Source organism: Castor canadensis, chromosome 6 (genome assembly GCF_047511655.1).
Source record: "Castor canadensis chromosome 6, mCasCan1.hap1v2, whole genome shotgun sequence".
In the NCBI taxonomy this organism is placed as follows: Eukaryota; Metazoa; Chordata; class Mammalia; order Rodentia; family Castoridae; genus Castor; species Castor canadensis.
The window spans coordinates 121,329,227-121,473,405 of NC_133391.1; the positions used below are offsets into that span (position 1 = coordinate 121,329,227).

Below are 144,179 nucleotides of genomic sequence, written 5' to 3' on the forward strand. Positions count from 1 at the left end.
CATGGAACCTGGGTTGCTCCTTTTGGATCTGTATTGTTAGGATCACTCAAGGCTTTATGTACCGGCTTAGGTTCCTAAGCTCTTTACCATTCATACACATCACCCTGAATCTTGTTAAAAAGCAGGTTTGGATCAGTAGGTCAGGGTGGGGCTGACAATCCTGCATTTCTAACAGATACAGCTCTTCCATGTTCCTTCCACACCTTCAATAGCCTGAGCACACTATTTCATCTGCCCGCCATAATTAGCAGATGGGAGAACAGAACCACATGTGCCTCTGTGTGATCTCCATAATGGGGAAGGAAAATGGTACTACCAATGGAGAGAGCCTCCATAATGCCCAGGTATGAAGGTTAGCTGCCAGAATTTAGTGCAGCTATCTGTTGATGAGAATCTGAGCAAATTGAGTCAGACAGTGATCAAGTAGAACATGGCTTATGAGTCCTTCCTTTTCTGACACCATGGGTAGTTAGTGTTGCTAAGGCAACTCAACAGGCTTAAGATGCCAAATCTAAGAGGAGCAGAAGACAATAAAGACCAAAAGCTTAAGGCACATGACAGGAAACCCCAATACCAAGAAAGAGGTGACTAAAATTAGATGTATGCTGATGCAAATCACAACCACTGCTGTTCTAAGTGTGGAAGAATAGATTGGAACCACTCTGGTGACTCATCATCCTCCACAGTTGCCAGGAGTTATCTTGAGCTCTAATCAGGCAGCCAGTCACTGCCTGGTAGAGGGAAACCTCCCTGCAAGGTTCTTCTCAAGGTGATTGTGGATTGGAGGAAGGAGCTGGCTGGGACCCACCAACCAGGAGCAGGTGGCACAAAGGACAATGCTGCATCCCCTGGAGTGGCCTTTCTGTGGACAGGAGAACCAGACCAGCTTATCAGAGATAACCTTCTAGCCTAAGTCCTATGCATTGAGTAGTGTGAGTTGTGGAGATGTCATGCTCCAAAGCCAGCAAGAGACCCATTTCTCTGTGATGCCTCACTGCCTAAGTGAGCAAGGACCTACAATCTGAAATGTGTACCCTCCAAGCACCACAGGGATGGCCCCACGCACCAGAATTCCAGGTTAAGTTCTCTGTAGGAAGCAGAGGCCTTGAAAAATTTCTCAACTGAAAATTCTCCCCCTCTACACACACTTGCACTTTTTTGTCCTTCTTTGACCATTCTAACTCACAAATCTGTCTTCCAAGGTAAGGGTTCTGCTGACTAAAGAAACTAAGATTTGATGATTCAGAATTTTTTTTTAATGGTGTCAGTTCTTCTAAAATATTTGTTTTTTGGGAAAGTATTCCCAAACACCAAGATCCTGGCTTGGAACTATGAACAGGGCAGAAATGTTTCTTTGGAGTGTAGAAAGGTATAGTATATGAGAAAATCATCAGTGTTGGCTAGTAACATACTCACAGGCTCTACTGAATATGACATTGTGTTAGGAGCTATGAGAAATAATAAAAGCTATGCCTCAAATCTTTATTATCTGATGTGGAATAGGAATCGTATATTCTGGCTTATAAAATAATAGACTTTACCATGATAGGAACTGTAAGGGAGAGAAGACTTCCCCTCTACCCTCTGAGGGGTCTATAACTGGCTCTATGGAATAAACAGGCAGATTAACAGGAGAGAAAGCATACAACCTTATTATGTGCACTGGGGGGAGAGGGGGTCACAGGAAAAAAAAATGAATACTCCGAAGTCCAATGAGATCTAGAAGCTTTTACACTTTCTTCATAAAGGAGAGGGGAAAGGATATAGAGACAATTTAGGAGATAAGAAGTGATTTGGGGGAAAATTGGATGGATTCTCAAAAGAGCAAGGTCCAATCTGCCACAGTCTTTCTGGGCATGGTGTTTACCTCCACCCTCCTTTCTTGTGGTCTGAGTTAATCTTCCTTGGTCAGAGATTCCTGGGGAGGATTCAGGTTCAGAGAACTCCTTTTGGAGGATCTATCTCTATACAGATAAGCTGAGTTCAGAATAAGCCCCTCTGCATTAGCTGTTCTCCAAGTGTCCTCAGTTTTGAAGTCATTAGTATACCAAAAAGATATATTTGGGGATGGCACTTTCTGTACACCTTCAGAACAAATGTGGATAGCACATTAGAGTTTATAGAAAACCTTCATAAAAGTTATTCTGTTTGATTACTCTTAACCAACTGGAAGGGTTAAAAGTCTGCATTTTGTAGAGGAGAAAAATTAACTTCAGAAAGGTTTAGATAAATTTTCAAAATGAAATTGATGTGTAGAAATGGATTTGGGATTAAGCTCAGGCATTGGGGTCTTTTCATCACAGTGCCCAGGGCCACTTCAGCCCCTCTGGGATTAGGAAGAAAAGGGAAAGTCTCTCTTCTCAGGGCCTTCATCCCTCTTAAGAAGAGAGTCCTGGGGGTCTTTTCTCTTCTTTCCATGGCCCCTCATTCTCCAAAGGGTAGAGTCTTCTAGTGTAAAGCCCATATCTTTGACCCTCCATACATACACGCCAACCCCTGCCAACACACACACACACACACACACACATACTTCTGATCACTAAGGACTTCATCTTAATTTAGCTATCCTCACTTCCTTTGTTTAAAGGTAAGGAATGGGATTCTTGGGGTGTGGGGGTGTGGGGGTTCTCATATCATATGGTGCACTGGGGACATTTTACCAGTCACAATTTTGTCAAAATCTATGTTCTCCTAAGTCAATCTAGCACCAATTTATTATCTATCTTACCAACTGATTATCTGCCCATAAACATTCCAGATACAGGGTTGTATTTTATTCTTCCCTGTGGTTCCATCTCCTAGAGACATTAAGGTATTAGGGAATACCCTTAAATAGTGTTTGATTATACTTATTAGAATAACCCAGTGGTATTAAGGAAAGGCTTGGAAAATTACTCTGTTGTCACAGAGTATCCTCCAGGATTCTCTTTTGTGGAGAAACAAACTTGCAGAGCAAGGATTACACTCTGTCCTTGGGACATCAGTGGTAGGGGTTGGCCCTTGGGCAGCAGAGAAGGCTTTCAGAGGAATGCTCAGCCATACCACTCCTCTGAGCCATACCAGCCTCAGCTTGGTTAATCCCATCCAGCTCTGGACCATGAAGGCATCAAGGATGCAATTTCTACTTGGACCCTATTTAAGCGGTGCTGGATTTGCAGATCTGGATGGAGCCCAGCTATGTATTTTTTTGTTTTTGTTTTCTGGGATTGAACCCAGAACTTCATGCATGCTACGCAAGTACTCTACCACTTGATCCATGTCCCCAGCACTTTTGGTTTGTATTTTGTTTTTGAGATAGGGTCTCATTAACACTGCCTGGGCTGGCCTTTAACTCATCGTCTTGTTTCTACCTCCTGAGGAGTTGAAATTATAGGCAAGTACCGCCATGTCTGACTCAGCTATGTATATTTTTAAAGGTACCCAAGGTGGTCCTGACTCAGGTGGCTCCCATACCATAGTTTGAGACAACAGTGTATTAAACAAAGATCACATGTAGGATAGTAAATGCCACTCCTGGGGTAACTTCAAATCTGAGTCATGACACTGTAACAGGCAATCAAGAAAGGTATATCTGGGTAATACTAGGATCACTCTATGGGGATATGAGAGCCCATAGAGTGGTCCATTCCAGAGTGATAGTGCATGGCCTGGGACATAGTAGGCCTTCTACACTTAAAGGTAAGAATGTATTCATACCCTTGCTCCACCAACCACTCCATCTGCTAGCTTCTAATAGCAGCATTTACTAAGTCCTTTATCTTTTTCAGCCACTGTGTTGGGTCTTTCACATAGGCCGGTCAGTCCTTATAATAACTCTTTGAGGCTATTTCTCCACTAGAGATAATAAAACTGAGATCCAGAGAGGTTCAGAAGTTTGTGTAGATTCAGCATAAACATGGCTGAGTAGGGACAAGCACTCCCTTAGCTTCATTCCACAAATTATCCATCCTCTTCCCACTCTACTGTGTTCTCTCCTATCTAAATCCCACAGGTCAGACTGGAGGTATGGCTCAAGTGGTAGAGTGCCTGCTTTGCAAATGTGAAGCCCTGAGTTCAAACCCCAGTTCCACCAAAAAAGAAAAAAAACAATTATTAAATCCCACAGGTCTGGGACTGGGGAGTAGGATGACTCATGAGGCTTCTTTCTACCTGAATACATTCTGTCCTTCACTAACATGGCATTTCTATCCTGTGATCTAACTAGAATCTTTTCCTTGCTTAGAAATTTGTTCAAAGGACTGAAATAAAGGCTAAGTAGGAAGTCTGGTGGGAGGATTGGAGGCAAAGCAAATGGTAACAGAGTTAGATATGCCTGCTTGTCTATCATGAAATCTGCCCTTTGCCTTGCATCCCCAAGCTGACCTTGGTGGAACATAGGCAGCCCTTCACCAGGGCCAACCAGGGCAAGGGTCAGTGGAAACACAAGTCTGGACCACCTCATGGATATACTGGTTTTGGCAGAATCTGATCCACCTTATTCTGTATGTAACATTCATCTCTGTGTCCAGGTAAGAGAAAGCGAGAGTAAGAAAGAGAGAGAGAGAGAGAGAAGAAAGAATCGGCAGTAAATCCAGTAGTAATTAGGAATTGATACAAATTATTTGGGACAGACCTACAGGCTAGCTATTTTTCTATATAAATTAGTAAATGCATAAACAGAGCAAAATATTTAATAACATCATAGTTTTTTCCTCTAGATTCAGGCTCCAGAACAAAGTTTGTATTAGCCATACCGAGATTCTCATCTTCCTTCTGCCACTCACCTAAGCAAGTGAGTGCTTGACCCCTGGGCCTCAGTCCCTCAAGATTTAATTGTGCCTAATAATAACTACTTAAAAGAGTCAGCTGTAAGGATTAGAAATAATGTATGCAGGGGAGGCGCTCAATAAATTGTAGCTAGTAGTATAACAACTCTAGAACTCATTTCCAAGGTTACTGGAATATCTGAGGATGAACCTAGCTGTATGAAAGGTGCAGACCTTTGGTCTTTATGACTTCAAAAATAATAATACAGAGTTTTGATTCACATATTCTTACTCCTGTGAGCTCCCAATACCACATGTAAACAGCAGTGTTGTATCTGTTATTCCATTTGATCCTTATAACAATCCTGAGGTGTAAGACAAGCATTATTTTCTTCATTTTAAAAATGACCATACTAAGGATTAGTAAATTTGATTAGTTTATTCTCATAATTTATAAAGAATCAACACTCACACACTTATCCTCTGAAGCTAAATTCAGAATTTATACTACTGGACCACACTAGAATTTGCCATTCATCTTCAAAGTGACCAATGAAAATACATCATCAATTATTGTTACATTCAATTAATAGAAAATTATTTTTCCATAGATAGTTTATTGAGATCATACAGAAAATAAGTAGAGGGCTTGGATTTTTTTTTTAAAGGAGACTTTAGTTCATAACTTTATTAAGATGCCCAAGGAAATCATGAAAAGATCTGCTACTTGCTTCTTGTACAAGTGAGCAAGTTAATTTACCAGGGTAAAAGTTGCCCCCAAGTTCTGAATCGAGAATGATGGTATCAACTTCATAGTGTCACTAAGGTGACTAAACTAAGTTAATTGATGTGCTCCTAGCAATTAAGTGCTCGATAAATGTAGGCTTTCTTGAGTTCATGCGTTAAGGTGACAAATGAGCGCTTGGCAAAGTCTGGTAACTGAAGACCCAGTGTCATGAAGCCTTCTCACACCCACAGACTAGGATATCACTGAGTACCTGGCAGGGGTGGCTTAGCAGTTCTCTGCCTTGGCTGTCTTAAAGCAGAGCTGCTTATTCCTAGAAGTGCAATGAGAGTCTTTTGGTTGCCGTGAGGAGGTTGAGTCCCTCTGTAAGTGGTTGTCAGCAAGGGCGCTAATGCGATCTAAATGTTGGAGAGGTTTGTCTGCTCTGGATGACTTGGATGCTGATAACTAATAGATGTGCGAGCAATGACGTTCAAGTTTAATGTGAACACATGCTCGCCTAAGAACAAGGCTGGGACCATTAGCTCCCAGCAGGAAGGCTCCTAAGTCTGTGTGAAATGATCACAGCACTTGCTTGCTCTGCTGCTCACAGCAACAATGAATTCTGAGGCCCATAACTAATAGTTGAAGGCTCATCTTGGGTCCCAATTTGTATTCTACCTGCACATAGGGGGCAACTCCCCAGGGTGGGAGGGAAGATCCCCTTGATTCTAAGCCTTACCCAATAGTGTTCATTTCTTCTTGGCAGACAGGTAATTGAAGAGACTAAAAAGTGTTAGCTCCCTCTGTGTGTGTAAGCTCTGAAGTTAACCATAAGGAATACTATTTCATAATCATCTCCTTTTATACAACTGTGCTATAGAGCACACTCAAGGTCAACTCATTGGCAAAATTACCTTTCTCAAGCCCAGGCTATGTCTGTACCTCTCAGCTCAGGCTCATTAACTAGGTCTGTGGGTTTGGCCCTGACTTCTTGACTTGTAGAATTTGAGTGCCCCACCCAACTTGTCTTGCTGAAAAAATACCCAGTTGTTTGTGTTTTGCTTTGGTTTTAGTATGTCCTAATTCTATATCTATATTTGAAGTAGAAATGGTACTCAAATGATGGCCAGATTCCGAACTGTCTTGACCCCAGGAAGGACACAGTGGGCCAAGAAGCACCTTGCTCTCTAGTACATTCTTTGTACTTGGCCTGCTTCACCATTACAGGAACAATGGCATCTGTCCTACTTGTCTGTCCAGTGGCTTCTTTCATCTTCAGAGGTCAGCCTAGGAAGTCTGTACAGTTCACTTCTTTTTCTGAAGCTCTTACTTCTTCTGTTCTCTGTGGTGCTAAGGAGAGGGTGAACCACAATGTGTTGATTTCCTGTCATTGATATGACAAAGTCAAATAAATTTAGTGTCTTAAAACAACACAAGTTTACTCTTTTTTGGTTCTAGAGATCAGAAGTCTCACAGAGACTAAAATCAAGTGTCAGTAGAGTTGCATATTTCTAGAAGCTGTAAGGAAGAATCTTTCTTTTAAAGGCCACCCACATGCCATGACTCATGGCCCCAATCCTCCATCTTCATGGTCAGCAAGGTCAGGCTGAGTCCTCCTCGTGCTGACAGCTCTCTGGTTCTGGCTCTCTTTCCAATTTAAAAGATCCTTGTGATTACATTGATCTCACCTGGATAGTCCAGGTACTCTCCTCATCTCAAAGTCAGCACAGTAGCAACCTTAATTCCATCTGCAACCTTAATTTCCCTTTACCATGCAAGTTAATCTATCCACAGGTTCTGGGGATTAGGTGGTGGACACCTTTTGGGAGGCCATTATTTTACATATCATGCAGTCACCCTTTCCCAATGAGGCAGAGGTAGCACAGGACCTTTGCGGAAGCAGGCTTGGTCACATGCTGGACTTAGAGCAGCCTCACCCATTGATCTCTCTCCTTCTGGTCACTGATAAATGTTCATGATCAACCTCCCTTGGCAACATTCCCAGGCACATGGTCTGAATTGGCTTCCAGGGATCCCTAGGTCCTTTACCTTTCAGCTGACATATGCTCTGTGTCCTCAGTAATCACACTGTAATCCATTCAGCAAACCTCACCTTGGATGTAAATTTCTTTTTGGGGAAAATATGGCAGAACATGTTCTTTTTCTTTTTAAAAATTTTTAACTTATCATACATTAATAATCCAAGGAGATTTCATTGTGATAATTCCGTACATGATACAGTGTACCTTGAACAAGATCATCCCATCTACTGTGTTCCCATCCCCCCTTCCTGTTTGCCTTTCTTTCAAACAGTATTTGGAAGGTTCCATTGTGCTGTCTTCATATGTATATATGCAGTATACTTCCATCTCCTTCAGTCCTCAATACCTCCCCTTCCCTTTCTGCTGAGCCCGTCACCCCAGAGAGTTCCCCATATACATTCATGTCCTGTAGTTATTATTATCATCACCACCATTTTAAGTCTCCATTCTACAAATGAGAGAGAACATGCTATATCTGACCTTTTGAGCTTGGCTTATCTTGCTCAGCATGATGATCTCAAGTTCCATCCATTTTCCTGCAAATGACATAATTTTTTTCTTTATGGCTGAGTAATATTCCATGGCATATCTTTCCGAGACTTCAAACAAATGATTGTTAAGTTTGAATCAGGCCTAGGGCCTGGTCCTGAGATTGCTAGTATCTCTGAAGAAATTGACTTGGGCTCCTCCATCAGCCCAGGGATGGCATAGGGTCTAGGACCAGCAATCAAAGCATTTACTTCTCTGACCACAGCACTGACCTGAAGATGAACATATGATCTCAGTCAGGTATGGTAGAGACAGTGATGCTAGGCAAAGATTCTAACTCCTCCCTACATTTCTAGCCATCTTACAGTTAGGAACAGCCTTGCCACTAGTTCTTACCAGAACAATGTATGAGGATGTGCTGTTGGTCACTTCTGAGATGAAGCAGTGACAAACACATGACTAATTCCATAGTCTTCTTGTTCCTTTGTTGCAGCAATAAAGGAAACATTAAGTTCTTGATGGTATAGACAAAATTATAGACAAAAAGGTAGCATATCGACCATCCCAGGTCCCTGACGACTAATGACACACTTTGGTCATGAGGAAGAAATAAATTTAAGTGTTAAACCCTGGATTTAGGATTGATTGTAACCACAGCAAAAGTTTCCAGTCCTTCTAACATATCAGGCCAGTAAGAGGGATTCCTGAGACTTCACAGAACTCTCTGGAAAAAGTTTTCTCTCTCTCTCTGGCACTGCAAATAGTAAAGGCATCTCAAGTTTGAAACTTCCAACAGCCATCTTCCTACCATGAAGATAGGGCCTATCTGAAAGTGAAGCTTTTCAGGAATCTAGTATCACCAAGATATAATGATAAAGGATCCTACTGATCACATTTGAATCCTTGGGTGTATTTGGGCAAAAAGGCTGCTTGACCCTTGACTCTTGATGTTAGAAAGACATTCCCCTTTTTACTTAAACTAATTTGAAGTGGGTCCTGCCCTTTGCAATGGTGAGAATCCTCATAATCTCCTGACTTGTATGACAATCTAGAAATATCTTTTTTCTTCCTAGAAACTCCTTCCAAAGAAAACAAGACTCCTAAATATTGAAGTGGTTCCTTTAGCACAATTTGCTGCCCCCAGACGCAGATCCCCTGTTGAAGTGTAATTACACTCCCCTTTCCCATTTCCTGAGAAGGAAGGGCGTGGAAAGACTTTAAAATGCTCTTCTTTGGTTATAACCACCAAATTACTAATGGTAAAAATTCACCAGTGATCAAAAATAAAGCAAAGAGAAAGTGAATATTGATGATCTTGACTTGTGGTGATAAAAACAGAGAAAATGGCACTGCCCTTGTCACATTATAATCTCTTTCTAGGCATTGATTTGCCTTCTTTATTTTCCAAACATTAGTTTGGGTTTAGAAAAAAAATGAAGGTTTTGTGGTTCACCCCCCACCCCCATATAGATGATGAATGTGCATTGACTCATCCACAGTCTCTCTTTTGTTCCCTGCATAAGCCAGAGAGGAGGCCTTGTAGGAAACCACTGCTTAGAAAGAGGTTAGTGTCTGTGGCCATGGAATTATTACCAACATAACAGGTCCACTGAAGGTCAAACCACCAACATGGACCTCAGCTCCATGATTTAACCAGCAGTGCCAAATTCTGACCAGCTCCCAGGCAGGGCTGAACCACATTTTGATATGACCCAAGTTGACCCCTGCTCCTCACAAATCCTAACACATGATTCTTCAGAATTCCCTGAAATGACCAAATGGAGTCTTCAAACTTAGAAATAGATAGTAGTCTAGAGATGGCAGCCTCAGAATTTCTTCAACTTTGACCACAACCGTGAGTCAATGAATAAAACTGCGTCTTCACCAAGTGTCCTTCTGGTGCTAGCTCAGGAATTCAGCCATCTCTGCAAGACAGATGGCACTTCATTGAAACTCAGGTTCAGATTTAAAAAAAACCCATTCTTAACTGATTGCTTTTGTTCAGCAAAAGAACATATATGCACATTCCTGAGTAAATTTTTATTGTGGACCAGAAAGTTATCATTAGATGACTATGAATCTCATTTTCTTAGTCCTGATGACCTCTGGGTGAAGAGTTTTCATGCAGTTTTCCCCAACCACCTGATCAAAATTGAATACTTTCCAAAAGTATTTAGTTTTCACACTAAATATTACTGATTGGGGATGATGTCTAAATAGTTCATAATTTGGATAAAAAGAAGTAGTAAGCTACTAACAGTATTCCTTAAGCTGTATTTTTCATTTTTTGGGGGGGTCTTTTTTCCGGGGCCTCACTATTTGGCCCAGGCTGGCCTTGAACTCATGATTCTCCTGCTTCAGCCTCCAAAGATTTGGGATTATAGGCATGTGCCAACATGCCCTACTTTCTTATTTTTTTATGTCATTATTCTTGATAATTATGTTACTATAATATATTTATTAGTTGGCAAAATGAGATTACTCTTACGAATTTTTATTTAGAAATTTCTAGAATTTCTTGTGAAGGGATTGCCTGGCCTGCACATTCAAATCTTCTCTGCAACACTTGTCACCTATAGTCTTTTACCCATGGATGGCACTCCTAGGGAAGTATGCAGCAAATACAGCTGGCGCTGGTGTACCTGGGACATCAGCTTACCACCTCTGACATCTGCAGCAGACCAGACTAGACTTGCTTTGAACTGATGGTGATTCATACCATGTATTTCCCACATTTCCACATCTGCCCGGGACCTTTCTCAAACTGCTTATTGTGCACAGGCAGCCTAGAAGTGGGGTGGACGTGAAACTTTGGGGGCAACCCTCCATCAATGGGGCAGCCTGCTCTCCTTCAGGTGGATGATTCTGGAAGGCTTTTCTAAAGATTCTTGGAGATCTTTGGATAATGCAGGCTTATATTGGCTCCTGGTCCTTTTCTGTCTTACTTCCTCCAACCCCTCTGGGATCACTTCCCAAGTAAATGATTTGAATATACTCTAGTCTCAGACTGTAGTTTTGAGGGAGTCCAAAGTAAAATGCATTCCATTCTGTTGTAGTGGGGAAGAATGTAGACTTTGGAAATATACTGCTTGACACTAGTTATTTGACCTTGGGCAAGTTTTTTTTGTGTGTGTGTGTGCCTTTGTTTTTTCAACTTTAAAATGGGGAGAATAACATTACCTAAATTCTAGGATTATTATAGTTGTCATTGTTTAAGAGATTTTTCATATGGTGAGGTAGAACCTGTTACCTTATGAATTTCATCCTTTGGACAAAAATGGCCAAGAACCTCAGGTCTCAGCAGCTCAGCTGGTAAAAGATGAGGAGAATGAGAGAGGTAGTGTTTACTGGCAATTTCTAAATCGCTTGCTAAGTCATATTCTGAGCCCCACTTTTTCTTAAGCACTAAGGCCATCAGAAACAAAAAATTCTCCTCTTAGATCTTTAATGCAAAGAACAATGATGAGACAGTTTATTTTAATAATATCCATAAATGAATAGCACTTTGTTGTTTCCAAACTACTAAAAAAAATGCTGCTTAATGCAATAATTTTTACCTTTTTCATTCTTTTCAGAAGTGGGGTCATAAATATCAGCAGAATACAATATCTAACCTCTGACAAACTGAGTTTATTACTGTAAATGTTCTACTGATAACACCTGCCTTGCTTTGATACACAGCCTAACACCATATTTCAATTTAATTTGCAAGTATAGAAACTAAGTTTCAAGGAAGTGATAAAAATCAGAGCTTGGGAGGCCACAATGGGTACTTGCTGGGGTCACTGGGTGGCAGATTGTGTGTATGACAAGGAATACAGGGGAAAAAATACTATTGAAATTTCGGGCTCCTCCTAGCACTTCCCTTTTCCACTTCTCCCAACCCCTATCCAACACTCACTTTGCAAGGCATGGTCCATGCACCTGCACCATTAGCAATGCCAGGGAGCTCAGTAGACCAGAAGAAAGTCAGACCTCATCCCAGACCACCAAAATCCACATTTTAACAACATTTCCAAGTGTTCCCAATGTGCACTGCAGTTTGAGAAACTCTGTCCAAAGAAGGAAGATGATTTCTTTGCTCAGCCAGCTACCTGGTCCTAATTCATTTTGACTGGGATAAGCGCCCACATCGCCCCACATTCCCACTGTGGAATTGCTGAAGGCAGAAACTGAGGGTAGCTCAGACTGCTTTTCCCTGTGGCACTAAGAAAAGGGAGACAACTGGTAAATAAAGGACAATAGGATAGGGAGGAGGGTGTGTGTAAGTTGTGGCACAATTTTTGTTTCTTTCCTTCTTTTCAGGTGCCTTAAAGGGCCTTCAGTAAAACCTCCATTTGTTTTTTAATTTTGAGAAAAATAACAAAGTTACAAATGATAACATTACAATTATATATGTAACTTGCCAGTAATACTTTGTAAATTTAATAATCTTCCATGCTTTTCTTAGATTTTTATAATATAAAGCATTACTGATCATGCTGAAGTCCCCTATGTCCTCCTCCCATTTCTCTCCCTAGAGGGAACCACAATCATGACTTGGTGTTGATCCAATATGTTTATAGACTTTAATACATGTATTTTTTTTTCTCTTGTGGTACTGGAGTTTGAACTCAGGGCTTCACACTTCCTAGGCAGGTGCTCTTACCACTTGAACCATACCTCCAGCCCATTTTTCTCTTGTTATTTTTGAGATAAGATCTCACTTCTTGCCACGGCCACCTCCTGGGTCAGTGACCTTCCTTTTTCACACTTTTCACCAAAGATGAGGTGGAAGATGTGTGTCTTCATGCCCAGCTTTCTTCCATTGAGATGGGGGGCGGGATCCTCAACTTTTTTTGCCCAGGCTGACCTCAAACTACTATCCTCTTGATCTTAGCTCCCCAAGTAGCTAGGATTACAGATGTGAACTACCTACATCCGGATCTAGATCCATATTTCTAAATGATATAAAAATTATTGTATGTTTTTGAATTTACATAATGGTTAAATTTATAAACTAGAAATAACATTCAATAACTTATACTTTTGAAATTTATCCTTAATAACAAAGATTGAATTACTTTTTAAATCATTTTTTATTGGGAAAAAAGATACATAGCAACATTTACCATTTTAACCATTTTTTATGTGTCTAATTTGGTGGCATTAAGTATACTCAGAATATTTTGTAACTGTCAACACTACCTATTTCCAGAACACTTATGTCTCCCAAACATAAACTGTACCCATCAAACAGGAGCTCTCCATCATCCCATGTGCTAGCTCCTGGTAACTCTATGTTACTTTGTAACTTACTTAGCTCATTTGTTTTAATATCTAGACTGCATTTCTTCAATGACTGCTATGCAGATAATCTATTCCTCTGTTAAGCTGAGATATTGTATTTGCTTTCTATTACTGCCAAAACAAATGACCACACCCTTAGTGGCTTAAACAACAGAAGTATATTATCTTAGAACTCTGTAGTTCCAAAGTCTGACAGGTCTCACTGGGCTAAAAAAGTCAAGGTATTGACAAGGCTCTATTTCTTTCTGGGCTCTGAGATAGATTTCTGTGTCTGGTCTTCCAATTTCTAGAAGCTGTTCTCATTCCTTAGTCCCCAAAGTCCATCTTCAAAGCCAACGACATAATACCACACTGACTCTACTCCATTGTTGCATCTTTTGCTCTGACTCTCCCATTTTGCCTCTCTTGTTCACTTTTTCAGACCCTTGTTATTATTTTGGGCCAACCTAGATGATCTTTCTATTTTAAGATCAGCTGATTGATAACTTTTACTCACTCCATCTGCAGTTGCATTTCTCCTTTGCCATGTGACACACATATTCATGGGACCTGGGATTAGGATGTGGACAACCTTGGGGGAGCCATTATTTTGACTATCACAGTTACTAAAATAATGCTGCAGTTGTTATTCACATACACCAGTTTCTCTTAGTACCCACGTGTGAGAGAAACCTGGGTAATGTAGCTACAGTGGAATTTTCTCTTCCTCCTTTGCTTTTCAAGGTCTTTGGGAGTAGGATTTCTTTATTTTGGAAACAATCCTATGAGACAGATCCCAGAGAGTCCCGCTTTACTCCTGTTCCCTGTGAATGGAGGAGTTGACTCTGCCTGCCCGACTTGGACTATGTGTTTACTTCTCACAAGTTTGGACTTTGCAAGCTTTAGGGCCTATAGTGATAACTAATAGGGAGACCAAAAAGTTGTGAAGCAGAGTTGTCCAGGCCATGTGCTAAAAGAAGAGATGCCTTTAGGATAAGGGAAATCTGAAATATCACTTCAGTGAACAAGACTGGTCAGGTGACCCTGACAGCTGGCCCTAAATAAGATCCAGATGCTCACGTACAGGGTGTGTGATGTGTAGTAGGTATGTGCCTCCAGAATGCTTTTTTCTTGGGGATTAATATATTTACAAAGATGATGCTATTGATCAAAATACTTTTTGAATTTCATTAAAATCAAAGGCACATTCTTTTTTTGACTACCATTAGAGAAGGGAGGTATCCATCTTTTGAGAAAAGGTTTATTTTGAAATAACAAAAGGCAAGCATAAGTGAATTCTTATTTTAAAAAAAGGAAATTGTTAGTTGAATAACATTTTTTGATCAAAAAAATTACTAAAACTGATTTTCCTGTGTGGCCTTGGGGCAAAGTCATCACCCATTTTAGCCTCCTACAACTGGGTTTTGCATGGTCATACCAATTTAATTGTTAATAGTTCCCAATGTCTTTCTCAAAGTTCTTCAGTTTGCATGATGGATTATGCTACCCTGAAGACAATTCCCTAAAGGAGGTTAAAAACATGTATAAACCAGGATTTGAGGATGAAGCGTCCAGCTTTCTAATGTAGCCACTTTTAAGAACACTTTGACATAAAAGTATAAGTGCTGATGTGTTTGCTTTATAAAAAGTTCTCAAAGAATCTACCCTCTACTTTTCTTGGCATTTTTGTAAGTTCACAGACATGCAGATAACAGGCAATGGAGTTATGGGATGGCAATGAGTGGCAGTGAGCCACCCTCCTCTCCTCTCACACACTGTCAAGATGAGTCTTCGTGACTTTTCCTTTTCCAGATTGTCCTTGATGTTATTTACTGCAACTAGGATTTATCTCAATAATAGTGCAAGGAGAAAATAAAGGCGCATATATAGTGTAACATGTCCTGGGCCTTTAGGCTCTCAGGAATGGCTTTGATGGGAGAGCAGGATAAAACCAGAGGGGTGGATTGCGCCATGCCACTCTAACAAGGCAGTTTTGAGGAGACAGTGTGAGAACTATTGCTCCAAGGAGCGGGTTATCCTGGTGTGTTGCCAACAATTTCATTCCACACACACTCTATCTTCCTTCTCACATTGGAGAAAGATATCACAGCATCACTTCATAAATAGGACCTTAGTTATTATCATAATATGTTTTCCCAAGGGCTGGAGAGGGCAAAAATACTTTGCAGGGACTTGTGACTATTGGTGTAACATCATAAAATTCTGTTAGAAACATGAAGACATAATATGGACACTTCAGACTATTTTCGGCTAAAGAATGTAAATAGACAATGTTTCAAATAGAAACATCCCCAACCTTCTGATATAAAAAAAATAACAACTTTGCTCCAGGCAGTATATCTGAGGACTCTGGAAACAAAGAATTTCAGAGTAGAATCATAAGCCATTGTGATGAAATACAGAATCAAAATAACAGTTTCAACTATTTTTAGAAGTCTTTTCCTAAAGATGTCAACATAATGAAGGCCTTTGATCAGTTCTCCAAGCCTGGCTTTCCTTGAGAAGATAGAATAGGCAGGGCCAGGTCAGAGTAGGGTGGGAAAATCAGCAATTATCTGAACAAATATTTCTTGCATGATTGTTGACTGTAGGGCATAGCACAGTGGTTAAACACATAGACACTGGATCTATCAGCTTTACCACTAAGGGTAGAAAACCCTCAGATGACTTGCCTTTCTCTGTGATGGATCCCTAAGGTAACATTGTATTAATCACAGGACCTGCCTCAGAGGTTTGTTGTGAGAGCTAATCCATCTGTCCAGTGGTCCCTCAATATTCACTGAGAATTTGTTTCCACCCCATACCAAAATCCACAGATGTGCAAGGTCCTCAAATAAAATGGCATATTGCTTGCTGGTAACATTTGCACATCTCCATGTACTGTATACACTATCATCTTTTTCTTTTCCGGTGGAACTGGGGCTTGAACTCAGGGCTTCATGGTTGTTAGGCAGGTGCTGTACCACTTGAGCCACTCTGCCAGCCCTTCCTTGTATACTTTAAATCATTTTCAGGTGACTTATAATATCTAATGTAATGCAAATGCCATGCCAATAATTGTGTTGTATTGTTTAGACAACAAAAAAAAATCTGTTCATGATCAGTACAGATGCATTTTTTCCCAAGTATTTTCAATGCTTGATTTGCTGAATCCACAGATATGGAGTCCATAGATATGGAGGACCTAATGTAAGTGGCATAGAACAAGCACTCAAATGCTATAGTTAGGGAGAAACATGCCTTCAGATAAAAATACAACTTCCCAAAGGAGGTGGCATATAATAAATAAGAAATGGTAAATAGAGTGAAGGAAGGGAGGCAAGACCTCTGACTTAGAGTGGAGGAATTCCATGAGGAATAAGTAGGATCTGACCAGAATCTTGACAGAGGAGGAGAAGCAGTTGCAGAAATCACTTCAGCAAAGGCAGAATTCTCCCACACTTATGTGAGAAGGGGATGCAAGAAGTTAAGTCCTTCTGTGGAGCAAAGTGTTCATACAAGAGGAAAGTGGCAGAGGTGGTGTGGGGTCAGTTTGCAATAAGCTTACATTTTAGCCAATAGAGGGTTTTGTTGTTGCTGCTGTTACTGTTTTTGACAGGGTCATGCTTTTATGCAAGTGGTGCTGTTGGAGGTATCACTGGGCAGGGGCTAGCCAGCCTGGAGGAGAAAGGATTTAGTACTAAGAAGGTCAACTGCAGTGAGGCTTTTTGCATTTTGACAAGGCTAGGGGAAGGTAGCTGAAGAAGAACACTCTTGTGGAGTCAGCCAGACATAAGAAGCTCTGCTTAACTTAAGCTAATTGATCCCAAGGAAACATCTGGCCAGACAAACACCAAGGGCCAGTTCAGGTTGCTAGAAAGGAGGGGTCTCAGTAAAATGACCAGCGCTTGCATTTTATTTTTGTGTGTGTGTTCTAAAAGAATATCCTCAGAGGAACAATTCTTATTCATCACAAAACTGAATTTGGTACCCACCTATGCTGTAGATAGTCCGAAGAAATAAAAAAATCAGTTCTCCTTACAGATCTTACAGGTCTTGCAGTTGAGATGGGCACAAGGGAGAGGAGTATTTGGGGAGAGGCACTTGTTTGGAAGAAGGCCAAATATGTGGCCTCTGGTTGTTCAATAAATATCAAGTGAGCAATGTGGATAAAGTGTGCCACTGAAGGTCACAAGAGATTCTTGTGGGCTGTAGTGACCATTGAAGGCTGACTTGATTCTTTGTTCTAATACAAATCAACATATTTCTATTTTTAGAGAAGAGAAGAGTTGGTTAAAGTTGAGAACAACAGAAAATTGGGGAATATTGTTCATATTTTTACTTTCAGGCAAAATTCCATCTGGGTTCTAGGAGCAAAGATATCAACACTTTGAGTCAGCTGCTATGGTGTACCATTTATATATCAGCTCATTTAGAACTTAGATAGGTATGTTATTATTATCTTTATTTTACAAATAGGGAAAGAGAGGTATGCAAAGAGTCTATTGTAATCTACCAAAAACTGGCAGTGAGCATTATTTCTCTACTCCATGACTAGACTCTGTCCTGTTCATTCCATTTTGTCACCATTTACACCACTCTTTTGAGACTGATAGTCTTATGTTTGGGTAGTTTCAATTGCCAGAACCCTTAAGCTCCTGCTGAGATGGACCTTAGAAATGCTAGTATTTGGGGGTGTCATCCCATAATAACTGTCCTAGGTTCAAGTTTCCATGTGTTGTTCAAAACCTTCTAATAGCCACAACTGCTAGCATCTGCCTGCATTGCTTCCAGCTCTGACCACTGCCCTGCCTGGGAATATCTGTGTGCTGGTCAGGAAGCCAAGGTGTGAGAGTTGATGAAGAATGGAAGTCTCTTAGGTCTGTGTATTCTCAGGCCCTTGGTTATTGTCAAAAGGGCTGGCAGCTCTTCCAGCTCTTCAACCATGTGATCTGGATCAGTTTCTAACCATTGCTTTCCCTTCCTACGCAATCAGGATATCCATAGTACCTACATCCTAGGGTTGTGAAATTAAACGAGTCACTGTAAAGTACTTTTAATAACGCCTGACACATCATAAGCACTCAGTCAATGTTTATTATTGTTTCTAGAACTTCTCAAGTGTTCATGGGGGTTTGGGGCCTCGAGTCAAAAAACAACTAGAATGACAAATAGCATGTGACATAGTTGTAGACTGAGAATAAAAAGCAGCTCTTTTACCGATAAAGCACCACAGTGTCATTGAATTATAACTTGGGCTTCTTTACCAATTAGGAAGTACAGCAAAAACATGGACTAACAGGGCTGCAAGGAGAGAGTGAGCACTCTTAATTTGCATATGAGTTAAGTTGTCATGTGTGGATCACAGTGAGGTCTGAGGACTGCTTGCCTAGGTACTTAAAAAAATGTTGACTCATGGATCCTACTGATTCAGAAGCCCTGTGAATTGATTTCTTTTTCTCTTTTCTTTTTAAAAAATAGTATCCTAGATTTAAACATGTTGTTTGAAAGTTTGGTTGCCATCCATTCAAGGATTGAGAAAGAGTGTCCCACCAGGATGAAGTGCATTTACAGCTAGACAAAGCCAGCTGGAGCATTGAGATGTCACAAAGTGACCCCAATCCTATGCTGCAGGACATCAGTTGACCACTAAAATAATAATGAACTGGCTTTGTGTGACATTTAAATTGAGTAAAGAACACTTATCATCTTGGGATATAACCTAGCCTGATACCAAACTCTGTAGGACACCCAGTGACAAAAGGCACGGGGCTCAACAGCAGCAGAGACAAAATGGAAGCCTACTTTCCTCTCAAAACTCACTCCCTTAACAATGGTAAGTATAAAAGGTAGCAATACTGTCTCTCATTAGGAGCCAAATGAAACCCTAAAAGATGAGACATGAACACAAAAGCAGATGAAAGATGACTAAATGACTTAGGAAAATAGTACAAGACAAAAAACAAGGATCTATAGAAAAACTGAACTAAGCCAATTCCCCTGTAGGACCTTAGAAAGGCATCAGAATTGGTGGCATTAATTATTAGAAAATATGAGAAGAGATTAAAGGCTGGGGAGGCTGGCAAAAATGAGAAAGGAGATAGTTAATAACTACATAGCAATTACTGCAGTCCCCATCCTGCATGGTCAGGAGAAATAATACTCTCAGGAGAAACAAATTACCTTCCCATCTTCTTTTTCAGGAAACTATTAGAGGATGTACTGACCAAAACGGGATAAGAAAGAGGAAGACAGAAATTTTTAGGAAACAGAAGATCACACAGGAAGGTGAAGGGAAATCCCAGGATGATGACAAAGGGAAGTCCCTAAACAACAGCTGTGCAACAAGAATAAAGAATAAGCAACCCAAAGTAAGGGGCAGAACAGAGGGCTCTGGAGGAATGTTTCCAGAAAAAGATATTGAAATTTACAGTTACTGATGGTTTGAAGATGTAAAAGATTGTATTGAAAGCCATTACACACTGCTATATGACATGATATAGATTTTTTTAAAACCCTAAGCAAATAAAAAAATAGGTAATGATTAACTCTAGGAAAAATGAAGAGCTATAATGTGACGTATAAACAGTACATGTTACTGGGCTTAGAAGTGAACTATCACCAAGGATAATGAAAATACTAAGTATGGATTTAACCTAAAATTATAATATTACCTTGAAGGAATATGAGAGTTAAAAGTACCCATCTACCATTTTAAAAATTAATAATGACAAACTGATAATCCAAGAAATATAAGTGTATAAATGTTATTTAGATTTATAGTGGTAAATATCCAGAGACACACCACCCTAAAGGACTGAAACTAGATACCTCTGAGGAGTGGGACAACCAAGAGTGTGCATATGTGTGTGTTTGGCATCTGCTACTTTTTTCCCTTCAGATTCTAAACTCTAGAAAGTTTTATTACAAACTCCCTTGAAGCAAAATGTCATAATGTTAAATATGTCAATTCTGAAAAAAAAAACAAAACCAAAAAAACCTGTCAAATTCCAATGCCTCTACTAACTAGCTCTGTGCCTTTGGGAAAGTTCCTGCAGCTTTGCAGTAGCCTCAGCACAATGAGGACAGCAGGAGAGGTACTTACCTCTGGGTGTGCTGACAGGCAAACCTGGTATTCCTTGGGAAACTCCTAGTTTGGGGTCTAGCACTTAGGAAGCTCTAGGTAAATCTTACCCATTACTATTTCACTGTAAACATTATTTTTATTTCTCTGATAAGAAAAACAATAATTTGAAAGAAAGCAGAGAGAGGGCAAACATATTCTTGACAGGGAGCATTTTGGAGGCTTTCTACCCCAGCCAACCTAAAGCTGCATCCTGGTTCACTGTGGCCGAAAAAGAACACCAAATGAGTTGTGGTTCCTGTGAACAGAGAGAGGGGAAAGACTGCTCTGTGTGTATTTAAGAGAGACGGAGAGAGAACAAAGCTTCCTGAATCTAGCATGATGAAAAAGCTGATTTGCTGCACTAATATTTTGTCATTCGCTTTCTTTTCCTAAGTCTCTGATTTGTAGAAATAATTCCTCCTCTAGCTATCTATCTTTGGGGGTAGGAAGGACAGTCGGGGGTGGGGAGGTTAATGTGCAGGCCTGAAGATGACGAGGTTTTCCAACAGCCCTGTCCCTCTACTCATCCAGATGAAGAAAATGACAAGTTCAAATTGAAGATAGGTTACACTCTCTAAGGTTGCTGTCTTGAATGCTGCTAAATCAAAACAGCTAATTGTACCTTTTCCAGCTCACGCTAGGTGCAACTGGCTGAAAATCAACCACAGTAGCTGATACAGGTGGAACCTGATTGTGGTTCTCCTGGAGAGGGCTGCCTGCAGGGCTCCTATTAGGAGCCTCAGGGTCTACTGACTCACCCTGCTCCAGAGATTTCCAGGCCAGCACCCCACTAAAGGCTGCCTTCCCGGGGTCCAGTGAACTCCAGGTATCTGGAGTACAGTTTCTCTTACCCACTTCCTCCTGGTAAGAAGCTCATTCATGTCCCTGAAATGCCAGCACCCTCACAAAACTGCACCCAGGACTGGCCACACATATATATATATATATATATATATATGTGTGTGTGTGTTCCTTACTCCTTCTCCTCTCCCCACCTTACCCATTCACTTAGCCAGACTCCCCACTCTCTGTGCACTTACCAGTGATATAAATGGGCAAATTCTTTCTTATCTACTCACCATTCTAGGTTTATTTTAGGCTCAGACACCTATCTTGTCCAAGTCTTAAATTGTCCGTGCCCCAGGGTCAAAGATTGCATTTTGTTGCAATTCTCTTTCTTAGTAAGATTGATACAGCAATGGTGTGGTCTGTATGTTTGTGTTTATCCAAAACTGACATTGAAGCTGAATCCTCACTGTGGTGATATTTAGAGGCAGGGCCGCTAGGAGATGATTAGGTTATGAGGGTCCACCCTTGGAATGGGATCAGCCTTAAAAGAAGAGGCTTGAGGGAACCTGTTTTCCCTCTGCACTCTGTGAGGACTCATGGTAGGCACTATCTATGAGGAATAGGCAATTACCAAACACTGAATCTTCTGGTACCTTCTTCTTGGACTTTCTAGCATCCACAACTGTGAATAATAAATTTATGCTATTTACGAATAACTGGGTCTAATGCATTTTGTCATCACAACCCAGATAGACTAAGTCAAACAAATATGTGCTTCCATAGCTGCTTCTGTGAGGAAGAAGTGAAGACTTTTAAAGCACAAGGAGTATTGGGAAAGCTGAGAGAAATACTTCGATTTGGACAAGAGAACAAGAAGCCAAGCAGCATTTTGCCCAGTGAATTACATGGAGAATATCTCATTAAAAAGTATCCAGAGCTGCTACTTGGCAATGTGAGGACTGGTCTTCAGTGAGGCACTTGTGCTGTGGTCTTGGTTTCCTCATTTCAAAATAATGGTAATAATAATAATCATGCTATAGAAGGATGAGAAAACGCTGTGGAGTGCCTCAGAGCACCTCCAGGAAATGAGGGATTAAACCATTGGTAGTATCATTCTATTAAATCTGAACGAGTAAGAGTAGAAAGAAGTGATTAACTCCAAAGTCAGTGGACATGGGTTCAATGGTTCAGCCCGGAAGCTAGAACCCCAGAGTAGATGGTAAGGTGAGATGGTGCTTATTAAGTCAAGGATGCTCCTTTCAGCTATAGAAGCTAGGGCAGGAGCAGGGCTTGAGGCTTCATTACAAACCAAGGATAACAGCAAACTCACCCCCTTTAGGGGCAGAGGAAGCAGGCTTCTTATTATTACTGTATTATTGTCCTATTTCTGCTGCAACAAATTAAAACAACACATATTTGTCATCTGACAATCTGAGGGTCAGAAATGTAAAATAGGTCTTACAGCCTAAAACTAAGCTAGAGCTGCAGTCATTCCTTTCGGAGGCTGTGGGGAAAATCTTTCCTTACCTTCCCCAACTTCTATGGGCCACTTGCATTCTTGGCTTGTGGATCTACCTTTCAAAACTCCTTCGGCTTTGGTTGTCACATCTCTGACTCTGATCCCCCTGCCTCTTTCTTAATGATTACATTCCCCCTTGCTAAATAATACAGGACAATCTTCCCATTTTAAGACCTTAGTTTAATCACATCTTCAAGGTTTCTTTTTCCAAGGAAGGTAACATGTTTGGAAGTTCTGGGGTTTATCATGTCGACATCTTTGGGGGCTTATTACGAAGCTTGCTAGCAAATGAAACTTATGCCCTTTGCTAAAGGCTATGTTGTTGTTTGTAGTGGTAAAGTCATGCCCACATATAAATATTAAATCAAATAACCATGTCAAAGATTTAACTCATATGGAAGGCTTTCTTTGGAACACAAAGTGCAGATCTTCTCCTGAGGCTGAAGATAGTGTGAATGAAGACCACCATGTGGAGTTACACTGGTCTTCTAAAGAGTTTTCTTTCTCTGTTTCATCCTTCCTTTCCCTTTCTTGCTCCTCTGAGAGTTCTAGATGAATCAAGACAGCTTGCATTTAACTAACACCTGTTATCCTGAGGCAATTTCTTTGAACAATTCACAGATCCACAGTCCCTTCCTGGGACAACAGCAGGGAGGTATTATTCACTTTATTTTTATGGATGTGACATCCAGGCTACCTTAACTACCCAAAATTAGTTGGCAGGTTAATTAATGGTAAGAACTGGTCCCTACCCACAAATGCCCCTGGAGCTTTACAATAAGGAGCCATCCTTTGCAGCTTGCTTGCTTCAGCTCTCCTGGTGGGAGAAAGTGCTACTGAGGCAAGTGAAAGGGGACAAGCCAAGAGTATGGTTTACATCAGCAGACAGGGAAAAATGGCAGAGCTCTTATTCTTGCCTTCCAGGCCAGAGTCCTTCACTGCCCTTGAAGGTGGCCCAGCAGCCCTGTGCAACAGGGTATGGTTAATGCTAAGACCTGGAGAAGGTGAGTGGGAAAATCCCAGGGCCCAGAGGACCTAAGAACCTGAGATCTTAGAAAGCAGCTCTGGTATAGGTAGGAAAGCCAAAGATTTCACTGACTATTCAACATATTTCTTTTATCCCCTGCTCCTCAAAGAACTGACCCAGGGCTGTTTTCTCAAGGTGGTTGGTAGAATAAAGGTTGTTTTTGAGCTGCACAGAAAGTTAAATATAGCATGCTGGTCTAGTTCTCCGTTTTTTTTTTTTTTTCTTACCTTGTTCATTTTGTCCACTATCCTTGTCCTTCCTGCTAGATGCTTGCTTTCTCCCATATTTCTGCTAACAATGGCCTTTGTTCTTTTCTCCTTGGTCTGATCCAGCCATCTTCCAATATTGCATGATCAGGACTTTTGCTAAGTGTTCCATGGCCAAGTGATGGAAGCCCATATGACTGTTACTTCACAGTGAATATTAACTCCTCTCTAGAGGTGTTTATGTGACTGAATTTAATCCATGGCTAACTGGGAGTTCCACTGCGTTGGGCACTGTGCTAAGCTCGTTATATAGACATTTTCCCCTCATCTTACCCTCCTAATGCATTATGTGGCATGTAATATTATCACCATTCTATAGGTGAAGAAGCTGAGTCACAGTAGGTTAAGTGAGAATGTGCTGGAAAATGCATCATAGTCCAGAATACTGCAGCTGATTCCTATTAAGGCAATTCAAGGGTAGGTTACGCCAAACCCCTGATGAAGTCAATTCTGAAACCAAGCTTCAGGGAGAGGAGTGGTGGAAGAGAGAGCATTCTGAGTTATCTGTTAGCAAAGTGATAGGCCACAGGTGAGGCCATGGGGTGTGTATGGAAGCTGAAAGGCACAGAGCTACAGTCCTGGCTCTGTCATCAGCCCTGGGTGCTTCTCTTCATACTTATTCCTTGGTTTCTTCATCTGCTAAGTGCAATGATTGAACTACTTTATTTCCAACTGTGATAATATGTTGATTATCCAAAGGCAATGTGTTTTGGAAAAGCCAGAATCCAATTTGACTTGAGACATCTGCTCTGCTTCTGCATATGTGAACATGGAACATGGAACCAAGTCTACTGTTTGGACAAGTGGACCAATGGAAGATTTGTCCTGGTGTAGCCCAGGTGTCTTTGACTGGACCTTCCCTACTACACTGGCAGATCTCAACTACAGGATGGCAGCTGGAATGGTTTACTATCATCTATATACCCAACTAAATTCCTTCTTATTGTCTTGCAGTCAGAGACTGCTTAAAATTCTCCCATGCTTCTCCTTTCTTTGATGTGGTACATGCTGGGTAAACATGTTCCATATCCAAAGCCTGAAAATCTGCCTCTACCCAGGGATTTATACAGTGCAGGTCTGATTTAGAGGCTAAGGGGTTTTTCTTATCTCCTGAAATCAGAGATCTTTTGGAAGTAGAGGCCATACTGGAAAGAAATGATGGTGGAATGATGAACCATGGAAGGTGAGAGTTTCTTTTCTACTCAAAAGTATTCCAAACAGCTGGGAAACTCTTGAACCATGTGAGAGTGATGTACCAAGGAACTGGTATGTAACTGGGAACTAAGACCAAGCAGCTAGAGTCATCATCTTCCCTTATTACTTCAAATTCTTTGTTTCTTTTTGAGAGAAACAAAAATGATTAGAGGGTGACTGAAGTTTAAAGAGGGAAGAGGAAAGAATTTTAGTATATAAAAAATTGTGTGTACTTTCCTCACCTAACTCAGAGAGCATGGCTGCTGAGCTTGGAGTGTCCCTGGCTATAAGGTGAATATCACTGATTCCAGGGAGAAGCTAGGGTTCTAGGCTGCTATCCACTTGAATATAACTGAGTGGAGTAGTTAAGCCAGTGGCCCATTACCCTGGACAGAGAACAAAATGAAGCCTCTGTGGTTACTTTCTTTGTACCTCACTGGTACTATAGCAGAGGGCTGTAGTAGAAAGCATTCCAAAGTAGAAATTGAATGACTAGATTCCTCTAGCAGACCCAATATTTTATTAGCAATGGAATCTTGGCCATGTGGCTTTGTCTCTGAGCCGTGTGCTCTCAGATTGTTATACTTGCTTTTCCTATTCCATATAAGATGGTTATGGGGATCAGTGAAGATAATAAATACTGAGATAATGAGCATAGAGAGGCTTAGAATTAGTGGCTTAAAATAATCACAGATATTATGTCACGTAGTTTCAGAAGGTCAAGAATTTGGAGAAAGTTTAGCTGAGTGGTTCAAGTTCAAGGACACTCATGAGACTGCAGGCATCTGAAGGATCTGGTGCTAAGATGGCCTACGCACATGATGAGCAAGTCAGTGCTGTCTTTTGGCAGGAGGCCTTAGTTCTTCACCATGTCGACCTCTGGGTAGGACTGCTTTAGTGTTCGTATGACACAGCAGGCTCCCTCAGATAAGGCCTGCATTAGGATACTCGAGTCAGCCCAATACGGTGTGGAAGGGAACACAGGAACATGAATGCAGGAGTCAAGGATCATTAGAGGTCACTGAGAGGTCGTCCTATAAGTGGTTACTACAGTTTTCATCAGACTTTTTGTTCAATCTGAAAATGTCACTGTAAGTTGGAACTACTGCTAACTTAGGTGATAGGCTTGGCTAAAATTCAGTCTGTCTCTTAGCTCCACAGCTCTGTCTGGACTCTGAACTTTTGGCTCCAAAATGCATTTTTCCAAAAGCCATTAGGGAGAATAGAGGTGGGTAGGGATCAGTGCAGGTGACGGGAGACAGAAGATCAGAAAGTGTCATGGTTACTTAAAAGAGTAGTTGAGTAAGAATTGATAAAGGGTTTAGGACAACTTCAGGACCCAACACCAACAATGTCCCTGCAGAGGTAGTAACAGAATTACCTTTAGCCACAGTTTCAAATTTCCACCCTAGCAGAGCTTTACTCAGTCTTGCCAGCAAAAAAAGCAAATGTAAGCTTCATTTCCTGTGCCTCTTCCTACTTGGCCTCTGTAAAGGGTCAGCCATCCCAGAAATGGTTAGGGAAGGCAGCCAAGGCCGAGTGTGAGGCTCAGGCACCTCCCTCCTGCTCTATACAGTGTATTCTTTTCCCTCACAGTAGTGAAATAAATGATCAGATCTTGCTGGGATTTCTTAAAGTTTTCTTTTTGTGTCTCAGTCAAGATTTTTATCAAATAAAATGTCAAAAAAGAACAATCTTTGAACTTCTATGGTATGTATGTTATACTCTTATTTTTATTTTTTTGGTGGGACTGGGGTTTGAACTCAGGGCTCCATACTTGCAAAGCAGGTGCTCTACCACTTGAGCCACACCTCCAATCCATTTTGCTCTGGTTATTTTGGAGATGATGAGGTCTATTTTTCCTGGCTGGCCTTGAATGGTGATCCTCCCAAATAGCTAGGATTATAGGTTTGAGCCACTATACCTGGCTGTATTTTATATTTAATGAATTTAATTTTATAGGTCTTCATACAATATCAATAGTATTGTCCCCAGAACTTTGAAAGATAATGGCAAGGAGAGTCTACTTGGGGATGACAAAACATTAAAGAAAACAGGCTACAAGATACTATGCAGAATGTTAGATGCTATTTACTGGCTGACTTGGCAGCCATTCTGGTACCTTTCTTCTGCCTACCTCCTACTATAAATGCAGAAATGAGACTATTTGCGTTTTTGGATTCAGCTGGCCATGACAGCTAAAACAAGCAAGACTGGATGGCTCCTTACTGAGTGACACCCATATCCCTTCTATATTCTTTTAAAAAAAATATTAACATGTACATGTTGATGGGGCTCAGTGTGAAATTTCTATACATTCACAGAGCATGCACTGATTAAATCCTCTCCTTTTTCACCCTCCCTTCACATACCTTTCTCAATCTCATATAGACATTATTGTACTTTCAGGGGAACACTTTTTAGTTTTCATATATGAGAGAACATGTGGTACTTGCCCTTCTTGTTTGGCTCATTTTATTGAACATGATGTCCTCCAGGTCCATCCATTTTGCTGCAGATGACAAGATTTCCTTCTTATTTGTGGCTGAATAAAACTCTATTGTGTATAAATGCCACATTTTTTTCTGTTGTCTAGTTTTGATAACAGGGAAATGCTGGTCTCATAGAAAGGGCTCCCTGCTTTTCAATTCTCTGGAATAGTTTGAGAAGAATTGGTATTCTTTAGAACTTTGGAAAAAATTCAGCAGTGAAGCCATCCAGTCTTGGGCTTTTTTTGTTGTTGTTGTTGGGACAATTTTTGTTATTGATTTGATTTCATTACTTATCATTGGTCTATTAGTTTTTAAAAAATCTCCTAAGGGTTCAATTTTGGCAGATCATATGTGTTCAGAAATTTATCCATTTTTCTAGGTTTTCCAATTGGGTAGCATATAGTTTTTCATAATAATCCCTATTGATCCATTGTATTTCTGTCACAAATACAACTGTATTTCAGTTGTAATATCTCCTTTTTCATCTCTAATTTTATTTATTTGGATCATTTCTCATTTTTTCTTTGTTAACCTAGATAAATGTTTGTTGATTTTGTTGTTTTTTAAAAAAACAACTCTTATTTCATTGATCTTTTATAATTTTTAGTCTTTATTTCTGATCTTTGTTACTTATTTCCCTCTACTAATTTTGAGTTTGGTTTGCTTTTCTAAGTCCTTGAGGTGTATCAGTAGGTTGTTTCTTTGCAGTCCTTCCTTTCTTTCTTCCCTTCCCTTTTCTTTCAACTGGGATATTTCAAAAACCTTTCCTTCAAGTTCATATTCTTTCTTCTGCTTGATCTTATTCATTATTGAGACTTTCAGCTATATATTTTTTTCTTTGACTTATTGAGCTCTTAATTTCCAAGGTTTTGTTTGGTACTTTTTCAAAATCCTTCCTGCTTTGCTGTTCTCATTCATATTCTGCATTGTCTTTCTAATTTCATCTAACTATATATCTGTAGTCTTTCAGATTCATTAAGCCTTTTAATAATCAGTCTTTTAAAGTCTTTATCATGCATTTCATCCATGTTACCACCTGTTTGTTCATATTTCTTGTGCTCCTACATTGAGAGTTGTGCATCTGTTGGATCAAGTATCTCTACCACTTTTATGAGGTGTCCTTAGTAAGCTGCTTTCTCCTGGAGATGTACCTTGGACTGCTGGTTTGTTAGGCAAAGCTGGCTTTATTTCCAGCCAGGCACCGTAGGTCTCCCTATAACTTCTTTGGCAGTGATTAATGACTTTGAACTCAGTCCTTATTGAGATAGAGTTAGGGCTAACCACTGTCACTGCAAGCCATGAAAGGGTGAGGACAATCTAGCCATCCAGGCTAGCTGTATGGAGTGCTCACTGTATGGCTACCCCTAAAATGGGAGTGGTGTCTCCCCATTGTGTAATTGGTGGTCTCCTCTGGCATAATGATGCTAGCTAGCATCAACCTGCTGCTAGCGAAGGCCTCCGGTTCTGACAGCCTCAGAAGTGGAGAGGGGCCTAACCCACTTGACCAATCAGTGATGCAGGCCCAGAGACTACACAGGGAGAGGTAGTGGTGGGAACCATGGCAACCCATCTCTGGCCCTCCACCCATCCTGACAATAGTACGTGTTCAGACAAGGAGTAGCAGCAGGAGCTGTGGCATTCCTGCCTCCTCCTTCAGGGGTAGTGTCTGCCCAGGAGTGGTACCTTGGCCAGAGCTGGGCAAGTTGCCCTTGTTGCCTCCAAGGTGTGTGCCCAGTAGTGGGGTGACAACTTATGGAGTTGCTCAAGGGTCCCTCAGAATATCCCTGTTGGCAGGGCAGCAATGGGGTCTGCAGTGTTTCCTTCCTGCCAAGTCAGTAGCAGGTGCCTGGCCTGGCACAGAGGGGAGGGGTGGTGGGAACTGTGTGGGCACATGCCGTGAGTTCTGGCGCTGTTGTGGGTCCCCATGTGGCCAATAACAAGTGTATTCTCAAGGGTAGTGCTCTCTATTCTCTGAGATGCAGCACGCACCCCCTGCTGTGCACTCTGCTAGGCCAAGTTGACCTCCCAAGGGAGCTATTCCCAAACCAGTATAGTGAAATATCTGTGAAGTCCCGGAGATGGGAATGTGAAGGGGTTTCAGACCCCTAGAGCCATCTAAACTACGACAACTCAGTTCCCACAGTGGCTCCTGTCAACAGCATTCCAGGTATTTCTGGGAGGTGATGTGAGGCTCTTTCCCAAAGCCACAAGAATGTGCAGGTTTCAGGTTACTGACCAAAGGGGGCTGTGAGTCTGTGAGGACTGTGAAACTTTCCAGCACCTAGGGTCACCAGCATCCGCTTGATAGTTTTCTCTCCTCCACCCTTTCTCCTGCTAAGAGGAGCCTCTCCTTCCCTGGCTCTGGAGCTGGGGTGGCAGGTGCTGGGGTATTTTGTTTCTTACTGTTGTCCCAGGTGTCTGGATCTTCTTAGCTTCCAGACTCTCTTGTCTTGACTTCCAGTGTTCTCCCAAGGTTGCTTACCTCAAAATGCAAGTAAACATTTGTTATGTTGGTTCTTCTTTGTGGAGGAGGAGGCGAGTGGTGGGCGCCTTTATTCAGCTATCTTGGATTTCCTCTTTTTATATTCTGAGAAGATATCTTGAGTTGTTCTTCTGACTTAATAGTTTAAGTTTCAGTGGCATTCAATTTACAATACTCCATTTTGAAATTTGCTAATAGTATATTTCATCTGATGGCAATTAAATCTGTGCTCAAATGACTTCCTTTTCATAATACAAGCTTCTCTCAGATGTTCAAACTTCATACAAAGATTTTTTTTTTCATTTCCTGGAATCAATTTGTTTTACAAATTTCTGCTCGAACCCTGCTTAAATGTCACCTTTATCCTAATTACTGGACCTTTTTCACATGTTTGGTAATTGGTAGTAAAATTTCTGCAGCAGAAAATATGTGACTACAGGTTGGAAGTATGGATTCTGACATTGTGTGGGTCTGTGTTCAAATGTTTTAATCATAGTCACAGGGCTGAGAGTAAGGAGGTAAGTAAGCTTTTAAAAATTTAAAGCTTGAAATTATTAAAATTTTAACAATCTAAAATTTGATTTATTTTTAGATGAGGGGGCCATTTATTTTTCAGTCATGGGATAAGGCGGCACTTTTATTCTCGCTGTTTTGCAATACTGGGAACTGAACACAGGGCCTTAAGCATACTAGGCAAGCGGTCTACCACTTGAGCCACACTCTGAGAACTTCTGTATTTTTTTTTTTTTTTTTGAGATAGAGTCTTGCTAACTTTGCCTGGATTGGCCTCAAACTTATGATCCTCTGCCTCCACCTCCCAAATAGCTGGGATCATAGACATATACTACTATGTTCAACTAAGGCAGCATTTGTGACACACATAGCCATTGCTTCAATTTATTTATTTTCCTTATTTATTATGATAGTTTTAAATTGACTATAACATCCTCCACTCCTTCCAACTGATTTTGTTTGGCACCTGGTTCAGGGCTGCTTCTGTTCTTCTTAGCAATCATCCTTCTAAGTAGAAGCTGGACGTCAGCTCCATAGTCAGTGGTATGGTAACATCCAGTGCATTTCCTAAAGTTTCCTTAATTTAAGATTGGACTGCTTCCAACCGCCAGTAACATGGAGGGATGACTCATATTAACTTATGCACACCACCTGCTTCCTTTTCAAGTCATTTGTAAGCTACTTGTGTACAGCTGATAATTGCAGGTATCATTAAAAGTTAAATCATGTAAATCCATAAATAAATACTCTAAACTCACCACTTTCTATATGTTTTACTAACACATTATTATCAGTACTCGAGCTTATTTTTTCATCTGTTCTACCTGTATGTTAGCAATATTGAATATTGGTGTGCTCCTGTGCATCTCGTTCCAATTCTACATTCAGTCGTGCCCAGAAGATCTGATGCTTGAGCATTTTTCAGCAACCTTTACCTCTAAGATCATTTTTTTTAAACTGATGGGGGAGTGGAGGGGAGAGGAGGTATGCTCTATGAGATCTGGTAAGGATTTACCCTTACTTACCTCCCAGAGACTTGACCTTCAAGTGCCTTTAATCACATGCTGGTCAAATTTTTCTTGCATCCTGTCTTATTCTCAGATTTTTGCTGGCATTCCTAAAAAGTTTCTACATGCTGATGACATTCCCAAAAGGCCAGAAAATTTGGACTTCCAAAGTTTTGTGGACATTACTAAAATGTATCATTGAAATCTCTCTTTGGGGGATAATATTAAGGAAAAAAAAAAGGTGAGGTAACCTGGTAGTGGAACACTTGCATAGCATGTGTAAGACTTTGTTTTTGATTCCCAGTACTGCTGCACTCACACACACACACACACACACACACACACACACACACACACACACACACACAAACAGTAAAAATAACTAAAGTAGAGCAAGTATATTCCATGGGAGGGTGAGGAACAAAATGTAGTGCCTCATGAAGTCAGGCATCAGATCAGGCTGATGTCTAGATGAGAGTGGAGTCTAGTCCTCATGACTTTGAGTCTTGGCACTGCCAGGGCTGTCACAAGGACTAGAAAAGTTGTATTAACTTTTACTATCTACGTGCCAAAACTAACATCAAGTGTTATGAGAGTCACCACTGTGACACTTCTAGCATAGAAGCAGCGGTTTCTGATGTTGCTGGCCTTTCCTTCTACAGAACTTGCAGAATGACTTTCTAGAGCAGGTTGAAGTGAGAGTAGTCCAAACAAAGGGTACTAAGAAATGGGAGGGGTTCCTTGAGCCTAGCTTAGCCTAACCTTCTTTCTAGAATATTATTCAGTTTCTGCCGCAGGTAAATAAGAAAACACCAGTGTTTATCTGAAGTTTTAAAAATCAAGAATGTTATGTAAAAATCAAGAATGTTATTTACAAAGACCCCTTTGGCAGACTGCTCTCAAATACTGGGGCAAGGGCAATGTTTACCTCTGATTCACCTACAAGCTGCTCCTCTTGGAACACCTGGACTATGAAACATTGCAGCGTCCTCTATTTGCACGGCTCATAGGAAGCTCCATTTTCCTCCAATTATTGGAATTGTCCTTACATATAATTTATTTTCAATAACTTTTCCTTTACCTGCCCCCTTTACTTTTTATGCCTGTTTAATGTTGGCTGCTTTTTTATCTTGTCAAACTTGTGCTTAATAAGTTAAATATATAATATTTCTCAGAATAATTAATAGAGCAACCAACCATGCATGGATCAGTTTTTAGTGTATTGGATTCTCAGCAATCCAATGCTGTGTGTGTAAGATCCAAGAAAAGTAAAATAATATTTTCTGGATGTGGGTGAAAATGAGTAATTATTATATAAATATTTTATCTAAGGTATAATTTATAAGTAAATACATTTAAAAGTAAATACATTTTAGTTGATCTACCATATGTCCAGTCCTCTGCTAAGAACTATAGTAAGTCAAAAGTAGTCGATACAGTCTTTGGGAGCCTAATTTTACGAGATAGGTAAGTTTTACCATTAATCACATTTATTGGCTTCCATTTATTAGATGCCAGGATGTTCTGGGTGCATTCTATATAGCATCTTATTTAATTTCTACTCCCTAGAGATGCTGATAGGTCAGGTTTCCTATTACTGATACCTACGTGGTTCTAATGGGTAGTCAGGATTAAGAATTTCTCATCTAGAACAAAAGGAACAAGGGCAACTACATGCAAATCATTTCCAATGTTCCAAGGCGAAGAGCCAAGTGAGGCCCTGGCATCTGTGCCTGGGTAGGGAGGATGACAATGACCTGTCTGGAGCTGAGGTATGTGATGTCAGGTGTCTGAAACACCTGCAGCACGGGAACCACTGATGGGGACATTCACTTCTCAATAAAGCTTTGTCAAATGAATCAATAATCCATCATCAAAGTCTTAAACTCATGGGTCCAAAGAAATAATTCACTGCTGCCAGAACTATTTAAAGCCCCAAATCATGTGCACAGGGCCTGGTTTCACATTACAGTAAATATGAAATAAAGTGACGAGCACATTTTCTCCATTGTGATAAAGTTATCCATATTTCTTGGTTTGTGAGGGCTTTGACTATAAATCATTGAGCTCTGAAATGAAAGCTCCATAAATAAATTGGTTCCAGTGGGTTAGTCGTACAACGGATGGTGTATTTTCCAGTCAAAACCATAATTCTAATGAGCCGTGCCAGTGATGAATGGAGCTCTCTTGTAACTTTGTTCTTAATGTGGTGAGTGGTGATACTGCAGGTTGAGTGTCCTGTTCTGGTATTATAGGCCAAACCTTTACATGTGTCAAGTCAGGTAGTGCTTCAGGATTTCTTACTTAACAGCAAGTTAAGCCTGAGGTCATGCTTCAGTCTGTTGTGATTGAGTGCTGCAGAGAGAAGGGAATTTCTACATTTCCTTCTGGAAAGCAAAGTGCAGATAAGCATGTTGGTGGCTACTCATTCATCCTTGGGTGTTTTTTTTTTTTTTTCTTCCAAAAGCATCTCAGCAGTTTTCTGTCGAACTGATTTATGACATCAATACGAAGCTGGAGGTTACAAAATGGTATCTTTTGAGAAGATAATCTGAACTTTGGAGAGTGAACAATCAATTCTATCTATTTACACTAAAGATACCACCACAGAATTATCATTTTTATATAGCTGTTTTAAGGAACAAGTTCAGAAAAAAGAGGATTGTAAAAATGGGCTGACACTCTCAGATCTGAACAGACTATGCTTAGCCACCTGCACCCCCTACCTCATAATGGAGGACTTGGCAGGCCACCTTCTCTTAAGTTCCTCCTGCTGTAGATAAATGGTCAAAGGTCATTGCCCCTTCACACTGTTGAGAACTCAGCTGCCAATTTTGATTTGCCTAAAGTGTGGCTTGTAAGGTATCAGCAAGACAACCAGACCTGTTTTCCCTTGACCATCTCACTGACAACACTCAACGAATTGCAGAGTGGTCCGCAGGCAGGTTGTGGGTTAGAATTGTGGCCGGATTGTAAATGGAGTAGTGGAGGGGTGCGGGGTGTAGTTTCATTCATTCCACCAAACCCCAGCATATGCTGTAGAAGGCTCAAGATGAACCAGACCCAGACTTTGGTTTCACCGCTGGAGGCCCAGATAGGTGACATGAGTTGGTCAAGCTCCCATAGCTGGGACAGAAGTAAAACCAGACTGGATCTCCTAAACTGCAAATAGCCTATTTTCTTTACTCTGTGGAGTCTGTACTATGAAAATACATTGCTCAGAGCAAGCTCTGGCTTGAAGCAGATGGCCTAGGCGCTCTGCTTTGTGCTTTAATCTGCTGCAAGTTGTCTCACATCTGCACTTCAGTTTTCTCATCTATACAATGGGATAATCTCTTCTATTTCATATGATTGTGGAAGAAGTCAGATAAGGCATAGGAAGAGATCAATAGATAGTAATCTCTCGGTGTATCAATCAGAGGCCAGTCAGGAAGAGATATTTGTCATGTGCCACATGACTACTTTTAGCTACCTATGACATGTACAATGTTGGTCCCATAAAATAGCAGTGGCGCTGAAAAATCCTACCACCAACTGTACAAAAATACAGCATGTGCAATTATGCACAGTACCTAATAACTTGGTACTGATAAGAAGTCACTGGCTTATGTAGTTATACTATTTAATTATTCTAGAGTGTACTCCTATTTATAAAAGAGTTTTCTGTAACACAGTCTGCTGCGTTCCACCAATAGCAGACTCAAACCTTTCCTTTTCACTGGCTCTCTTGATTGCACGATTTCTCTTGAACTTGATGTAATCTTGTATTCATTATGGCCCTAGGAGCAATGGCTATACCATGTACTCAAGCCATTCCACTCAGGTGTGTATACAGTCTGTGATGTTAACACAATGACAAAATCACCTAAGGTGCATTTGTCAGAACTATCCCTGTCATAAATTCAAGATTGTACTTCTAGCTCTTACAGATAGAACTGAATAGAATTACTCAGCTGATGGGAGGTTTCTGAAACTGAAAGGGGGTGGTGAGGGAAACCAAGCCTTAGCAGCAGCTTGAGGCTGCAACAACCCCTTGCATGGGGGGAAGCAGTGTTGCCAGAGCCTTGGACTGCACAGAACTGAAAGTGAGGGTCCACTGCTGTGCCTGCAGTCATGGAAGAGACTCCCTTCCTACAAGGCAGAGCAAAGGACCTGGGTGGTTCTGTCACGACACACAGAGCAGGGAAAAGGTAGAAAGGAATCTCAAAGCTACTGCCATTCTCAACAGATGCTCGTCATTGTTGCCAGCAAGGTAATTATTTGTGTGCCCTGTTACCTCCACCACTAGATTACATCTTCTTTGTCCAAGATCCTCACTGTACCTATCTGTAAGTGTGGCATACATACAAGGTAGCATGGTCGTAAGTTCAATCAACAACCAAAACAGAGGGAAAATTATTGTGGAGTAAGAGGGCTTTTTTTTTTGTGGTAGTGGGGTTGGAACTCAGGGCCTCACATTTACTAGGCAGGTACTCTATCACATCCTTAGCAAGAGTTCCTTCTTGACTAGACAACAGAATGTAAAACCTGTATTTGGGATGTAGCTTAGCCCTCTTTACAGCCCCATGCCACACCATTGCATCTTGTCCTTGCAATATGTGTTTGATATATATGCAAAACTGTACAAGACAGACAAAACCAGAGACCATCAAAACCCACAGTTGCTACAGGGCATTTATTAAGGTTTGGGGATGAATGGTGGAGGTGGGGAGGGGTGGAAAGACAGTGTTTTCTTAAAGTAAGAATATGCCTCGAAATGACATCACCTAGGTGTAGGTCCTTTTTGTCATTAAGGATGTAGTAAAATTAGGTAAATAATATTGAGCACGTTTGTGTGACAGCACAGTGGCCTTACTTTACAAAAAGGGAGACAATGGAATGAAAGGGGCTGGGGAGTTCACAGAAGCAAAAATGACAATTATAATCCCAAAGTGACAGAGCAGTTTAGAAATATGTCTTAGGTGATAATTGAAGTTTTAACCCAAAACTTAAGTTTCAAAACAACCTTTATTCTGTTTGAAGACCTAATACAATGCATTAAAGCAACTTAAAACAAGACATAGCTCCACTGAATCTATAACTTGAACAAAAAGTCAAGGAGGCACGCTCCCCCCCCCACCCCCACCCCAGTTGCCTTGTAAAGGCAAAATTACAACTGACCATGACATCCTCCCTCTCGTCAAAAGACCAACTTTTTTTTTATCAATGTTATATAAACAGATTTGTAAAAACATTGAACAGATTGTAGCTTTAAAAAATACACACGTATAAATGAATTGTTTTTGTTTTGCCTTTTTTTTTTTTTTTTTAATAGCAGCATCCTGGGCAGCTAATGCTATCTCATGGTGACAAGTTAATGTTAAGTTGGACAGTCTTTCCAATGAACCAATTCCGTTTCCTCCTCACCCATAACACTAGTATCTTACATGTCTACATTTCTAAACAATAAGAATTTGGCATTTTGGAACTTTGTCCCATGTGAGGCATTTGTGCTTTAAACTGCCCCTTTCTTAAAGGACCCTAAATTCAAAACAGCAGGGTCTGCCTTCCAACTGACTTGAATACCATGCATAGCAAAAGCACAGTTGTTAAAACCAGCAGAATTTTTCTCCCAATAAGGAACATCAGTAGGACTTCCCAAACACGTTACTAGTTCATAACCAGCTACATGACAAAGCAATTGGTTCCCCACAGTGACAGCTCACATAAACACATTTTGACTTGACGTACTGAATAAGCGAGTCATCTAGTCCTGCTCCCTAAAAGGAGTAACTTCTAAAAACAGAAAAAAAAGTCAAAGAATTATGAACTTCTCACTTCACTTGCAAACATTTTTCACCTTTATAAGACAAAACAAAGCAACCTTAAAGAAAAAAACAACCCATACACAGATACAAGAACTGTACTAGACATTTGCTTGTTATGTACTTAAACTCAACAACTGTGGATCTGCTTTGGCTGAAAGGTGTACTGGAAACCCAGTCCATGCACATATACATATATACATATACCCAGGGCTGTGAAGTTGTCAAATGTTGCGAATACATGCTTTTTGCCTTTTACCATGGTCATGATCGCTCTTGTGTGGAATATGGGGTCCAATGTTCCCACTTCTCTTGTCCTATCACAGCCTCTGCAGCTTAGCTCTGGCTTTGTCTTTAGGATGCTACATTAGGCGGGAAAAACCGATGCAAGGATAATAACCTATCAGGAGTAACTCTGCTGTATTCATCCAAATTTGTGAGCCACTCAGTGTTGTTAAAAGATGACTACCTGATGGAACCCACAGAGCCCTGATGGTCAAACCTCTAGAAGGACAAAGTGAGCATGCTACCCTGTAATCACAAATAATCACTGTAATCAGCAGAATGGGTGTGACATAACTCATTGTCTTGTGGAACAATGATTCCTGCCTTCTGTTCAATGAAAAGCCTATTGCACTTATGTTTATGAGATAAAAAAAAAAAATGCGGCAACTGCCTAAATTGCATGTCATCTTGCAAAAGAGTGTGGAAGCAAAAACATTAACAGAACTGTAGCTTTTAATGAGACATTCAATCTCGGATCTAATTCAGAAAGTGAAGTTATTGGTAGTTAACAGCATAGACGATGTGGTACCAAAACAAAAACGAACCACAAATCTAGTTTACAACTACTAGTAACTGTTAGCTTTATGTGATGTGGCAGGATGTCACCGCCAGAAGTTGTAAAGGAAAGATACAGACTAACCCCAGAAAATCCTCACTAGTCTGGTGATGAGAGGGAGATGACAGATCAGAAGAGTCAAGTTGGAGGGCTGGCAGTCTGGTTGAAGACTGACTTTTGCTCTTGAGGATGAGTAGTTTCATGGAAGAAAATTAATACATTCTACAGACTCAGCTGCTGGGCTGATTCTTCCAAAAGATTTTTAAAAGGAACAACATTAAAAGACAAAACAAAACCTACCCTCACCTTAGTATTTGAAGGGAAGAGAAATAAAGCTGTGGGTAAGTCTGATACTGACAAAGGAAAACTGAAAATACCAGGGCAGCGAGCAAGATTATCATAGCCATCACTGACAATTCCTGTAGCATTCAACAGCTGTTGCACATGTGACAGGGAAGGAGGCCCTCACTCTCACCCTAAATTGGACAGATGATGCTACAAACCCCCCTTCCTTTCCCCGCAGTGAAGTACAGCACACACAAGCATTTAGATGAATGGGCAGGACTATCATTTGGATTCCTGTGATGACCAGGACTGTAACAAGCTCCGCCTGGTCCGCAGCAAGGACTGTAGGCTTGCGTCTACTTGCTTGATGTCCTAAATTGAACAGAAAGCTAGGAAAATAATGAACATTCAATTCAAAGTGTTTTTTTCAGATCCTGCCTGTTTTGTCTAAAATTAATGTCGGCTGGTTGTCGTGACTAGCCCAATGCTAAAAAATCAGAAAGAACACAATTTCTAAATGTAGAGATTCTACCTTGAAACCAGAGGGATAAACAAAGGGGAGCACTGTTTCAGGAGCCCCAAAACAAACTCTCAGCACTTACTCCCTAAGAACTGACATATTTGACCAGCTGCATAGTTAACAGTAAGTTTGTAATTATCATTAATTGATAGCAACTAGCAAGTCAAAGTGGGAAAAGTCTGAAGTTATTATAAGTAACTTCACTCTAGCTATTCACCACTTTTCTGTAATCATGAGAAAGTGCACGCCACCTTGCCACCCCTCCCACCACCCTGCCTGTTACAACCCTTGGCTACATCCCCCTTCGCTAGATCCAAGAGGTCCACAATTCATTATGAAATAGACATTGCCAGGTACCGTATTTTAAGAGTCTTAAAACAACAAGGTTGGACTCAGCGATACTTTGTCATATTCATATATCTTTTTCTTTTTTTTATTGAATAAAGCAGCTTTGAAGCTTATCAGGCACTGCCCAACAAAACATATAGTCCAAAAAAAAAAAAAATCTGTTATGAACTTTTTAACCTTGGGCTAATAGCCAAGTACTCTGTACAAGAAAAACTGTAAAATATTTCATAGTTTTAATTCTGAAGCCATTTTTTTAAATTGGCATTCTGTACATTTCTTCTTTTTTAAAAAAGGAAAATAACAAAATGAATTATTAACAAAAATTGGGGACAATATTTTCAAGCAACAAAAAATGGGGTAAGGGAAGCTTATTCTGAAGGTCCATTTTAAACTGGTGACAACATAATAAAAATTAAGGATTGCATAGCACTGTGCATTTAGCCTACAGCAAAACGAAACAGAAGCTATTTGGTATTGATACAAATCCATCTATTTGATAGTTAGCCATCCAATATTATGTACATATTTTAGATAATGAATGTCATTTTAAGTCCTGTTTTCCAAGCTCCATTTTTCTGTTGGTGGGTTTGTTTTTGTTTTGACAAATTTAAACAAAACACTTTCCGGCACTTTGCTACAACAGATTTCTCTCTGAACATCCATGAACTGAAGTTCTCCTGAAGTGTCCCTGGTGAGCAGAAGCGCCTTTCTGCTACATATTGTTCGTTGTTAGAAAATGAGATAATCCACAGTGCGACGTGTCTGGGTCTACCACGCACAGCGACACCCAGGCTAAACCAGGCTGGACCGAGCTTCTCAGGCACGGGCTCTTTAGCCCTATCTACCTTCCGGTCTCCAAAGTCCCAACTTTGAGCTGGTAAAGCTTCAGAAAGCATTAACAAGCACCATGGTTAAAGGCCTCTTTGTCCCTGCACGCAGAGATTTTTGCATTTCTTTTCTCTTTGTGTTGGTTGTGTGTTGTGGCTTTAAATTAAACCAAAAAAAAAAAAAAAGAAAGAAAAAAAGGATAAGCAGTCCAGGTTAGAAACATCTGATCACCAGCAGCCCCAGGCTGCGTGCCTTCCCCTACTTCTTTTTTGTCCAAGAAAGCTCTAGTCCCATCTGCAGGCAGACAGCTTCATTTCTGCAGCTCAATTCACAGGTCAGGCTGGAGAGGAGCCCTTTGCTTTCCAGAGGCCTCGGGCGTGGAAGGTCAGAACAGGATCAGAGGGTCGCAGCTTCATCGCCTCTGCTGTGCATATACCGGGTATGCCAGTGTGACGTTGAGAGAGTCATTGTGCTGCACGAGGGAGGTGTGTTGGTAATGTAGCACCAGTTCCTTCAGGGAGCTGTACAGGTTGTAGGGCTCAGCAAAGCCATAGCCAGTCGCTGTCTTGTTAATGACACAATGCTTGACTTCGCCATCCACCCTGGATGAGGAGAGAACACAACCACCTCTTAAGCTGGTCCTGGACAAGCCACAGCTCCACCATGTTTTTTTTGTTTTAACAAAGCCATCATTATGAAAGAGCACAGTCTGTGGGTCCATCTCAACCTGGGTGAAGAGTCCCAATGTATGGGCTCTTTCACTTATTTACTGCTTGAATGACTTGAGTAGGGGCAATCTCTTGGGCCAACTCTACTGAGCTGCTGTATTTTCATCTTTAAGATAGTTTAAAAGGAGGACACGAGTAATATGTATGTAATAGGGTTCCTTTAAGAGATGAAATGGGGTGGTTGGGTGCCAGTGGCTCACGCCTATAATCCTAGCTACTCAAGCGGCAGAGATCAGGAGGATCATGATTTGAAACCAGCTCTGGGCAACAGTTTGGGAGACCCTATCTGGAAAAGACCCAACACAAAACAGGGCTGGTGGAGTGGTTCAAGTGGTAGAGTGCCTACTCAGCAAGACTGAGGCCCTGAGTTCATACTCCAGTTCACCTTCCCCTCAAAAAAGAAACAAAATGGTAAGATGTAGGCATGGTGCTTGCAAGGGTGCCTGGCAGGTGGCGAGCATGCGACACATGGCAGCTTCCAACCTTTATGGTCCTGTTATTAGTGTGGCCATGCAGTCAACTGCTGGGTGACTATTTCCTCAATTGTAAACATTAACAGGATTCTTTTAGCCATCTCAGGCTACATAACTCTCCACCTCTGAATTTGCTCTATATTCTCTTATTTCCTTGTCCTTACTCAAGAGAATAGCTTCTGTCCTGGAGGAATAGAACCTCTCCCTACTAGAAGATTCACTTTGTTTGTTTGAGACAGGGTGTTGCTATGGTAAGTTCATATGGTAAAGTTCAACCTGGGTTCAACCCAGGTTGGTTTTGAACTCATGATCCTGCTGAGTGCTGGGATTACAGAAGTTCACCACCATACCCAGCCTTCCAAATTCACTTTTCTAAGCACTCCTCAAACTATTAAGAAATAAGCAAAAAGAAAATATGAACTATGACAGAAGTATGTCTTGGGTATATCTCCAACGGACAGTGATGGGGGTTCCTTCCTCTTGTTGATGTATCTGTTCCTAAAGGTGTAATTTATGTACTAGTGGTACTCTTACATAAATTCCTTCAGAGTCTAACTGTATGATCCTTAAGAGGCAAAAAAGGGTGAGGACAGACATAGCTACTTCCATTTTAAAGTTGAGAAAAGAAGATTTAAGGACTTTTCGTGATTAATTTGTCCCAGAATTGGAACTCAGCCCCAATCTTCCTAATGGGTGGCAGGTTCCATTACACCTTATTAACAGACGCTGCTGGCTAAACTTTAAAATGACACTGTCTAGGGCTGGGAGCTTGGTTCAGGTGGCAGAGCATCTGCCTAGCAAGTGCAAGGCCCTGAGTTCAAATTCCAGTACTGCAAAAAAAAAAGAAAGAAAAAAATTGTCTATCTTCTACATTACTGTACTTTAAAATTATTCAAAGCTAGAATTTTAAAAATTATTCCCAATGAACGAATGAATGAAATATTAAGAAAGCTTGCTGGAGACACATACACCACAGAGCAGGCATAACAGCCCTGCTTACTGCTCTCCCGGACCAGGAAAGTGCCATCCCGCTTCCCCCGCAGTAGGGTTTCAGCTTTGTTCCGGTTGCTGCTTCCAACGTTCCACGTCTTCTCGTCATGGTGGGGCAGATCCTCATCGTCCTCCACCAGCGAATACTGGCTGCATAGGCAGAAGAGAAGGCTTCTGAATGAAGAGTGGGGGAACCATAGTCGGCCCCAGCATCTCCCCTAGGAAGGGTCCTTTGTCACCCCCACCTAGTTCCTGTCCCACTCTTCCTAAGCAAGTCAGACCAGCCAACTCAGCCCTGTGTCTCTGACCTACTTTTCTTCCAATTCAACTCTCCTAGACAAAAAGTTAGCAATAAGTTATACTACCTCTGTGTTAAAGTCAGCAACCACCTGCCAGGTACCTGGGCAGATGGGAAAGGTACTAAACAACTTTGTTTATCTAGTTTAGATCAGGAAATTAATTGACTAGGAAGATTGCCAGTTCTCAAATAATTTGAACCAAACATACACTTAACCTTCAGAATAGTCTAAATATAACCTTTTTTTTTTTTTTCCAAAAAATATTTGGGGATTTTTCAGGTGTTCAGGGCCATCATTATGGACATGCAGGGCCATTTTTATACAATTATGGGTAAAAAGTAAATGCAAGTTCTCCTTAGCTAAACTTTCCTTCTTCTAAATTCTATGTAATAACACTGAGTTTATCTATTTTCTCCTATGAGATGTTCCAAACTGAGTAAAATCCCTTGCTTGTTATAAAAACACGGTAAGTCACACATTTTCCTAAAACGAGAAAAATCTTTTTCTACCTCCCATTTTTACTAACTACTTACTCTTCGGTGTTTTCATTGCCCAGCCACTCGTTCAACTTCTTTTGCCGAACACCTTTTTGAGTCAGCCACCTAGAAAACAGTTTTGGGGGAAAAAAAAAAGGCATTAATAACTCACTGTTAATTTTAGTAATTCTCAATCATTTACTTCCAGGCTCCACTTTGAACACTTACATCAAGTACTGGTCTCTCGTCTTTCTCAGCTGGATGAGGTCGGGCTTAATGCTGTTCATACGTTTGTCAATCTCTCGATACTCAGCTGCCTGCTTCTTCAAGTCTTCCTCCAACCTTCTTCTGCTGTCAATAATTTCACTGATTCGAGACTTTAGCTTATCATAGTTATGCATAATCCTATAGTAAGAGAAATGGATCTGTAATTACCTGGGTAGATCATGTAGGTTCTCCCAAATTTATGAAACTTTATTTGCACCATAGCTTCCTGGCAGTTTTCCTTGGGTGAACAATGTTTTTCTCCTCCTGTCATTTTTTAATTGGAAGCAAGATCATCTGCGTAAACAGTTTTAAATTTTTTGTGATTCCTAGCACAAGGATAATGAAAGTGCTCATGGCTCACCCACCTCTGGATTTCTTTCTCATTTCCTTCTCGTTTAAACTTTTCTATGTATTCTTTGCTGTACCGCTCCTGGGTTTGGCACTGTTCTTCAAATATTTTTATAGTTTCATTAAATGCTTCAATAGCTGTTCTTTTCATCTGGATTTCCTGAAAGAGAATTTTAATAAGATAGTGTCAGACCTTCCATGGAACCATTTTTTATCTCGAGTTAGTCCCAGCACATTTGATCTGTATCATTACCTAGCTTGTAAGTATAGTTGCTCCTGAGTGTCATAGGGGATTGGTTCCAGGACTCTCCTCAGGCACCAAGCTCTATCTGCAACTGCTCAAGTCCCATTTATATACGGATGTAGTGCTCCACCTCCTGTACAATCAACCATCTCTAAATACTTATCCCTGATCCGATGTAAACGCTATGTAAATAGTTGTTGTATGGTATTGTTTAGGGAACAGAAACAAAGAAAAAGGACTGTACATGTTCAGAGGATGCGGGACCCATGGATATGGAGGGCTGACTACACTGCGTTGGCAGGGTGGGACCCGAATTCACATAACGCCATTAAAATAGAATTTCCTCAAATCTATGGGAAATGATTATAGTTTTCATCTTGTAAAAAAATCATTTCAGTTTACAGCGTTCGTATTGCCTTCTCTCTAGCAATCCCAGGCCACAAAGACCTGGAGAGGCTCAAGACTGACCACAGTCAATGTCACCTCTCCTCACAGCAGGGTGTATGATTGTGAGACCTCCATCTCAGAGACTAGACAAGTCTGTGACATATACAGTTACACTTACAGAATTCTAATCAGGAATTATATTGAATCAACTTAAAACTCAGTGACCCCTTCAGTTATCATGTGAACTTAATTCATTATTCTGATAACTACAGGCTTCCTTTAAAAGGTTTAGGTTCCATGTTGAAAAGCAACAATGACTCACAAATGAATGATCTCCCTCCCCTTCACTCCAAGTCTCAGCTGTTTGTGTCTTTCCTTCTTTTAAAGCTGAAGATAACATGTGTTAGGGTTTTCATAGACTGACTAGACTCAGAGTTCTGAACTTTTAGTTCAATTTTCACAGACAACTCACCTGGGAAGTACGGGTATATTCTTCATATAATCTATCATATTCCCGACTTTTTTCTTGAAACTGAGCGTTATATTCATGTAATTTTTTCCCTACAGCTTCAATATTATCTTCTTTGACAACTTGATCCTGAAGGATTAGAGGAAAAACATTCAGTTAATATAAGGTATCTAATCTAATAACAATTAACAAAATAGCCAACATGTAAAGAAAATTTGACTTGCTAATTGTTTTAACAATTATAAAATTGCAGTTTTGTGTTCTAGTATAAAGTTTTTCAAACCGGATTTCATGTAATTTGTCTGCTTCAAAATGTTCTTTAAATTTTTTTTTTCTCTTCTTTTTGTTTTTGAGACAGAGTCTTGCTATGAAGCCCAAGCCAGCCTCAAATTCATGATTCTTCAGTCGCCCAAGTGTTGGGATTATAGGCATGAATCAGTATGCCTGGCATAGTTTTCTAAATTTGAAAGTATCTGTCTATAGTTTCATGATAATGTGAGCAATTCAATTTTGATTACCTGTTGGTATTTGGATACTGGATACAGTAATTTCACATCCAGTTTGGGATTGTACTGAGCTAGAGATTCATTCCGGTAGTGGTTTATTAATTCAACCACAGAGTTGAAGGTTAATGGGTCAGAGAAGCCATATTTTCCATCCCGGTGAAATATTTTGATTAATTTGTTATTTCCTCCTTTCCTGTAAATACAGCATAAAAATAATGGTATTAAATTTCCTAGTAAAGAAATGTTTTCATGTCAACTTGAATACACCAATTTCAGCTGCACTCCCTGACTCACCTTAGTGTAAGAGTATAATCGCCATGCATTTTAGTTGATGCGTCTCGTACCAAAAAGGTCCCATCTGCTGTGTCTCGAAGTTTTTCATTCACTTCTTCCCTGAAATGCACAGAAAGCAAGACCACGCTTACCTGGAGGATTCAGTAATCATACATTTTATGTTTTTTCCCAGTTATTTATTTTTATGGTGCTGGGAAAGAAAGCAGGGCTTTGCACATGCTAGGCAAGTGCCCCACCACTGCGGTAAACCCAAAGCCCTGACAGACTTTATTTTTTAGAGCAGTTTCAGGTTCATAGCAAAACTGAATGGGGAAGACAGGGAGTTCCCATAATACCTACCTACTGCTCCCACAGATTAGCATCTAGACATTGCATTTCAGAGCTTACTAGTCATTTCTTCTGTTTATATAGAAATGTTATCAATTCTAATCTCATTAAGAATAGCTACATGAGAAATTTTTTAAAAATGCACCCACTTTCCCTATTGGTATCTGTAGTACAATGTTTTCATTATTATTATTATTATTGTTGTTGTTGTTGTTGTTGTTGTTTTTACCAATCTCTAACAAATCAACACAGAAATTCATGATCCCAAAAGGCCCTTCACCCCAAGCCCCTCACTCTCATCCCAACAAAGCTAGCAACAATAACAACAACAAAATGCCATTTTATTTTACTGTGTTTAAGACCATACAATTCTTAAAGTTCTGCTTACTAGAGAGAAAGTCTTTACAATTTGCCTTTAGGCCGTGCCCTGTCACCTGGTGCTTCTCTGACATCTCTGTCAACAGTGAAACTTCCGGGGTATTTAATTTCCTGTGGCATCCAGCACCCACAGTTCTCCAGTGCTCAGTGACTTTTCTGGTCGTCTTTGGAAGAGAAACAACCATGCTTCATGCTTATGTTGGATGCAATCCTAAAAATGGAACTCAGCAAGCTGGTGCTTTTCTTTCTCTTCATCTAAGCCTCTCTGTATCTATTATTTCTGCGGCCTTACCTTGAGATATCTCCCCAGTACCATTCAGCATCTTGTAAGGACATGTTGTTGTTCATACCGTTGTTGGCTACCGCAGTGGGTTTGGGTGGCTTGGGGGGCAGTGCTGTAGGCAAAGCAGACAGGAAAAGTGAGGTGCAATGTTCCTAGTGGATACTGAAAATTAGATCTGAACTTCTTTTGATAAATAACATTTCCATTACAACAAAGAAAAAGTAGAGCAACTGAAAGAGACACTAGCAGTAACTCACACTTCCATGAATCATGGAAGATAGTCTTTAAAGGAAATCATTTAGAGTATGGCTCAAAAAGACACAAAACTGAAAAGGAGACAAGAGAGTGTGACAGAGAGAGACACAGAGAGAGAACCGTAGAGACTCACAAGTGAGGAAATTTCAAAGTAAATCCAGAGTCATGGCATTTCTAAGTCTATCTTTTAGGTCTATTAAAGTTGTATGTCCAGTCAAATCCATTTAAAGTAAGAAATTATGAATATATGGGCAGCAGGAATACCATGAGTTGGCTTTAATGCTCTCTTATTTAATTGTAAAAGACAAATGTGGTGTCTCTCTGTCCTGCACAAATGCTGTTGCAGTAATTCAAAAGGGAGAAAAAAACCTTCATCTTTAGCAGCATGCTTTAAGAGAAGGAATTGGGTTTCTCCAATCTTAGTATTTCAGGCACTGTTCTGCCAAAAGCCACTTTAAGAAACTCATCTGTGACCTAAATCTCCTCACTATTCGCGTTAATATTCTGCTCTATGTGCCAGGTCTGATTAAAAACCCTATCCCTCTTCCTCAATGTCAAATCAGGATCACATATGAACTGGTGACAAATTAAAAAAACCAAACCAAACCAAAAACTGCAGTGTTTCTGGATTTCTTAAATGTGGGGAGGGATAACATCAGAAGAAACAATTTAGGAAACAAACTAAATCTAGGATTTTTAGCTAAATTTGAAGTCATAAGTTTTAAAGCACTGTTACTATTTTAAATTTAGGCAAAAATGATTTCAGGTGTCTATCGCAAACATTTCACAAAGACTAGGACTAAATAACAGAAAACTGACTTCATTTTTCATTACAGTATCTTAATATAACAGAGAGTGTAAGCAAAGTCTTAACATCTGACCGTGAAGAGTTTCAGGTCACAGAGAACTGAGTTGCAATCACTGCTACATTTTACAAGCTTTCTAAAGTACTGAGTGTTATCACTGCAAAGTACCACACTGTTCTCATCCACTGTCAGCAGACAAAAGCAATACAAAGGATCATCCTTGTAATTAAAAGGGGCGATACACAATAATATAGCCCAACTAGAAAAGGACCATGATTCACAAAAGATAACCAGTGACAAAGTGGAATTCAATTCACATCCATTTAAATAAGAATCAGCGTTTACCCCACACAGCCTGAGCTGCTTCCTCCCACAGGCAGGCAAACAATCTGTTTAATTTCCAAGTTATAATCAAACTAATTTTTATCAGTGGAACAAATTAATAAAATTAACAAGCTCAAGAGGTTCTGTTACGGCAGCTTTCAAAAAATTAAAAAGCTACAAAATTAACTAGCTCTCTCCACGAATACTGTAGTATTACCTGGTGGATCCATTTCTATATAAAACATCAAGTCCGTGCCACAATTTATATCTGTCTTGGCATATTCTAAATCCAGGTCCTCCATAGTCCAAACAGTGTTGTACATTGGTAAGAGAGTTTCCTTGGCTGAGCTCAGTTATAAGAAAAGAGTCCGGCTTTCTTTGTAATGGTGTCTTGGAATTCATTTTAAAACCTATAAGGGGCTGCACTGTAACCTATTACATCACACGCCCCAGCCAATCAAGTCAGAAAAATGTCACCAGACCACTCCTGCTTCATCAGTTCTCTTCAATGCCAGCCTCCACACAGTCCCAGCCTCACAGAGAACCCACATCTAATACAACTGCAATGTCTGTATGCTCAGAGTGCCGAAAGGTGTTTAATCTGACTGTTCTCCTCCAGCAGTGAGTTCTCTAATTCCTTTTTTATTACTCTTTGCAGCATGGTACGCTCCACTGTTGGCAGGTTGACAAAAGCAGATATGCTACAGCCAGGGCTTTCTCCTCCCACCTCCCCCCAGGGCATCTGGGTTTATAGATAGCCTGGTCATTCCTTGGTATAAAAATCTTATGAGGGCATCAAAATGATCTCCTTAAGCTATATTTTATAGTCTGTAAATATCTTTCATATATATTAAAAGCACAAAAGGTCAAGAACTCTGGATATTTAATCCAGTCCTCCGTAATTCACTGAAAGTACTGAACTTAAGCACTGCTATAAATGTACCACATTAGAAAGGACAATTAAAAAAAAATATAGGCAAAAATACTTCCTCAAAGAACAAAGTAAAAAATGAGACTTTATAGAATAACCATGAAAATTCTGTGTAAAAATGATGATGCCTACTATTTCCAGAAATAATAAATATAACTGTCAACATTAACAAGAATTTTAATGTTATTATCTAACAAAACTGGGCAGAAAAGATGCTTTTTCCAAAAAGAAAGAGGCCATATATCAGCACGCTGGTTAAAGGAACTTTTGCAAAGCATTTCACCAATGAACCCATCTCCAGGGCTAGCTGCTTCAAGGGGAGGGTGATGTAATCTTTTTTTTTTTTTCCCTTCTCTCTTTTCTCTAGCTTAAATGCCTCACTCTGGGAACAAACATTCCTTCTTAGCAATATTTAATATAAAGCAATCAATTTCCCTATGAATATAATGATTAATTCTGGTTCTTCACAATCATTGTGCATATAATTCTGTCACCATCTCAGAGCCTTAGTGTACATTTCCATTGTGAGCTAATCTTTCTTGACACTCACAGTATTATGACGTGTGATCCCTCCAAGGTAGGTAAATGGGGCTCATTTTGAAAAAAAAAAACAAAACTATAGAGTGGGCTTTGTGACCTTATGTACATGTGGATGCCACATATCTGTGTGATAATTTGAAGAACACAGAAACCCTTTGGACTTTCTATCAAATTTGGAGTCATAAAGTATATTAAGTGGCCAAAGCATTCTATTCTCCGGACGCTGTTCACTTTGGTCCTCTCTCTAATTCGCGAGTTATTGGGAAAGGCAGACTCGCCCCATTCCCTCCCAGCCTCTCCCACTTTTCTACTTGCCTAAGGGTTTAGGTAAACCTAAACTTAAATTCAAATAAAAATGATAAAAAGTGGTGGTGGTGTGTGCATATGCAAGGAACATGTCCTCAGATAAGATTCAGAAAAAAACCTGGTAGTGTAATAAAAATTTTGACCCTCTCCCCAAAGTAAAGGAGACAAAGCCCCTGAGCAGTGTGGCTCAGCAGTCAGTTCACGGGACCACCCCGTGCTTGTGGAAGCACTTGGTGCAAGCCAGCCCTTGGTGCAAGCCAGCCCTACTGGCTGGCTGCTAGCTCCCATGTGGCAAGCCCATCCAAGGAGGAGGGCAGGGAGACAGGTGATTTTCCATGGTCTCTGCAAGTCCTGGCCTGGCCCCAACTTCCAGCCTAGCACTTTCTGATCACCTCCTTCCTGAACTTCCAACCTAAACCTCCATCCTCCCCCACCCCGCCACGGCCCCCTGGAGAGCGGGAGGGAGTGTCTCCCTTAATCTCCCATCTGCCTTCCCCAAGCAGCGCTTACACAGGGGTGCACACACACGCTCCATGCACACGCACATGCACCCCGGGACAAACTACAGAGAGGAGCCCTGGGGCAGATCCATAGCCACATTGCAGAGAGGTGCACAAATGAAAGCAACTTACTTTGCAGGTTATGCATTTCAGCGGTTTCCTTTAGAAATGCCTGAATCCGACAACGGGAAAAAAAAAAAAAAAAAAGGATCCCCAAAGCTGTTCTTTCACCAGTGGGCCAGGCGCCCACGGTTACCCCCGCCGGCTCGGTGCAGCAGCGCAGGAGCTCATGCGGGCGGGGGTCCGGGACCCTCTGCTCGCTGCTCAGCCCGCCTGGCCTGGCCTCCGGGCGGGCTCACGCGCGGTCCCTCCGCCCCACGCCCCGCCTAAGTCCCCGGTCCGGCCCAGCAGCGCAGCGCAGCGCAGCGTCCGCGTCCGTGTCCACGGCAGGCAGGGTCGGGTCTGCAGCGCGGCGCTCACCCGCGGCTCCCCATTGAAACGCCAACTGGATGGCGCTACTGTACCGCGGGGGGAAAGCGCCCAGGCGCTCGCACGTCTCTCCCAGATAAAGATCGCAGCTTCATGATTAACTTGGGCAGGTTCAAATATTTGCTGAGCTAGGGGATTTCGGGAGGGGGGAGGGGAGCCCAAGTCAAAGTCAAAGTTGTCATCGGCTGACAAATGGCCAATGCAAGACCAAGTTGCTCATTTTCGCCGAGGAAATGAGAAGGCCATTGTACGGGGACCCAAAATAGTCTCACTGGCTGCCGAGGTGTGCGCAGGCTGGCTGGCTCACTCCCTCGCGCCCTTGCTCATGGGGCTCAAGTAGCCGCCCGTGAAGCAAGGCTCTATGCATAGCCAAACACAGGAAGTGGCTGAGCTGGTTCAGCAAAAAATAGAATCAAAGCCTCACTTGTAAAGGCCTGAACCTCTCGGAACAGCCCAGAACACCGTGCCTGGCTCCTCGTGTCCACCTTCTCCCACGCACTCACACGGTCAACCCTGCAGGTGTAACAGGAAAGCCTTGAGAGCAACTCAGGCCGGGAACACATTGCACAAATGCTAGCTGCAATGGGAAGAGATTCTCACCTAGAGGATCAGAACTCCACAACCACGAGATTAAGAAAAAACAAAGCTAGGGGCTATTTTTATGAGGTCAACTTCAACTCAGGTTTTATGGCCATGACTTTCTAATAATTAAAAAGTGTGTCTGCATTGGGTTTCTTTGCCTGCCCCTAGGGCAAAGGATAGAAGGGCAGAAAAGGACACACTTTTCCAGTGGTTTTTGTCCTTTGACAAAGTTGCAACTAACTCAATTTAGGATTGTTGGCTATTCCCTAAAGAATTAAAATTGTTCCTACAAAAATTTCTTATGCATTAACATACAAAGCTCTAATGCAAAAATCACAGAATCACTAAGCTTTAAATCCCAAAAGTAATTTAGAGATCACTTTGATCAATTCCTTCACACTAGAGAAATAATAAACCAGGCTTCTAACATTTGGTCCTAAACTCTTTTGTCTGCTGCCCCTGACCTTCTGCTTCCCTCTGCCAGAGAAAGTAAAAATGGACAAGTGAAATAAAGTTAATTTCTTCTAAGCCACATGCAAAAAGTCTCGCACCTAAAACTCAGCTCACTTAGGTTAAAAAAAATAAAGGACTACCTTTCATTTCATTCTCTCTGAAGAACCATGGGTTCTGTCAATAATGCCATTACTGTATGTACAGGAAAGAGATCCAATGGTGGCTAGCAAAGGAAGATGTGCGTGCTGACAAAGTCCACACAGGCCAACAGCAGGAGCTAACCTCAGGGTCACTTGAAATATCTGGCAAGTGCTGCTAAACTCACACTGAAAGTGACTGAACAAATGTCCTTCTGGTGCAAACTGATAGAACACTGAAAAAGTTATTTCTCCAATGGGGCAAAAAAATCAGCCTATGAGTCTACCAGCTGATACATGGTTAGTTCACAATATACTTTATAGTTTAGCTCTGCTTTTAAAAATAGCCTTTCTAAAGGTAGAAACACTGGATACATCAGTTTCTAAAACCTACCTGTTGGGATTCATGTGCTGTGTCATGTTGAAAGTCTGGTAGTGCTGTTTCAGAAGAGAATCACCCACTAGAAAGCAGTGCAACTTCTACTTGCAGGAAAAAAAGTCTTATACTACACTTGGAAAGTTTGCTTCAAAACAAATTTCTCATGGTATGTACAATCATGTACCAGAGAGTTTGTATTATATCCCAGAAAGTAACAGAATAGAGTTAAACCTTTCAGCCACTGAGGTTTAGTCTTAGAAGTGATCTGCAAGGCCCCTGCTTTTATTAGCTTAAAAAGGGTGCCCTCTGCTGTCAGAATAGAGTAACTTCTGTTTGGGAGAAACCCCTGGAACTTTCTATGTATTTTCATGCTTATGCCATGTCTGAAATGTCACACAAACTAATAAATGTAACTGTACAACTGTCATCTCAGCTATATTATTCACTCATATATCAAAAGCCTACATGTCATAATACTTAGGAAATAATTTCCACGTGGCTGTTAAGTTCCTTTAGGAAAACTTTTATATCAATCAACATCTGAGACCTCAAACACCCATCCACACTGAAAACCTTATACACATGCATAACTGAAAACTTCACTTTCTGGATTCTTCAAGACAATATGTATCCCTTTTCCTCAAAGTTTTCTCAAACTGATTTCCGAGACAAAAATAGGCTGTGATTTCACTTTTGGATTTAAGTGAGTCATGAAACTGTCTTTTGATAGTTGCAGGATAGTTTTCAGCCTATGTGCACCTCACCACCCACAAGCAGCTTGGAGCCTGGAACTCACTTCTTAAAGGTTTTTGTGGGCCATCACTAATGAACAAAAACCATTTTTAAAAGGGCAGCAAGAAAAAAGTAAATGAATCCAAATCTTCATTTAATAAGATGAATAGCTCCTTTCATATTTTTAACTTGACAACTTAGAAGGGCCTTTCAGGAAGATGCAAATTCACTGCTCCCCATCCAGTGCTCTCGGTGACCCTGCACTAAGGAAAATGTCCGTTTCAGATTATAAATAAACCCAGGTTTACATGTGCATAAAACCAATACATTCTACAAGCTTCCTGGAGGTATGCCACGGCCTAGCAGAATAAGGAAACTCTTCCCCTGATCCCTCTGTAACCTGCACCACCCATCCTGAGAGAAGGCTGCACTGTGAAAACAAAAGTAAAACTGTAAAAACTCTCCCCCGTGACACACACAAATACACACTTGCTCAGTCTCTTGTTTTTAGAATGCCAGTAAAACTTACTACTTTTTGATAAAACTGTGTCTTGCCTCTATTTACTTCTGCCCATCTCAACCCATGAATCTTATCAAGGTTTCATTTCTCACCTTTGCAACAGACTCATGTCAGACTGCATTTTCGACCCAGTAAAAAATAAGTCAGAGAAAAGCAAAATTCTTTGAAAGTCACTTCTCTCTACCTTGGTATTGCTTTAGTCTTGGTTGAAAACTAAGCCCCAAGCATTTAAAAAAGGTTTATGAATCAGGCTCTTCAGGATGAATGTTTTGCAATGCACCGGTGGTTAAAAATTAACTTTGACAGGTGTAGAAGGGCGGGGGGAGAAAGTCATTTATTTTCTGCTCTAGGCTTGAGGGTGCAATATTAGACTTCAATTATGCTACATTAATATTTCTGAATATGTCCATGAAACCTGAAATCTGTAAATATACTTATAATGAGTGGCTTTCAAAGGCACCCAGTGTTCAATGGACCTGCTTTTACCTTGGCTGCCCTATAGAAAGACATCTACTGCAGTTCTCTAAAAATTAGTAGGGTAACTATAACACATAATGACTCTGGAAAGCCTGCTGGTCAGCTTTGAATATATTTAAGACTTTCAGTAACAAGGAGAACAGCAAATTATCAACAAAGTTCTGAGGCTTACTGTGTGTTACCTTTCCAAATCTTAGTTTCCCTCCATGAAACAGAATCTCTACTTTTCAGAGCTACTAGATGGATTAAATGAGCTGGTTTCTGAAAGTTCTTTGCAAGTTGAGAAGTTTATCACAGATAAAAAAATACATCTGAATAATTTTTATGCCATGCCCAGATCTATGTTGGGAATAGAGCAAGATGAGAAAAAACCCTTGTCTTTGTTTTATAGAAATGTAGTTGAATGGGTCAACAGGAAGAACTGGACAGTTCAAGTCCAGGAGGAAAAGAGACTCAAGGAGATAAACATGTTAGCTAGGTCGTCTTAATCTGCATAGAAGGCTTGGCTAGGACCTAATGGGTACAGATGAAGTGAATGCATTGTTTGGGGACTGTATGTACAGTTGTACATTTTTTGCACTGTGCAAAGGCATCCGGACAAGGTGACAGGGGGAATGGTGCAGAAATTCAGGCCACTCTATCCACCAAGCCACACAACTTTGTTTATGTCAGCTCATTTAATTCTTATAACAAATCCAGGAGAGAAGACTTCTCCCTCATTTTGCAGTTGAAAACAGGCTGGAAAAGCCGAGTGCTTGGGATGACAGCACAGGGCTGAGATTCAGATCCAGACCTACCCTCTGGATAAGCCATGGGCTCCTCCTGCAGGTGTTAACAGAGTTGTGTAGGGCTCCACCCTGAAAGCTGTCAGCAAGGAGCTGGGACTCTGCTCATTTTATGTATTCCTACTGCGTCCTATGTTAGAAATGTCAGAAGACACTAAAAGCTGCCACACTGCTCAAAGATTCTGAAAACTCAAGTAGCAGGGGTGGCAGGCATGATAGGCAGGACCCAGGGGCAGCTCCTGGGCAGACCCAGGTGTGGCATGCCCTGGTTGGGTAGCACAGGGTAAGTCTCTCATTCTCTGAGGGCCTCAGTTTCTTCCCGATCCAAATACTTTCAACTCCAAAATAAGCTTTATGAGACTGTCACTTAAAGTATAATGGCAGTGACTTATGAGAAATGCATGATTGGGGTTATTTCATTGTCAAGCAAGCATCCTAGTATGTGCTTATGCAAACCTAGGTGGTACCAACGGCTACACACCTAGGTTAGATGGTAGAGCTACCATGATATATACAGCTCACTGTTGGTCAACACATTCTTACACAGCTGTATTTACTGCTTTTGTAAAATATAAAGCCATTATTTTTGTCCTTTGCAATTTATTTCAAATACATCTTTAAAGTCCATGAATTGAAATGCGATTTTTCCTCCCCCTATTCAAATTGTACCTATTTTTCAAAGCCTACTTTAAGACATATTTCTTCATGAGCTTTTTCAATCTACTTAATTACCCTAAAAAGAAACCAACTGCATGTCTAAAGTTCTTTCTGTACTTAGCATCAGTGTAGTCCCCCCGATATTTAATTAGGTAAGTGTGACCATGAACCTTATTTAAGTTGATGCTTGGCCCCAAACATCATATTATTTCAAGTTCTACCTGCGAAAAACAGAAAGATGTCAATCTGCCCCATGGCAGACACTTTTTTTTGCCCTTAAATATCATTCAAGAACTCATTTCTATTCACAGTAACAGTTATTACAAGGGACTGATTTATGACATTTGCTGGAGATACGCTGTGCTGTGCTTCTGAAGCCTCAGGGACTGGCACATGCTGGGGCAATGATGAAGGACTCAGGGAGAATGTCGCATTCCTACCAGGCCTAAGAAATCATTTCTTTACCCCAGGATGCCCTGCCAATCATTCGCACTGCAGCCATTCCCTAATACACAGATGTGCAGGATGAGGGCGGGTCCTCCCTGCTGCCTCCAGCACGTGGGGAGGGAAATGTTTTCACAAGTGAGACATATAGAAGCATCCGTTTCATTCCAAGGAGTCTATGCAATTTTCAGTGTGGCTAAGAGAAGGGGAAAATGGCTCAGCTAGGGTTTGAGAATGACTTGGATTCAACTTTTTTTTTGAAGAGGCTGCATGAATACTGGCATGATCTATTCAAGGTTCAAGGCTTTGTCATTTTTTCGCAGAGCTGAGGGAACGAATCCTCCTTGAAAGCAAACACCAATTCCTTAACAGAGGCATGGAGGGTGCTTTGATATATCAAGCCAGCTGTCTGCGTGCATTATGAAAATGGTTGCTGATGACTTTTTACTTGGTGGAACATTTAATCAGTTTACTGATTAATCAAATTCCACCACTGATTCCAGAGTATCTTATATTGTAGAGACTCTCAACAACCCTAGTGATACATCCATTGTAGTTATCTGTGAAATCCTGTCTGGCTTTGAGTTTCCATGTTTGTTCCCTGATAAGGGTGGTGGTGCCACTGAGATGACCCTTCATTACCAGCATTCTCAGCCCTCCCTCTTCTCTGAGACACCTCACCACTGGTCAGGGGGAAGCGAAGGATCACAGCTCAGCCCTTTGCCTCAGGGACCTGCCTATTCTTGCTGGTCCTCCTCCTTCCCACTTATGTGATTCGTCTAGAGTTGGGTCATCAATGTGGCCCACAAGCCACATTACATGCCCCATTCCTAACTTTCCTACGAAGCCCAAAGGCAGCCGCTGAACACTAACACAGAGCTCCCAAATCCATTATCAAATGACCCAAGTAGTCATATAAGATGAAGCTTTTTGGACGCCCCTTAACTGAAGTCCTAGGCCATACTTGTTGGCAGTCTTCTTGGGTGCAAATTGCCAACAATTCTGGGCATTCCTATTAAATATTCTGCTTGCTTTTTTAGAACCTTTGGAATATACCATGCTTGTCTCACCTATTTATTCTATATGATGCCCTCTCACATTTGGTAACATATTTTGGGTTTGTCCACAGAAGCACTTCCTGATACCTGCATCTTGAGTGGTAGTCTGTCCCATCTCTGTGCCATCCCTGCAGGTAGGTTTTAAGCCCAGGCCCTTTGTCTCCCTTAGGCTGCTATGTCCATATTCAAACAACTAAGCCTGGCTTTGCAGTATTTGATAGAAAAGCACAATGTAATTCTCCATTGCATGACACTGCTCCCTAGGCCCCCATGGCTGATCAGACAGAGATAGCCAAGGGAAGCTGGGTGAGTTTCCTATTATAAGTAACAAATGCATGGGTTCCATTTAATTAACAAATGAAGACTGAAAGGAACACTTTCTGCTGGTCCTAAAACTTCACTCATAGGACCTTTATCACTATTCTAAATGACCAGGCTTTGTTAGTTACTTCTACCAGCCTACAGCCAAGTGAGGTTGCTTGGACTCTCCACAGAGGAAAAATACATCAGTTTAAATTAAATCCCCTGCTCACACCATCTACATTTCCTGCTTTGTTAAATGGCTAACTGAACACTAGCCTGCTTTCAAAGAAATGTCTGGCTTGCTCTAACTTGCAATGAACACTGCTTTCATACTGCCTGCATTATTGAAATGTTTATTTTGACAGGCATTTCTCAGCATACTCACTTCCAAAACACACATTCCAAAATACTGTAAATTATATAGTGATTATAAATCCCTACTTTGTAAGTATTAGACAGAAAACCAAAAACGTCAACGACTAAAATGAGCTCCATAAATTTATTCAACAACCAGAAGTCTAAAAGGTGACAGGTTTAGAGAGCTCTCCTAATTATCTCATCTAAAACCAACAGGCTAAAGCAGGAGGAGTGTAAGTTCAAGGCCAGCCTGGGCTACATAGCAAGTTTAAGGCTAACGAACACTGATCTTGTCCCTAAATCAATCAATTAATTAATTAATACCAATATAATTTAAAATCTGCAAGGGATCCAATTTGGATAGTTACCATACATGCTACCGCTTCATTATTTTTTCTGTGAATCCATTACTATGGATTGTAATTCTGCCAGAAACTTAAGTTACTTCAGAGATCTAACACCAGCATTCTTAAAGTTTAAAAAAAAAGAAAATGAACAAACAGCAAATGTCAAATGCTGCCAAGCCTTACCTGGTGCTGGCTGTCGTTCATTCCATTCAGTTGAGATTAAAATTTCTATAACTTTTATGAGGTGTTCAGTATTTTCAGAGCTGTAAGAAACAGGGTATTATTAGAAACCTTATGTAGAAACAAGTTCCTTTTCATTTATACACAGTCCAGTGACAGGCACGATGTAAGTCTGCACTTGGCGTGCATCTGTATCTGTAAAATACGTTTCATGACCCATCAATTTAGGACCACTCTCATCACCCACACAAAACACAAGTCTCTTCTTTCACATACCTGGTGGCTGGGAATCTGAAAAGCAGAGGGCTGAAAATTTCAGAGAGTATTCTTGCATTCAAAAAGTTTTTGCTGGAGGCTTGAGAGAGCTTGAAGAAATGTTTCAGCAAATACTGAAGCGTAAGCCAATACTGATGAGGTATATGAGGCGACCTAATAAGCTTCTTTAAGAGCTGGATGTAGTCTTCGGAGCTCTGTACTTCTGCAAGGTTAGAGAGAGAGAGAAAAGAATAAGACTGTCTCTAGGTATCCGTACACAGATACCTAGACTATTGCTGCTCTTTCCCCTCACTACAGAAGGAGTTTCTTACAAAGTCTTCAGGACCTGAGGAGCAAAGGACATTTGTCCTTCTCACTAGAAATGCATTGTGAGAAAGTAACAATTTGAAGTCAAGTGGAAATGTTCTTCTTGTAAAAAACCACAAGATGTTCAGGGTGTGCTGGCAGGAACCTGCCCTCCATCAAGCAGCTTCAAATATGATTGGCTAGCTCTAAGAAACATCAGATAAGGTTTAACTTTGAAGGTTATGGACCACAGTTTCCTGTCCCCAAAGCACTGAACTGAGCCTGAGCTCCTAGCACTGAGCTCTCCTCCCTCAACACATTTTGTTATGGGTATTTGGGGAAGATGCAAAAATATCCCTAGTCACTGGGTCCCTGAATCTGACACTAGTACTTGGGCTACCATGTCCTTTCCAGATGTACAGATCTTTATTAATTAATAATATTGATCAAAAGTTAACAATTAGCCCGTTAAATGCATGGACAAGTTTCTAAACAAATGAGAATCTGGGTTTTCTATTGTATGTTCTCATAAGGAGAGAATTTGTGGTGGTAGTGAGGGGAGAGGCAACTTGTTAGTAATAATTTCTAAATACCATTTCTTTATATGCAGCACTCTCTTTGCAAGCATGTCTACATCTCTATATATGTTCAATGAGGTTCTGAGAAGACAAGACAAACCTTGGGCTAAGGAAATCATTTCACTGGAAACAGCTATTGGAATGACAGGATTTGGTAAGTCCAGGAGATAGCGTTTGAAAGCATCTGCTAAAACTTGCACGTCGATCATTTCCAAGTCCATGGAGGCAGCATCTAGGAAAAAAGACATTTAAAGAATTAGTTCCAACATTTATTTTACATCTCAGTTGAGCCAATTTTCCAAATGTAGGACCTAAATGTAACACAGGACAGGAACACAATGTTAGGACAAATGTAGGACAGGGAGTATTTATTAGCGGTGTTTCTCATGGGGGCTTGCTCCCAGATTTGAGGTAGAACAATTTTTCTTTGTGTAGGTCTATCCCACACATTGCAAGCACTGAGCATACCTGGACACTTGCCCATGATACGGTAGCATATTCCTAGACTTTCGGGAAACAAAAAATAATGCTGGTGAATTTTGTCTCTCCCAAATACATATGCTGAAGCTCAAAGCCCCAGTACTGCAGAAAGCGATTATGTCTGGACATAGGGCCTTTAAGAGTTGATGAGGTTAAAATGAGACCACTCAAGTGGACCCTAACCCAGTCTGCACAGCATCTTTGTAAGAGCAGATTAAGACATACAATGCACTGAGGAAAGACTGTGAGGACCCCTGTTAAGGCAGCCATCTGAAAGCCAAGGAAGAAAGCGAACATGGTTCACCTTGGGTTCCACCCTCCAGAACTGTGAGAAATACATTTCTATTCTTCAAGCCACCCGGTTTGTGATATTTTGCTATTGTAGCCCTAGCAAGGTGACATAGCCCCACCACACTTCCGAACAACCTCTGAAGGTGGTTCTGCTGCTACTATCTAGAGTAGTCATATAGCAAGTGTTTCCTAAAACCACAACAGGAAAATGAGACTTGCAAATTCCTAGGTGCCCTCAAATCTGAACAGAATTAATGTAAATTTAACCTAACAAAATGATAGATAGTAAGATACTACAGAATTTTAGCAAATAATCTCAAGAATATCCATAAAAATAGTTGGAACCGTTTTAGGATCTTTCCCCTAATGCTATTATGATCTAACCTGGTGATTGGTTGGTTTGGGTGGTTGCCTAAGAAGAGAATGAGAAAGTATCAGAGTCATTCCAAGGTGTTTGACAAGACTGAGGAGGACAGGGGGTTATCCCTGGATACGCTGGAACTAAGTACAACATTTGTAGGCACTCTAGGTTAAGATCACGGCTACAAATATCCCTTGGATGCTTCATTAATATAATCCAAACTTGCCCCATGAAGTAGACAAACGCTATGAAAGATAATCACGCTACCCTATAATAAGCTCGAAGAAAAGTCAGCCTAGTACAAAATATGGGTAGGTCAGTTTGAGGAAAAGAATTATTACACTTAAAAGGCAAAGAAGCAAAGTGGTAAACCACTTAAATGTCCCACAAAGAGCTAACCAGAGACTTCACATTTCTAACAAGTACACAAGGGCAATACTAGGCCTGTGCATAAAGGATCAAAATTAAAAGTTTACAATTACTAGTGCAATTAAATAGTGCCAAGTAAGATTGTACATGTATCGCAACAGGAACACTCCACACTAGCTGTTTGGCAGGCTTCTGGCCCTTTGTATGCATCATTTAATGTCTCTTTGCCTGGCAAATTAATATCATTGGATCTGTTCACCCTGAAATATCTGCTGAACTATTTGGCAGTATGGATAGACATTAAGACACTAAATTCACATGTTCCTCTCTCAGACAGCATCGCCTCTGTGCTCTTGCAGAGCTGATGAGCAACACCTCCATCAGGACACTTGGCAAGCAGTCTGGCAATTATGTATCTCCCGACCAAACTGAGGGTGTCCCAAGGGCAGGGCTGTGGCTCACAGCTCTTTCCACATCCCTCTGTGTCCAGTGCATGGAAAGTGCTAAGTGTTTGTGGACAGAACCAGGAAGCCCTTAGAGTGCTGCTCATTTCCCAGAGCCCCTCTGTATAATACAGGAGGGCAGGTATGTCCCATACAGCCTTGAGAGTTTCAGTGAAATCAACTCACACAGGTCTTTGGATAAGCTCACCAGGTGTCAAATTCCATTAGAGTTAATGGTACAGTTTTACTTACTTATTTAGGTAATGTAATTTCTAAAGATCTTTGGCATTTCTTTATTCTACTCTATAAGAGTTCTCTTCTGTATTACCACTATCCTAATGGACTCTTCCATTGGCTGTCCATAGCTGTCATGTGGTGAGTTTTGAAGAGCTACATAATCTTTAGTTTAGGTTGGGGGAAGTGACATTCTTTCTCTTCTACTGCACTTTTCACCATGTCCACTCGTGATAGGTAACCAGTAAACACTTCATTCTTTCCTCCCACTGGAAAGGTGCTCCCTACCCACCTGATCTCTATTTAGGTGACTTCCACAGGGAGTGGGAGACATCTGGCAATGTCTGGAGACATTCTCGATCGTCACAAACTGGAGGAGGATGCCACTTGACAGTCCTCCACTCTTCTAACAAAGGTACCCGGCCTAACACATCAATAGTGATGAAATTGAGAAAGCCTGATTGAGGTTCAGAAAAACCAGAGCGTCAGGAAAAAATTCATACCATTAAAATTGAAATGAGATAAGAAAAAAGCAATTTGTGTTAGGGTCAAAATGGGGAGACATTTCTTTGGAGTCAGAAGAATGTGGATACAAGTCACAGCACTCCACTCAGCTACTAAAAACGGAGGGTCAACTTCCTTTTCTGAGTAGTTAAAGTAGCTAAACCTTATAAGGTTAATGTGTGAATGAAATAAAATAATGTGGTAGGTGTGTTGTCCCCTACATTTGTCCTTTTTAGAAACTAGAAATTCGCAAGGCTGATTCAAAGATATGATTTTTTTTCAGGTGTAAGTGACTTGTCTTAGAATGTCTTCCAGGATATTATACTTTTATATGTTGAAAATCTAGAAGCTAGAAACAGTTTTGGCACGTATACTCACATGTTAGGACAATGTTTACTTTTTTTGCCAAAAATCTCTCCCCTCTCCCGTGTGTGTGTGTGTGTGTGTGTGTGTGTGTGTGTGTGTGTGTGTGTTGATGTCAATAGGGAAGGAAAGTTGTATGTCAAAATATACTGTTGACGTGAATCTTGGTTGTTTACTACATCTCACAGGTGGTGTGAAAAAAAATAATTTTTTTTTAAGCTAACCTGCATCATTTTGTATTGGTCATGTTAAAAACCTAACCACTACTTCCATTTCATTGGTTTCTGATGTTTAAACATTTCCTGTCATTTTAACATGTTAAATTTGAGCAATTTTCAGACCAGAACATGTATCTCTTATTTCAATTGGCTAAAGAAAAATTCAGTGTTTCCTTAGCACCCTGGTAACACTGTTAGAAATACATAAAAACAAGCCTTTCCATCTTGAATTTTCTGACAGTCAACTTCTTACGACCTACTCTGAGAGAAGTGCAGAAGATACAACAGCAAAGAAGATATACCTTGTATTTTAAGACTAATTTCCACATACAAAGGGAAAATGAACTTTAAAAAATATTTGTTTTTAGTTTAAAAACATTTGGGTAGTACATTTCCAATGAAAGCATTTATTAATAAAGATCTAGTTTCATTCTTTTCTCCAAGAAATTTTCATGAACTTTGTCCTAAATTGCCTAATTTTGAAGGTGCCTCACAGTTCAGATTCTCACTAAATATCATGTGGGTGTTCCCATACAATTAGCCTTCTGAAGGACATTCTTCTAGAACTGGAATAACAACTATCCAAATTCAGTTAAAATGATGTGAGGCAGAAAATTGTTTTTCAACAACAAAAAGTACAATGACGTGAGAAGATGATTTGCTGAACTGATGGCAAGTAAACTGACTTGCACTTTTTTTTTCTCTGTGTGAAAAAAGCAGGGGAGGAACAATACAACGTCACCACTCTGCTGAATTAATTAGTATCACTTAGCCAATGATGTGCTAGATCTAGCTCAGACTGGCTCAGAGGAGCCAATTATTTTTAATTTTCTCCAGCTCTACTTTCAGTTACATCATGTTGTTTAGCTTGAAATCCACCATGGTGGGGATATTTACACCACTGAAATGGGCAAATGCTACACACTAGGGGTTTTTCTTTCCAGAGTTGGTTTATCAGCACACTACTTAACAAAACAATATCATGATGTTACTTTGTATATATATGACATGAAAAAGCAATCAGGCAAGAAATGAGGAAAGCATGACAGGAGGAAAGGAAAAAAGGAAATGAAAGGAACAGGGTATCAGAAAAGACCTTCAATTACTATTGTTCTACATTTATTGGTACATGATATAGGCTTATAAATATTTTTTAGCCGATCCAGATGTGACCAACAGCAGGGCTAAGGAACCATGGCAGCTCTACAGAGCCAGAGAAATCCCAAGAGGTTGCTTCTCTCTATAATTCCTGCAGCTTTGTGGGCTCCTGGATGTGCATTCACACTCTAACTCAAGACACAAACATCAAAGGTTTGTGTCACTAACATAACGGGGCAAAGGGAACCATCATGATCTGTAGTTCCCTTCAAACTTAGAATGTTGCATGGATTAAATTCCGTGTGTGTGTGTGTGTGTGTGTGTGTGTGTGTGTGTGTGTGTGTGTGTGTGTGTGTGTGTGTATGCATTAGCAGAATCAGAAAGGTAACTTCAGTCTTTTCCCTGTGTACTTAGGGCTGTATGATACTCACCACAATCAAGAAGCTGTCGTAATTCGGCAGGGTTGCTGGAGCTCTGGGTTCTGTATAGAGTCGAACATTCCAGACCTAGGACACAAAACAGAGTGTGTATGCAAAACACAGCTCTCTGGAGAACCTGTGAGCCTGCTGCCAGGGAGACATTCCAGTTTCCATCATTATCTATTCTAGATGTGAACCAAATATTCTTGGAAGTTAACTCCTACTATTAATCTTATCTGGCATGTAAATAATTTTGGCAAAATCAGCTGGCCGCTAGAAAGCAAGTTTATCATATTTACTCAATGATGGAGAATTTAATAGTTTCCATATAGTAACTACAAGTTAATCTATTATTAGAAATCACTGGTCAAGATTATTTCCTAAGTACAAAGACCCAAATCACTGGTACGTCTAGCACAGGTTCTGTACATGGTGGGTAATAAGACATTTATTTAATGAATGTCTCAGAGACAAATAAAAATTATAACTGCCATGAAATAAAAAAGGGTTTAACAAATGAAGTGATTCCTCTAGTAGTCTGGTTACCTTTCTTTTCAATGGCTTCCACGAGCTTGATAAGGAGGGGTGGGGCAATGTCAGGAGGGGCAAACTGCTCTGCCAGATCCGGAAGTGTCAAAGCTGCAAAGAAACAAAACCCCACCATTAGATTTCATTTGGGGCAATCAATGCATTAGACCAGTGAGGAATGTTTAAATACAAAACAATTCAAACACATCTGACAGAAGCAAACTCAGGCCCAAGCAAGAGGAATCATTACACCAGGCTGTACACTTTTCGGGCTAAGGGGACATGCCTGCTTTTTCTCTCCTAGGACGCTCCTCTGAGTGCCTATCCAGAGTCCCACAACTCCCCACCGATGGCCTCTATGGCCTCTCCTCTAGGGCTGTCCTCTTCAGGGCAGACCTCCCTGTCCAGGTGCACAGGAGTCCAGAGGTGGGCTGAGCCTGGGCAGGAGGGGCTCAGGCTGGACTGGAGCTTTTTGATGTCCAAGGAGAAGTGAGGGACAAACCCAGGCACAATTCTCACCTTAAACCACCCTGAGGAGGCAAGAAATCTGAATTCAAATCTGGCCTCTTGATTATTAGGAAAGAATCACTGCACAGGTAAGACAGAGACTAATACAGGTTACAGATTTTTATTGAACAGTTTATTAACATGATATATAACTAAAATATTTAGACTCCAATGACTTGGGTTTCCTTTTGTACTCTTGCCCCCACACCCCCCAAATACCAGGAGTGACTGTAAAAAAAATACAAATGACCACTGCCCTTCTGACTTTAAATTAACACACTGTGTAATGGTTAAAAAAAATCTTTACTTGCTTACATGTATTTTTAGCCATTAGAAGATTAAATAATATGATGTTTTTGGAAATTATTTTTCCATGCTTTATTTGTATTTTTACCAATTGTAATGATACAAAAAAATCCAACTGGATGACATTCACAACCTCCTTCAACACTGCATTGATAACTATATTCTCTTTCAAAAAAAAAAAAAAAACAAAAACAAAAGAAACTATTTTAAGTAAAAATATTTTTTCTCAAAATATGCCAGAAGAGGGAGCTAAATATATTCATCTCAAATTTCTCAAACTATAAATACAGGTAAATGGGAGACTTTGTGAAAATATCTGTATGTGCAACCAATTTGTTAGTCATTCATAGCTGTAGATACTTAAGATCCATCACTTTCACTCTTTCCTAGGAATAGACAGCTCATACAATCTAAGCAAGACTCAAGAGCCCCGCTTTGTTTCAGTGAGAGTTTGGTAATTCCACTGTAAGCCTTATGCTATGCTAAGCACATTTCTAATTAGGTCTGTATTTCAAGTACTAAGAGTCAACATCGAAAAGCAACAGACTCACAATACAAAAATAAAGTTGTGCTATTAAATTTTGACCTCAGAGAACTAAATATAATTTATGTAAGCCATTTTGTAAACCCTAAGACCCTTGCAGAGGGCAATGTACCTAACAGATGGACACTTGTGGTTTGTCACCTAACTATATGCGCCATTTCAACTACCTAGGATAGAGCTAAATTATGAAGGAAAATCCTATCTCAGCACCTTCCAATAAAACTTTCGGTGATGATGGAAATGTTTCTATAGCTGTGATCTCCAATGAAGCAACTACTAGCCACAGTGACTGCTGAATACTTAAAATGCAGTCATTACAAATGAATTTTTATTTTAATTGATGCACATTGAAATAACTACATGCAGCTACTGACCACAGTATTGCAGAGCGCAGTACCGATGGTCTGTGCAAGATCCCTGAATCACTTTGTATAACAAAGACCCCACTGAGAAGCCATTTCTGACACCAGGGCATTCTCACTTAGGGCTAATGGATGTTAGCACTCAAGGTCCTTCAAAGTTCACCATTCAGTTTCCTGGATGTCTCTGTTCTAAGGCAACATCACACTTACACCTCTTCAGCTTCATAAAGGCAAAGCAGACAGGCAACTAACTCTCCAGACAACCTCTGTTCAATGAGCTAGATGGGAACTTCACCATCAGAATCAAATGTCAAGGTAAAAATCTCTTTGGAGTTAGTAATAAGTTTTGGGATTCACTACTTTGATAAGAAAATCCATGTGGATGATTCCCCTGAACAGATCCAGCAATAATATCTCCAAGTCTCTAAGTTAAAATGTGCATTTATTGGAAAAGCACTTAAAATACAAATGTTTTAAAGATTCCCAATATTTAATTAAAGATACTATAAAATAAAAAGGAAGGACGCATCATTTCATTTGCCTTAGATTTTCAGCTCACAGAAAGTATCCTCTCCAACAAAGTCCTTCTACACTGGACAAAATGAACATTATCTTGTAAGCATATGAAAAAGACAGGAAATTTAAAGGTAGAGAAATGGTGTAGAGCTATGCTATCACCTACGAGTCAGTCCAGGCTCTCCTTTGCCCTCTCAAACCAATACATCTTAGCATACCCCCAAACTCAAAAAACTTAAGACTAAATATTAAACACACGAATACACATACTCACACAACACTCATGCAACATGCCAGTTCTTCTTCCCTTTTCCTCATAAATAACACACTTTTTTTAAGTTTAAAAAAAAAAAACCTTCAGCCCTGGCACTGAAAATAGAATTGCTTAATAAAGGTTTATCTCCTTCCAGAATCTTATCAGCACGATCATTTCTGCAGGCAAATATGAAAGTTAAATTAAATGATAATTAAAGATTTCATCTAATTGTGATTGAAATATGCACCCAACAGTTCTTATATTGCTGGGTTGGCAAATGCAAAATACAGAAGGGCAGGCATCTCTCTCTTTCTTCACTTCAGCTGAAAAAAAATTTTTTTTTTGTTTTTGGCAGTACTGGGGTTTGAACATAGGGTCTCTCCTGCTTGCTAGGCAGGTGCTCTACCACTTGAGCCACTCCACCAGCCCATGAGAAAAATTTAAAAAGCCAAACCTTCCCACTTTCCTTTGCTTTTCTCATGTTTCTTTGGCAAACACATTTAGTTTACCCATAGTTATCCTGAGCTACAAAATCTCATTTGTTTTAATCACACTTGAGTTCGATTAAGTTTGTGAAAATCATTGTGATGACTACCAGGTTATCAGTAAGTACAATACACCTTTTCTAAAAAATGCATACCAGATTATTTTCTATACACATATAGAAGGAAGTATAAATTCTCCTTTTTAAGGTATTAAATGAATTTCCCACTGAATTTTTAATGCTAGGAAGACTCGAAGGTATGAATCATTACAGCTGATCGAGATTTTGCAATAGGAGTATTTTTATTTTGGTGCAATGGAGTTTTAAGACGTAAAAACTTACATGGAGAGATAATTAAAAAAAAAACCCAAACAATTCTAGGATTTCCTATTCTGTAGTACAAGGTCTGTGATTCAATCTATTTCCTTTTTGAAATAGACACAGGGAATGTGGCAACCCTACCCAAAAAGTTTTCAAGTATCACCTATCTCAGGCAACAGGAAAATTACTACTGAAACTCTAAAAAGTACCATAAAACAAAAATATTAATTTTTACAACAGTCCTAAAATCAACTATTCCTGTAATTCCACTACATATGTGGGGTTTCTATTTTTTAACAGATTTCATTGTCAGAGATTTCAATAGGAAATAGGGATTAGCCAAATTTGATAACTTGTTCTTTCACAAGTCTGTATGAAGCATCACATCCAGCAGTTTGATAAACCAAAGCATAATGGGCCCAAAAACAATGACTTAAAAAAATATGACTTACATGGTGGGGTTATCAAGCAAAACTCATATAAACAGCGCATGATCTTTCTGAAGTTTACAAATAAAGTCACGTTACGTTTCATCTTCTGGAAAGATTTTTTTATACCTGAGCAAGCAATGCATTTTGGTTTTGAAGAGTGCTACAGCATACTGTCTAAGTCTAGAGAACCAAGGTAACTCTTCAGAATCGGGATGCATTTGTAGATTCCTCTAGGGCAATCCAACCTCAGTTTTTCATTTACTTGCATCATTTTTCATCAAAAGAAGTCGGTATTGCACAAGGAGAAAGAAACAAGGAAAGAAGAGCCCAAAGGTCTGAAAGTGGTGAATCCAAGACATGCGTTATTTCAAAAGAATCAATCAATCAGCCCTCAACATTGACAAGAACACGGATGAGCCAGGAATCCCAGGTTGTAGAAATAATTGTTGATGACACACCAGAGGCTGCATTCTCAACTCACTCTATCACCCCACTCCCCCCGCCCCCCGCCTTGCCCTGGTGACAACCAATCACATGAATCAGAAAAGAGCCTTCTATCCAAACTAAAGCCCTTCCCAAACCACTAACATGGACAGGCCTCAACAGTCCTGGGCACCAACAGCGTGTGGGAGACAGTGGCATTCTTTGCACTAAGTGGTGCCAATACCGCTATGAAGTGCAAGATGAAACCAGCACACAGCTGCACCTTTGGAGGCGTTCTCTATTTTAAAAAAAAGATATTTTAAAGTTAGTGCCTGGCAAGGCCGAGTGGAAAGTTTAAGCTGAAACACCGGGACTCCAGAGAAAGGCCAAGCCAAGTATTTCATTACTGATGGAAGCAGCTTGGAAGTGTGGGGAGAATCACCACTTACCTCTAAAAATGTAACAAAAAATACACAGAAAAGAAAGTGTATATGCAAATGTGGATCCAGATGTTAATTTGCTGAATCAAAACTTTATTTCTGTCTGAACTGATCTCTGTCATCTCTTCAAATGCAAAAATGTACATTCTGGTGGTCAAAATTCAAACAAATCCCAATTCTTTTCTTAAATAAACCTTAAAAGCACATTCAAACTTTATACTTAGAGTAGTTCATACCCTGATTTTAAACTCAGGCTTCATGGATGACACCACAACAGATGCTAGTCTGTGCTCTCTGGCTAAGACAATAATGTCATAAACCAAAAACCAAGAAAAAGTGAGCTGAACTATATTTGTTCCTTAATTCTGGTACATGCTTATTTAGTCAGTAGTACAGAAGTGATTAAAAACACTGGTTAAAGTCAAAGATGCCTGGGTTTTAATCTTGGTTTACCTCTTACTGAGGGTAATCTTAGGCAAATTAATTAACTGGGACTTCAGTTTTTTCATCTGTAAAATGGGAATAATCCATGAGGCAGTAGAATTGAGTGAATAATGTAAAGGAGCAGGGTAAACACAGTGTCCAGTGTGTAGAGAGCATAACTGTTATGAATGTTAAGATTTTTTTCTGTAATCTTTATTAGCACTGTCAACAGGTTTTTGAGATGCCCAATCACAACAAATTTTAAGACTAGAAGCTATTATAAATGAAAAATCTCCTCAATACATTTTAAAGATGGCGAGCTAGAAGCATATTTGGTAAGAGTAAACACTAAATCTTGGCTTTTATTCTATAAATACTCAATCTCTTTTTAGAATGTCAACTCAAACATTGTATTATTTTCAATTTATCACACTTTTTCTCAACAAGTACTATAATCTATTTGAGTTACTGGACTGCATGCAGTTTTCTGAATGTGAAGGAAAAATGAAGTCAGAATGGTTATGTAATAACTTATATTAAGCTTGGTAGAAACAAGGACTCTTTTTGGAGGAGGAGGAGGAGAAAGAAAGAAGTAGGGGCAATGGAAATGGAGGTTGAAAGAATGGATGTGAAATAAACTGAGAGACAACTAGCAGGAGGGAGTTCAGAGTTGCCAACAGATTAAAGCTAGAATCTGCGAATCTTTCCTGATCCCCTAATTAGTCTTTAATATCTTCAAGTTTATCTTCTTCCTCTTATCTCTTCTGCTCCACAGCATAAAACAAATGACAAAGATGCAAAACTTGGCCCATTTAGCCAGACCACAGACTGGCACCGGACACAAACAGTAGGCAGGGATCTTCTTATTAAGTAAAGCAGACAATACAGCTTCACTTCTGATGGCCTTAGCTAAATCCTTGGAGTGCAGAGATCACGGAAATGCAAGATTACACTTCATCCTCAACAGGCAGCCTAATTAACTGTGTTCTGATCACCTAAATTGGAGTCTGATTTAAAGATGACAACTTCAGTGTACAGCAAATTAAAACGCTGGGCAGGGGGTAAATGGGGAAGAAAGGAACTCCCCTCCATTTTCCTCCCACTCGGCTCCAGAAATAATTTGCAGTTAAATCTGAGGAATTTCAGAGGCCAATGATTTAGAGGTAAAGTGGTCTTTTGTTTTATTGGCTTAGAAAGATTTCACATGAAATTTTACCCAGATGCCTCCAAAGGGGAGGAAAGAAGGGAAAACTGCAAGTCACTCATGCAGTGGTCACTTGACTGTTGAGTGGGTGAATGAATATTAGTACTGACACTACCTAGGAGCCACATCCCCACGCTATTTTACAACATGCTTTTATTTTTCACAGCAGTTCAAAGATGTATTTTTTTTTTTATGATCCCTGATTTAAAGGCAAGAAAACAAACTTAGAGAAATTAACTATTTTGGCCAGTGTCACAAAGCAGAGCCCATGAATTCAGTTGGGGCTCTCTTCCATTCTTTAGAGTATGAAGAAAGTCCCAGTCAAGCAAGGAAACCTGTAATACATTTCCCAAACTTTCCTGCCAAGCTCCCTAACTTAAAGGGCAAATGCAATAATGGGGTTATGTGACACACAGATGTATATGTGATGCTCAGTCCCATAAGGCAGTATGCAACACTTTCTGATGGATTTGAGTTAAGATAACTTTTATGCATTTCAAGTGAAGGTGCTATGGGCTGAATTGTGTCCCCTAAAATTCATAAGCTGAATCCCTTACCCACAAAGTGATAATTTTTGGAGATGGAGCCTTTGGGAGGTAACTGAGTTTAGATGATGTCATATGGTTGGGGCCCTCATGATGGAATTGGTGCCCTTGTAAGTAGAGACATCAGAGCTCTCTCCTCACCCTTCTCATGTGAGGACCCCAGAGAGAAGGTTCCAACCAAGGACCAGGCTCTTTTAACTTGCTGTGTGGTTTGGGGAGGAGATAAAGAGAACTATGAAGTGAGGGACAGGATGATTACAAATTACTACTACGACCTATGGTGCCCATGTTTTAAACACTTAGTGTGGGAAACTGTGCTTGGTGCATTTATTTCATTTAATTTGTACAACCTTGTGAGGAATTCTAATGGTCCCTATTTTATAGATGAGGAACGTGAGATTGAAAGGTTAAACAAGTCACCAAAGGTCATGCTAGCAGTCAGTGGTAAAACTGGGATTTGAGAGAACAGACTGACTTCATAGCTAATCTCAACCACCCTGTGAATCTAGTCTACACCACATGGTGCCCTTCTGGAGGTTACAAAGCCAAGAACAGAGTCTGGAAAACCTTTGCTGGACACTGACAGAAAAGCATTTGGCAACAGTTATAAGCCTTGGTGACAAGAAATGCATTTGTTCAACTGAAGGTTAGAATGGTGGGCCAGCTTCTCACCATCACCTCTCCTTTATCAGGATTGAACTCTTGCCAGCACACTCAGCCAGGGTGAATATTTTCGGGACAGCATTTATTAAATATTTTCTCATAAGGCTAAACTAAACACATTCTTCCACAAGGATGTACTGGGTTTTCTTCAGCTAAAAATAACTCATCAACTTATCACGTTCAGCCAAATACAGCAGACACTTCTGGTGAATCATGAAGGTGGTAAAGGGTCTAGCAAGTTATTTTTTAAATATATTTTGTTAGCTATGCCTTTGCCTAGCTATAGCCAAAAAACCTAAGAGACAGTTTAAAGGAGGAAAGATTGATTTTGGCTCACAATTTCAGAGGGTTCCATCCCTGGTTGCAGGAGTGTATGGTGGAAGAGATTGTTTACCTCATGGCAGACAGGAAGCAAAGAAAGAGGAAGTGACTAAGTATGCCCTCGGGTGACCTACTACCTCCAGGTAGGCCTCACCTCCCAAAGTATCCAGAGCCTTCTAAAATAGTGCCACCTGGTGGGGACCAAACACTCAACACATCAGCCTGTGGCGGACGCTTCTTATTCAAACCAGAACTGGTATCTTTCCAAGGATTCTAAAATGAAATCTTAGTTAAGTGTGAGGAGAGTTAAGGTGTCCAGGAGAAAAATCAATGAGCTGCACATGGAACTGGAAAGAAAACACAGGCAAGAAAAACAAAGAGGCTTGAAAATATTGAACAGAAATTTCCCTATCAGCCAATACAGAAGAAATATATAAGAAAATTAGTATTAAGGTTTTTTGATTAACCAATTTTTTAAAAATCACTGATAGAAGACTAAACTACTTTATATATAAAGCTAACAACTTTGATATAAAAGTAAACACAACCCTTGATAATAGTGTAAGTAATCATAATTTTAAAGAAATGAAGCAATATATTTCCACTACCTCTGGCAGAAGTGATTAACTTTGATGGCTAATAAATTCTTGTATTTCACAACGTACCATGTTCATCAGTGAAATGAACATAGGATTATCCACCTCTTAGCATAAAGAAACTAATTCTTACGATTTTAAGAATTTTAAATGGGTCAATCTGGGGAAGCTGGGCCATATCACTAATATTAAAAATAACAACAATAAAGAATTCTGTGCAATAGTTGTGTTAGAACAAGATTATTGCAAAACACAGGAAGCACTACAGATAGAACTGCAAAATATAAAATGTATATTGATTTCATCTGACTGTTTCAAAAGAGATTCTTACAATAAGCTAACAAAAACACAAAGAGGTGGTATCTGAGAAGTGGGTGTATTCTAATAATTGCTTAAAATCAGCAGGGTAAAGCAGTTATGTCAATATAAACTAGAGCTGATTGGTGAAAGAAAAGGAGTGAAATGAAAGATGGAGTTTGACGCAAATAGGAATGATCTCATCACTTTTAATCAACACCTTAGATTCTTGATGGAAATACAATGGTAACAACCTGTCAAAGGAACACAGCTGAAACTTCCTGGCTGAAAGTGGGAATGGTAAGGAAAATGTTGGTTTCTTATAATGGAAATACCTGTGATGTTGTTAATGAAAAAGTGCCAGTGACTCAGGATGGTGGAGGGCCCAGAGGTGGAGGTAATTGTTCTCCCTGCGGGGTGTTCCTTTCCACATTAGCATCTCTGAGTTGCCCCTCTCTTAAGGACCATAACAATCTATGCGCTACTTCTCCCTGAGCCACTTCTGTCTTGGCCTGAAAAGGAAGTGACAGGGACTGCACCCCGGGAGGGAGTTTTGTACATTTTGCTCTATCACATTAGCCTCAGTAACTTTATGAATTATGAGCTGTCAACTCCTTTTTTTCATCTGCTATAGAATATGCTTCTTGGAAATTGAGGCTATAAATAAAACAACAGATGCTTTTTGTTGGCTCTAATAGGAGCTGAGTGATTTTTTTAAAAGGTTAGAAGTTAAGCGAAGTCACCCAAAAGGCTGCATTAGGGTTCCCCCTGTTGGTCACTTTGTGCATCAGCCTTCTGAAGACTGATTTTCGTTCATAAATTACTATTTGGGTCATTCAATGTAACCTGTTAGAGAAACCAGAGAAAGTTTGTTTTGTTTTTTAAACACAATTGTCTCCTTTTTGTGATTTCTGGTTCCAAAAAACAAATACGATTAATTACCTTACCAAGGCATGACTGTCACTGTGGCCTACCAAGTGACAATTAGCAAGCTACTGTATAATAGGAAAAAAACAGAAACAATGGGTGAAGAATGTGTTCTACATTTCTCTACAACAGGTTGGATAACCACACAAAACACTATCTCTGGGTCTCACTGTGTAGGTCAGTGAGTGGTCATGGTTTAGTTAACTAATCTAAATAGTTTCTAGTTCTTAAATTCTATGATTTGGAGAGGAAGTCAGGGAGAGCACATGGCTAATACAAAATTATTAAACTGGCATGGAATTGTGAATTACTTGAAAATAACTATTATTCTCCTTAGCCACCATGTTGTTGCAAAACTGGCAAAAATGTGAGGTACCTGGAGAATGTCTGGACTCAGCATCAAGCACAGTTTTCCACAAGTATATGGGGGAAAATACATGATCTTAATTAAATGGGAGGGTAGAGACATTTATTTACATATCACCGAGCTACATTAACCTATAATTTCTAACCCAGGGAATAGGGTCCAAAGTAATGTTTTCAAGTTACAAATAAATTCTCAATTTATTATAATGAACAGTACATTCAAAGGAACTGGAAAATGCCTCTGATTTCTGTATACAGGGCTCTAACAAAAGACAACCAGCTGGATAATCTTAAGTGTATTCTAAAGTCATGTCTGCTACAAGTCAGAGAATGTTACTTTAGCTGGGTTTCTATGTGTCATGATTTTGTGGGGAGGAAAGATCAGGAAACTGAAAACAATATAAAGCCAGCCAAGCAAGGGAGGGAGAGGGACAGTACCTGACCTGGCCTGACACTGGACACTTAGGGTACTTTGAATCACAATAGAGCTTCATGAAGTACGTTGATCTAACTCTGTACTTGGGACAAAGACTCAGGCTAGGTGACAACACTAAGGTCCCTGGACGAGTGTTTGGCAGAGCAGAGATCACACCCCATGTCTATTTGGACCCAGGACCCTTCTCTTTCCACCTCACCTTTCATTTTTCTTTCTACTGTTCACCTTCTTGCCATTCAGTTATTTCTTTGGAAAATAATACATTCCCAAAAATGTGGGAGCGGGAAATAACCCCAAGTCACACAAGATCAGAGACAATGTATTTGAGCCTCTCTTTACCAAGATGCTATGCATGATGGCTAACATTTAAGATGTGCTTAATATGTGCCAGGCTCTGTGCTGTGTGCAACACAAATCTTTTACAAAATTATGAGGAAGGTTCTATCACTATCCCCAATTTACTCTTTATTGTTATTTTCTGGCAGTACTGGGTTTTGAACTTAGGGCTTAGTGCTTGGTAGGCAGGTGCTCTACTACTTGGACTACCTACCTTCAGCACTATCTCCATTTTACAGAAGGAAAAAAAAAAAAAAAACCACAAAAACCTGAGGCTCAGAGAAGTAAAGTGGTTTGTCTAGGTTCACACAGCAGTACCAGTCAGGGCCAGGATTTAACTGATGGCAGACCATCTGGTTTGGAGCACATACTACCCGCAATGGTGACAGTTATCCCTCCCACTCTGGAAAATCACAACAGGAGATCAACTAAGCCCAGTCTGCTCTTCTACCAGCTGACCATTCATTTTGGAAGAGAAAACCCAGATATGATAAAAAGAAATTAAACAGTCACCAAGTGCTGTTTAGGTCAGAAATTCAGAGGAAGAATGACTTTCAGTGGTCTGTACATAGTGGCGGCAAATATAAACCACATAGGTAACTTTGCATATTCTTGTAGCCATGCTAAAAACAAACAGGGAAAATCAAACCCTTTATTTAATCTTATATATCCAAAATATAATCATTTCAACATATAATCAATGAAAGAATTAGCTAGAAATTGTACAGACTTCATTTCTGTTTTTGTTCACATCTCAAGGCAGAGCGGCCACATTTCTTTCGGTGGCTCAACATGGTTCTAATGCACAGCTAGTGGACCCTGAAGTAGCAGCACAGCTTTTGCAGAGCCTTCTGGTTTTCCTAAGAGTGAACTTGGTTATCTGGAGAATGTATTAGCTTTGAAATCAAAGCTATAAAGATACACAATAGAAGAACAATATTTCTTTCTCCTAAGAGGGTCAAAAAAGAGTCCTGTGCTCTTTTATGTTCACGTGTCACTTAGTCTGAGCTGACTGGGGAGGAGGGCACCCACTGCATTCCTCACAGTCAAAAAAACCTGCAGGAATGCTAAGAATCAGGTATCTACTGTTTGTCACAGTGTCCAGCACAGGGTCAGTACATTTGACAGGCCTATAAAGTTGACTCTTCAGAAACAGCATGATTAATAAAACTGTTGTATCTGATGGCTTTCCATCTGCTCCTGGCTCCCCTTTAAATGAGCATGAAGTGTGTCTGTGTGCCTCCTGTTTAAGACTGTCTGTCTGCTGACTGCAGATGACAGAAGGTTCAATTATCAGGGAAAGGCTGCCATAGCTCAGCTATTAAGTCCCAAAAGCCCAAGATCTGCTTAGGTTCACATCTGGACAGTCTGAGCTGCAATAATTTCATTTATAAAATTAGGGGTCATTAACATGTCTGATATTGGCTGCAAGACATGAGCAGAAGTTACAATAAAAGGGGCAGACGGAGAAATGTCTACCTAGTATTCAAGTCAAAGGCAGAGGCAGGTAACTTGGTGAGCTATCTTTCTTCTTAAAAAGGTGGTCCAATGGTGTATATTTTTATAGCACAGCATCCTTGAATCCAATCTCTAATATATCCTCTTTCCAGAACATACAGGTTAATAAATGCATTCTTATAAAAATGTAGAAACTATTTTTCAACTGTGTTGGTTACAATATTCATTGCCTATTAAGTTTCAAACTGCTGCTGAAAAGGGAACAATTTCAGCAACACCTGTGCATCTATGTTGTCCTTCTTTCTTCAGACGGCCTCACTGTCGGTGCTCAGTCCTAAAACCCTACTCTTTACATGGCATGTGAAGCTTCAATCCAGCTCCTAATTGACACTTGGGCAGGAATTTTACTGCTTAAATATCTGCATCCAATTTGGTCCCAGGAGAAAGAGATTCCTTTAAAAAGCTAAGGAGCTATTATTATTATTATTATTCCAGTTTGAAGCTAGAAGTTTCAAACAGTTTCCTGCTCTGATCATATGATAATGTTGTTAAACTGATAAATTGCTAAAAGATACAAAATCAAAAATTATTATTCAAGAAAGGCAACAAGAAAAGAACAGGGAATTATATTATCCACAAGGGAATCTCCTTTCAAAATGTCAGTTCTTGGGTAACAGATACTATATACAGTGAATGTTTGAAAAGTAGGAAAGAACAGGGAATTAATATTGTAGACACAGAATCTCCTTTGGAAATGACAATTCTGGGTAAAAATCACTATACAGTGAATATTTGAAAATGTTAATCTGCTCTATAAAAATTGTCTACAAAGGAAGAACATAATTTTGCAGCATACAAGTAAAAGTATGCTTTTACATAATACATCCAAAATGTTTTACACCTTGTAAACTGCACTTTGTATATAATGCATTCCAACTGGCTGTCATTATGCTAAAGGGATGAACCAACACTAAATCTGGATTGTCAGCCCTATATTATGTGTTTCGCCTTCATGGTTATGTTTGAATTTCAGCAGGCTATCTAGAAGGGAAGGGTGAGATCTGAAGGAACTTCATGTAGTTCCTATAGTCCATCTGTCCATATTTTTTTGAGTTCTGAATTCCTTTATTTGTTCCTATTATTCAAAATGCTAAAGGGAAATTAAAAAAAAAAAAAAAAAGAAGAAGCCAAGATCTGAGGGTGAAAGAGGCCTGGCTGGGTCTGCAGCTCTCACCTCTTCTATTGCTCTCATCTGGGTATTTGGGCCCCTAGTGGTAAAATCACAGCAATGACCAAGCAGATGCCAATATAATGCATGTCTGGCTTCTCTCACCAGGAGCCATACCTGAGGAGGAGGACTGTATATATCTATGTCCTATATATCCATACTAGTTGTTTTTAATGGCACCTCTCAAGGTAAGTTCTTCTAGTTATTGAATTTCAGGTATATCCTCCCCAGAAAACAAGTGCATGTCTATGGCTGAATGAATTACTAGGAGGGGTCTAAGTAAACTCATTAAAATGCGCTTTGCATTTGGCACAGTTGAGACCAGATGACCATTCAGGACACCCAACCATGCTCACTGCCAGTGTCTCAGCAACAGTTACCCTGACAATGACAGAGGAGGTCAGTGCTAATGTCCTGAATTTATATGGCACTTACAAGATTACAAAATGTTTTTATACTTTTTCAGGTCCTCAAGAACAACAACCACCATCACCTAAAAAAGAAACGCAGAGTAGGGTGGTCAAAATGGAGATAGACCTGGGCTAATAACAAAGTTTAGGCTGTTTTCATTAAAGAACAGAAAAACATCTAGTTGGGGAAATGAAAGTGGCTTTGAACTCTGTGCTATTTTGAATCAACAGATATTTGGTTTTAAAGACTTCTGTGAATCCACCCTCATGAATTCAGGGTCCCACTCCCTGTAGGCAGGTGCTTCAGAGAAATAATAAAACCACACCACAGAGGTACTTGGTTACCCAACCCATGTCTTTGTGCTTTGTAAAGATATTATTAGCACTTTAGTGAGAAATGTATGCAGATCCAAGTTCCAAAACTATCGCCACTTCTTGGGAATTCTGCAAAGCCTAATGCTCCACGTGGTATTAGAACACTATGACTCTGCGGGTTGTAATCGCTCCCCAACAACAGTTAGGAATGGCAATAGAACTCCAGTACTGTACAGGGAGTAAGAAGCTGTTTCATACTAACAGCCAGTATGTTTTACTTTCACCCTCTGACTTCCTGTCTTTCAAGCAGCACAGTGAGGCAGAGTCAGGCTGGGATGCTAAAACAATGCTATGAATATTGTGAGGCTGAGATGTAAAATGAAGAAGCAGCTCACTATAAGCAAACTTGTGTTTTCCTCAGGCCCCATTATTAATCGCTAACCCACTTCCCCCAACCACTACTTTACAGGGCCTGGCTTCAAGTTAATGCCTGATCCCGAAAGGTCATGAAGAAGCAGCTAACAATAACGTTTGTTTACCCATTTCCTGAAACCAAAGATGAGGCTGCATGGGAGGCTGACTGAGATAACTGACACTTCTTCAAATGTACCTTTGGTGGAGAATGAATACCTCCAAAGACACCAGGAAAGAGCTGAATTCACCATTTGTTCACTAACTTCCCTTTTTCAGAAAGAGGGGGTTATTCTTTCCACATCTGTGGCATGGAAAACTCTTTAAGTGACATCATTTTTGAGAGGACTAAAAAAGTGACTCCTTTGCAAGCCAGGGGTGGAAACGACGCCCCTTTGGTAATTTTGGAGAATCAGTTTTATCATCAATTTAGAAATCTCAGAAGTTAAGCTCTAAAAAGCTCTGGAGCAACCTAATGACTAAAAGCGGTCCAGGCCATTCCAGATTTATTCCCTTCGAAGGCTCCCTCCCCAGAAGTGCTATCTCAGGGTAGCATCTCCTTCTTCCTCAGAACAAATCCTGGCCTGACTCGTGTCAACTAGGGACAAAGGCAAGAGAAGGATTTGGAGGTTACCCAGTGGAAAATTTAGGAAAAAGATTCCAGAACCTCAGGAAACCCTGATTTAATTTAAGATACTGCTTTGTTTGCCTCGTTGAGGGGATACTAGACTATTGATGCAATCTATAACCCTGTATTACATAAAATTTTAAGATCTAAAATAAACATGGCTATGGACATGAGACATAGCAAAGCACCTCCAAAGGTGTCTTCCCTTGAAGGATAATTATGAAAAGTAACTTACAAATGGTGACTGCCTAAAACTCTTATTAGTCCATTAAACCAGCTGCAAGATTAAGAATGATTTAAATATTACACAAATATTCCAGAAACATACCATAATCCAATCTTAAGAACCCTGACACTGGGTCACTTTTTATTAAAGACTTCACTTAATGAAAAAGTCTTTGTAAAGGTACCATTTTGAATAGAGGACAATATATCCCAAGATTATGTCCCTTTGTGAAGAGATACCAATATTTCATCAGTAGACCACATCGCTCATCCTCTGGAATTTTTGAGGGGAGTGAGGTGTAAATGGGACTATATGATCTCCATATGGTCCTTTGCAAATCTAAAATCCCATGACTCAATTCTTTTGAGTAAACTTCTAATTTTCTATTCTAATTATAAACAGAATGAGGGAAGAGAACAAGTGAAGGGGATTGACTGTACAAAATAAAATAATAAAGAATTTAGGACTGGTGGAATGGCTCAAGTGGTAGAGCACCTGTTAAGAGTTCAAACCCCAGTACCATTAAAAAAAAAAAAGAGTTTATATTTAGGATATAGATGCAGAATCACCTTTTTTCCCTCAGGAGGAAGTCTCTTCTAGTCTAGCTTTATATCTGAGATCTGTGCCAGAGGAATAGGGCGTTTGCAGAGGAATCCCCAGTAATTAGCTCCAACGCTAATTGATAACTAATTTATACCATATTCAAGTGTGTGGATTCATAATTACTTACAGTACTGATGACCAAAAGGCCAACATTTAAGCATTACTCAGTACACTGAACAGGTTATAAAAATACAAATAGCAAGCATGGGCTCCATGGGAAAATAAATAGATGACATTTAATAGCTCTTTCTTGGGATGCATATAGATGGGTTTAGAGTTCATTGTTTTCAGCCATTCTTCTGACTGAATAAACTTTCCACCTGCTTAGTCAAGTGCTAAGAGAGTATGACTCTACCAAAGCAGGCAGGAAGCATGTGTTTCATTTACCATAAAGAACTCTAATGAGGCAAATGTGTCAGCTGGAACTAAGTTGTACCAGATTTTACCAACCCCTGCTCACGCTAGACATTTGCAAACACCTATAAGTTCCAGCTGTTTTTAATTAATAGCTTATGCTGTGAGCATCTTGCCTAACATACTAAAATATCATTTTATTTAAAATGGAATTCTGAACATTTTTAAAAAGAATACATCCATTTATTTTCAAGTCGAATAAATAACCAAAAGATAAATTTGAGCTTGGCTCTTTTAAAAACAGTAATATTTCACATTGAATGTGCTCCTGAGGCCAGAGGAAATGTTCTTTCCTTTCCTAAAATTTCTAGCCAAGTACTCACAAACCCAGTTTCTTCCCAAGAATATTTGGGTTTTTTTTTGTTTTTTTTTACTTCTCAGAGCCCAGTTTAAAAAAGGCTGGAACCTTTCACAAGACAGAATAATTCCATTTGCTAGTTGGCTTTTTCTCCAAGTCCAGCTTGGATCCTATGGGACACATAAATTCTTGTCTGAAATGCAGGGTAAGTGTCATGAAACATGCTAGGATATTGGTAAACCACGGCTCAACACAGAAATACAAAGCAAAACCTGCTTTAAAGCAACACTAGGGCAAGCAGAAGTACCACGAAGCAGTCACACTTTAGCCAAGGTAACAAAATCACTCAAGGATAAATACCTATTATGAAGAATTTAGGGCATGAAGAAGAGTCATACAGATAATAATTAGTCTTGCTAGGAAAAGTAAGATAAACAGACTCACATCTGAATTCCTTAAGCTAGACATACAGTGAATTGTCCTGTTAAATACCACTACAGGGGCTGGGGGTGTAGCTAAGTAGAGAAGCATTTGTCTAAAATTTGTGGGGCCTTTGGCTTGATCCCCATCATGAGAAAAAAAAAGTGACAGGTACAATCTGGGAGGGGAAGGAGAAGAAGCCAAACAGCAGCAGCAGAGTTGAAAACTGTGGGAGAAAAGGTAGAATAAAGTAATTTTACAGCTACTGTGCTATATAGCTAACTGCCACTGGATGGCAGCGGGGTTTTACTAACAAAGTTGCTAAGCTAGGATGGGTTGGTCACTGTCTTTCCTACATGTTCCACCCCAAGGCTTCAGGGAAACAGAACGAAAACTTGGGGATCTCTGGCCTAGAACTGGCAAACCTTTTTCTGATTATCAGTAAGTCCCTTAAAAATTACCAATTTATAATCAGGGTATGGAACTGGAGACTGAAACAAATAGAACTTGTAAGTAACATCTAGGGTTTTGAAATTCAGGGAGCAAGCAAGTGAGCACACATGCTCGCACACATCCCTACGGTTTACCATTGAAATATTATCTTGAGCCCAGTACAACAAATTGAAACCACATTTTATTCTACTTTTACTTGTAAACTTGATGGCTTCTCCACACTTTCAAATGCTACACACTCCCCTCCCTCTCCCTGGCATTTGGTCCTTTTTTTCTGTTTTGGTGAAATCAGTAATCTCACAAGCGACAAGCTTTGCTTGCAGTAAGTACATCTGCCAACTTAAACAGTGTTTCCTACAGCAACAGAATAATGAAAGACACATGTAGATACTTGCCACAATCAGATGCAAGCTCAAATCTGCCTGAAATTGGGCCTGTAATTCAGCTGATACTTGAGTTCAGGACCGTGTGGTCCAGAAGGTCCAGAATGTGGCCCTTAGTCTAAACAGCAGAGAAGGGGCCAATGTTTCTCATCCCCACTGGGCTTCTAACCAGCTGCTGCTCCTTGGTTGAAGGGGGACGTGGGAGGGATTGCTAAAATGCTTGGCAGACATTTGGTCTTAGGACACCAAGTAGTGAATTCGGCCTCACTGCTGCTGGTGAACTTGTGGTCCAAACTCATGATCCAACCAGAACACCAAGGTCAGCAGTCACTCCTGTACACAGCCAAGGTTCTACCTTCCCTGACTAGGATAGATGGCCCTAGGGGCTCCTGACCAGAGCCCTTCTGTGGAGAACCCTAGTCTATTCCTTTCTCCCCTCTCAGAATGCAATCAACTGCATGCTTTCCCCTGTGGATACAGAAAGACTATTTTAAATTGTGCCATGTCTTTGAAAAAAAAAAAAAGGCTGGAAAACTTGTAAAAATGAATGAGTTGTAGTTCTGGTCTACAAAAGCGCTTCCTACCCTGTGCAGCTGGGTCCACCAGCAGGGATCAGTGGCTGATTCATTCAGTCTACAGGAACCCTGTCCACCCCCACCTAGAGGCCAACTGAAGTACCCTTTTATGCACTTCCTGTGACAATGAATAGCTTACAAATGCCCAGAGCCCTTGGTTCTACCAAGCAAGTGACAGTGTCAAGAGCCATTAGGGCTCATAAAGACATACTCATTATAAAAGTTATTGCTTAAAAAAAAAAATACCAGGATACCCTGAAAAACCAACTCAGAAATGGGTCTTATACCTTTCACCTAGTGAACTGAAAATTTATGTGTGGCCTCATGCATAAAGCCACCCTCCATTACTACATTACTACTTCAAAATTGACTCTAGAATTTTTACTTTTACAATAACAAAAGCAATGTTAGTTAACATAACCTCTGTATCATCTACCTTCTACAATCTTGGCAAAATATGGTCCCAGGATACTGTTAACAGTAACCCATGGGTGGCATCAGTTTTGAAGATAAATTTGTAATACCTAAGAGTTGGTTACTGTGTTTGGAAACTAATCATTTCCCTCACTTCCCTTCTCCTTTGGGGAGTCACAAGGCAATGAGCACCCAGTTTCCTTTAGCTCAGTGGTGCTGGTAAGCATGTTTTGAAATCTCACCATGAACTTAGAGAATGCTGAGGCAGCCAATTCAAAATCCTTGGGCAATGCTGCTTTGAGGAATGAAAGACTAGGCCTCTCCTAGCATGGCCGACTGTTAACACAAGAAGGCTCCAACTTACGTATGGATTGTGTTTTGAGAGCTCATTTGTAAAATGGCTGTGTAAAACCCAGAACGCATTTCCCCCAAGGAACGTTATCAAGGATGGTCAAGTCCCCAAGATGAGACCACCAAAGTCCATTCCATGAAAGCAACTCTGAATGGCTACGCTGGTGATGACTGCAAATGGGCATATTTCAGTGACATTATAGATAATATAAATGAATATGGAAACCTAACTCATTCACAGTAGGTTATATTCTGTACTTCAGGGTATGGAGGCCAACGAAAAACCCAATCTTACCCCTCCTTCATAACTGATGTCAGAGGCAAGGAGCTGACAAAACTGGGGGGTAGAGGAAGATACAAAAGGTGAGTGTGGTGGGGAGGGCAGAAAGTGGTGGCAATGCCAGAGAGCAATACACAGGTCTCCAGTGCCTTCATGCTGGGCCCTGTTACTGATATACAGGTTCTATGAGAGACACTAGCCATCTAAGGAGAAAGCACCAAAACCCCAGAGATAAATGCAACCATGCAGAAGACAGAGTGGTAAGGGCCAAGAAAGACACACCATCATAGCCACCAGGTGCCTCCCCTCCCCCTATTCCCAAAGGACAGCGCTTGCCCAGCTGGGTGGCACAATCAGCACATGTTCGCTGTTTTCCTCCACTACATGGTGAGCTCTGCTCAAGGATGAAGATGTCTTCTTCATTTTGGTGATCCTGCCACCCAGCCCAGCAGTTGGCATAGAGTAAGCACATAATATATGACTGTGAACAAGAGTGCCCAGGGGGAGTACCTCCAGTTCTGAGGAATGACTGAAGGTCAGTGGTATGAGATGGGTGTTATTACTTATTCATCCCCTCACCAAATAGCCTATCAACTGTCTTTTATGTGGGTACGTTCAAATGATTGCTTGACTGAGAAAATGTCTGTGGTAACTTCCTACTGTTCCCCCTCCCCCAGCAGTTTTCATTCAAAGAGCACTTGAAACACTTTGTAAAACGATGCCCCGTAAACACCCATTAAAATGCAGCTTGGGAGGTTAAGTCATTATAGTGGCCACATGGTAATGTAAGGTAGTAGGGGAACAGAATTCCTAGAGTGGCCTGATGGATTGATCTATGTCATTTGGAGAAAGAAACGGTTTAGTTACAAAGTCTAACTGCCTAATACAATATTCTTTTAAATGAAATTGAATTTAAATACTTCAGTACTGTGTTTCTGTATTGGATTTTGTGGCAGAACCACTTAGTGCCCGATAGATGGTCTGGGCAATATAAGTCTAGTACATCTGCATTTATAGAAACACAATATGGAAAGACCAGTAAGAGGTACCACTAAACAAAAATGTGATGGATGACAGAGTAGACATTTTTTGAAGAGGGTAAATATTGGATAGTTGTTAAAAGTAGAAATAAAAGAGGAACAAAAGTTTCACATGTACCCAGTTCTTCAAGGGTAGGAACAAAAGCAACTGGAACAGGAAAATGACTTTGAATTTTAAATAATGAGTAAGCATAAATTCCTTTTCCTAAAGGAAGGGACAAAAATAGAAGAGAAAGAAGGTATCATTACTGGTAAATGGGCAGGTCTTTACAGAAGGAAATTACACAGCTTCATTGTAACAATGCATTTCAACTTTCCTACATAAAATGCTCATGTCTTAAATTTATTCACAATATCCACAAAACTGTCTTTTCTTGTCTTCCCTATATCATCTTTCCAAATCATGCTACAATACCAGGGGTAACACTGACATTTTTAAGAATCTGCTGGAAGATACATATAAATATATTTCACTTTCTTCAAAAAACATATCTTGATTTATTATGGCCCCAATCACTCTTCTGCCTGGTTCTTGCTTTTATTATGTTCTTCTCATTTAAATTCATCAATATGTTGCTTTGTAACAGTTTATATATTTTTCTCACACATATATAGGTGTGCTATGTAAAAATGGAAAGCAAATAACATATGGGTCTCCTAATTTCTCCTTCTTTAGCTTTTATAGTACTTAGTTCCCAATGGAGGGCAAATAAATTTTGCTAAATTAATTAACTAAACATGTAATGCCAAAAACAAGGGTATCAAATGATTATCTGGTTGGGACTTAACACAAAAAAACTTAAAATTCCAAATATGAACAGACAAATGAGAAAGAAACAAGGCTACCACATCAGAACAGTGGGGCTTTATTCATAAGTTGGTTAGGATAGCTACCAACACACACACAGAACCTGAAAGTAAGACTATTTTAATTTTCTCAAGATTTGGAGATAGGAGGAAAGTGGATTTAAAATGATACATTATTAATAATAAATTGCTACACCTGTGCTCTATATTTCAGTCCAAGTCATCTTAATAATTTAAATCTATATATTCATCCAATAGCAAGAGCAAAAGCTATTAAAAAAACATTTTTCCTGTGTGGAACTACTTGAGAATTTTCAACAAAAAACTTTGGTTTTTATCAAAATGTACTTTATGGACAATCAACATATTCCAGGGAGATGACATGGCTTAAGGCAGTGGTCTTTGCAAAGTACAAATGATCTGGAAACACAGATCCCAGCACTAAGAAGCACCAAAGGTCAATGCCACCAAGCCCATCCTATTTCAGCTGGGCAGGAAGTACTGGATTCCAAAGGCTGAACTGAAGGAAAGCCCAAACTAACCACAGAGTTAGAAAAATGTTTTCAAAACCAATCACCAAGCTTGCAAAATTTGCCCAATTTAAACTCCATTTAATATTCCATTAAAATTCTGACAGTCTCAAAAATATGCTTTTAAAAGAGGCCATGAAAGTGACATCCCTCCTCTCTTTAAAAACTTACTATGATTTAAAGAGATTGGCTATGATAAATTTAAATTACAGGACTAAGTGCCAAATCAAATTGTACATTTTCAAATACCTTACCCAAGAACATCATCAAAAGAAGTCAAGCACCACCTATACCACTGGAAACCTTTAGTTTTCTTTCTTTCTTTTTACCAATAGGTGGCAATCTTTATTGCTAAAACTAATTAGGCAAAAGATTCAGAAAGACTCCTTTTCCTCCCTCCTTCCAAGACTCAGTATTTTTTTCCTTTTACTAATGAGCTATTTCATAATTGATTAGTAATAATGAGACTAAAATATTTGTGATTTATTATGCTATAATAATTCTGGCTTTGTAAGGTAAAAAGAAGTCCTGAGAATCTTCTCAAAAAGAAACACAGCATGGAAGAGACTATTATATAGAGTCTGGAGATAGTTTTGACAGTATAATGACCTCCAAATGTTACAAAAAGTGTACAAAACACCCATATAGTGGATTAATGACCCTGGTATGGCTTACCACCAAGTCATAGAAGACAGACAAAATAAAAAAGGAAAGCAGGGGTCTACCAGAAAACATTTCCCAAGGTCCAAGATGTATAAATGCAAATAAAAATTCTGTCTCAAGAAACAAAACATTGTTTACAGTGGTTTTTCTGCCTGGGGAAACAGGTACAGTTTTTTGACAAATGCATTCCCCCATCCATCAAAACTGAAGAGAATACTCAAGTGAATGTCTTAGGGGAAAAAAAAAACTGGTGAGTAAAACCAGTTGCTATCTAACTTATGTAATTCTGCTACAATTTAGCTTCATTCCTTCTTTGGATAGCCTCAAAGAAGGGAAAGAAGAGTTGTTACTATTCTTCATAAAACACTGCTTCATGTAATTTTGAACTATTTAAACTGGCCCTTGGCCCTAATTCTCTGTGGCTGGACAATTTCACTTGAATTCCTTTTCTTCAGGTTTAAACATATCACTTAAGTATAAGAAACAATCTTTTCTGTTTATGTACAATGTGCTTTTATATTTTTGAATGTTATCACCAAATACTGGGTTTTAAGTACTCTTAACTAGAGTTTGTTAGGAGTTGGTGAGATTTTGATGTCTTACTGAAATCCTTAGCTTGGTAGAGTGCCATCAATTCTATTTGACAGATGAGAAAACCAAGGTTAACTATGTTACCTTCTTGAGGTCACACAGCAAATTAGTCACAGCAATTAGGACTAACGGTTGGCCAAGGGCATTGTTCAAAGCTCAGACATACCCAGTCATTTATAAGTGCTCCACCTAAGCAAAAACAATGAAAAGGACATGGAAATGCAACGGCTGCTTTGGTGACCCCAACATAAGTAACAAATTCTGTAACCTGTGCAGCTTCATATGGACCCACACATAGCAAATTCAAAACCCAAGCAGCTTTAGGAAAAAAAAAATCATAAGCATATTTATCTTAAACTACTCAGAAACTATGACCACTGTTAAATAAGTTCATTTACATTGCAATAAAGAATCATGAGATACACTCAGGATTTGCTGATGGTCTAAAGTAGTGTGAATTTTCCCTCCAATCAAGAAGCCCTTTTTGGTTGGAAAGCACGAGATAGCAAATAAAACCAACATATGCACATTGTGTTCTTTGTGGATGCTGAAATATATTTCTTCCTCTTGCAGACAGCAGCTGAATCTCAGAATCAACTTGAAGCAGAAAGTCTAGGATGCCTAATTTAATCCAGCAATTAGCTGTGAGTCACTTCACTCCTGTTTTGTCCCCTTGATACCAGAAAAATAATTCCTTGTGCCAAGGGATGCAGAGAGATTGATAAAGCTACCTCTTACTTTGGATTCCTTAAAAACTATACAAAACCAAGGGGATGTTTTACAATGAACTATAGGACTTTTAGATGATGTTCAGTGAAAACCACTATTCTTATCTCTAGTCCCTTTAATGGTCACATTAAACCTGAGAAGTTCCAACAGGTCCATTTTTCTAAAACATACATTGCCATCTAACTATTATTGGAAAACAAAGGAAGAAAACTTTAAATTTACAATGAATATGGCCAACTAGTTAACTACTCAGCAGCAGTTAGCTATCTACTGAACAGCAGAATTAATAGTTTTAGCATGACTTATGGTTACGGTTACAGCTAAAACTCCTCTTTGTACCCATAGAAATTTAACTTATTACTTGACATAAAATAAAATATGCAGTTAGAAAAGTTTTCACAAAGACCACTAAGTGAGCTTAATATTTCTAATTAAAATAAATAAATCCCAAAGTCTTTAATTATGACCCATTTAGGTAGAAGACTTTCAACACATGTTTTTTTTGCTAAACCTCATTGAAAGAACAAAATTTTCCATCAGTAGGTCTTGTCTCCATGCAAAAACACTCCTCATAAAGACTCCATGCTTCAGATTCTTTTTCCTTCTGCCTAACCAGGAAAAAAAAATCAGGTTAAATTATTTCAGTTTTAGGTTTTATTGTATACAGTTTAAAAAACCCAAAAAAACCATGGATCTGTGGTTGACAGAATTTTGGTTTACCCTGGATAAGCACATATTGTTGCTTACCTGCATCTGTCAGATCTGCAGGAATTTAATCTCAGTAGACAATATAATTAATGCAACCACAGAGCACTCCAAGTTAATGCTTTAATTTATACTACAGCTATTTAATCTTCTCATTGTAAAAGACCAGAATACCTAATGCTTGATTCTAGAGTAGCAGGAAGTAAACACGAGTAAAGAGAGGAAGCTGAAGTTACTCAATTGTCCATGAAGCTTAAGGAACCATTTTATGCAGTTTCAATTAAGTAGTCCTTTGTCACTCTGGTTCATGTGATTGTGCAACAGGCAAACTATTCAGAATCTGGATCCTAAAGGTAACCTGCTTCTGCTCGTGAGCCACCAAAAGTAATTACACACCTGCTCTTTGTTGATGCTCTAGGCTAGGGCTAGGCTTGATGTTACGATAGGTTTTTTTGTTTTTGGTTGTTAGCACAATGCCTGTAATATTTTTTTTAAAAGGCTACAATGGGATTAACCTGCTCACCACAGTTGGTTTACATATATTTTCTCCAACAACCCATCATTCTAGGGAGGAAAGAAAGGTGCAACAATTAATAAAAATATTCCTAGCAGGGGCCCTGGCTACACACTTCCCCTCCACTATGAACTGAAATCTGATTTCTGCAGACATTTACTACAAATTATGGGTCTGCCCAGGCTCCAGAGTGAAATGGTTCATTCAGCCACAGCTGTGGTGGAACAGAACTTTCAGCTTCCTAACCTCGCCCTCTTCTCATCCACTGCAAATTCCCTTGAAGAATTTTCTAGGTTATGACCTCCACTGATGGTTCCTCCCAGAGCTGAATTTTCTCTGAGGAAAATCCTCTCATCTAGTGGGAGTTCATAGGAAAGGACACTTTTTTTTTTTTTAAACAGGAAACAGAACATCAAAACCTTTCAGTTTTATGTGGGTAATCACAGCAGTGAAACAAATCTTCTCTTAATCAAAATTATACTTCAACAGTTACAGCCTAGTAGGTTTTACATGCCTATCAAAGAGTTCCAAAAAGAAAAAAAAAAATTCTCTTGATACTAAGAACAGAAATATGCATTCCACATAACACAGAAGCAAGAGCTCAAAATGGGCCTTCCTCTTTCATCGTGGCCTTTTGTAAAAATTGCAACAGTGGACCAGTGGGAATTCTGGCAGGAAAAAGAGTCCCATCAGAATCTGACTTTTGGCTTTAAAAAAAAAAAAAAAAAAGACTTGCTTGTGCAGAAACTTCTTGCTTTTTTCCATTATGTGGTGTCTGGGGGAGGGTGGGAGAGGAAGGCTTTTTTCTATATCTGTAGAGCACTGTAATTTACAATGAGTCATGCAAAACATAAATGAAAAATGTTAACCTCAGAGACAGGGGTCAACAAAATTTATTCCCACTTAGGTCTAGTTTTCTCAGCCAAACCAGGGGCTTTCCCTGATGACACACTGTAACTTACTCAGATAGAAAGGGTCAAGTCCAAAATTTAGCAGGCTCAAGGAGGAGGCCCCCAAAGTGAGAAATTTTTAGCTACCACTCAGCCTAGGGACAGGCCTTGGGCTGTGCATTGGACCCAGCACACCTACTTCACACGAGTAATTTTTCCCTAATCACAGCTTTAGGGGATACCGTAACTCCCAAGAGGGATGGAATGATGTCTTGAGGCTATGACACCTAATAACACTTTACTGTCTCATAGGTCCAGCCTGGAAAACATTTGAGTACTTACCTACCCAAGGAAGATCCCCCTTTTCCTTGTTCTCTGGACTACTGGATGTAGTGCTTCAAATAAAATTACTAAATTCCTGATTTCATGGAATTTCCCAACACCTATGACTTTTGGCTTCCTGTATTATGACCATGATGTGAACCCAGGTTTGACCACTGTGTTTTCTGAGGAAGACCCAACTTGAGACCACATGAAAAAAATTAACATCTTGACCAGTGGTCCACCCTCAACTGCTCAAAGTCAGACTTGTTTACTCTAAGCAAAGGTTCAACTTTTGCCTAACCAAGCAAATAAAACACAAACATTCTTTTAGACTGGAACTCCCATAAAGGAGTCTAAATCTAATAATGTACTAAAAGCACATACTTTTGCCTAAATGAAATAGGGTCATTGCTTAACCTATGAATTTTCATAAGCTTCCCCCTTTATTCCAAGTAAACTTTGAAAGAAGTTGATGTATTTGGTAAAAATGAGTATACAAATGGACTCATCTATATCCCTGGTCTGACACATGCTTCAAATACATGAGTTCTGACTGGCTAATCAAACATTTTGACTGTCCATATCTATGAGATTTTTACATTAGTTTGAAGGTAATAGGAATAAAGGCAAAGATTACAGAAATGTGTGAAACTGCATTTAAAAGTCTACAATTTATAGGCTACTGCTTCTTAATACTTGGATGATTCTGCAAGATGTTCCCTTCCTCCTGCCTTGCACTTGAGAGCGTTGTGGAGTGGTGTTGGAGTGCACACATTCAAAAGTTGAGTCTGCTGCAGGAGACAGCTCTCCACCAGCTACGAGAGTGTTTGACTCTGGGCCACTACCTTTTCCTTTCTAAGCCTTAACCTGCAAAGAGGACTAAGTAAGATGAGGTTGAGCACAGAGTACATGTTCAATGCATGCCTTACCTGCAAATTTTCAAATATACAGCCATGCTGAAGAAGTTTCAAATTTTTCATATAAGAGGTAAATTATTTTCTCTTACATGTATTTAAGAAGGTAGCATCCGCATGTAGTGAACTGAACACCGCACACGCAATCTTTTCAGCAAACAAAAATTCATGTAATTACTCAATTACATGCCCATAAATGAGAGGTCCTGAATAAAGTAATGAAATTAATCAGAACTTGCACTGTCTTTGCTGGAAACATTAAATATTAACTCCCCTCTTTTCAATTCTTAGAAACAAAAGATTTTTTGCCCTCATGTTAAAAGATTTTAATTACTGAAACTATGAGCCACTTTCCCTATTTTTTCCTCAGACATAAATAGAAGACAACAAACTCTGAAGGTTACTAACTACATTTGCTAGAATGTAGAATTGACAACATTTCAAAATGTAAACATAACATTTGATGCTGGTAAAAGATTCCTTAAGGACCTACCATTACCCAAACAAAACCTCCAACTAAACATGTTCTAAAAAATGGAACGAGTGGGGCTGCCTGAGATGTGGGGAGGGACAGTGGTTTTGCATTTTAGAAAAAGATTACTGTGAAACTGACTTCTCTTCTAGGGTATATGAAAGCTAACTGGTCTCACAGCTAGATTGTAGCCAATGGAGGAAGGGAAAAAGGAATGGGGGAACAAGGAAAATGAACACCAAGGTTGGAAACAGAAGGTTCATTTTCCCTCTTAAAAATATAAATTACTCAAAGTATTAACATCTAGGTTTTAGAATTCATTTTAGAATTCACCAAAATTGTTACAGGAATAAAAACATTTAACTGATGACACATATTTGACCAAATTGTGAGGCAGAGAGGTCTCAGATCTGCAGCAGACTCTGGAGCTGACAAAGAAAACAAGAGTAAACTTCCCCCCCCCCCCCACATTTTGTCAAACTTTTTCTTACTGAGGGCCAAAGTTAGATGATCCCAATCACAGAAGAGCTAGAGAGATGTGGTCTAAGGGAATCAGCTAAACAACTGCAAATTTTCTGCTCCAATGTTTAAACTTCCTCTACATGTAAAAGCTGACCAAGTTACTCAAATTTCCCTGACCAGGAGGATTAGACCACAAGTGACAGTTACAATGTAACTGTGCAAAGAACTCCAAACAATGAAGTCCAATAAAGTAGCAAGCTAAAGGAGTTTTCAATACTACAAAGCTGGGTCTAGTGAGTAGGCAGGCAAACTCAATTATAGAGGGTATTTGCATAATTAACCCAACAAAGGCTTTTCTACATGACCTTATATCCTGTACCATCAGATGCACACACACACAATTTAATATGTAATTCAGAAGTGCATATATAATTTATATATAAATACTAACAAAATGTTACATGTAAACACTGTATATAAAATGTAATATATAAATGTGTAAGTGTAATGTATATATAAATGTCACATTTATAAGTCAGTAATGTTACTATATCATTGAGAAGCACTAGCCAAGTGAGGGGTAATTTGATGGTTGATATTTTAATCACTGAAAACCAATAGGTTTCAACATGCAGAGGAATAACTGTCCTTTATAAGGAACCACCACTTCCCAGTCTGTTGCTGTGATGTTCTTTGGCTGCAAGGAAGAGTAACTCTCAGGTCTGCTTCATACTCTAGTTTTTCTTGAGCTGAGTTCCGGAGACAGGAAAAATTCACTTGTTTAACTCATTTTGACATATCAGACTGTATCATAGGTCACTGGCAAGCCAGAGGTCATTTGCTTTTGGCTTCAGGACTCCCCCTGACTGACCAGGAGTAAGCAGTATCACACGGTACACACATATGACATTACCTCCTGCCAGCCCTTTGGTGGTGTCCTACAATTGCTTAAGAGCACTGGGTCAACAGATAGATCACGGGTTGAATCCCAACTCTTCCACTAGCTGTGTGACCTCAGGCCATTTTGCTTTCTTTATCTTTACAACAGATGTAATAATAAGTTCAACCTTATGGAGTTGTTATGAAAAGTAACAGATTAACATAGACAACTGTGAAACATAGTATGTGTTAAACACACAAGTATAAATCCAGTTTACATGTGTGTATAAATGTGAACATAACTATTTCTTTAAAGTTTTTATGCATAGTAAATGTTTCTCCCCATCAATATTTTTATACTTTCTTTGTTGCCAGTCTTTGGTAATGTACACTGTATTTCTAGGAATTTGGAAAATATGTACTTTATGGTTTAATGTATCCAATACTCTTTAATCAAAATGAATTTTTTAAATGAATTATTTTTAATCTATGCTTTTCTAATTTTAAAACTTTTAAGTCCTCCCACGTGACATGAGAGGTTTACTGTGCCATTTCTGTGCTCCTACGTATAGAGAATGGCTCTCAATTGCATTTCCACATAAAATACAACAAGCAGGTAGCTTGTTACACTCTTATATTACCACCCTTTTCTTCTCAAACAAAACTCTACTGAAATCAATCTATTATTCTTTCGTATTTACTGTTATGAAGCAGAAGGAAAATAATTTTGGTCCTTGGTAACAAACACCTTGCTAGGTATTTTGACAAAGTACTTTTATTCTTTTACATATATATTTAAATGCCAAGGCATATCTAGAAGTGGTCTTTCATTAATTTCACATAAAAATGTGGAGCTCACATTCAAATACATGCATGAAAATGTCTTTTAACTATGTTATTCTGTTTTACTTGATGTGAATTCCTGTTCACCAACACTTAACAATTCTCTTGCTAGATCTTCTGTCTGTACATCCTGCTCATTTTGAATCTTTTTCTTTGGATTCTGGAAGAGCTTTACCTTCACTTATTCCTCACAACACAGATTTGATTTTCAGTTGTCAATTCTATTTAGTAACTGACATGGATTTTTACATACTAGCACATTTTAGTTTCTATTATTTCGCTTCCATTTCATCCCACCCTATTGTCTTCCCCAGTTTGTAATCACAGCCTCTTTCCAACCTCCAGTATGATCCCTTCCCTGTATGGAGGACAGCTTTCAACAGGTTCAGGGAGATCCTTCCTATTATTTATCTCTAAACAAGGAGAGACCTTGCTAGACCTGGTATTTGCTCTGGGCCTCCTCTATCTACTGGGTGCAGGTTTCAGTCCTAAAGTCAGTTGGCAGGTGGAAACAACCATTCCTGGGCAATTCCCAAAGCAGTTTTCATTTCAATGTCCTTTGATAGCCTGAGAGAAAAATCCTCTCCTGCTTGGCTTTCAGATGCTCTGAATGACTGAGAGCCTGGAATAAATACTAAAACCCTGAGTTAGCCCTGGTCTTTCTCCAATACTTTTCTTCTCCATGGAGTAAGATTCTCAGGCCATTGCAGAATGGTCCCTACCCCACCCGCACAGCTCTGCTGGGTTATTTTCTGAGCTGTGACCTCCCACTGAATAGAAAGGTATTGTTGGGGAGATAAGGAAGAGGAGGAGAAAACATCCTGGGGTCAGCTGCCTAAACCTTTTTTGAATTGAGGGCACAGAATTAGGGAGGACATGGATCTGCTCAGCTCAGCTCAGCTATTTTTAGGTGGTCAAAACTTATTCTATTGTGTTTTTAAAGCTGAATGCATTTAGCTTTCAGTAGACATTGCTCCCTGCTAGCTCTAGTTTTTGTTTAAGTGTTGAGAATGAATTCCCCCTGGTCCTTTTGAGGCCGCAGTGAGAAGAGCAGCTGTCTGAAGGTCTCTCAAAAGCTACATCAGGACTACAAGCAGGGAACTGTTTTCATACATATAAAAAGTGTCTAGGAGGTATGGCTCCTAGAAGTGGTAAAGTGCTTACCTAGCAACAGTGAGGTTTAGAGTTCAAACCCTAGTACTGCCAGTAAAAAAAAAAAAGAAAGAAAAAAAGGAAGAAAGAAAAAGGTTTGCTGGCACTTGCTGGTTTTGGGAGACTATCTCTGTGCAATGTCACATCTTTTAAACATCTAGAAATAAAATTCACCTGTGCCCTTCACTTACCCTCATTCACCCTTCTGTCCTTGGAAGTCAGGTAACAGAGACATAATGTTTGTTATAAACTTGGCGGTGCCTGACTTTCCAGAGAAATGAGGTTTGACATTCAAAGGAATTTAGTAATTTACTCAGTCTTTTAAAATGGCTTTTACTGCTAACCTTGACATAATTCAGAAATAAAAACTTCAGATTCACTTGAGTCAACTTGAGATTTCTTGTACTTAGGGACTGCACATGCCAAAACACACAATTCTTATGCTGGATATCCTCAGATTTTTGGCTTTTAAGCAGGTAATAACCAGCCTGTGCACCACTTTAATCAAAAGAATATATGAGTCAGAAATAAGAGAATTCTGAAGTCAGAGAAACATGTAAAGTAAAAACAGAAGTGGAAGGTGCATCTATTATAAGGCTATATAACTTATGAGTTATTTGAACAGGGTATGTTTCTTCCTTGAAAAAATTGTACCTACAGACATATATCCCAAACATTGCCTTCATTTCATGGCCTTATCTCTTTGAAATTCGACCCTTTAATATAGTTATCAGACACAAGGAAATATAAATCATATATAAAGTGAAAGTAGTTTTGTTTGTAGTTGTATGAATATAATAGCTAATAAAACTTAAAACTTAGACATAATTGAAGACCACCCAAAAAGCAGAACTGAATTACTGGTAACTTCACAAAGCACTGCTTAACAAGAACCATGGGACTATGACGGCACCCTGCCTAGTGATCTTCAACTGCACATCACTAGGGAGTCCCTTCTCTTTTTAAATATTTACACAATAACTTGAGCTTGAGTTTCTTAATCTCAAAACGGTTATAATATTCCATCTTTGTAGGGTGATTGTGAGGGTTGAATTAAAAATGCCTATAAAATATCTAGCAGAATGCTTGGCAAAAATCATTAAGTCTACAAAAATAAGAGACATTTTCAGCACTTAAACAGATTTATGGGGAAGGGCAGGACAGGAACTGCAACACATACACTTGATATGTTCCAACCAAATTCATTCTATCTCATTCCTTGGTCTTCGGTAGATAGCCAAAATTATTAACAATAAAGTCACAGTGTTGTAATCTCCTTAAATAGCTTTCCTTCAAAGATGAAAATTTTACTTTTTGCTGCCTAATAGGCCCTGGTAAGACTTGTTAGTAATGTTTTAAAATGCCTTCATATTATAAAGTAATAATGACACAAATAACTCAACTAGGTTTCTATAGTTAGGTCACAGGGATAGAAAGAAACATTTCAAGTGAACTGTTTACTAGGAAGAAGCAAACATTCTCAAACATTAAAAATTACTTTCAATGGCCTGGGATATGGCTCAGTGGTAGAGTGCCTATGTAGAATGTGCAAGGCCCTGGGTTCACCCCCCAGCACAACACAAAACAAAAATTATTTTAAAAAACAGAGTAAAAATAAAACCAGCTGTGTTCAATGCAGATTTACAATAGTTAAAAGCTAATGTCATCATTAGAATACCTAGTATCACAAAATTAATATTTAACATGTTTAAGTAATTTTGAAAACTGTTTTATCAAAAAGAAAGTAGCAAGCTGGAACCAATGTCACCTTTTTCTTGCTGGGGCACTGATTCCATATGCTGGGTCTGAAAGTATGATGTGGGTTTTTCTGCTGAGGGGAAAGCTTGGACAATGACATTAGCCAACAAAGCCACTCACATGGGTTCACGACACAGTCCTGCCTAGCACCTACATTAACATGTTGCCTCTGAGCGTGGATCTGTAGCTGAATAAACAAAGCTTCAGAATCTGAATAAATAAATGCCATAATCATTACTCCCTACTGACCTTGGAAATTTTAACAAAAAACCCATTACATGAATTTCTAGGAACTCTTAGTACAAATTACGTCAGTGAATTTACTTATATGCACAGTGCAAGGAAGCAGTCCATGAATATTTTTTAAATTCGCTTGTGTACTGCAACATGTGAAACTGGAAGAGTCCCAAGCCAATTTCAGACATCAGCAATTTCTGGGTGTCCAACAAAGAGGTACAGCACAAATTTTCACACTGGTGAAATACATCTTAAAATCATGTGTCATGGAGATTTGCAAAAACTTGGCACTACCTGTACATTTTCAGTAGTAATAATCTCAGACCAGTTTCCAATCAGATCTTGCAATGAGGTCATGTGAGCATATCTTCCCAGCTGTCCTAACTCATTCCTCTACAGAAATTCTCTCTCTACATTCTCTTCTTCCCAAACATAGGGGTTCTGAGTTGCAAAACTTGCACTTTTGTGGGCTTCAGTTCTCCAATATCTTATAAGTAGGAACAGGGAGGTTAAAACAAAACATAGCCAAAAATTCAGAAGAGGCAGATATAGCTTTTCCTTTCATATTGAGAGAACACTGGTATTGAACAGTTAAGGAATTTATAGGAAGCAGAGTAGGGTAGAATTTCTGACTCAAATAATACATTAGAAAAATTTATTTTTCACTTATGTCATATTCTGTCCTATCTTGGATACTGAATTTGATCAACAAATTAGTCTCCTACAATACACTGTAATAAATTCATAGTTAGAGCTTCAATATGCATCAAACTGACAAGACAGACTTTCTGTGTGCATGAAATAATACACGGTAGCAACTGATGAGGATGAATACAAACTGCAAACACCTACAAGCAAGAAACTACAGAGAAGGTATTCTTGAAAATGGCACAATATGTTTTGGGTGGCATAAAGCCAATGAGAGAAACTTCTGTACATATAATGAAACAGAAAGCTCTATTTTTTGTTTTTCTTTCTTTCTTTCTTTCTTTTTTTCTTCTGGCAGGACTGAGGCTTGAACTCAGGGCTTCAGTCTTGCAAAACAAGCACTCTACCACAAGAGCCACTCCTTCAGTCCCTCTATTTTTTGTTTTTAACTGCAAAGTTATGTTTTTGCAAAGTATACAATACTATACATTGTATTGCAATGGCTGTTTTGATCTTAAATGCAACGCTGTTTCTAACATTGAAACATTAGATCATAGTAACGTTTCTACTTCCAGAGTAGAAAACAAAATATTATGGTCCTTTATACAAATGGTAATAATTGTAAAAATAATACATTTATAAAGTATTCTGACAATATTTTGTTAAACAACTTGACCTTTTTGGGAAATTGTACCCAAGTAGTTGAGATAAAGCCAATTGCTAGTTCACTTTTCCTTTCTCTACTTGATTTAGTTTTATTGAAGACCTAAAGATTGCTTTGATATTAAATGCTATGCTATACACTCAATGAAGACCTCAAAATAGTAAAGCATAGTGCTACATGCCTATAATCCCAGCTACTTGAATAGGTAGAAGGATTGTGGTAAGGAGGTCAACCCTGGGTAAGAATACGAGACCCTGTCTGAAAAACAACCAAAGCAAAAAAAAGGTCTTGGGCATAGCTCATGTTGTAGAGCACCTGCCTAGCAGGTGTGAAGCCCTGAGTTCAAAACCCCAGTACCACCAAAAAAAAATTTAAAGCATTAAGCGATCATCCATGATGAAATAATGCTTCTCATTTCTAGCTATTACACAAAGTTATTCTTCCTCTTGCTGTTTTCAGATCAATTGTATGTTCTTCCTCTTGGAAATTTGTTAGTAACAAAGACACACATATATGCAATAGCCAGCTGTACTGCTAGCATTTATTCTGTTTACTTTTTTTACTCTCAAAATATGAGTATGTAAATGGCACCATATGCTTGGCATTCTTATTTGCCATAGGTAAAAAAATTCTCCCTTTTGGAGATGCAGCTTATTAGCAGATGTAAGCCACCATTTGTTGTTGAATTTCAGAATTTCTAATGTTTATTTTCTCAAACTCAGACTTATGAAGAAATGCTATTAATCAGAATTCTTCCTGTTTTAAATAAAGATACTTTCACCTAAAAATCAGAAAGGACTGACATCAAACTTATCAAAGAATCTAACGACAATAAGCTAAAAAAAAGAAACACTTTTAGCCTCCAGAATTTTATTTTTATGACAAATAATTAACTTTGTTTTTAGAACATCAATATTAACTTAGTTGGTAGTAAACAAAACAGACCCCTTCACTTAAATAACTTCTGTTTCAATCAGAGGTGTGAGGGCTTTAGCCAGAGTCTACGGATATGGGCATTGAACCTTTTACCAATTTTGGAAAAAAAACAAAGTGTATAACGCAAGAAGTCTTAACAAAAGCATAGTAGTACTACTTATTTGGGGAGATATGTTCTAAGACAGATGCAACTGGATCCTATATATCCTACTTTCCTCCTATACACACATACCTATGATTAGAGTTTAATTTAGAAATTGGCACAGTAAGAGATTAACAACAATAATTAATAACAAAATAGAATAATTAAGCCAGGTGTGGTGGCTCAAGCCTGTAATCCTAGCTACTTAGAAGGCAAAGATCAAGAGGATCATGGTTCTAGGTCAGTATGGGCAAAAAAATTCACAAGAGCCACATCTCAACCAATGACTGGGTGTGGTAGATGTGCCTGTCCCCAGCTATGTAAGGAGGCATAAATAGGAGTGCTGTGGTCCAGGCTGAACCAGGCATAAAGCAAGACCCTACCTCAAAAATAATGAACACAAAAAGGGCTAGTGACATGGCTAGTAAAATGTAAAGTGTCTGTCTAGCAAGCACAGGGCCCTGGGTTCAACCCTCAGTACAGAAAAAAATAAAGAAAAAATACTGTAATAAAACATGTCACTATGGATTCTTTCCCAAATTATCTAACTGTAGTATTCTTGGACTCTGACCTCAGGTGACTGAAACCATACTAAGTAAAGTAAGAAAATGTAACTTGCCCACCTCAGCCCTGGGACTGAAGGGACAGGTGGTGAACATGGCAGAAAGATTCTCCTCAAGTAACATCAGGCTGAATATAACAGCCACCACAGCTCTGGGAAATGAAATCAGGTCCTTCCCTTTGAATACTGGCCTGGAGAAGGAGGGGTGCCTACCTCCCCTCTCCGGGAAATACCCACGGCAGCCCTGACTCATTGGCCCTCAAGGTGCTGTCTGCCAACTCCTAACTGGTCAAGTCAGCTGAGGGACAGACCTTCCTGCTAAAAGGCAGTGAAGGTGTAAGTCTTTCCTCTTCTTGCCAACATCCTTTTCTAATAACTGCGGACACGCACATTATTAGTTAGGGTTCCTTTCCTTCCCTGTATTCATTTCTGGAGAAACCAAAAACAGTATTATAAGTTAACAGGAAAAATGTTAACTTATCAAAAATTTAGTAACAAGAACATAAACATTGGTTGCCATGAAAGACAGAACCGCATTACACTATGTAACTTAAAATATGGGCAATACATCTGCAATCGTAGAAGTGGTTGGGCTTATTCGATTGCATCCAAAATAATGATCAGTTTCATTTTTTCCAGACTTACTCTTTTAACCTATTATATTGATGATCTTCAGGAATACATTTCATTTCCTACTAAAACACAGAGACCAAACACACTTTCACTTCTAAGGTTTTTTTTTTTTTTTAAAGCTCTATAGTGTTTGATAAATTTTTCTGGACTTTTCTGGTTGGACAGCAGTTGCAGAAGGGCTCCAAGGCCCTACCTTTAACAATCCTACAACCGGCCCTGATTTCTCTCACGCTGGTGAGTGAATGCAAAACAGGCAGACAACACTAAAAATCAGGTGTTCAGCAAGGTAATCCTCCAAATTCATTCATGGCAAAACCTCACTTTAGTAGGAGGAAGGTGGAGAAAGTCACAAGAAGGCATATTCTAAACCAAAACAGAATTCAAATTTGTGAAGCAAGGCAAATTACTTCCATGGGCACTATTTTGGTTGTCTCAAGGAGAAACTCCTATGTTATAGTTATGGTGCTCAGCTAAGGTGTGTAACTTGGGATTGGGTTGCTATTTTCTGTGACCTCTGTATGGTGTAGTCAATTTATGTGATTTATTACAGCCTTGTTTTCAAGATAAAAAATGACAACCATGCAGTGACACTCAAATGCTGAGTGTGAAAAATGTAAAAATAACATGCCTATGAAAACAAACACCAATTGCAGGCTATTTTCTTTTTCTGTTTAGTCGGGAGTTTGATCAAAATTTAAAATAGGTTAAACTAAATCTATGCTTTTTGCTTTATACATGAAACAAGCTGGGACCCACTGCCAAACGCCTGCAGTGACAACTGGGGGAAGCTCATGGATAGAGTGGGTTTGAACTCAGGCTCAAGAGTGATTTCTTGGCAGTTGACCTCTCAAGGCAGCAGATTTCAATGCTCTGCACAAACTCACTTGGTCCAGAATCTCATCAGACTCAATATTCTGCATTAGCAGAATATTAAAAGATCTCAAAGTATGTGTTACAACTGCTGTCTCAAGAAATAACCCCATCAGACAGTTTACTTATAAGAGGAACATATTTTTATCCCCTTATCCCTAAGTCTTCATTTCAAATTGGTTCATTTCCTTGTGTACAGAGGAAATATAGGACCCCAGCAAAATAGGGTTCTGTGTAAGGGAGTAGAAAAGCTAAGGCAGGAAGAGCCCGAGGACAGCCTTCCATACCACGCCTCTCCTGAGAGCCCTATACCCTTCACAACCTTCACCTAACAAAACAGGGAAGAGGTTCTCTACAAAGAAGGTCAAATGGGGCTTCACTCAGATGTAGGAAAATGAAATAACATGTGATACTAATATTGTCAATTTTAGTCCCCAAGCAAAAGGAAGGAAAAAAGTAGTAAGGAGATAGGGTACAGATTTTGTGCTCTGGGACACTGGCTGATCATGACACACCTTCTACTCACTATCCACTTCAACCACTTTTCCACCAGAACTACCTGTTCCAAGCATTAGGGCAGAAGGTAAGAGTTCTAAGGCAGGCACTGGCTAAGGCTAAAGCTGTAGGTTACCTCAGATATGAATGATGTAACTGATGCCCATAAAGGGCTGGGCATTAAGCCTTGACACCTGCATGTGACATACAGAGCATGTGGTTAATTACAAAAGATGTGACACACATCAGATTTGGAGGGTGAGCTGCAGCACAGACAGGCCTTCACTCAGTTGCTGGGACCCTATTGCACTGTTCTAGGTACTTGGGATAACAAGGGTCCACAAAGACCCCTGCCCTCGTGGAGTTCATGACCCAACAGAAGGACTAGATAATAAACAGTAAATGCTGTTCAGTTATACAGTAGCTTGGTTAGTAAATGCTTTGCAAAAGCAGAGAAGCAGGTTGCAGCAAGAAACATGGTGAACAGAGACAGCTTCTGTAACAAAGACCTGAGCACAGAGGTGAGAGTGAGTCATTTAAGTGGACATTTGGGGAAGAAAGAGCCACCAATCAGAGGGGACAAAACAGCCATGAGGTCAGTCTCTTGTTTATTGAATGAAATGAAGCCCACCCCCTCCCCCAAATCCAAGATTAATCAACAAACTGCAAAAAAATATTGGTAGGAGACATTTTTTCTGAGAGGAGCCATTTATCAGATGTTCAATAAGGTTTTGACCACCTTCCCACCCCCAAAGTTAAACTTCACAGCTTTACTTCCAGGAACATGAATTATAAAAGTAAAGTAGAAAAGTGGATTTTATTAGAGGGAGGAACCCCCTCAATAGAGTCTACTTTAGGCTAATGCTTAATAACAACTTTCTTTTAAAAATAAGGTAGCCAATGACATGCATTTGGTACTTCATGGAGGCTGAGGTGGGAGTACTGCTCAACAGGATCTTGATACCTATCAGCCTGGGGAACACAGCAAGACCAATAACCAGAGACTCACAACTAGCATACAGTCTGGTCTAACCCCTGTCTACCCATTAACAGAGCACACCAGTGGTCCGCAAGAGAAAGGCACAAATGCACGTTTTTTAGACCTTGGGGGTTAATGTAAATGAAATGACAGCCAGACTTGGAAAACAGGCTGAGCCAGGTTGGGGGAGTAAAAAGACAAAAAGAGGGAGGGAGGGAGGAAGTGAGAGTGAGAGAGAGAGAGAGAGAGAGAGAGAAATGAACTAAAGAATTTAATTACAGTAAGAAGAGAAAATAATTATCCTTTCTTGCCATGACACAATTTTTTACTGCAAAAGCTTTTCAAATAAATGTGCAGTAAGGTAAAAGAAACCCAAGGCCTTCCTGGTTCCAACACTTAAAATTTGTCCTTACAACTACTATCTAATCAATTTAACATGCAACTTGTGGGAACTTCATAGAAGTCGTATCTAAATGGAGATATGAGACTATGCTTCCAGAAAACCTAATGTGCAGTATAATGCTCTCCATGTAATCCCTCTACACTGCCTTTCCAACCTTTCAGTTATTCCTTATTTCTCTAATACTTTCATGTACATTACCATGGGTTTCTTTCTTAGATTCTGCTACATATTTTTTCATTTTGCTCTATCTTTCCACGTATTAAAAAGAAAAAAAAACCTGTTGTCACATTACATAAGAAAGCATTATAAAATAGTTCTTCACCTAATAAGAGGAAACCATTTTTCCTACAAAGTCTTACTCTTCTGAGTATTATAACCAAATAATCTTATATCCAATAGCAGTTATCAAATTAATTTTGTTTGGCAACTATTTTTACAAAATCTTTTTGTCACTAACCCTGACAAGGTACCCTTATAGGACCTTATAAATCATCTTCTCTAACTCAAATGACATTTTTCAGATTCTGCAACCCTTTGTACATTGCAGCAAATTAAGCCTTTTTTTTCTTTTTGAATACGTCATTTTTTTTTCTTTTTGAATAAGCTTAAGGAAATGTTTCTCAATTTAAAAAAAATAAAAAAGATAAATTAAAAACATGTCATGTGGTGAAGAAAAGCAATTATGTTTTTATTTTCAATCTGCTAAGTGAAGCCGTGCAAGAAATGTAATAGTTTACAAAATTACTTATGTAGGTGCACATTCAAGGCTTTTTCGTTTACCTATAAAAAATGAGCTTTTGCTTTTTAACTATATAATAAAAGATATTACTTGAGTATTATTATATTATCATTTATAAAGCAACTTTTGGGTCCAACAAGAGAGAAAAGATCTTTCCTTCAGATATATCCTTAGAAAATTCCTTGACTTTCACATGATGCTTTCAATCCTATCACCCAATGCTAAAAGCAGCTCTTTCCCTTATATTCTGCTTCTTTATTCTTATTATATCATTCACGTGTAGCAGAATAAGCCAATACTAAAGAAAGCACACCATAGCACTGTGAGAATTCCTTCCAGAAGCTGTGATGCGATAATCAGGTCTACTCAATATGTAACCACTGCTAGTTCATTTCACCTGCTTTAAATGTACCTTCCAATTCTTCCCAAGTCTCTGAGGAGGGTTGAGAAGGGGGGAAGACTACAAAAGAAAAGATTTATCCTTGAGATCTACTAGTGAGAAAACCAGTATCTGACAAAGCTGTTACCAGCAAAACTGAGCAGAAGGTTTGTCTCAGTGAGAAACTGAAGAGATGAAAATCCTTAAACAAGCAGCTGTGCACCAAGCTCAAGTGTGGACCATCTCCAATAAACAGCAAGTGGGTTTTAAATGGAGGTGGTTTCCATTTAAGAAAAGGATCCAGTGAGCTTTATTTTCCTTTCATGAGGGCCAAGCAGACTCTAGGCATTAATGCTGCAATGACACTGCTCACTAAGGAGGAGAAACTCTCTTACTTTTATACTAACTCCAAGATTGGGTTTTAGCTTAAGCCAGTGCTTCTGGAGAGGAAACCAAGAGGAAGATACCACATTAGAAAAACAATGGTTTCTTCTCTTGTGGTCATTTTAGTACTCACTATATTTTTCCATGCAGGTCATATTAACATTAAATATGCTTATGTTAGATTCTACTTTCCCAAGTGATTACTTAACTTTAGAATACCAGTTGCAGGAGTAAGAATACTATAGTTGTTTCATTGACAACTATAATAATAGTATGTAAAAATATTCACTAAACAGGTTCTCAGATACCATCTTCCTACTTTTATAACAACTTCCAATCATACAAAACCAAACTTTTAACCAGGTAATGATTGACAAGCTTTTTTGCACAATATTACCAATGCAGATAAAGTTGCCAAGATGCAACTTTTTGCCCAGAGCATAACAGCCCAGCCCAAACCTAAGACTTTACCAAAAAAAAAAAAAAAAAAAGTCACTGAATAATCATTCATCAATGCTGACCTTGTTGCTCAGTGTCTGCTTCAGTTTTCGAAGAACCTGGTGCAACAGGAAGGGGTCGAGGTGGCCGGGGCTTTGGAGTGGGAGGTGAGATTTTTTTCCTTCCAATATATTCAACATAAGTTCCTGGGAAGTCCCCCCTCTCCCCAGTGGTTTCATTATAGCCATTTAACCAACCAATTTCTTCAGGCCGGGCTTCCTGTCCATCACTGAATCCAAGGGCTACCAAGGACCCTTTATTCACAGTCAGTATGTCACCTAGGTGCAGGTCAATGTCTTCTTCTCTCTCCTTCTTATAGTCATACAGGGCTCTGTACTGGTACCCCTCGGCACTCATGTTTGCAGTCTGTTACCATGCAACAGATGAGGCTGGTTGTATACTGTAGTCTAATTTCAGGTTTTGATAGAAAGAGAATTCAGAGAGTGTGTTAAAATTCCTAATAGGTGTCCAGTAGAGGACAAAGGACCACTCTTCAAAGATTTAAGAGATGGCCATTCAGCTGTCCATCTGTCCTCCATCAATGGTGTGACTGAAGACACAGTTCAACTTCCTCAGCACCACAGTCCTTCCTGGTGTACTTTTCAGTAACTTGTCAACACACTGACTCCAGGCTGACTCTCACGGCGAGGCCCAATCCTCTCTGACACTCTTGTCACACTGTCCATCTGTCATCTGATTTCACCACCACACTCCACACGCAGCTTCACCTAGCAAAGGAAAAATAAGACTTGTGAATGATCACATGTCACCATCTGAATGAATTTAATTTCTACTTCCATTCAACAAATACTTATTCAGTATGGCAGACATACACAGGCCAGTGTGCTACTGCTTGACACCGTATACACAACAAAGATTAGTAAGACAGTCCCTGCCTTCTAAGAACACTGGGTGGGGACAAGAGGAGGCATGTTGGTATATGGCAATGTCCCAGAGATAAGACTGGTACACAAGGAACCAAAACATTAGGTAAATGCTCTAACAGAGGTAGCCACTAAATGCCATGAGGTTCAAGTGAGGGAGAGACCACATCTAATTGCAGAACTCTATACACAGAAACCGAATGTGTGACATGATTGTAAGTACAGAAGTGACTAAGCAAATGTTACATTTGGGGAAGAGCTGGAGCAAGCCATCCAATCCATCTGAAGCCAAAGAGGGTGAATTCCACTTAGACAGGTAGAGGGCGTCTGACATTGTGTAAGCCCATGTTGAGTCTGTAAGTAATGCAGTCCACAGCAAGGTGCACTGAACGGACATGGAGACAAGGGAGCCATCAAGAGGAAAGCTGCACTTGAGGGATCCCAATCTAATATAACCATGTATACGTATACTATAGGAGGAACTGGCATGGGGACCAATTGCTAAAGTTTAAGGAATCCCACTGAGGAGGGAAAGTCAAGGTTTAGAGACAATGCAATGTCCCATAAACAAGGTTAATGGAATCAGGTAAGAAGAGGTAATCCCTACAGCTAAGCTGTTTAGGAGCTTCCCGCACAGGGGAAACTGAGTCCAGCTAACATGTTTGAGGCTCTGATCACTGTACAGTCGTCCTTGACTTTTTGAGAACGCAGATTCCAGGCCAGTAGGAAGGATAGCAACTAGATTTTAAGGAGGTAAGAAATCAGAGAAGTAGCAATAGCTGCTGACTAGCACTCTAAAGATGGTTTAGTGGAGGAGAAAATGGGCATTTTTTTGGTTTGTTTGCTATTTTGAAGTATAAAGGAGGCAGAGTAACTAGTAAGTCAAAAACCTGTAAGGTAGAGTCACAGAAGTTGGAGTGGATGGCAGACAGGACAGCACACTCACACACACTTAGCACTGCATTCACTGCTCACTGTTGTCTTTATTATAAAGAGTAATAAAAGCAACCTAAAGGCTCCAGATCCACTGGCTGCACAACAAAGCAATGAAAACAGCCACACAATTTCAGGGTTCAGTAACAAAGAAGAGCTTTTATAAGTTTTGAAGAGTGAAACACTTTAGAAGTTTAATATTATAGGCACTCTTCAATGTAGGCATCTTAAGAAGCAAATCTAATCATAGATTGTTATTTGGCATTCAGAAGTGTGAAGTATTCAACTTTACATGGCTAAAGCCTCTTAGCTGTAATACAATAACACTCTTAGGAGAGTTGCATATTAAAGGGAACAAAAACAAACACTGGAAATTTTTGTGTAGCAAGAATATTAATTTTGGATAGTACTCTACTTGCATTTCAGTCATCAGAGAAAAAAATCCATGCAACCAGCAGAGCCTATGGAAAAAAAAAAAAAGCTATATTAAGTTTGAAGAAAGCCTCTTCTTTTGAAAGATCCAGAGTCAAATTAAATATTCATTGCACAAATTCACACAAAAATGTAGAACTAGCAAATCTCATTTTTAGTACTAATGTACTCTGTACAAAGGAGACACAGAAGTCTAAAGAACATGAAAATTTACATATCCCTAAATGCTTGGAAACCAGGCAATACGCCTAAGAATAATTTAATTCCTTTAAATCTGCTTTGAAATTTTTTGTTAGTTTTTCTTGGCAATATATGTCTTTTTTTGGTGGGGAGGAAGGCTTAGGCTGGATAGATTTTTTTTATACCAGCTGCTGCTTAGCACTTCCTCAATTTCAACCACCCAGTGGACCTGTTTGGTGGGATTCTTAACAGAAATTAAATGATCCCCATCCTCCAGCCCCCCGGAAACATCTAGCAAGCACACCATGTAGCTGTGACACTGAGGTCAGAAAAAGTTCCAGGTCTTTTAAGATTTTATAAACCTGAGAAATGCCTGCATCTGCCTGAGGCTGAACCTGTGCAAAGGGCAGAACTTGAGGAGTGATGACTGCAGAGGCTCAACTCTATAGAAGCACAGCTCACCATACACACACTTTTTTTTTTTTTTTACATACTTTCTGTGTTTTTAAAAAAACAAAACCCTATGCAGAACCCTGGGTCCTAGTCTAGTAAAGGAACCCAGATCTTCTATGATTTAGGGCTTGCAGGTAGAGCACACCATTTCGGTCTTCTGAGATGTCACAGCCACGGGCAAGAAGAATGATGCAAATAAGACAGGTTAAACAGCTAAGGTCAGCCATGATTTATTGTCAGTTAAGAGTTTGAGAGCAATATCGTAAAAGAAGAGAGAGGACAGACAAGTCATTTATTTAGGTGGGGTTTTGATTACATGGTGGTGAAGTTCAGAGAGACCTTTACTGGGCAGAGGAGGCAGGTACCTCTACCTGACTGCACCCTGGACACTTTCTCCTGACTGCCATTCCCATTGGAGTGAGTCATAATGGCATGATCTTCATCTGTTAATACTTACTGGGAATTATGTGTACATTAACCCATTTGATCCTCAAGATAACCATATGAGGTAGATACTATCAATATTCTTACTTTACATATGAAGAAACTGAGGAAAGAAAGTTTAGTATCTTGGCCAGGACTACACTCCAGCATTAAGAGGTGAAACCTAAATTCAGATCCAGGCAGCCTGGCTCCACCAGAACCTACTCCCCAATTCAACTTGCATGGATGCCCAGAGTCAGCGCAGGTATGTCAGTGGTGTCAACAATGCAGAGGCCTGCCTGTCTACGCTGGTACCTCAGAGTAACCTTGAAGGCTCTCAAAGGAGCCTTGTTGATAGTGGCTGGCTCCCTCACATACCTGCACAAAAAGAAGCCATTATAACTCGGCAGCAGTCCCATCAAGTCCAAGACACAGCATCTCAGCCATGCAAATTTTCTTCCAGAGACTTCATTAAAATGCATCCTAGCCTAAGAAGTCCATAAACCAGTGAATAAAAGAATACTGGGCACACCATTTCTGGAAGGCTGCCCACTTCTGGAATCCTGCCCATTTCTGTTCTACGAGCCTAACTTCTGCCACCACCTGTATCCCTTTTGGCATCCCTGCCCTCTGTCACTACCCTGGGTCCCTCACTGCACAATTTTTAACAACTCATCTCCCTAGGGGAATATGTGAAGCATCATCCAGAATCATGAGGACTGTCAAATCTAGAGGACTGGCCAATTTGTTTCCCTTCCCAAACTTTTCCCCCAGGACTGCAGAAAATTTAGCAGCCTGAGGCATCTGGCAGTATCTGTATCATACTCCAGAAATCAATTTGGGGCCCAAACTACCTAAATCAACAGAATACACCTTTCCCAAATTCACCAGATTATGCCTCTAATCTCTTTGTTATGTACACCTGCCCACTAAATCATTTCCACCCAGACCCAACATAATTATTCAGACGGTAAAGGTTTTTCTGTGAATAATATTCATCATTTACAACTTGTTACTTTAAATAACCGGGGCCGTTTTATGATATAAGCTCTGAGCTAAATGCATGCATAAGCTACTGTAACAAAACATTTAAAGGAATCCTATGAATAAGTAACAAATTAACTTATTTTATATAACATAATATGCAACCATCCAAAACTTCCTTAAAGGGAATCATTTTGCTCCAGTCTTTTAATCCTTTTATTGACTGCCTACAATCTTATTAGTTGGAAGTACACTTATTTTCTCTGTTAATATACTGTGCAAGCCTCATCCTGTTTCTCAAAATACAGTTGATTCTGATGCTTGACAAATATGAATTTACGACTGCTTAAAATATGCTTGCCTAAAATTAAATTTCCAGTTTAATCCTCTGACCTGTAGGCATAACAAAGAAACAAACAAAATTCCTTGAAAGACCCACTAAATTTGTTGACTTACCATCCCCCTTTTACAAACAGGGATTTGAAAAACTTGATGGAGCGGCAGGAATAAAGGATATTTTTAAATCACATTAAATAACAAGAATACATCCTAGTCATAGGATTCCATTCTGTGATGAAATTAACAGCCTAACACTGGGTGGCAGCACAAAATGGGTCTTCAATCAAGGCAAGGTTCCTGGGCTGGCAGTTGATAATATCCTATATTACCTCTCAATGTGCTAAGACAAACACCCCCACCTCAATTTGTACAGCCTTTAAAAAAAAATCATTTCTTGAATATCGTTTGACCTTTCAAATTTCTGAAACTCATCAAATCAAACTGAACCATGTTAAAATATCCTAGTACATATAATGAGTTACTGTACCTTCAATTTAAAATTCAGGGTGAATTTTATGGTATATGAATTTCACCTCAATGAAAGTGATGATGAAAATGATGGACTTAAACTTAAATCCAAAGTTACAGGCATCAATATCTCAATTCACTTCCAAACCAACCAGCTAACTAGAGTGTGCTGGCTGCTGTCACTCTCCAGGCTGGGCAGTGATGTGGGCAAGCAGGGTGTAGAGGCTGCAGTTCTTGCTGACATGCCCTTTAGGGGCAGAGAGCACACACCCAGGTAACACACTAAGACAGGGCTCTTTACAAAACAGGAACAGGGGAGGGTACCCCTGAGCACTGCAGGAATGGCAGAGGAGTGACTCCAGCCTGCTGAAGGCAGTCCTTAGGCACTTGGTGGTCATCACAGGGCGGAGGGGAGAAAGAGCAATAAACTTTCTAGACTGCAAGAAGAGGCCATCAGTCTGACTGGTCTGAGGTGACCATGGAAGGCAAGGACTGGAGAGGAAGGCCCAAAGTCCCTCTTGTGAAAAAAACAATGCTACTCCTTAAAATTCGTAGCAAGAAGGATGAAGGCTAAACTTCAGAAGAGAGGCAGCTGCTCCATCAGTGCCTAGATATGTAACCTTGAGCAAGTCACTTAAACCTCTTTGCGTCATAATTTTATCACCTGTGAGAAAGATGTAATAAGCAGACTATACCTCACACAGTCATATGAGATGGAAGGCAATTAACAAAGCATGCTTGACAGTAAGAGCTTAATGTAGTTAACACCAGCTCAGTGCTTACTGTGTGCCAGGCAGAGTTCTTAGTGCTTTACGTCAATCAACTCATTTGATCCTTACAGCTACCCAAAATACAATAAGCACCCCCATTTTGCAGATGAGAAAATGAAGTTAAATAACTTGCCTGAAATTACACAGTAAACTGCAGTTATGGCGTTATCATTGCTTCTATTAGTAATAATAGTACTACCAGCAATAGTTGCATTAAATGTCACTTACTGTCATTTACACAATTCAATTTAAAAACAGAAACAGCTATCTGCCAGGAATTGTCTTGCACTGCCTCTAACTGCATCAAGCAGTTCTAAATGAATCCTGAAGCTAGCTAAAATAAAACACTGCTCTAAATAGATAGACAGGCAGATAGATAAAGCCTGCATGTGGACTTTGCCCAACCAGTTCTCTCCTACCTGAGGTTGAGCATGGCTCTCTGAAGGTCAAGGCTAAGGAGACCCGGGGAGGGGCTGTGTGTGTGTGTGTGTGTGTGTGTCTAGTTAAGGGACACTACTACTCTTCAACAGGATTTGGTGGCTACTCCCTGGGCTGTCCTCAAAAAAAACAAAAAATGAGCATAGTAATACAGTTTCCCAGGGAATGAAGGCAGCTATGCCCTATGGTATAGCTCCAATACTTGGGACAATGTATTTAGAGCATTTTGGGAAGGAGGCAAGGTGCAGCCAAGCGCCAGGCCCCTAGGCTTTACCAACTCACTACACTCACTGGTGCCACCTCCTCACACTTTGGCCAGGCTCAGGTGACTTCAATACTCTCTGGGGTGATCATTAACCTGAAAACTATTTTGACTACAGGTATCTGTGGGTACGCATTTCATTTACTTTAAGGAAAACAATGCTGGCAGAACAAAATCTCCAAAGATGTTTTTATAGTAGAGTCCCTTTGTTTTTTCCAGTAAAACCTGTACTACATTCATTCTACACTTTGACCAAAAAAAAAAACTAACAGAAGCCAAGCAGACAGGTTTTATAAGTAATTACATAGTCTATTTTTCAGTTCATTTGGCTTAGTGTACATGAAATGGCCTTTAATTGCCACTCTCTTAGGTAAGTAACTTCAATAAGAGCATTGGCAGAAACATGGCAAGTAATCAAGTTAGGGTGTAGATAGACACGGCTGGAAAAAATGCAATAAATAATATGAATACTTTCAAAATTGATTACAACCTACAACTTTAATAAAGACCGTGATATAATTTATATGATGCCTTCTAAAACAAAAGCTAAATCAATGATCTCTTGTACTGACAAGTAACTTTCTCATCTTCCACAGCTTCACTAAGATACTTCATTTTTTTGCCTTACTGGCAAAGCCCAGCCAAGGGGGCACCGGGGTTAGCCTGCCTAAAACATTATTAAAGTATCGATACTTCTGTACTTCTTATTCCTTCTGCACTACGGATGTCTCAGACATGAGAATTAAAAGTAAAAACTCAATGCAGACATTATCTCTGCTTGCTAGATTCTACTTGCCTATAAAGTCAATTTTTTACAGTGGGCTCTGGACTTGTTCACCATCTCTTTATTCAATAAAACACATTTTGCAAATTACAAAATGCAAACAGTAAAAGCTGAACTAGAATTGTTTGTTTAAATGACCGTGATGACAATCTTTCAAAGCGGATGGCTTTTTACAACACTGAACTACCTAGGGAGAAAAAAGGAAATTTCAAATAACATACCAACTTAAATATTACATATAGCATTCATGGAAAATTTTAGTTATTAAATGAATGGCCAACACTTTGAACAATACAAAGTTACCCCTTCAAAGATCAGCTTAGGCGTAATTGACAATTTTAGAAGACAAATGCTTACCACTATTACCACTGTCAAAAACAAAATTATATTATCAATACCTGTACCACTTGTTTCCCCAAAACAACTTCACACTTCAAGTGCATTAAGCTCAAGAAATAACAAAAGAAAACAATGTATTTAATCAAAGGGCAGTGAAATGCCTTTTTACATTGTCTATACAGCTTTACAGATATGAAAGGACACAGTGCTATCATCATTAAAAAAAAAAAAGATAAAACAGCAGATAACACTGTGTACACTGCAGAGTTCTGTTAAGCAACTGAGAACAGGTCCCAAATCAAGATGAAAGTTAAAAGCAAGCGTAGTAACTGTTGGAAAGCCAGTATCAGACAACTAACTTTCTTGCAATCATAAAAAGGTTCCTATGGACAGCAGTATGGCCCTCTACTACCTCTACCTGCACCAGGTATGGAAAAGTGAAGACCAGCAGTAACACACTACCCAGCACTTCAACAAAGTAGGAAGCCTCCCCCACTACTGGCCATTCCAATTTAAACCTTGACTCTGAACCACCAAACTTTACAGGAAAAAAAAAAAAAAAAGAAAAGAAAAATCACATTTTTTCCTTCAAACACTTCTCTCCCAAAGTTTAAGCAACTTTCGTAGCTAAAAGAGAAAGAAAAAAAAAATGCTTGCTTTTAAGTGGCTCATTTCAAGAAACAGTGAAATTGATCAACAAGGTATAGCTTGTAGGGTGCTTTTTTCCTTTTTCAATGATAAAAAATGCTTTGTGGTCCTCTCCTGTGCAGAAGTCACCAAATTCCTAATTATTTATACTTTGAAGATCTATTATTCTGATAGCCTGTGTCAGAAATGAACCTATCTGCCTATGCCAATCTTTCCTAGCTAATACCTAACCAACTTTAAGGTTGCCAAAACCTACCACAAGCTAATTAAATATTAAAATGTACTTCTACAGAAAGCCTAGGCCAGTAAGCTTTGTGAAAATCCCGCCTAACACCTAAAACTTGAAACTCATCACACTGAAATGACAATCTCTTGCTGCATTCAAAACCCGGAACTGCTTTATCCATTCCTATCTCGCAGTGTCTAACAAAGAGGAAAAGAACAGGGTGGGGGGGGGGCTCCTAAAGTCATGAAACCCCCAAATACAGAGTGAACTCACACCAGGACACCAACGGCGCCCCGTAGCTCCGCCAGGAATTAACAGTGGAAGTGAGACCTTTCCGGTATTAGCAGCAACGCGAAGCAGAATTCCCCCCGAATCCAGTGCCTATACACTCTGCATTCAACATGTACCAGCCATTCCGCTCACACCCTTGCACTATTATGCTCCAATTCTGATTACCAAGATACATTTGTGTACACGGGTGCCTAGCCAGAGCTCTTCTTGTTCTCTTTGTCTCGTGATCTGCGGGGCAGCTTCTGCCCTTGGGAAGGAAGTGAGTGTTAAGAGCTGTGGCTTCCAGACAATCCCCCCCTATATTTCAGCTCCGGTTTGCACGCTCGCTACCTCTGCCCGGCCGGCTCCATATTGCTGGGCAGGTCCTCCAGTTTCACCCCGCGATACAAAAGCTGGATTTCCGGGCGGTGCTGAGACCCCACTAAATATGCCTCCAGCAACCCGTGCAAGCCTGGCCGGCACCAGACGCCGAGTTAGGGCCCCAGCGACCAACCGCCCCAAGGCGCACTTCCCCCACCCCGGAAGAGGAGGGAGGCAAACTTCGGAGGGCGGGGGCTGGGGGCGAGCTCCCGGGACCCTCGCCGCCCCGCCCCCGGGAGAAAGGCTGGGGCAGCGACCCTGGCTGCAGCTGGAGGGCCGCGGGGGACCGGAGCGCTCCTTTCCGCTAACGCAAAGGCAGCGGTCAAGGCGCTCCCCTCCGGCGAAGGGCCCCAGGAAACTGCAGCAAGGCTACAGGGGGACCCTCGGAAGCGTGCGGTGACGGAGGAGGAGGGGAGCCCGAGATCGCTGGCAACTCCGGGAGCGAACGCGCCCAGCGGCGTGCAGAGCCAGCTCGAAGGAGAACCGGGGAACCGGGAGCCTGGCCGTGACCGCGAGCACGCAGGGCTCTGGCTACGAGCCGGGGAATGCTGCCTGGCGACCGGGGAGATGCTGGCGGTTTGGGGAACCCGCCACCAGCCCGCTTCTCCCCGGCTCGACTCTGCAGAAGGAGAAGCGGCTGCTGGTGACAGGAAGAGAGCGGCGGCAGCAGCGCACGCATGCACCGCCTCCCCCTCCCGAGCACACACACCCGGACCCGCCGCCGCCGCCGCCTACCTCCCCCGCCGGCCGGCTTCCTTCCTTTGCCCAGCCGGTGCTGCAGCGGCCTCCTGCGCTCACGGTTCCCACGTGCCTCCGATCCAGCTTCGACCCGCGGGCCGTTCGCAATCCCACCTCCACGTCTCCTAGCCGCTCGTCAGCCGCCCTCACCGAGGCTGCTGCTTCCTCCAACTCCGCTCCAGCTGCTCGCTACTCCTCTCCGTGCGCCCGCAGCTCCAGCGCGGACCCCGCCTCCAGCTCCTCCCCCGGTCCCGCCCCGGCTCCCCGCCCCCCGAGCCCGCACCAATCAGCCCCTGCGACCCCGCCCCTCTCCGCCCCTCTCCGCCCCTGGCGCGTCCTCCGTCTCTGCCAGTCGTCGCGCCGGCCTCTGCGCCCCGCGGCCGCCGGGGTGGGGGAGTGGAGCTCCGGCCCCGCCGACCTTTCCTGAAACCGCCCTCGCCTTCCGCCCCCAGCCGCGGGGATGCCCTGGGCGGCAGGATGGCGCGCTGCCTCCGCTGCGGAGCGCTCTAGCTCTGCGCGCCCGGGGCTGGCCCACTGCTGGGCGTCTCCCGGACCAAAGGCGGAGGAACGCGGGTAGGGCGAGGCTAAGTTCAGACCTCCCTGGAGGTTGGCTGTGTCCCTGAGTCGAGTGTCTTGCTACCAACTCCTGCCTCTTTCGAACCCCCAAGCCTCAGCCCAGTGGCGGGGGTGGGGAGGACGCGGGAGCTTACCAAAGCGGGGAGGCCCTGCAGTTCCTGGCCTCGCCTAAACAGCCTCCCCAGGGCCCGGAAAAACTAAGCCACCCGGCGGGTAGCTCCAGGGCGAAGGAGGGGTGAGAAGGTGACCCGGAGGGGCGAGTGCCCGCAGCACTTTGGGAGCCTGGCGGAACCTCAAGAAGGAAAGAGTTTTATGAGGAGGGCATATGCTGGCTGATCCCTAGCAAATGTAGGTCGGTCGCCAAGGCAAACCACCAGCCTCTGGATGCTGCTCAGATGAATTACATTGTTTCTTAACTGTGTTAGTTGTAAAATACAGATCCTTCAAGTAATAATCATTACTTCAGTTGCTCAAGAAAGAAGTTGATGTTGGTTCAAAACTTCTAATGATAAGATGGAATGCCAGCACCCTGTTTTGCTTGTTCCTATTAAGGAACAAGTTTCTTGAAAACTTCTCGCAGAATGCCATTTTTTTTTTTTTTTTGTGCAATGTAAAGACCTGCACCAGCCCACCCTGCTTGTCCTAACACCCCTTTTACAGCCCCTCCCCAATGTTCTTGCAAGAGTATTACTTTTTCTTTTAACCAAGCACTTAGATTTTGTTCAGCTTCGAATTTGGTGGTTTATTTCCGTGGGCGTTGGAAATAAAGGGATAAACGTTGAGATTCGGTGTCTAGCCTATGAAAATGCAATCACTTTTAAAGGTAACACATTCTAATGGAAAAGTCAGCCCTACTTTAACCTACTCAGGTTCTGGCGTCTCTGTTATTCCAACACGTCTCTTGAAGCCCAGATACAAAAGCAGCCAGCTACCTGCATCATGTTTAAGAACCCACTTAACCTGAAAATAAATACGAAATTGACCAAGGTACATTCTTGGCATCTACTATGTGAAATGAAGAACCTATTGGACTTTGCAGATGGAAAGATGTATCTCACCAGTGGTCCAGAAACAGGAGAAGCTGCTGGGACTGTTCACAAAATTATGTTTAGGTTCAACTCTGAAGAAACTCTGAAAATGGAAACCTTTTGTACACTTCAAGTTCCTGGAAAGAGACTTATTGCACTGTTGCCGTGGGATTCTGTTCACCTTCAAACCTAAATGAGCATAAAATCCCTAATTGCACTTCCTCTTTCAATCTTCAGCAATTTATTTCCAACATATGTGTATTTTCTTTAATTTTTTTCCATCATATATGGACTTAAGTCCAAAATGTGTCCCATGGACAAAAATACGACTGTTTTTCCACATGTATGTACAGAATAATTTGTCTTGGTTTCATTCAGAATAAGCGGATACATTCCCCCATATCATTAGTATTAGGATTTTCATTTTCCATTGATTTCTGTGAAATAAAAGCAAAAGGCAACAAAGCAGCAATATTCAAACTTGTTTTTAAAATAAACTTTTTATTTAATAAAATCTTATCTGGAATTTCCATATATAACTTATAAGGCAAGGCCAAGGGGCCTGCTTTACCAGCTTCTTTCCTTTCCTCTCTCTTTTAGATCCTTGACCCAGCATCATGAGCTTTTTTGGAGAATTCATTGGAAATACAGGTTCTCTGTCCTCACTGAATCAGAAATACTGGGGTGGTATACAGCAATCTGGTTTTTTGGTTTTGTTTTTGCTTTATTTTATTTTTATTATCACACTAGGGGTACATTGTGACATTTGCTGAAGTTCTTAACATGTATCATATTTGAATTCACCCCCCCCACCCCGGCATTCTCCTTTATCCTCCCTTACCCCCATTCCTGAACTATTTCAACAGGTCTCATTTTTCTATTTTCATACTTGAGTACATAGTATTTCCACCCTTTCCTTCTATCTCCCCTCCATCCCACTGATGTCAAACCCCAGACAGGTCATGTCTTGTCTTCCTGTTCTCCATTTTTGAAAAAAAGACATTTTTGTTTGGATAAGATAGCTATACAGGGAATTTCACTGTGGCATTTCCACATGTATATACGTATTGTAACCCAAATTGGTTCATCTTCTCTATTTTTCTCTTTTCTGCCTTAGTCCTCTTCTTATGATGATTTCAACACGTTTAAAAATTGTATATTCATTCTTGTATAGAAAGTATATCAACCATATTTACCTTCTTAATTTCCTTCTTTCATCATCCCTCTCCCGCTAATGACCTCCCCTTAGTGTGACCAGTTGTTCATAATTTTGTTTGTATTTGTATTGGGCCTATATTCCACGTGAGAGAAAACATGTGCTCTTTGGCTTTCTGAACCTGGCTAACTTCATTTAAGATAATGTTCTCCAGTTCCATCCATTTACCTGCAAATGACAAAATTTCATTCTTCTTTAAGGCTGACTAAAATTCCATTGTATATAAATACTAAGTTTTCTTAATCCATTCATCAGTAGTGGGACTTCTTGGCTGTTTCCATAGCTTATCTATTGTGAATAATGCTGCAGTAAACATGGATGTACAGGTGTCTTTATTGTAACCTGATTTACATTCCATCAGATATATCCCTAGAAATGGTATTGCTGGATCATATGGCAGTTCTATTTTTAGTTTTTTGAAAAGCCTCCATACTGTTTTCAATAGTGGTTGCACTAATTTACATTCTCACCAACAGTGTATGAGGGTTCCTTTTTTCCCCACATCCTCACTAACATTTGTTATTGTTTGTGTTCTTCATGGTAGCCATTCTAACAGGAGTGAGGTAGAATCTTAATGTGGTTTTGATTTGCATTTCCTTTATGACCAGTGATGTTGAGCATTTCTTCATGTGTTTTTTTAGCCGTTTAGACTTCTTTCTTTGAAAAAGCTCTGTTTAATTCACTTGCCCATATCTTCCTTGGGTCATTGATCTTGGGGAAGTTTAGTTTTTTGAGTTCCCTGTATATTCTGGTTAATATTAATCCCTGGTCAGATGTATAGCTGACAAAGTTTATTCCCATTTGGTGAACAGTCTCTTCAATTTGGTGACCATTTCTTTTGTTGTGGAGAAGCTTTGCAATTTCATGTAGTCTCATTTGTCAATCCTTTCTCTTAGTTGCTGAGCCATTTCAGTTCTACTGAGGAAGTCATTGCCTATGCCTATTAATTCCAGTGCATTCTCCACTCTTTCCTGTACTATCTTCAAGGTTTCCAGTCTGATATTAAGGTCCTTAATCCACTTTGAGTTGATACTTGTACAGGGTGATAAACATGGATCTACTTTCAGTTTTCTGCAGGTGGATATCCAGTTTTCCTAGCAACATATGTTGAATAGACTGTCTTTTCACCATCGTATGTTTTTGGTGACTTTATCAAAAATCAGGTAGGCATAACTTTGTGGATTCATATCTGGGTCTTCTATTCTTTTCACTGGTCTTCCTGTCTGTTTTTGTACCAGTACCATGCTGTACTTATTGCTATGGCTCTGTATTATTGTTTGAAGTCAGGTATTGTGATAACTGTATAGCCTTGGCTAATTGTGGTCTTTTGTGCCTCCAAATGAACTTTAGGGTTGATTTTTTAATCTCTGTGATGAATGTCATTGGCATTTTAGTGGGTATTGCATTGACCATGTAGATTGCTTTTGGTAATATGACCAGTTTTACAATATTGATTCTGCCAATCCATGAATATGCAATCTGTGTTTTAATAAGCCTCCCAAGTCATATGATGCATGCTAGGATTGGAGAACCATTGCTCTAGGGCTTCTGGGGTAGATTAGAGCCCACCACAATAAAATGTACATATAAGCATATAAACACAGCAGTTCAATCAGTACTGGCCAAACTGTTATCATTAGGTGACCAAACCACTGAGGAGCTCAAAATGTCATATAGTGTACAGTTTCCAATAGGAATACGTATATAATGCATAGCCATGAAGGTAGTTTAGAAGTCGGACACTGGAAGTGAAGACCCCCCTGATATGAAGAAAGGCTTTGCCAAAGCAAGCTGAGAAAATATCCTTCCCAAGGAAAACCAGTAGGATAGTCTCATTTGCCATCATCATCATACTTCAATAATATGGCTGTTAGAATAAGCTTGCATAGACTTGAAACCTAAGTGTATATTTTAGGGTTCAAATTCAAGACCAAATAAATACAAATATCTTAGAGCTTTACTTTTCAAAGTGGGATCTATTGGCACAAAGCAAGAGCTTGTTAAAATGCAGAATTCTTGGCCCCACCACAGCCCTCTGACTGCATTTGGACAAGATTCCCTGATGACTCCTATGTAAGTCAAACTTTGAGAAGCCCTGTCTTAGGGGCTGTCAGTTTTGGCTATACACCACCATTACCTGGGGAGCTTATAAAAATCCCAATGCCCAGTTTGCACCCTAGATAGATATGTCAAATCTCTAGATGTGAAGCACAGGCGTTTGTCATTTTGAAATCTCCTCACATCATTCTAACGTGAAGCCAGCTTTTCAGAACCTCTACCTTGGAGAATCCAGCCAGGAAAGGTGCCATCAGGAACCCCAGCTATGGAGACCAGAGTCAAAACAGCTGGCCTTGAAGGGAGTGGTGGATGCTGGAGGTTCACTGATGGCTACCATGAAGAAATGTTAGCCCATGTTGGCCAGACCTTCAAATTTTCAGAGAAAAGCTAGAAATCCAGAATTTTATGGATAATTTCTCAATTATTAAATGTTGAAAATTAAGTCAACGTATTTTTAAATGTGGGTTAGACCACATTAGTGTGATGACCTCGAGTTTGTGGTTTTATGATGCTGTACATTATAAAATTAAGTGGGCTTAAAATAAAAAAGATCGGCCAAGAAACATACTGGCTTGTTCAAACACTGATCTAAAGACAAATGTATTTTTCATGTTCTGCTCTCCACAGCACCAGACATTGTAGGCAGGCAATGACAGAGTTGCAACCCTACAGCCCAAAACTATGGTCTTTTGTACATTTTCTTTTCCTTCTTTCCTGACTAATAATTGAGAAATGTTTGGGGGGAAGCCCATATGTGTGTTACTTATCTTGAAATCTTTTCCTATTATGAGTTATCCAGGTAAAATACATGAAAAAAGTGATTGACTGGAATGCTTACTGGCCGAAGGCCAACAGTGCTACAACTTCTCATTCTGTTGTTTCTGAACTTGTACAAGCTGTTGTGCATATTGAAGATTAGGAGGAGAGGGAACTTCCCGACTATATTTCAGGACTAGTCAGAGCACAGTCACTATTGCCCAAAGGTCTCTTGTGGTGCGGTGCGGTGCAGTGCGGTATGGTGTGTGTGTGTGTGTGTGTGTGTGTGTGTGTGTGTGTGTGTGTGTGTGTGTAATGATCCTGGGAATCAAACTTGGGGCCTTTCTTATGCTGAGGCAAGTGCTCTAACTTTACTCAATATCTTCTCTCAAAATCACCTCTAATAAGAAATTAGACTTTTTTTAAAAAGAATGTCAATTGAGTAGATAAAACATAGAAGCAAATTTTTCTGTAGTTCTTCTTTTTGATATCAAGGGTCAGTTTTTATTTTTGCATAACTCCAGCAGCTCGTAGACTGTCTGGTACCTAGTGGACACTAGGTAAGGAAGAAAGGTCTGAAGGATATTAGGAAATTTGACGCTAAATTCCTATATTTGTCTATTGAAGCAATGGGCTGCACGTGTTATTCAGATAGCACTTTTGAGGCCTGAGGACCACCCATGCTGCCAATTTACAAGTGGTGCTAAACCATCACCAGGCATGGAGCATGGAGAAAGTCATATGCAGGAAGAATAAACCTTGACCTTTACATCTCTCTGTGCAAAAAATTAAGTTGAAATGGATCACATAAATCCAAACTTATTAGCTAAAACTATAAAACTTCTAAAAGAAAATATAGACTTGGAAACTTAAACATTAGGATACAAAAAACTTAAACTACATAAAAGGAGACAAATCAGTAAATTGGACTTCATCAGAATTTAACATTTTGCTCTCCAAAAGATACTGTTAGGAAAATAAGAAGGCAATTCTTGGTAGAAAGTATTTACAAAATACATATCCAACTTGAATTAAACTACATTGAGAATTTTTGTAACTCAGTATAAAACTCATAGTTTAAAAAAATGGTCAAAAAGGTTTGAACATCAGCAAAGAAGATATACGGATGGCAAACAAGTTCTTGCATAAAACCATCCTTAGTAATTTGGGAAATTCAAAGTAAAACCAAAAGTGTCCAACAGACACTTGTACATCCTTATTCACAGCAGCAGGATTCAACAATATCCAAAAGCTTGGAACAAACCAATGTTCATCAGCATGTGAATGGATAAACATATAAATATGACATATATACACATACATATGTATATATGCACACAGTAGAATATTCAGTCATAAAAAGAAATTCTGACACATGCTACAACATGGATAAGCCTTAAAAACCCTATGCTAAATGAAAAAAGTCAGGTACAAAAGCACAGACTCTATATGATTCCACTTACATGAATTATCTAGAATAGGCAAATCCACAGAGACAGAACATACAGCTTATAGGTTAGTGGGAATGAGGATATATTGCTTAATGGGTTCAAATTTTCTGTTTGAAGTTATGAAAAGTTTTGGAAATACATAATGGTGATGGTACAACATTGGGAATGTAATTAAAGCCATGTAAAATGGTTGAAATAGCAAATTCTGTGTTACATATATTTTACTTCAATAAGGATTTTTTTAATTAAGGACTAAATGTAATTTAAAAGGATGCTACTTTGTATTTTCTGGGTTCTCAATAAATGCTTGTTGGATTGAAAATGAAAACACAATGAGATATTGCTACACATCCATTAGAATGGCTAAAATTAGAAAGGTTGGTTATACCAAGTATTGACAAGGATATGGAACAAATGCAAATCTATTACACTGGTGATGGGAATATGAAATGGTACAACAAATAGAACAGTTTGGAGTTTTTTAAAACATGAAACATGCATCTACAATAAGATCAAGCTATTCCTCTCCTAAGTATTTGCCCAAGAAAATGAAAGCATATGTTCATACAAAGATTTACAAATTAATGTTTAGTTTTATTTGTAATAGTCCCAAACTGTAAAGAAACCCAATGTCCCTTAACAGGCAAATGAGTGAAACAAATTAGGGCATTCTCCCATAATGGAATACTACATTGCAAAAAGAAGGAAGAGGAGAAGAAGAAAAAACTATTCACACACATGCACCCCACACATGCCATGGAATGATCACAAAATTATGATGCTGAGAGAAGAAAGCTACTCCGAAAAAGGTTTACATATGACTTGGTTTTATTTATTTATAATTCTAGAAAATACAAACTCATCTATGACAGGAAGCAGATCAATAGTTCCCATTGATCTGCTGGGATGATGTGGAAGGGGAGAGATGGGTGGATTATAAAACAGCAAGCAGAAATTTTGGGGGTGAAGACTATCTTTATGGTCTAGATTATGGTGATGGATTTTCGAGTGTATGTATATGGCAAAACTCACTAAATTGTACCATTTAAATATGTGCAGATTGTTATGTCAACTATATCTTGGTAAAACTGTAAGAAAAAAAGAAGAAATAAGACCTCCTCCCTCCTGGCATTCAGACTTCATCAGTCAGATAATTATTATGACATACTGATTTCATTTTTATAATAGAGAATTTTTAAATGTCTTCAGAAGGTTTTCATAATAAGTATTTAAATCTACAGTGTTTATTTTGTGATTGATGTTCCCTTTGATGCATAACCTTCAAAACAATATAGAGCAGCCTGAAAAACTTTATGTTCACATTAGCCCCTTCCTGATACTAGGGAAACCTGGAAGCACAATTATTCACTGAAAGGTTGTTGTTTTGAGACAGGGTCTCACTATGTAGCCCAGGCTGGTCTCAAACTCATGATCCTCCTGCATCAGGATTTCAAGTGTTGGAATTACAGACCTGTGCCACCACACCTAGCTTGAAAGGTTGTTTTGAATAAGCATTGAACTCAGAGTAAATAAACATGGTGAGTCTTGTTGAGTATTTCATCCTGGCTATGAAAAATCCTACTGAAGTCTCTTAGGCTTCCAAAGGAGTACATCTCAGGAGCTTACTTCCTTGGACTGATAAGCATGAACTTGCTCTTACTCTCTGGTTTCTTTTGCATGGACTCCACACAGCTACCTCACTTTGGTTAAAACTCTCTTACAAAACTTACAACATAGTATACTTAGCTTTCAACCTCCTGGGCTAACATCACAATCCAGTTCTACTTTTTAGAGACTAAAACTTAATCACCTTGTTTGGACTTGGATGGTACAAGGTTTTCTGCACCACCATTTATAGACTGTCTTTCAGACTGATTCATTGTGTGCTAATTATCATATTGACTTCTTTCTTAGAGGGTCACTTTTTCCATAGTTCTGGAGCTACCTTGTCCAACTAATGCAACCCTCTGGGATCATGGAGAATGTGTCAGTTGAGTTAGAGAAGTAATTCTGAAATATTGCACTCTCTTTTTTAAATGTGAAAATGAGCTTGCATTAGAAAAGTGACAACGAGTATAAATACAATGAAAACCAAGCTAATAAATTACATTTCTTGATGATTCAGCTAATTGGAAATTTAGCCCATGGTTGATTCTATTCCACACCCAAGCCTTGAGCACTGGCACACATTGTCAGGGTGCTGTTACAGCTGTCTGGGTAAAAGGATTTGCTTAAATATGCTCTTATTGGCACTGCCAGCATAAAAATTAAGGGCAAAGTCACACGGATAGATAATGAGCCCTTTATCAAGGAAACTGTGTTGGACAATCTCACTACTCAGAGCAAATTTTTCAAAAGAAACTCCAGTCTTTGTTCCCCTACTGGAGGGGACTCAGAGCTGTCAGACTGCCAACAGAACCTAGCCTGGACTATTCAGACAGCCTCACAGGAGAAAGGAAACATGGTACTGTCAGCTTTCCCAATCCAGCTACTATCATATAACTGTTCTCTGGGCCTGCCATGCTGTGTGTGTAAAGAAACCACTTCGGATCAGGTGAAGCTATATTCTGACAGTACAGATCTTTCTAAAAAGGATTAGAATCTTTTAACACTCTAAGTCCTCATTGGGGGAATGCATCACAATGCTAACAAGGATATGAATGAAATGCATTGTGAAAGAATGACTACTAATAATTTAGAATGTTTCATAGGTTATTTGTTTCTTTAACACATTTAAAATATTTCATGTTTCCTGTTTTAAGAGGGATCCATATTTATAATGGCTTTTGTGTTGGAATTTAATATTTAAAGAAGTCTTTTATAAGAATTGTTTTGGTATACTGCTCCTGGGTTGTAGGCAGAACATGGATTGTGACTTCCTTTTTACAAATGAAGAAACAGACTCAGGAAGTTTATGTGATTTGTCCTGGGTCCCATGGGTGGTAAGCAATAGAACCAAATTTCCACTTAGGTCTTCTGACTCAAGAACTGTAGTACTTGCTGTCCCATGGTTGGATGCAACTTCCTTTCAGAGTAACATACTCCTAATCCGGAGTCTGTGACTGGTCACATCTGGGCAACTCTTTCAACCTGATGATTGTAATTAACTGACCTATCATTCTCACAAACTGAGAAGCTTTGAAGGGGTCCAAAGAGGAGTAGAGATGATTACCCTCGCATTTCAGACTTTTGGGATTTCTTCTTCTCTCTGCTTGAGTGATCTACTCAAGCTGATTCAAGTGAATCAACAAGTTCCTTGTGCAGCTCATTTCACTCACCTGGTTTTCAGATGAGGAAACCGAGTCCCAGAGAAGCTAGATAATTGTCTGCTGCTGTTTGAAGTCACATTGCTTGATAATGGCAGAACCACGACAAGAAACAAGGTCCATTGTAGACCCTGGCCTCGAATGTTTTAGCTATGGCCTTTGTGGTATTATTCTGGTTTATCTGGTACCTGGTAAATACTTGCCAAAAATAATAGCACCATTGACTTATCGAAGAAAAGATTTATGACTCAAATAAATGATTACAGAACTGTCAACAATGCTCTTGTAAAAGATTAATAATCGTGTGCAAAATTCAGGCACTGTGCCACATGAAAAACAGGAGGAACAATGAGGGTTGATGATGCAATCCAAGGCAAAACTTATTGAGATCTGAAATGCTATAAAATACTCTGGCACACAATTCCATGGCAAAAGAGTTGTCAATCCCTGCTCTTGTCTTCAGTCACTGAATTCAAAGGGAAAAGAGTATTTTTCTTCTGTGCATTCACATCTGTTCCTATGACATTCATGTGATTGTAGATGGTTGCACACACCTTCACGATCCAGGTTGGACCCCATTAACACTGCATGCAGATATCCCTCTCATTCCCTTACCACTGTGTCACTTGAAAAACCTAGTATTACTATATACTAAACACAACATAAAAACCTAGTACTTTTTCCATCATGAGATGTAGCACTGTGACACAGGTGACTTAGAGACTTTTTTCCCTTTCATTCTTTCTTAGAAGAGGGTTCAGAAGTGTCTTGGCTTACTAGCAGGCTACCTTGCAGAAGGTAGCAAGACCAGTTGTTTTAGAGTCGAAGAAGTATCATGAAGTAAACACCATAATTCTGAGGCAAGATAAAGGAATGTCTAGTAAGAAAGTTTGATTCTATTTCACCTTATAAATAGTCCTTGAATGAAGAAGGGCTTTGAGTATATTAATTCATTTAGTTTCTACAAATACCCTGTGAAGCAGGCACAGTACCATTCTCCCATTTTACAGAAAAAAAAAAAAAGAGCTGAGCTTTGAACTCAAGCAACTCAGCTCTAAACAGCACCCTCTAAGAGGGGTTTTCAGAATATACTCTACAGGGTGACATGACCTGCCTTTTATTTATTTATTTTTGCAGTGTTGGGGATCAAACCTAGGGTCTTGTTCATGCGAGACAAGTATCTAACACTGATCTACATTCCTAGCTCATTTCGAAGATAACTTTTGAAGTTGTCTATCACTGCTTTCATGTTATCATGGCTTAATTAAAGTACAGAAATTTCAATGAAGACTGTATGGTCCACAATACCTAAAATATTTCCCATCTGGTTCTTTACAGAAAAAGTCTGCTATTCTTGCTGTAAATCCTATTGTGGAATGACAGGTACTGTCTCCTCCCACCTTTTAAAGATACAAACACATCTGAGGGAAGTTCTTATAAAGATTAAATTGTTACTTAAAAACTAAAGATAGTTTAGTATGTATCTCATTCTTCTCCATTTGATTTAAAGATGAGGGAATTGAGGCATGAGGAGATAAAAAACAATAATTACCCCAAGGTTACACTGAGTGTGAGGAGCAGAGCCAGAACTAGAAGCTACACCCCAAACACACAGATCTGTTGTGTTTCAGACTCATTTCAATGATACCTGAGGAGGGATGAGTTGAGGATTCCTTGGGGAGCAAGACTAGGAGGAATGACAATTATCATCCAACAGTTAAAGGTAAGGAAAATACAGAAAGGCCAAATGGAGAGAGCACAGCCTGTGTTGATGAATAGGGTACAAGGACATCTGAGACAAACTGCAGGGAACTTCACATATTTGACTTCACAGGCCAGCCAAGACTGCTTGACTCTTGGCTCCTAACTTCTCTTTATGCTGATGGAAGTTGTTCATTGGGCACTGAAGAATATATTATTTTACAATCATATACATGTTCGCTCCTAACTAGACTGAATTCCTTGAGAACAAGTCCATAGGTCATGAACACCTGAAGTATAGTCTGTTTTCTTTCCCCTTAGACCGGGCCACGCCTAGAAGCCAGAAGGGAATGTTGGCCTGATTATTTCCTGGTGTTTTTTTTCAATGGCTATCTACAAAAAAAAGCTCATAAGAGATATTTATTTATGATCATTTTCATCACCAGCAATACATAAAAGCCTCATTTTATTTTAGAGCTTCAAAAGAATACACTATCAAAACCAGCATCTTTATAACTTATCATCTAACATGTTCTCCCTTATTTTGAAAGGAACAAAGTACATATTTTCCCAAATGCAATTGAAATTTCAACTCCTGCTATTTCTCTTAGAGCTTTGGGGACTCTTAATGTTAATCAAATGAGAGTCAAAAGAATTAAAGTTTGTTATGTAATTTTCCATCTACAGAAATGCAAATGATAGTTAAAATCAGTATAATTTCAGTTAGTATATTACTTTGTTCTAGCCTCACAATCTAAATCATATATAAATGCAAATCTATTGGCATACATTATTATCTAATATGAAATTATGGAAACTTTAGATTCCATAATAAGAATTTAAAAAACCACCAGTCTAGAGAGATGAAATATTTTGTAAAATTATCAACATTCTTGGAATTATCTTCATTTAGATATTGTGGCTCACATGTTAGAAATGTGTATTAGCTTTATGTCACTATAACGGATACCTTAGTCAACTTATAAAAGAGGAATGGTTTATTTTGGCTCAGTTTGTGATGTTTTAGTTCATGATTGGATGTCCCTTTTGTTTTAAGCATGTGCCATGGCAAAGCCAAGCCATGTGTTTCATGGCTGGGAAGCAAAAGAAAGGGGATGGGAGCATGGCCTCACAATACACTTCAAGGGCATGCCTCCAATGACCTAAAGACCTCTCCTTCCAAAGGCCTCACAACCCTCCATTAGCTCCACAGTAGGGAGCAAGTGTTTACCTCATGGACCTTTAGGGAGAAATTAAGATCTCAACTGTAGCAATATGTAATGGCAAATTTGTACTGTTTGGATGCTTCCTGATTTTCTGTGGTTTGCACCCTCAGTCCAAATGCAATTTCCTTGAGATATCAAGGGAGCATCCATTTTGGTTGCAATTCATTTAGGTATATGAATCAAAGTGGAATAATCCTAACCTTTCCCCAGATCCTACTTCCTGGTCCAGAGAATGATAGCCAGCCTGATTGAGCCAATGAGGGCCTTATTCAGAAGTGTGGGTTTTGAACTAAGAGAGGCAAAAGGTCTGAGTTCTAGGACTTAACCCTCAGGAGCACTCAGTTGCCATGTGTTTTTAAATATTGATGAGATAAGTGTTGGAAGCTGATTTGTGAGGAGAGAGGAAGAAGAACAGAGCAGGTGCAGAGAGGAAGAACTAAGGGAGAGAACTGTGAAATTAGCAATTCATGATTCTGGTTTTTTTTCTCAGCCCTAGCTGCACATGTATTCTTGTATTGCATAAGAAAGCTTAATATTCTTTTAAGCTTATCATAATGGAATTTTTGTCACTTGCTGTGAGGTATCTTAAATTCACAACATAAAACTATTTTAAGGACAAGATGAAAAAGGAGCAGCTTTGCTAGGAAAATATGTATGGTATATGGAAAGTTTATTTACTTATCGATAAGCTCTTTCAAGTTACAGTTGAGGGATGATTAAGAAAGACAATGACTTGGATTTAAAAAATATAATAGTGGGCTGGTAGAGTGGCTCAAGCAGTAAGAGTGCCTGCCTAGCAAGCATGAGGCCCTGAGTTCAAACCGCAGTGCAGCCAAAAAAGAGAAGAAAAAAAGAAAGAAATACAACAGTTAGCCCAGCTTACCACAGTAAGCTCAGCACTTCTTTGTGGTTGATGTTGCTGCTGCTGTTGTTATTATTATGACTTGTTTAAAGAATAATAAGTAGCAAGGATTAGTGAATGGTGTACTGAAGGTCTACAGAAAAGAAAAGAAAAGAGGTAAAATAGTTATGGAATGACAGTGTAATATACGTGTCACAATTGAAGTTTAATCCCCATTCTATCCACCTCTGGTTCTGGTCCTTGTTCTTATCTCAACAAATGGCACCATAATCTCTACTGTGGCATAAGCAGAAGCCAAGTGGTCATTTACTCTCTTTTCCCCCATAACAAGTCCATCATCTCATCATCCTATCAGTCTCAGTGGTTTAAATAACTAGAATCTCTTAGAATCCCTTTCCTCTCCATTGCTGCTACCCTGACCAAACTTTCATGGCTTAGTAGTCACCGAATTGGTCTCCTTTCTGAAAGGTCTGCATCATTAGCATTCCTAACTCCACAGTTCCAGCCCAAGAATGCTTTGTGAAGTATAAATCTGATGTTGGTATCCACCTCCCTTACACACACAGTATCCTCTTTCAAACATTTTAGTAAATCCCCATTCCTGACATGAACAAGTCTCATGCATAGCTTCATAGTAAAATCCCATGAAAGCTTAAAGTGAGACCTATGCCTGGGTCTCACATCTAGAAATGTGGATTTAATGGTTATGAAGTGGAATCCTTTTCATCAGTATTTAAAAATGCTCTGCAAGGGATTCTGACTTGCAGTGGCAAAGAACTACCCTAGGTATTTTTGCCAAAATCCAGAACATGGGCTCTACGCAGTCTTGTCCTTCTCACTTCTCTTCCTTCATCTTTAGTATACCCATCCTTCATTCCTCACCACCCTGGCCTGCTTGCAGTTCTTCCTTCCACCTGCCTGCTGGCCTCTTCCTGTGGCATATCCTCCTTCTTCTCCTGCCTTGAGCTGGGCAACACTTTCTCAGAGAAGTCTCCCTTTGCCCTCCCTGACTGGGTCCACTCCTATTAAGGATTTGTTGCATGCTGCACCCTTCCTTTGTGGCACCTGCCACAATCTAGTTTTACATTTATGTGTCATTCTTTGAATACTATTTGTCTTCCCCACCAGACTATAAACTGAGGGCAGGTGCCATGTTTGCTTTGCTCACTGCTGTATCTCCACTCCCTGGCCTACATTTGGAAGGGAGGGGACGTTCTTTATTTGTGCTGAGTGCCATATGAGGGGAAGGGAACCCCATTGGCTATGCGGTTAAAATACTGCATCAAGATTCTTTTTACTGAACTAGCAAAAATGTTCAAGGAAAAGCCAAGTCCCAAGTAGAATGGACAGGGAAAGTTCTAATGGAGGTGAAGTTGGTGGTGGGCTAATAGATGGCAGGGGTGAAATGGAAAATATCTAAGGACAGGTGAGAGGTCTAGAACAGAGACCTGAGACCTGCCAAGATCTGGTCTTCCACTTTATCCCCCACAGTCCTCTGCCTGTGACTAAAGGGGTGTGTCCTGACAACACAAAGGGGAACCTTTGCCCAGAAATGCTTTGGGACTTGGCAGTGCAAGGCAGCACTCCTGTGAGGCCACTGGGACAGACTGTGGGTTTGTTTGGGTGATAGAAGAAACTCGCCCAACTAAGAAAGGTGTAGTTAGTTTGGTGGTTAGACTTGGAGCCAGACATTCAAGTTTCAAATCTCTGTAGGCAGTTGTTGCTAAGTGACCTTAGGACAAGTTATCTATGTTCCTGCTTCCAAACTGTAACATGAGGATAATAACAGTATTTACCTTTCAGCATGAACATAAGATTAGATATATACAGTCTCTGTAACATGCTAATTATAAATACAATTAACTCCATCTAAATAAGCATAAAACTCCTCCTTCCACCACAGTTATTATAATTTTATTTTATAATTCCATTTCACCAGGCTCCCCACTTTTGCTCCTGGGCTGCTGGATCTGCCGTTGGAGCCTTGGCAGTGGCGTACTCTTAACCACTGCAAACACGGCCTTCCACGGTGCAAGCCAGACTCCTGATCATTGGATGAGAAAGGGCTCCTGGTTGATAAATAAGACCAAAATAAAGAGTAGTTACAATTCCTGAACTTTAGAAAAATCATAACTGCACAGATGATTTGCTTTCCAACTACAGGCACCAAAATGTCATGGAGTCTGAGAATGTCTAAGGCTCTGCTTTGATCTCTGTGTAGACATGTGATCTCTATGACACTTCTATAAGCAAACCCGGCTGGCACCTTGTGAAGCAGAGACACAGGATGTGTCAACATTTCTTCCAGGATGGTCACCATGCTACATAGAAGATCCTCTTCCTTCTGTCTCCCCAATATCACATTTCCAGGGACAGGGATAAAGGGGGCATTCCATTTAGTCACATATCCTAAAATGAAGTGCTCTGAGCATAAGGCAAAACACGAAGAGCATTGGAAACAGGGTTAGCCAGAACGTCATTTCTGTTACATCATGCAAAATCCTCCTGAAATTTCAATTTGATTAGTGTTCAGCAGAAAAGGAATATGATGGTTAATTGTATGTGTCTGTCTGAGTGGGCCATGGGGTGCCCGAATATTTGGTTAAACATCATTCTGGGTATGTCTGTGAGGGTGTTTTGGATGAGGTTAACATTTGAATCAGTAGACTTGATAAAAACAAATTGCCCTCCCTAATACGGGTGCGTCTAAATAGAACAAAAGTTTGACTTACTATAAAAGGGACTTTCTTCTTGCTTGATTGCATAGATCCGGAACTTTTTTTTCTTTTCATTTTTCCTGTTTTCAGACTGTAACTGAAACATGGGCTCTTTCTGGGACTTTAGCCTGCCTGCATTTGACCTAAAACTTAAACCACCTGTCCTCTTGCTTCTCAGGCCTTTAGACTCAGGCTAGAACTACACATGAGCCTTCCAAGTCTCCAACTTGCTGCCTGAAGATTCTGAGATTTGTCAAATTCCATAATCACATGGGCCAATTCCTTATGATAAATCTCTTTATACAGACACACGTGCACACACACACACACACACACACACACACACACTCACCCTACTGGTCTGTTTCTCTGGAGAACCTGAACAGAACAAGTTGCTGAGAAGGCTGTTCTGCATTAGTAATTTCAGGAGACCACATGTTAATGAATTTTTTCCTTTTCTAATGAGACTCAGTTTATTTTAGAGAAATACTGAACAGTGAGTGAACTTGAGTCATTCCCTCTATAACGCTGTGAGCAAAGGGAGAATTAACATGAACTGAATGCTACTATCAGTCACGGATTTAAACACTAATTCAATGAATTGCATTAAGATACTATTTAATGACCTCAGAAATCAGTCTAAGAACAAGTCTCAGACACTAATTCCATCCTTTGTCTTTTTCAATAAATATATGGAATTTACTAAACTGACTTGAATATGGCCTCAATACAGGCAAAGGCAAGAGCCTTCTTTAGTTAAGTGAAGCTATGCAAACTTCATGGGAGAAAGTGTGATTCCTTTCTTGGTGTTTATCAGTCTGGTTGGGCATTGCTTTAACAATACTATTCTTCCTAAGAAAGCTGAATCTTTATAAGGCTCACTCCTGTAATCCTAGCTTCTCTGGGGGTAGAGACAGGCAGGATAGTGGTTAGAGGCCAGCCCTGGCAAAAAGTTAGTGAGACCCCATGTCAATATATAAACTGGGAGGTGCACACCCAGCTATGCTGAAGGCATGTATAGGAGGATTGCAGTCTGTGACTGGCTCAGGCAAAAAGCCCAAGACTTTATCTGAAAAATGCATAAAGCAAAAATGGTCAGGAGCCTGGTTCTAGTGGCAGAGTTCTTGCCCAGCAAGCATAAGACCCTGAACTCAAACCCCAGTACTGCAAATAAATAAATAAAAATTAAAAGGCATCTTTGTGATGCAAAGTAGGTGGCTAGCTTTCTTGACCCCAGATAGCTAACATGATGTTTTGCATCAGGGTTGGACGTTTTGGTCAGTATCTGGAAAACCACGGGCTGTGGTCAGAGGTTCACGCAGGTTCTGCGACATCTCTACTTCCTCACAGACTTTTTTATAAATCGCAGGAAGCCTGATAGACTTAGCTCTATCCCAGACACACAGACTATAACACTTTATTGAGAGACATGAAGAATGGTCAGGAAATTAGTTTTCCAGATGAATATCTGAAGAGAGCAATGTGGAGTCCCATGGCCTCCTGGAGAGACCTCTGAGACTTCCCTTTGTCTGCCTGGTAGAATAGATAGGAAGGTCAGTTAAGGAGGGAAAGGACTCCTGCTGAGATCAACAGGTTGGCAGAAATCTCACCTTGCTCAGCCTCATGTATAGACAGCTCTAAACCTCTGGTGCTCCTGCAATTTTTGATAAAGTCAGAACCCCAAACAGTAATGGACAAAACAGTGCTTTCTAATGGACACAAGACACCCTGTGGATTACTGAGGCTTCTTCACCTTTAGGTTTGTGCTTATCTCTTTCTAGAGTGGTGTTATCAGCATGATCAGCCTTCCAACTTATCTAAAGTAAAAGTTTGGCTGCCCCTTGTCCTTTCTTTCTCATGTAGATGGCAGGGATTCCATCTTAGGGTTCTGTTCAGTCTTGCAGCACTTGCTGGAATGCTAGCTCTAGAAGCACAAAATGAACTTGAATTTGCAGTGGCTTTGCTGGTTGAAGAACATATGCACTAAGTTGTTATTTTTAAAGAAAAAACACAAAAGCACACCTACAGCAGCTCCAAAATGTGTCTGAAAATTATTTTAAATTCCTTCCTCCCATCAGAAGGGCCAACCTTACTGTCTACATTGGAGCCAACTGAGTCTTGTGGTAATGACTGCCATGTCTGAGGCTGGAGGAAGTCATTCACCATGTAGGAAGTCTGATTATGCTGAGACAACAGGCTGGTGCAGGTGCCCTGAGCTCACAACCAACACCTCAACTGGTTGACCAAAAGAGAACACAGACACCATCTGACCTGCATGGGAGGTCCAAGAGAGACCTGCCTAGCTGAGACTTTCCTGAATTCCCAACTTATAAAGCTGGAACAAATACAATAATGGTACTGGTTTGGAGGTAATTGCTTATGTAGCAATAGTAACCAGAGCAATGTCTTCACCAATATTATTCTTGAAAGAATACAGAATTAAAGTAACCATAGCAACATTTACATTATAATGAGTTTTTTCCAATGGGTATAGCTCATGCTCAGGGAAAGAAAGATAATGATACAAATTGACCTAAAACCTCCATAAACAAAACCATGCAGTAGTCTAAAATGTTTTATGCTTTTTAAAATATAGTCTTCAAGGGGAGGAAAAGGAGGGGGGTGGGGAGAAGTGGGGAGAAATGACCCAAACATCGTATGCACATATGAATAAAAGAAATAAAATGAAATAAAATATAGCTTTGAAATGTAGCTTAAGTTTCCTCAAACTAGAAATATATCCCATAGAATATGAGCATTCTGTTATTTATTTATTTATAAAATTTTTATTAGGATATATTCATTATATGGGGGAATTCGAAGTGACAATTCCAATCAGACTTATATTGTACATTATTTACATTTCCTCCAGGGTCTCTCCTGTCAGCCACCGCCCCACTGCACCCAAAGCAATTACAAAAGGTTTTTTAGTTCTGTTTTATATGGGTATATGAAGTCCATTAACCATATACAGTCACCTTAATCTCCTTGCTTCACCCTCTTCCCTCTACAAATACCCCCCTCCCAACACACACTCTGTGCCTATTTTACAGTCTGGTTTTTGTTATTAATATTTAAGTTGATGTTCAAAGGAAAGGGGCATCTCAATGTATGCCCACTGTGGGTGTCCCTACTTTGGGCTGTTCAGTGCCTTCGATTGCTTACCCTTACCCCTTTACCTCCTGCCCTCCCGTTTTTCCACTTTCAATACACATTCTTATATCCTCTACCTTCACATCTTTTTTTTTTTTCAGTACTGGGGCTTGAATTCATGGCCTTCACCTTGAGCCACTACACCAGCCCTAGTTTGTAAAGGGCTTTTCGAGATAGGGTTTTGCAGAAGTATTTGCCTGGGCTGGTGTTGAACCACAATCCTCCTGATCTCTGCCTCCTGAGTAGCTAGGATTGCAGGTGTGAGCCACTGGTGCTTGGCTACCTTCACATCTTATGTTATGTGATATTACTGATGCTCTATGGTTCTCTTTTCCTGAGTTCCATAGAGTCGTTCCACTGTTACAAACATGTTCTACTTCTGAGTTTGTATATGATCATGCTTGTTTTTGTATATGTGTTTTATCTTTGGATCTATCTTCCACGTATGAGAGAAAACATGAGGCTTTTGTGTTTCTGATCCTGGCTAACTTCACTTAACATGATGTCCTCCAATTGCATCCATTTACCTCCAAACCACATGGCATTATTCCTTGTGGCTGAGTAATACTCCATTGTGCATATATACCACAATTTCAGAATATGAGCATTCTGAAAAAAATTGTAAAAAAATAAAATCAAGATGACCCTTTAAATAATAATTACTGTTGTCTATTTCACATTATCAGTGCTCTTCTGACAACTGAATATTTTGTTTCTGTTTGGGAAAAAAAGTCATCCTGAGTCTTTATTTACCCTAACCACAGTGAAACACATTCTGGTCTGGTGATCAGAGGAAAAACACTGGAGGTAAGAATAGACTTTTGTTTTCTACCCCCTCACCCAGATCACAGATCCCACTGCAAATGCACAGATATTTTCAGTACCATCAAGATTCAAGTGCTCTAATTCCTAATTTCCTCCTAAGAATGACAGTGTCATGATTCGATGGGCCAAGCCCGTGTCTGAAGATGCAGCGTCCAGTCACTGCAGAAAATACCACTGTTTTAACAGGTGATAATTTAAGTCCCTACCTTGGGAAAGCAACTAACCTTGCCTCTTCATTTTGGTTTCTTTATTTGCAAAGTTGTAATTATAGTACTGACCTGCCTTAAGAGTCACTGTGTAGGTTGAGGGAGGCTGAAAGCTGTTGTTTTTTTTTAAATCTGAAAATTACAAATACTAATTCAGCTATTCAAATACGGTTTTCAAAATCAATGAAATTCACTTTTTAAAAAATGTCAGTCTTTAAAATCTGCATTCACCCTGGCTGAATGTGCCTGATGCCATCTGAATTGCAATATTCATTATATGGATATCCAAATGTGTGTGGGGGAGGGGTAGCAAATAAACAGAGCATTCACACAAGAGCCTTTTGGGTTTGGATTTAATGAATGGAACAAGTGGGGAAACACCTGTTATCATGATTGTACCAAGTACAGGTCGCATATAAAGTCCCTGTGAAAGAAAAAAGACAAATGAGATGTTATTTCATAATTTAGATAACAAATTCATTGTATGTTTCCTTTAAATGGCAATGATTCTTATTTGGAATCTGATGAAAAATATGAAAATTAGTCCTTTGCAAAATGCTTTAGGAATACCTGTATTATGGAAGAAACGTCAAGCCTGCATCTAATAATGGTGGTTTCCAACATAAATATGAAGAAAAGGCACTTTAAACGGTAGTTGCATTTCTTGGTCAACCTCATTGTGAAAATTTCTCATTGTTTCCTCCTTTCCCCACTGTTTGTGAGGACTTATTTTTCTTTTCTTGGTTCCAAGACCTTCTGATCTCCCCATGAATTTTTGTCTCTGTTTTTGTCTCCCACACTCCTTCATTCACTCCTCTGGACATGTAATTCCAGTGGCGTGATCAAATGACTTGCCTTCCCATTACACTGGAAGTCCTACAGGACTGAGTACTGCAGCTCGTTTCTTCCTTTTTATATCTTCACACCCAGAATACAGCTCTGCGTGGAACAGGTGCTCAATGAGTGCCAAATGCCCTTTCTTTGGTGATGTGTGTCATGGATTTGTTTACTATGAATTTGCAAGATCTACTATATTTCTTCCTTCGATCTTTGCAATTTTCACTAAATCCTTTTGAGTTTTGATTCTGAAGTTCTTAACTACGAAATAGAGGTTCTGCCAGCTGATGCAAGGCCTGCAGAATCAGCGTGTGTGTGTGTGTGTGTGTGTGTGTGTGTGTGTGTGTGTGAACTCAGCCATCATCTCCCATTCCTGACTTTGCTCCCCACATCCACACTGTACCCTGTGCTGTTTTCATTCATCCTCATTTCCCCTTTGGAGCACAACTGAAGGTGAGAAAACTTCAGCCTACTACTTTATTTGTACTTGCCAAATACTATGTTGAATCCAGCTATAATTCTGCAATTACCCTCAAGATGTGGTATCTTTCTAGTGCAAAAGAAATTTGCTTGTAATCTCTAGCTATAAGAAGCCTGTTTCAGTTTTTAAGTGTAGCTTGGTATAAACAAAACTCTTTTCTGAGGTTTTTCTAGCATAAAGAAACATAAGGTGGAACTCTTCCACACCCTGTATCAGTTATTGTTTGAAGAATATTTAATGACACAAGGAATAGTTGCCAGAAGTGAAAAAAATTATAAGGCTATTATAGAATCAATATTTTTTAATTTTATGCAGAACTAAATTTTACTTAGGTGTGTAAATTTTTCTTTCTCTTTCCATGTATGTATAAAGATTGAAAGTAATTACATAAAAATATGAACATATGCTAACTCATATAAAGCACATACTTATTTTCTTCATTGTACTTCTTTTTTTGTATTTTCTTAATTTAGCATGACGATGATATTGGGGTTTTCTAGCAGCAACAAGCCTAAGAAACAACCTGAAGAACTTTAAAAGGGATAGAATAAGAAATTTAAAAGAAAAGCTATTTTATGCATTGTAGTCTAGGCAAAGGGTCTTTTTTATTGTAATATTTTTAATGAAAACCTTTTAAAATAGTGTGATAGTTTCCAAGACTCACAGGTCAGCTTAGCCATCACTATTAATGGTTGGTTCATCTCCCTTCCCCTGCCCTTTCCATGCAGCTCTTTGAGAAGATCCCAGCTATCCCTTAATTCATTTGGGTCTGTTTTATTTTCTAGAGCTGGGCTTTCTGTTTTCGGAGAAGTTACAAAGCTTCCAACCTTCCCACCATCCACTAATATGATACAGCATCTTCATTCTGCAAGTGTGTGCTGTTCAGCCCTACCGGGAGAAAAATCCTATTGAAGCCCCTGTGAGCAAACAACTATCAAAAGCAAAGAGATACGGTATTCACTCAACTTTTCTTCAGCCAGGTGGGTCAGAGAGCACACTGCACTGTCCAGGATAAAGCCATTGCCTGGCCGGGCCCTGGCAGCCCAAGCCGCCCCATTGTGATTCCAGATTCGGGGTGTAAACAAATGCAGCGTTTAACAATCGCCCGTTTGCCTTTTAACGCTTTATAGCCGTGACCGGGGCTGGGAAGAACACAGTAGTGTCTTCTTCGTGGGGACTGAAGTCGAGGCTTTATTTAGGTTTTGGGCAAGCGGCACCGGCAGCTGCAGGCGCTCAATGGGCGCTTTCTAGTCCCCCGCGGGCTGAGCGCGGCGTTGCCGGGAGCGCGGGTCCCGGAGCCGCCCGCAGAGCGCTGCGGGGGCGGAGGAAGCGGCCGCCCGGCCCGCGTCCCATCTCTGTGACAGGTGCGGTGCAGCACGCAGAAAGCCAGCCCTCCAGCCTCCAGTGCCTGGGCTCAGTGTCTGACACTAACTGTCGTGTGCTTTCCTGCGTTTTTGTTTCCAGAACACAGAGCGTTGGCAGGCAGAGATGTACCCTGTGGCTTGGGCTTTCTCTGCTGGGCCAGTGATGATGAAAAACAATGACAAAGACCTTGACTTTGGTGACTGACCAAGACTCACTTAGATAACAAACCAGAGCCTTCAAGATACTTGCTGTACTTCAAATGGGATGGATCCTTTCAAGGAAGGAGCCGGAAGTCGTATTTCCTTACCATCAGAGGAGGTGATCCTCTCTTGATTTGGATTGATGACCTTGTTTACTGTTAAAGATCATTTACCGAGAGGACTCTGATCTGCCAGGCACTGAGCTGGGTACTTCATATTCATTTGCTTAATCCTCACAACCCTTCAAAAGTCTTGTTGTTGCTTTTATTTTTATTAACAAAAGAGAAAATTGAGTTTCAGAGAGGTTTAAGTAATGTGTCCATCCTTATTACACAGCTTATAAATGCTACGACCAGAAATCCAATTTCAGTGAAAAGGTAACTTGAAACATATATGCCTGACAAATTTCAAGTGGAAGCCATCAGGTGGCTATGGCTGACAATAGGTGAGTTGGCCATGGGAACACAGAGTAAGATAATAACTCAGACACACTATCTCTCTTGTTTTCTCTTTGCAGAGAATTTCAGGAAAATTCAGATCTAGTAAAAACATTAGGCAGGGTTGAAAAGCATTCTTTCCCAATAAGTATTTCTCAGCCTGGGCTTGGTTGAACCTGAATAAGACATTTTAATGCCAATAGGCTATTGTTGTCTATTTTAATTAATTGCTCACTGATTTAAAAATCTGTTTAAAAACATTTCATTTTTTTGGGAACAGTTTGAGATTTAAAGAAAAATTGCGAAGTTAGTACAGAGATCTCATATAAATCCTCTACCCAGCACTCCCCATTATTAACATCTTAAGTGTGCGTTAGTGTACATTTGTTTTAACTAACAAACCAATATTGATACATTTCCTTTCCCCACTCCATGGTCCCATGGTCCCGTGAAGGGTATACTACATTATGTTTATTTGTCATGTCTCCTCAGACTGCACTTGGCCATGAGAGTTTCTTAGACTTTCGTTGATTTGGATTACCTTGCGAGTTTTGAGGAGTACTGGTAATTGCTTTTGTAAGAGATGAAAGGATGCCCCTCTATAGGGATCTGTCTGTGTTTGTCTCTTGATTTAACTATGGGTAATGGATTTGGGGAGAGGAAGACCACAGAGCACAGTGCCACGTTGTCATGTCATATCAAGGGTATGTTGATAGTTCAACATGATTTATGACTGTTGATATTGACTTTGATCACCTGACTGCAGCAGTTGTTTGTCAGATTTCTCTATGGTAGGGTTGTTCCCTCACACCTTTATATACTGTATTCTTTGGAAGTCATTATACACAGCCCACAGCAGTAGGGGTAATCATTAACTTTTAAATAGTCTTATTTCTACCAACTCATCAGAATGATTTATCCTCTTATGTATTTTTTTAAAATTCTTTTTGGTACTGGGTATTGAACTTGGGGCCTCATGCTTGATAGGTAAGCACTCGAACCACTTAAGCCATTCTTCTAGCCCTTTTGCTTTTTGTTTTTTATATAAGGTCTCTCACTTCTGCCCAGGCCAGCCTTTAACCTCAATCTGAGTAGCTGGGATTATAGACATGCACTTCGATGTTGGCAATTTGGTCTTATTTGATACCATGTATATCAATCTTTCTACCTCTATTTCTATTCTCTAAGCTATAGTGAGCAGGTGTAAACTTTTAAAGCTCAGAGAGGGTGTTTAGTGCATCTCGTCCTTTTGGGATTGGATCAGCAAAACCAAACGAAGCAGAAATATATTTGTGTATTGAAAGAATTTCATATTTAGATTTCCTGAAAGCAAGGAAGTACTCATCCTGTAGAGAATCTGAAATCATTGAATGTCCTGATATTGTTTTAGGGCCCAGTTTTGTTTTAATTTTGAATGATATAAAAGGTAGAGACAGGCTTTTCAAAGACTTAAGGATTCCTCATTTTTTATAGAGAGGTTGGAGAGGTGAAGTGAGTTGTCCCAGATCATAGAACAGACGTCTGCTACCCAGATTTCCTAGTCAAACACAAAGGGCAGTTGAGTCTTTGGCAGTGATGAGGAAAGGGACAAAGATGAGGGAGAGCAGAAATTTGAGATGGAGTAAGTATCATTTCATCAATGTTTCACATACAAGAATTTGTTTGGACTGTTACAAATCTTACATTGTACATTGGTTAGATTGCCTCCACCATCTCACTCCCCTGTAAACCACCCCCCACTTAAAATAATTATAAGAGGTTTCATCATTCTATTTCATATATGTATTATATATATACAAAGCCCATCACAGGATCATGTGTTGATGTTTGGTCTCCAGTGGGTAGGCTATTTTGGGAGGTTTTGGAAACTTTAGGAGGTAGGGCCTAGTTGGGGAAGTAGGTCACAGGGTTATACCTGGTCCCAGTCCTTTCCTCGCTCTCTGCATCCTGGTCACCATGAAATGATGAAGCTCCCCCAACCACACTCCTGCCACCATGGTGTTTTACCCAAGCAGATGGAGCCAAACAGTTATGGATTGAACCTTCTGAAACAGTGACTCAAAATAAACCCTTCATCCCTTTAAGTTGTTCTGTCAGGTATTTTGTCACAGAAATGAGAAAGTCTGACAAATATATACAGTATATGTAAGAAAAAGGAAAAAATACCCTTAAAATTAACTCTTCAGTGTAAATATATCTGTTTATCTTTCTATTTGTGCACTTCTCTGTGGGTGAACAAGATACTATTATGTACATTTCTACTTTGAATGTTTTACACACACATATATATACCTATGTGTATATATATACATACATGCATATACATACATCTCTCTCTATACACACACATACATACATACACATATATAAAGAGAGACAGAGACAGAGAGGAATTCTCGCTATGTAAATATAGCCTAGGTTGACCTGGAGCTTGTGATCCTTCTGCCTCAGCCTCCTACATGGTAGGATTACAAGTGTGTGCCACCACACCTGGCTACAGTATATTTTGGTAAATTAAAAAGAAAACACAAAATAATGAAACATACAAAGAAAAGGAAAAATAATAATTATATTGGAGATATAATCAAGTATTATCTTATTTCAGTGGAAAGAAAACTGAGAAAAGTTAACAGTGTGCCTTTGACCTCGAACTGCTGTTTACTAGCATTGAGTGCAACACTTTTCAGTGTGTTATCAAGGTCCTAGATTGTTTAGGTATATCTTGCCTATAGGTCATATTTGCCTAAAGATTTTTGCAAGTAGGAAGATTCCCAAGGCAGAGTTTGCCAGCTGTAGTACTTGTAAACCCAGCTGCTCAGGAGGCAGAGACAGGTAGATAAAGGTTTGAGGTCTGCCTGGATAAAGTTAGTGTGAGACCCTATCTGAAAAACAAAGTAAAAATCTACAGGTGTGCCTCAAGTCAGAGAGAGCTTGCCTATCTTTGAGACTCTGATTTCAATACCCAGTATTGCAAAAAAAAAAGAAAGAAAGAAAGCAGAGTTCAATTGTCTCCACAACAATCTGCTTCCAAATCAACAAGTACAAAGGAGGAAATGGCCTGCAAGACAGATTAGGCTAAATTCGCCCCAGGGAAGAAGATACATAATTCCTCAATGCAAGTACACTGAGGGATACTTTAAAGGAACTCTTTAACAGACATATTTGTTTGATTAGTTTTATTAAATTTCAGTAGAAAACAACAAATTGGTGGTGAAGGAGGTAGACAAAGGAATTTTATTTAGAAACCTATCCGAGAAATACATGAAAGTGGCAGCGAGAGGGGGTGAAAAGACAAAGATGTAGCCCAACGTCTCCAACCTTCTCAAGAGTGAGAATCTCCTTTGGAGGTCACAATAATTCTGAGGGTCCTAATGTGAGAGTAAGAGCATCTTGCTAGTGATTCACTGATGAAATAAAGAACTACAAGTTTAAAATGATTTAATCCATATTCATACTACAGCTTACATGAATTTTGAAAAACCCGATGCTAATACATGCGAAGACATGGAACTACTAAGATTGCGTGTAGTGCCAGCAGAACCAAACCAAAGGCAGACTTATCCCACTTTTGACTGACACTCAAACATGAATATTAGAGAGCTTAGTTTGGGCTTTGACCTTTGATGACATGGCAAATACCTTAAAAGCAGAGGTTGCTGGTAA

The 144,179-nt window shown here is 39.9% G+C and overlaps 1 protein-coding gene across 6 annotated transcripts; it reads right to left on the reverse strand.

Moving 5' to 3' along the window:
* Positions 1–36,962: 36,962 nt before the first annotated feature.
* On the reverse strand, positions 36,963–116,292 carry Pik3r1 (phosphoinositide-3-kinase regulatory subunit 1). Of its 6 annotated transcripts, XM_074077358.1 has the most exons (17): positions 116,153–116,291; positions 108,440–108,481; positions 106,227–106,931; positions 64,809–64,901; positions 64,275–64,349; positions 59,583–59,714; positions 58,620–58,821; positions 58,347–58,426; positions 46,791–46,893; positions 45,794–45,892; positions 45,512–45,692; positions 44,997–45,122; positions 43,911–44,053; positions 43,507–43,683; positions 43,336–43,404; positions 42,483–42,653; positions 36,963–40,914 (listed from the first exon to the last, which is right to left on the reverse strand). In XM_074077358.1, the coding sequence occupies exons 3-17, from the start codon at positions 106,558–106,560 to the stop codon at positions 40,725–40,727; spliced, it is 2,175 nt and encodes a 724-aa protein (XP_073933459.1). In that variant the 5' UTR covers positions 106,561–106,931; positions 108,440–108,481; positions 116,153–116,291; the 3' UTR covers positions 36,963–40,724. The 6 variants fall into 6 exon arrangements, with proteins under 6 accessions (XP_073933459.1, XP_073933458.1, XP_073933460.1 ...); XM_074077357.1 differs by lacking the exon at positions 108,440–108,481 and having other exon boundaries at positions 116,153–116,292; XM_074077359.1 differs by lacking the exons at positions 108,440–108,481; positions 116,153–116,291 and adding an exon at positions 115,388–115,622.
* Positions 116,293–144,179: the final 27,887 nt, after the last annotated feature.

Excerpts from the sequence above, each read along its gene's own strand:
- Pik3r1 (XM_074077357.1), bottom strand. The coding sequence starts at position 106,560 with ATGAGTGCCGAGGGGTACCAGTACAGAGCCCTGTATGACTATAAGAAG. Across the intron at positions 45,893-46,790 it reads TACTGGGGAGATATCTCAAG|GGAAGAAGTGAATGAAAAAC; the intron begins GTAAGGCCGCAG and ends TGTGCATTTCAG. Across the intron at positions 45,693-45,793 it reads GATTATACTCTTACACTAAG|GAAAGGAGGAAATAACAAAT; the intron begins GTGAGTCAGGGA and ends CTGTATTTACAG.